Here is a 144,179-nt window from a genome sequence, read left to right on the forward strand (position 1 = left end):
TTGGGCAGAATGGTCAAATCGCTGGATAAATTTAGGATTATTATTATTATTATTTTCAATCAGCTCATATTACACCTAAACAAGGGGTCACGTGACACGAGTGAGAAAAAAATCCACTATTCACACGCGACCACCGCCGCTCAAAAAGAGGCAACCTTTTTCCTCCCCCTCGGTAAAATTACATTTTAGCCACCACCAAGTCTCGGGTACCTTCATTCCAGCATTGTCATTCATTAAGCAGGATGGCAATGTAACGGTTTTCCCTGCCGGTAGCGTGAAAATTCGAGTGGCTTTTCAAAACCCATCCATTTGTGCGGGCTGTCAAAACTCTGCGGGTCTTATGACGGTTGGACTGAGGAAAAAAAATCAAGGGTGGCACCCTCACCCTCACGCAGTAATTACCATTCCCAACGAATCGCAACTGGATCGAAACCCTCACGGCGACGACACACGGCTATCACCGCAATTGAATGTCAATTAATCTTTCGTCTCTGCAAGTTCTTCGATGCGTTCTAGGTATAGCACCACGAGCAGTAAATTCTGCTGCCGAAATTCCTCGAATCAGTCAATCAATCGCAGGCGGAACTCACACGCCCCGACGGCGATTCAAATTCTAAGCGGAATGTTGCTGTCACTCGACAGAAACGCCAATAATGTTCACATCATGTTGTTGTGATGCCACCGACCAGTTTGGGCAAGACTTGGACGAGAGAGAGAGATAGCCTCCACCTCATGAAGAGACGATAATGTGTGTAATTTAAATTGTTAATTAAACTCACTCGAGACGCACTTGGCATTCGTAATCAGCGCCGGGCTGGACTTTGCGACAGGTTGGTTGGCTGCCTTACTACGATACACACTGTGCATATAGAACCGGAGTTTTCCAGTCTCGAACAGGATGTATGAACGTACGAGTACGAACGAATGGGTTCTACAAACTCCGACCTGTCTGAGGTGTGTTGTAAAAGTAAGAATCACAATATTCAGAGTCGTCAGTACGGGGAAGAGCCGTCTAACTATTTGTTTATTCCATAGAGCGATGATGATACTACAAATGCTAAACTAAGTGGCGATTCGATGGATCGGTGGTCGTATGCATCACTCGTACGAGCTGGATTTAGAACTTGCAGTATAATGGCCTCTGGGTTCTTTGAATATTTCAATGCAATAGACCAACTTGTACCCAAACTGGCGCTACTACTCTACCGAAAGATCAACTGAAAATATTGCACAAAGGCAACTGCAATTGTAAACACAAGTGAGTCATGCCGAATGTGTCGTTGAACCTCAACGCAGCTCAACGTATCAAACCGCATTCGGCGGTACCTCGAAATAGGCAACGTAGTAACTGCAAATAGTTTTTTCACTGTTTCGGTGGAATTTTCTTTATCTGCGCGCGCATTTTGCAAACACGTGTGCCCAGAACAAGCAGCGGGTGTTTAGCACTTTGTGGGAAAATTCAAACTTCACCACCGGTTTGTCTAATACCCTTACACAATCAGCTCCCATTTCAATGCACCAACCAGAAGGAAACCCATAAGTCAGTAAGGGAACATATGTAGAGAACACCCGCATCCGCACCCGGGTCCCTGTGCCTTCCCTTCAGGTCGTATAGTATAGAACTCGCATTCATTGACGACAAGGTTAAATCTCTATGAATCAGTCAGTCCCATTCTTATGCCCCGATACGACATACCCACTTGCATATGCGCCAAAAAAGAGTCCGGGGATTTGGGAGACGGCAAAACGTTGCACATGCTGTTGGTTCTCACGCGCATTCCGGCTTCCCTTTCGGTTGTCATTTGTGCTGCTGAAGCAAACTATATACGACACAATGTGGCCGTGTAACCAGCAGGGTTGCCAGAAGGTTCTAGCAAAAGTCTTCAACAGAACCGGAATTTATCCACCTATAGTGAGATATGATCGGTCTTACATATTGAAATTACTATAAAGATTTAGAAAATTTTCAGATTAGATTTGAACCTCAAGTGGACCCTACACGATTGCTTTTATTGGCAATAACCGTATTGACAATAGGCTGTTTCTATGCACCACCAATGCAGAGTGCGCTAGGCGTTTATTAGAGGAAACGTCCACCAAACCGTTTGTTTACATCCAAATTACAATTTGTACATCTCAAATTTACGCATATTGTTAAGCGTATCTTGCATATTTTCATCGGGAGGGGTCTTATTTTATTATTTTACACATATTTGAACGAATTTACAGCTCAAAGAACAGCACATCAAAAATCCGGAAGATTATAACCGCTGGGGTAGTTTTATAAATCTTCACTTTTCTCAACAAAAATATGTGGAAGCACCAGCCGGTCCACTCCAAAATCGATACAGAAAGCAAAATATTCCATGTGCGATGGATAAATTAATCAGGAAAGGTAAAAACATTTACCTCTACCTATGCTTAACGGTGAAAATTTCAGCCCTCATCACTCTTTTGATGGTTCTCTTATTCACCACCAGAGGCTGAAACGATCGCTTAGTTTCCATTGGATTCGCCTATACATTCTATATTGTCGTCAATACATCGGTATTGACAATATTGCTGTATTCACATCATCAATATCATTGTCAATAATTCCCTTTCGCGTCAATATATTGATTCGTGCGGGGTTCACCTTCATGTGATCCTCAACGATTTTGAAATTTAATGATTATGTTTTAAACAGGGCCCATGCATTAATTATGTCACGCTAAATCGAGCGAAAAATTAGCCCCTCCCCCCCTATCGTGACGTTTTTCCTATACCTAATGCATTGCTTGTATAAAAATCTTAGACCCCCCGTCCCCCCTTTGAGCGTGACATAATATACACGGCGAATGAGAACGACCCAAATTTGAGTTTAGTTCACTCATAATCGCCAAAAGTGCAGGAACTCAGCGATGAGTAAAATTTGTCTCATGGTTTCCTGTGGAAAACCTAAAAAATCTGCCAGAAAATGAGGAAATTGACGAAAATTTTATTCAGTCTCGGAGTAGTACCAATAGACTGAGTGAATCTAATCTTTACTTTTCTCAAATTCGGGAATTTTTCCCTGGAAAATTCTGGAAAACCCTGGGAAAACATGAGGTGAATCTACTCATCGCTGAGTTCCCGCACTTTTGGCGATTATGAGTGAACTAAACTCAAATTTGGGTCGTTCTCATTCTCCGTGTAGGCATGAACCCACAGGGATGCCAGCTACTTTTACAAAATGTCTGTACGGAAGCTAATGAAATGTCTGTTTTTATCTGTATAGTTATCTCAGAGCTAGAGCTAGGTTGCAAATGCGCATTTCACATATCAACATAGTTTTAGAAATAATTACATTACATTCACGTTGAATGAGAGAGAAACGAAAAACTTAAGGGGAAGTTTACCGACCCGGGAATGTTTTTTTTTCCGGAACGTTTTTATTTTTCTAAAAATTTTGGGAAAAATTATCAATAATCCAATTAAATCATTTATTTTTCCTTAAATTGCTGGGAAAATTCACATGTACATTTTCGGAGCGGTAAACTTCCCTTTAAACCTGCTTGGGCCAATTGCTGTCAGTTTCAGAATTCCAGAATGCCCCAAATCCACTTCAACTTTAATTCAAAGGTTTAAAATAAACTTTGTAAGAACAAATTTTCGACGTGAAATATCCTAACGGGTTTTGGAAATACTGTGAACCTCAAGGAGTGTATCTTAAACTTTTCCAGGACATGCACGGAGTGTCCTACACTTCCATGAGATTATTAAAATTATACTTTAATTATTATTTACGTTTCTATTGAATTTTTGAAGATCCACGTTTTTTTTTTATTCTCTAGACATATTTAAAGTACTGAATTTCCTTGAATGGCCTGTGATTTTCTTAGATCTTGATAGGAATTTTCTAAAAAAAATCAGGTTTTTTATGTTTTTAAAACTTTATTGGCGAACCGCAAACAAAAGCTATGGATGATTTGAACTTCTCTAAAATTACTCTTCCTGAGGATCCTTTGAACGTCTTGCAATACTCGTTCTGAGGTTCCTAAACTTTTCTGAAGTTCTCCCAAATTTCCCTGAAGTAAAATTTGCTAATTTTTTTAATAGTTCATCGATCGTAGGGGAAATGTTGACTTCGGCAATACCTTAACCTATTATCGTCAGGGGGGCAAACAAAATCCTAGAGCACTCAAATTTGGCCAATAGATGCTCTGTAACACAATGTATCTACATGCCAAAGTTGAGCTCTCAAGGACATTGTTTACCCCCTGACGATAATAGGTTAAGGTATTGCCGAAGCCAACATTTTCCCTATTTAAAATTCAGGAGGTTTCTCTAAAGTTTATCAGACTTTCCTAAAGTTTACTGAACTCTTCTCAAAATAATCCAAACACCATTTAGGTGTTTCCTGAGTCTTCCTGACACAACTGCAATGATGTTCCTTGTGCTTCTATAAATCTTACTACCTTTCTCTGAACACCACATATCTGTGCCAGAACCGAATGTGCTAGACTTACCTGGAGTGCTTTCACAACTTGTATGGAGTTTGCTTAACTTCTATTATAAATTCTAAGATAATCAGGAAGATAATGGAAAGAAGGAGCAACTAAGCTTGAAGAACTCCTGAGAGGTTTGACGAATAGGAAAAATTGACAGAGAGCATCAGTGAACTTCAAAGATCTTAAAAGTGGTTATGACAGGATCTGCCAATTTTAAAGCTGTTACGATACGTATTGCGAACTCCTGAAACGTTCTGAAAACATAGAGGATCTTCCGAAAATTCCATCAAACACTGCTATTTTATAAAACCACAACATTCTTTAAATGATTCTGTTAAAAACACTTATTTAATTGCTCCAAGAAGTCATAGACATTCCTCCTATTAAAAAAAAATGCCCTTGAAATGATTGGAATTGAGCCTAATAATTAATTCTGAAGCTTATTTGAATTCAGACTTAGTAGATCTAATCCGTGTGAAAGTCACGCCAGAATTGCTGAACACGTGTCTCCCAAATAGTACAGCAGACGTTCGCTAACTGGAATGTATTTCATGTGTCAACATTTGTAGCTAGAATGCATTTATTACGCATCAACTTGAACATGCAAAATGTATTACATTGAATGTTAGTAGCATTTCCTATCATACACTGCAGCGACTGATATAAGTTGACCTTGCAGACAATGCAACGTTTTTTATCCTTTTTATTTCGCGTTCTATCTACGTTTTCGACTATACAAGCAAGCATTTTATTTATAGCATTGTCGAACGACGCACACACTTGCCACGATTCTCTCCAATTCCCGTTCAGCTGGAAATCAAGTAATCGTACTATGAGCACTTTTTGTTCTCTTTTAGCTTATCCATATTCCGAAGCATGGAGAAAGCACATGTATGATACTCACATCGTTTTTTGACATAATTCATTTCACTTACTAACACACTCCACATTTGTCGGTCAGCATGACGTAGAACTACGCAAAATTGATGTATGTCATGCATTTTTGACTATTATGCTTTATCTTAAATTTTCAATGTTGGTTCAAGCATTTGTTCCTAGAATGTAATAAATTATGAAAATTTAAACCGACGACTTGCTCCTGCTTGCTGCAGAACCCAGTGCCATGCCGTCCGAAGCGGTATGAGCAAAGACACGACATTAGCGCTGTTTAATATTTTTCAGGTTTAAGGACAACGATGTGCAACCAAGTGGTACTCGGTTTGGGAAAAATGTTTATTTCATGAAAACAGTGGTAAAATTATCATTTGTTCATTTTTCAAAAGGTTTTTCATGGAAAATTGGAAAAGTATGTATTTCAACAGATACGTAAAGTAATATTCTATCGATTGGCGCATGTGGATTTTTATTCCATTTATAAATGACAAAGTTACAAGCGTTCAAAACCTAACACTATTTCACCACACATATTTTATGATTTGCACCCCAGTATAGTCGACAAAGACGTAGTTCTACGTCAAAATTTTCCTTATGGAATGGAATATATAAAGCATCACATAGATTGAATAAACCTTCTGACACTGCTATGTTATAAGATGGATTCAATAAACCTTACATGCCGATTTGTTTGAGTGTAGACTAGAGTGATGCAAAGTTTGAAATTTTCGCTACACAATACTTAAACGATTCCAAATCGGATCCTGACTAACCTCTCAAAATTTGAACCCATTTGGTGAGAAACTGAGATGGCACAAACCATTTGAAGTTTGTATGGGAATTGCTATGGTAAAACCAAGATTTTTGTTCATGTCTATCTAATAATTCACCATACCGGTCTGCTTCAAAAACTTTCAACTGTACTTGTGGGAAATTTTCCCAGCTACAACTTTGCTCAGGTTCACTTTTTGATTAAATGCAAGGATCGAAAGTTATTAATGGTTCAATGCGCTGATGTCTTATGATCTTGCTCAATCAACTGCTCAGCAGGCAACATTGGTGTTTCTGGGGCGTTGAATAGGACACAAAAATCATGGCTACTATGTCACACTGCAAAATACAGTGTTGCCTACAGAGCAGCTGCTTGATCATGCCATAAGTTTACCAGTCTCTTAAATAATAATAACTTTTTCCTGTCTCGTTTTACATAGAAGCAATCTTCAGCAAAGTTGTAGGTGAGAATTTTCTATAAGAATGGTTATCGAACTGTTTCACAGCTCAATATGGAAAAAGACTAGAAGGCAAAGGACAAAAAGTTGAGATTTCCCATAGTAATTTACATGTAAACTTCAAATGGCTTGTGCGAAGTCTGTTTCTAACCAAATGAATTGTAATTTTGGGAGGCTAATCAGGACCCGATTTGAAACCATTTAAGCATTGTGGAGCGAAAAAGTCAAATTTTGCATCAGTCTAGTGTAGACGTCTAATAAAACAGGTTATAAAATCAATTGAAAACAGTTGAATTAAAGCGTCAATGTGTGTGCAAATTACACTTATTCAGTTTGTTCAAACTTCTTGGCATTCAATGTTTATAATGTGGCCTCCCTTAGCTCAGTCGGTAAAGGCGCAGCTACAAAGCAAGACCATGCTGGAGGTGGCTGGGTTCAATTCCCGGTCCGGTCTAGGAATTTTTCGGGTTGGAAAATTTCTCGACTTCCCTGGGCATAGAAGTATGATTGGACTTGCCACACAATTATACTAATGCAAAAATGGTACAGGCATCGAAAGCTCTCAATTAATAACTGTGGAAGTGCGATATACAATAAGCTTGAAATGCGAAGAAGAAGAAGAAGAATGTTTTCAATAAGTAAATTAATTAGATCAGAGTCAAAAGTGGAATAAAGGCGCAGCTATCGATCTCAATGAGCTTTTTTCAGCATATAATTCGATAACCCGTTTTATTCAGCATTGTACACTGTAATACAGCATTTATTCAATATATCAAGCTGAACATTGCATTAGGTCCTACGTAACATTGACAGATTCTCTCCGTCGACTTTTTCTTTGTGTTCCCACGGCCATATAAATATATTCCCAGGTATTTTCGGCACACAGATCGATAAAAGAAGCTTTTATCCAGCATCTAATATCACAAACACAACAAGAAACAGTTATGTGCTCAAGTTATTAAAGAAAGAGAAAGTCGACGAAGAGAATCGATCAATGTTACTTAGGACCTAATGATATGACTCTGAATTCTCGATGATAATGTTGACAGACTGCATATAAAATTCGTGAAAATTAGCATTAAATCATAATTTTCATCAAGCCTGCGTAAAATCCTTCCAATATAACATTCGAATTGAAGAAGAAAATGTTTTCACGATCAAACTGATGTGCATCTTTGACTTTTCCAGATGAACTTTCATAAGATATATTCATTTCATTTCACAGCTCCATGAATGCTGCATCGTACAAATGATGTAAACAAAAGTAAATTGCTCAATTACTCAAAATAAAGATGATTTGTCATCTTATTATCACTTTATAAACCATCGAGCACCATTTTATAACATGGTGCGTATTGAGTAAATCAAGTTCCGTTGCGTTTTCCGTCGAAAATGGTGAGTATCAATATGTTTACCTAAAAAAGGCCAAAATGAACATTTATTAAATATTGGCGTCCTAATACAACCATTTTTCCATTATCACCAGCATGATACAATCTTTCCTAAGTAAAGTCACTTAATTTCCACTTTCGTCCTAGTGGAAAATCGCACATATTCACCATTTTCCGAAAAATGCAGCTGCACAGGAGGTAACCTCTACCTGTGGGTGCAAACTTGTTATGCATAATTTTCCATGTAAACATCTCCGATCCATATCGAAATAATAACAGTTAATTTGCAAACACGTTTTCTTACACGATACAAGCAAAAGTTTCCACCGGAAATTATTAGTTTTTCTTTATGTACCGATTTGCCCCAAAAATCGTCTGTTTTACTTGGAGAATTTGGAAACTATCCTCCTTCTAGTAGTTCTCACTTCGAAATGTAGGTGGCGAAAGCTTGGAAAAGTTTCACTGCTAGACGCCAATTCAGTGTGTTGTTTCAGTCGTAAGCTAACATCATCTTCTGTCGAACTGTACTGCGAGCTTAGCGAAAAATTCGTTTATGTTGCCGTGGTAAACCATAGAGAAAGTCGATGTAGAGAATCGAACAACGAGGATAGGCCCTTTCAAATGTTACGTGACAATGGTTTGTTGGGTTCGTAGAAGTAGGATCTATGTACAAACCTGGGGAACTTTGCTGAAGTTAAGAAACTTCAAGAAACTTCATAAACGTTGCGGAACCTTCTTTTCACTTCATTAAAGTTTAATGGACTTGAAATAGTTCAGAGAATTATGTAGAAGCCAATTTTTCTCATGCCTTTCAGTTGCAATTTAATCTCGTTAGGCATGTCGCTGCAAGTAAGTATTTGGGACAAATGGCCGAAAGACAAAACGTCGAATGACGCAAGGTCGAATGGACAAAAGGTTGAATGGAAAAAAGATCGAATGGACAAAAGGTCGAATGGACAAAAGGTCGAATAACCCGAGGGGGGCGACACATCTAAATCTCAATTCTAGATGCTCAAAAAATCTCACACTAGCGAATCAATCTTCGAAAAATCATCTTTCATTTGTCGCATCTACTTGCATCGCTCATCATCTTTTTGCAGGAAATCTTCAAAATCGACATAAATCTTCCTTCTATCTACTCAGCGTGCGTGCAGCTAGCCACAGCAAAACACAATCTTTTCTGCATCGTAGATAGAGTCGTCCCCCTCGGAATAACCATGAGTTATGATTTCTTTAAACAAGCTGGTTAGGATGGCCCCTAGAGAATCGGCTTTCTCTAAATTTATTTTTATACGTTCAACTCGTAGAAACTTTGTTCTAGACACTTTTATGACGCATATTTTTGCTTAAGCAACTAAGTTTGTTATCTCTTTTATTTGAAAAGTTAAGTCTAGTTTTTGCTGAAAAATATGACATTTTTTTAAATAAAATTAAATGCTTTACACAAAAAACGCTGTCGCACATTATTCACCAACATTGAAGAAAAAACAATCTTTCAAATTGAATTCAAAGTTAGAAAATCGGTTTGCTCCATTCAGAGATATTGACAAATAAAAAGGGGCATTTTGTCGAAGAAAATCTCCTTTAACTTTCTAATAAAAAAAGATAGCAACCTATTTGCTTTAGCAGAATTATGCGTCATCAAAAGCTCCTAAACTGCCTATAATAACGTTTTTAAGAGATATAATCGTATGAAAATATATTTAAAGAAAACAGTTTTTTTAGGGGCCACCCTAACCTGATTGTTTAAAAAAAAATCATGAACCGTAAGAGATATAATGTTTTTGTCTTAAGCAAAGTTGCTTCGAATTGATTGTTCTCCAGCTTTTTAGAACATTGCATTCTATCTCAAATATTAGAAAAGTTTGTATTTTCAATTCACCAATTTTATGGACCACCCTAATTTCACTAACAATATCGGCCAAAAAATATGAAGAAACTTTCCACCATATACCCAAAGATGAATACTAAGATGAAACTGTCGGAAGAAAAACTTTCTATTTTAGTGTCCTCTTTCACGGTCCCTTTCATCCAATGAATACCCTCCGTATGCAAGGTAATTTTGTGGTTTTGATGCCCCCTCGGTAGAGACGAAATTTTGCGCATTTTTTTTATCAAATTAATCACATCCAAATCAGAGATGTCCCATTTTTTAATTACTTGATTAACAACTAATCGATTATTTTTTGTTCGCTGTGCTGCCTTTTTCCACCAATGAGAGTACATCAAATGTTTGAAACGATCGGTGATGATCCTCTGGAGATGTTAATGCTTACATCGGCATGATATAACCGGTTACAAATATTTTACTTTTCGGTTCTTTAATCGATTAATCGATTATTCGAATGAAAATCGGCCATCACTAGATGAATGTGAAACGTCATTTCAAGAACAACATGTGAAAGAGGCATACAAGCTTTTTGTAAACAAACCTTCTTATGCCCTTTTCTCGCCACCCATATGACACCAACGCAAACCATTATCATCATCAGGTAGGGGAATCTTTACCCTTCCCGATGATGTTGTTAGTTTGCGTGAGCAACTCTCGGTTGGTGAGAAAAGGGCCTACAAAGGTTTGTTTACAAAAAGCTTGTATGCCCTTTTCACATGTGGCTGTTGATTTCAAATATAAGGACCGTACATAAATAATGATACAATTTGAAAGGGACCGGGGCTAATCACAAATTACGTCCCCACGGTAACTGAAATAAATACGAGTGTTCACCGGTTGATATACCTAAAAGTGATGGTTTTGGCGCAAATACTTGTGTCTTCCTAAATACCCAACAAACAATTTGTGCTGATTGAGAGCTTATTCACTATTTCTTAGCTGAAGAAGCATATTTTTGCCTGAATAAGCTCTTATTCCGCTTACAATGTTTGTTGGGTACGGCTTTGGGACCATTGTGCACTGGGCTATGGTGGCAGGCTGATAAACGTTATATTAAACTTGTCAACAGTTTTAGCAACCGGTCCGCACTTGTGTTTATTTCAGTTACCATGGGGAGGTAATTTGTTAGTAGCCCTGGTCCCTTTCAAATTGTATCATTATTTATGCACGGCCTTAAATTTGAAATGACGTTTCACGTTCATCTAGTGATGACCGATTTTCTTTCGAATAATAGATTAATCGATCAGCAAAAAAAAAAAAAAAAGATTAATCGATTAACGAACCAAAAACTTAAATATTTGTAATCGCATTGCATGATCTTCTCCAGAGGATCATCACCCACCGTTTCAAACATTTGCTGCACTCTCATTGATGGAAAAATAACAGCACAACGAACAAAAAATAATCGATTAGTTGTTAATCGAATAATTAATAAAATGGGACATCTCTGATTTTGTTGTGATTGTTTTGATAAAAAAAAAGTGCGAAAAATTTCATCTCTGCCGAGGGGGCAACAAAACCACAAATTTACCTTGCATACGGGGGGTATTCATTGGATGAAAGGGACCGTGAAAAAGGACACTAAAATAGAAAGTTTTTCTTCCTTCTTTGTTTCATATTAGTATTCTTCTTTGGTTTTAGCAAGGTACTAAAATCGTCAATACCTTATCGACTAGCTTTCAAGCATTTTTAACTTCTAAATCCTAAAATTCACAGCATGATGGTAGTTTACCACCTTGGTTTCCTCGAGAAAAGAGGTGATTTTTCTGCAGATGGAAAAGCTCATCCTGCCCTACGTTCAAAGATTATTTTTGCTGACTGTTTCAGGCGGCTGGTTCGGAATCACACCGACAGTTCGCTCCCCTGGGGGACGGGACTGAATCTTCTTCGCACAAACCATAGAGTTAACTCTAAGACTAGAAGGTCCCGAAATAACGTGCTCAACTTTAAACCGTACACCCAACCGGTGGATGTAAGATTCGCTTACAATTATGTGGGATTCATCATCAGAGGATGTAAGTGGAGACCGCATGAACCGAGGATGCAATATACCTAGCTGCGGTCCAATGCAAGAAAATTGGAGACCGAAAAATGTGGAGTGTATTAGTGAGTGAAAGGAATTATGCCGAAAAAAAATTGGAAAAAGGTTGCCGACTGGGACTCGAACCACGAACGCTGTGATTATCAGACCTGTGCTTTCTCTCCTGCTCTCTCCATGCTTCTGAATATGGATAGCCTAAAAGCAAACAAGAAGCGCTTATTTCCTCTCACACTTGACTTCGTATGCTTTTTTCTGCTGGAGAGATTCGAGGCAAGTGTGTGCGTCGTTCTGCCATGTTATACATAAAAATCAAGACAAATGCTTGCTTGTGTAGATGAAAGCACAGACAGAACACGAAATAAAAAAGGCAAAAAAACATTACATCGCCTGCAAGATCAACTTCTAACATTCGCTGCGATGTTCATGAACAGAGGATGATAGGAAATGGAACTAACATTCATTGTAATAAATTTTTAGTTTGCGTGTAGGAACTCTTGTTTGAAAAGGTTCTTGAAAGGATACTGGTTTTCTATTTAACTACGAAACGGAGAATCAAACACACCGATAATTAATCAGCTAACAGATTTTATGGAACTTGAATCAACAGTGGTTGTTAGCTCCTAGGATACTAACCATTTTTGTTGAAGTCTTCCTCATGGCTTACTAGTTTCCAACATTGACATTAGCACGACACAGCATACTTGTTCGACTTTCTTGCATGCAAGTTGATTCTATAAAAGGTTATCCTCGAGATTACTAGTAGGCGAAATGGCTCTAATGTTGGCTTGTGGATCTAAGATTGGGCCCATCGCTAAAAATCTGCTAATGGATATTTTTGGTCGCTATTGAAAATTCAGTCGATTGCTGAAGTTATGTATGGGCCCAAATTAGGGGCATATAGGCCGACATTACATCCATTTCCCCTAACTACCCTAATTTGTCCAATTTGAATAGGTCCCGAAAAATGAAACACCGTATTGGCAAATCAAAGTTGGCACTCGTGGAGAATAGAAGAATTATAACAGTGATGATGGTTTCAAAATTTTCCACGGGGAAGTATACGAATGCAATCTTAAAATGCTTTTATTTTGCAAATGGAACATTTTATTTAAATCTGGTTGCTGCTACAGTGGTAGAAAAGCTCAAATCTATGTGTACACCTAAAAATCTGAAAAGAAATTAATTTTTCTGTATTATTTGTCTATTGAGTAGTCCTTAAGTTTTCTACTAACATAGCATCAACCAGATTTAAATAAAATGCTCCATTTGCAAAATAAAAGTATTTTAAGATTGCACTCGTATACCTCACCGTGTAAAATTTTGAAACCATCATCACTCTCATAGTTCTTCTATTCTCCACGAGTGGCAACTTTGATTTGCCAATTGAAATGCCTTCCAAATGTGTGCATAAACAAAATTCACAGAAATTCAAATGTTTTCAAAAGTCTTCATATCTGGCATCCCTGGTAACGAGTTATACATAGTCGGTTGTTTTTGGAATGGAGTACCTCGCAACGAAGTGGATGGTGGCAGAAAGGGGAGGGTAGAATGAAGTAGCGCACCACAAGAAGTAATTTTTCTGCTGCACACGTGTTCTCTGAAGTTGCCTCCAGCAGCGAGGCTAGATCGATGGTGGCGATTTGTGAAACTGCAGCTTGATGTAATGTATCTAAGGCGGTGTCCATTAATAACGTAACACATATTTGGGGCCTCCCTTAGCTCAGTCGGTAAAGGCGCAGCTACCGGTCCGGTCTTGGAAATTTTTTGGGTTGGAAAAAGCTCTTGATTTACCTGGGTATGTCTGTACTTGCCCCACAATTATACTAAAGAGCCTGAATTTATAAAGAGACGACATGTCAAAATTGGAATAATCGATTGTCTGTCAAAGTCATAGGAAAAGTCATTCCAATCGAGCAGAAGACCTGTCAAATAGATAAGATGTCGCCTCTTTATAAATTCAGGCTCTTTAAATTATACTAATGCAGAAATGGTACATGTATCGAAAGCTCTCAATTAATAGCTGTGGAAGTGCATCCAGAACACTAAGTATAGAGCACGCAATAAGCTAATATGCGATATGAAATAAGCCTGAAATGCGAAAAAGAAGAAGAAGAATATATAGGAGGGGGACCTCATCTCTTTCGTTACGAACTATTAGGGGAGGAGTAAATACAGGTCAAAAATGTCATCACTTAAATTTGCGTGCAAAATGGATGCTATTTAATTTTCTATCTTGAATTTCTTTGTTTTTGCCTAACTCGATGGTACACTTATCTTTTGTTTTAATTTTGAATATGTAAATTACCTTGAAATAAAAAAGTTATAACCAAATCGAACCAATGGGTGGGAGGGACTTTATGAGCGTTATGTAATAAATAGAGGAGGGTTACTTACAGCGTTATGTTTTATTACAAAGCGGGGGGAGGGGGTCTAAACTTTCGATTTTTATGGTTACATAATTAATGGACGCCGCCTAATGATGTGAACTTGAGTGGAACGTCCTCAAATTTGAGCATTTGAGGGATAAAATTTACACACATTCAGGGGCTGTCCAAATACCACGTAGACGGTTTATTGGGGGAAAGGGGTTGGCACGGTCATTATAAATTTTCATCAAAATTGAGTGAGGCCTACAAACCTTCCAAAAGCTATACGCGTGGTTTGTGGACAGCCCCACGTCCAGTAAGTACCAGTAGATCTAAAAGCTAAAAGCTAACGCCTGTCATATAGGCAACCAGTGTCGCAAAGAGAACTTCAGTAGTAGAGTTTTGAGCCGTCTACTCCTCACTGCTTCGTTGCATTATGGTCCACATTTAATGGATTACCAACATGGTTGATTTTTGCAACAGGGTTGCTTCCACTCACTTGCTATAAATAATTGTTTTTTGGGGAAAAAAATCTGAGCCCAGGGGAATAAAATAATATGTGGTGAGAGCTTAATCCGACTTGAGAGATCTAGCATCATGGTCACGGCTAATGGTGCTCTTGCCAGGTATTTTAGCGAAATTTTCGTGTTGTATGTGCCACACACGAACTTTACATCCTTCTCTTGCATCTTACAAATACAAATTATCATGATAATATCTCATTGTTTTTATTTATTTTTTTATAGTATTTGAGCTGAAATAAGCATTTGCAAGCATGGTTGAAATTATTTATATTAGGGTTGATACATATATCAAGAGCAAATTTTCATTATGTCGTAAGTAACATTCGCACCAATCCGAAAAAAATAAAGTTTTGTTTTGATGACCGAAAAGTTATTCCTATTTCCAAGTAAACACATATAATCTCATAGTGATGGCAATGTTTAACATATTTAGCAGGGTTTTAATCATACAAATGCAAATCGCTAGCTTTCATGCTAAAAAATAATGGTTTTTGAGTCAAAAGTTATTATACGTCGTTTGGTCACCCCTATTGTTACTTAAGTCAAAGTGTATTTACCAGGATATTCGGGAGAATTATCAATTACGTCTCCTTACGTGCAGCCTATTCATCAGTTTAGGACCACCGAAATCATCTTAGCCACAAACAGTTCGATTTATTCACTTTAATAATGAGAAAGCGAAACGACGAACGTACACTTTTCACGGGTTTCTCAGCGCTGTTACTTAAGTCAAACGGCATCTCCATAGAAATTGGGTGACTTAAGTAACATCGAAAACTATTTTGATCGGAAGGTGATTACGTCAAAAAGCAATTTGACTGGCAAATAAATTTAAAAATGGGATTTGATCCTATATTCGCACAGCATATAGTGTAATAGCAGGAGAATCGATTGACACTGATAGCTCGACTTTTTTTACCTTTGTTACATTCGACGTAATGAAAATTTGCTCTTGATATAATGTCACGCTCTAAGTGGGGAGGGAGGGTCTAAGATTTTGTGACAAGCAATGCATTAGGTATAGTAAAAACGTCACGATAGGGGGAGGGGGTAAATTTTTGCTCGATTTAGCGTGACATAATTAATGCATGGGCCCTTACATAGATTACACACCAACAACATTTCTCGATAGAGCTGGAATTAGGGCGTAACAGCCTTTGTAAACAATGCCTTCTCTCGTTGATTTCTAGGAATTCAATGCACGCCTACACAAACCAACATATCCATCTAGTAGGGGAAGTCATCCCCTACTCGATGGTGATGTCGATTTGCCAGGCAGAGCCATGACTTTCGCGAAATCATCGAGAGAAGTCATTGTTACAAAGGCTGTTACGCCCTAATTTCAGCTCTATCTAGATTTGTCAGTTCAGGACTCTACCATACATTCACTAGCGGCATCTCTCGCTCAGTTGCTAAAACGCATTTGACGTTTCATTTGAAAACATTCGATACTTTTTACACTCACGATACATCAAAATGAAAACAAAACAAACCGGCTTCGAACAAAAAGGAACCAAGTTCTGCCATCGAAAGGCGCGTAAACTTTTCAGTCGTAAAATATGACCAATTTTACTCCGGCAGAAATGGTTCGGACACTGCTGGACAAATATGGCACCGGATTCCGGCCGAAAGACGACACATTTTTCGTGGAAGGAAATTTCTACCTCAGAAAATTCGTCAAACTGGGAGTGTTGAGTGATATCACCAAGGGCGATGATCCTCAGCTGGAGGAAACGTGATTTCTGAACCAAAACAACGGTGATGATCTACTGATTTTAACAGAATTTTCAATTTCAGGAACATCGTTTGCAACGTTCCCGATTGTCAGTACACTTGTGGAACCGTTCAGGACTACGAATCTCACTACAATTCCATGCATCGGTACTCGTGTGGTGAGTGCAAGAAAACATTGCCTAATGCTCACCTCTTGGATCTACATCTATCCGAATCGCACGATTCCTACTTTGCCGCTCAGGTTCAATCGGGGAAGCGTCCAATGGTAAGGGCTTTCAATCAATCCTAGCTTCCAAATTTTACCGTTGAAAATGTTTCAGTTCTCTTGCTTTCTCGAAGAATGTCCCAACGAAAGTCAAACTCCGGACGAACGTCGTGACCATTGCATCAAGCAGCACAAATTTCCCCACAACTTTCGCTTCGATCAACGGATTTCTTCTCAGAAGAAGCATTCCACTAGAAGAACTTCACTTTCAGAATCGTCCGCAGGAGTGGAGATGGAACTTGAACCGGTTGAGTCACATTCGGGCCTTGGGGCGAAGGGTAAGAAAAATTTCAACTTTGGTCATTCCAAGGTGAGATCGTTCAAGTTGGGAAAGTTGGCAACCAAGAAGACTGACATCCTGGAAAGCAATCGAATGGTGGTCGATTTGCTGGAAAGTCTTCCAACCGATTGATGGCAACGGGACTGTTTTTTTTTTTTCATTTTGGTTAAATAATTTATTTTCAAATAAATAAGTTAAATAAGGTAATAAATAAATGCTCATTTCGAAAGTCGATCGATTTCCATTTTAGGCTTCGTTGTCAACATCTTCCGCGCTGTATTCTTCGTTGAGATAGTCTTCACCGGGAAACTGCGTGGTCACGTTGCCGATTTGTAGCCTCAGGTTGGTCATTTGTTCGTGTTCATCCGTAGTCATTTCCGACGTGCTGCTGGTCGTGGCCGCCGTGGTAGTCGTCGACGACGAAGTGGTCATCATCGATGGCGGTAGAGTCTCGCAGTTTTTCCCCTTGTAACCGGACGGGCATTCGCATTTGAAGTTACCGTCGTCCTTTATCAACGATGTACACTTTCCGCCATTTTGACACGTGTTTGGATTCTTCTCGCAGTAGTTCAGCTCCTCATCGCAAAGCATTCCTCCCCAGCCGGGTCTGCAGTTGCATTCCCAAGGCCTACGACAATCGCCATTCTTGCATCCCGGATAGGGATGGCACTTGCTGCATTCGGTACCCATCCATCCCACGCGGCAGCGGCACTCACCTGGGCGTCTACAGTAGCCGTGTTCACGGTTGCAGTTCTTGGTGCAGATGGCTGTAACGGAAACTCACTAGAATGATGCTTATTCTTGGAAGAAAATAAGCTGGGGACTTACGAGTCTGACACAGGATTCCGGTCCATCCGGGAAGGCATTTGCACTCCAGTGGCTTAGTACACGTTCCGTGCATGCATCCTGGGAGCACTTGACAGTCGCGACACGTGGCACCAGCCCAGCCAAGTCGGCAACGACATTCACCAGGAGACTCGCAGTATCCGCGCGATGGATGGCAGTCCTCGCGGCAGATTGCTGAAATTATCAGGTTGGTGATGATTACTCAATATTCAATAATAGTGATAAAGTATACGAACGTTCCGAGCAGAAGATGCCATCCCAGCCTTTGTGGCAGACGCACTCGAATGACACCTTGCAACCTCCGTGCTGGCAACCAGGCAGCGGGATACAGCGGTTGCAGTTGTCACCGTAGAAGCCCAGCTTGCAGCGACACTCGTGCGGCCGCTTGCAGTATCCATTCATCGGGTCACAACCTTTCTTGCAGATAGGGACATCGCACAGATCTCCGGTCCATCCCGGCAGGCACTTGACGTCGCCATTGTCATCGCACACGTAGTGTGAGTATTCGTTCTGCGCGTTGGGGATCTCGCAGGCCTGGGCGGGAGGGAGGGTGGTTTGAGTGGCTAGTAATTTAGTAGATTTGCAGTTTAACTGTTATTTTGTTGAAATCCAAGATCCTACAACTACAAAATTGCAGAAATATCTGAAACTAAAAAATATCCAGGAGATTCCGGTACACTCAACTTTCAAGAACTTAAGAAAATTCTATTTCTCAAGAGCTTTTAGATAACCTATTGACCGCCGAAAGCGTCCAGATCTTTTAGTAGTCATTAGAACATCTCCAAACATGTCGAACTGAATGATAGAAGCAGTAAGTTAACGGCTTTCTGGACCCTGGCAGATTTGTCTGGAAGAGGCTGCCCTTCAGACTACCGTGCTCACAGGAAATTTTCCAGCAAATGCTGTTCCAAGCGCTACAAGGACTGAAAAAAATCTGGATGCTCTATTAGAACGCTACAGGGATCAAGTTGAACCAATCCGAAGTGCATTATAAAGAAACGCAGTGTAATTGCAACGATTTCTTGGTTAAGCGAACTATATGAGCGTATTTCGGAGTGTGGAATTCCAAGATGCTCTAGCAGAGGATACGTAGTCTTGGAAAAAGCAGTGCAGAGAAGAACTCGGACCCTAGGGCTGGATCTCATTGCAGGGGGTTGGTTATAATAGCGATAGCGATAATGACTCTCATGGAGGTGCTCTAATCGGCATCTTCAGCTGAATCAGATCCAGTCATCGAAACTGCTGAAAATATCAGTAGCGCTCTTTCTAGGGCTGTGAACCGTTTGCCGAGTTAAATTTAACTTGTGGTTAAAAGTGACATTTCGAAAGTTATTTTCTATGTTCGAAAATCCCCGTGCTGTCGATCGGCCGGTTTTCGAGCCACGGTTGTCAAAATTTAACTTCTTGTCTGTCAGAAATAACCATGCTCGGATAGCAGGGTTAATCGATAACTTTTCATCTGTCAAATTTTAACCAAAAGTTAAAATAATCCACCAAATGGTTCAGAGCCTAGATAAGGCTGTCCACGAGACTGTTGCGATCAGCTGACTTTTGGCTGTGAACCATTTGCCGAATTAAATTTAACTCGTGGTTAAAAGTGACATTTTGAAAGTTATTTTCTATGTTCGAAAATCCCCGTGCTGTCGATCGACCGGTTTTCGAGCCATGGTTGTCAAAATTTAACTTCTTGTCTGTCAGAAATAACCATGCTCGGATCGAGGCTCGGATAGCAGGGTTAATCGATAACTTTTCATCTGTCAAATTTTAACCAAAAGTTAAAATAATCCACCAAATGGTTCAGAGTCTAAGAACTTTGGACATATCACAGTAGAACTTGCAATTTATTCTCATATGAATTTCTGCTTTGTTTATGTTGACATTCAGCACCATTAACACCAGATCACTCACACACTCTAGATTTCTAGCTGTCAGTTCCACTGAGAAACGTCTCTTGGGCTGTGTTCCATTTGGAAAATTTTCATTTAGATTTGACACTTCGAAAATAAATTAAGATATTCGAAAATCCCTCTGTTGTTGAGTTATGGACATACCGAAGCTCTACCCACGTCCACCAACCAACCGACCGTGGCCTAGACGCTGACTCAACAACATCCCCGTATTCGACTTCATGCACGAGGCACCTGGCGACAGGAATCAGCATATCACACCACATGGATGGAAACAGGCCAACGCTTAAGGCCGGCGCACAATAGATACGTTTTCGGGTTTTTTGACAGTTAGCCTATGCATTATCTGCAGTTTTTTTTGACGCATTATTTTAGATTGCAAAAAGCTCGCGTCATTTTGTGTAAAATATCAAAAGGAATCGAATAGTGCGAGCTTTTTGCAATCTGAAATAATACTTCGGAAAAAACTGCTTTTGAAATTTTCCAAAAAGCATCAAAGTAAATTGAACCTTAAGGGAATAAAGAAAATTATTTTTTTATGATGCCAAGAATCATCCTGGCATGAGTGTTGATCGGCCGATTTTCGAGAAAGCGTCTTTCAAAATTGATTCCTTGTCTGTCAGAAATAAGTTTGCAAGTATAGCAGGTTTAAAGGGTGATACGGTCAAAATTTGGTCAATATCAACTTGACGTATTTCCACAGACAAACAGACATAACACTCGCAAATTGTTCATCGAACAAGCATTTAACGGTCAATTTAAAAGTATCGTAGTTGGTAGTACCACCACCTGTGGCGCGCATAGTCAATTCCCTTGCGTTTGACGTTTACACACTACCGCCATCTGTTCAGTGTACTACCCACCACTGTGTATTCAACAGATGGCGGTTATGTTTTAGCGACGATGTTTTACAGTGAGAAATATTCAATGTGTTATGTCTGTTTGTCTGTGGTATTTCTTTCAATTTTGCATTTAAAAAACCTGAACACCCCTCATTTTGAAGGTGTGTGTGTGTAGAATGTTGCTCCTATTTTGATTTTGGAATTCACTCTTCAGTTGTCAAAATGCCGTCCAAGCAAGAAGAGCAGCGTATCAAAATTTTGCTCGCGCATCGCGAAAATCCGAGCTACTCGCACGCAAAGTTGGCAAAATCGCTAAAAGTTGCCAAATCAACCGTTACAAATGTAATTAAAGTGTTTGGGGAACGTTTGTCGACAGCCAGGAAGTCTGGATCGGGGGGAAATCGAAAACCGGAAGCCGCTGAGACGACAAAGAGAGTTGCCGGTAGTTTCAAGCGAAACCCTAACCTCTCTCTCCGAGATGCCGCAAATAAGCTGGGTGTATCGTCTACAACCGTGCATCGAGCCAAAAAACGAGCCGGACTATCGACTTACAAGAAGGTAGTGACTCCAAATCGCGATGATAAACAAAATACGACGGCCAAAGCGCGATCCCGGAGGCTGTACACGACGATGCTGACGAAGTTTGACTGCGTGGTAATGGACGACGAAACCTACGTCAAAGCCGACTACAAGCAGCTTCCGGGACAGGAGTTTTATACGGCAAAAGGAAGGGGAAAGGTAGCAGATGTTTTCAAGCACATGAAACTGTCAAAGTTCGCAAAGAAATATCTGGTTTGGCAAGCCATCTGTACCTGTGGCTTGAAAAGCAGCATTTTCATAGCTTCCGGGACAGTCAACCAAGAAATTTACGTGAAAGAGTGTTTGAATAAACGTCTGATGCTTTTCCTGAAGAAACACGGTTGTTCCGTACTGTTTTGGCCGGATTTGGCATCTTGCCATTACGGTAAAAAGGCCATGGAGTGGTACGCCGCCAACAACGTGCAGGTGGTTCCCAAGGACAAGAACCCTCCCAACACGCCAGAGCTCCGCCCAATTGAGAAATACTGGGCTATTGTCAAGCGGAACCTAAAGAAGACCAAAAAAACTGCTAAGGGCGAGCAGCAGTTCAAGGCAAACTGGCTTTCTGCGGCGAAGAAGGTGGACAAGGTGGCTGTACAAAATCTGATGGCAGGGGTCAAGCGTAAGGCCCGGCAATTCGGATTTGGAAAAGCGGAAGCCTAACTGAATATTTTTCCTGAATTTTATACTAATTGAACTTGAAAAAGAAATTTAATTTGATTTTTTAAATAAACGATTTCACCGATTTACACGCGTTTTCCCTTGACCAAATTTTGACCGTATCACCCTTTATTTAAAATTTTTCCATCTATCAAATTTAAGTAAAAATCCACAAAATGGAACACAGCCTTGGATCAACTTATTGCTATATTAACCAAGGGGGGCGACACATCTAAATTTCAATTCTAGATGCTCCAAAAATCTCACACTAGTGAATCAATCTTCGAAAAATCTTCGAAAAATCTTCTTTCATTTCTCGCATCTACTTGCATAGGAAATCTTCAAAATCGTCATCAATTCAGTGCCAACATTTCAAAGGGGCGTAATTGCTTTTGTAAACAATGGCTTTAGACGTCGATTTCTCGCAAATGAAAACCCACACATCCAAATTACAAATGCTAGCTGATACAGGAAACATTCCTCTGCGTGCTGGTGTCATTCATTTTCATGAGTGAGCTTTCATTCGCGAGAAATCGACGACTAAAGCCATTGTTTACAAATGCAATTACACCCCTTTGAAATGTTGGCACTGAATTTTCTTTCTATCTATTCAGCGTGCGCGCAGCTAACCACAGCAAAACACAATTTTTACTGCATCGTAGATAGAGTTGCTCTCCTGGATATTAACTTAGGACCCCATTCTCCCACTGGTGATTCTTGTTGGTTTCTATTTTAAAGCCTAGTATAAAGATCAAAGCGAAACGAAATTTGAAGCACGCGAAAAATCATGAAATTTTGCTAGCGAAAAAGGTTGTGAAAAAATGTTTGTGGAACATTTTCCAGTTTCCTTTTTTCGCAGTTTACAGTTCATGTGAAACGAAATCGATCAGTTAACACCTCTGGTGAAGTGAAAATCTGACAGATACGCTCTCCCGAAACGTCAACTTTTCGCTTAGCTGCTGCTCTTTTCACGGGCGCTGCATGCACAAAAAATAAATAAACGTACGCGAAAAAGATGCGACCCACAACATTAGATTTCGCTGGATCGTATCTGTTTACAGTTCAAAGCGAAGTGAAAAATTTGCCAATTGCGTTTTTCACGCTGGTGAAAAATTTAGTATTATGTATGAGATTTTCGCTTCGCTTCGAACTGTCGGATGCTCTGTGAAGTTCACTCAGAATGTCATTAAAGCTCTCGACAGATACCTGAAGCTTCTTCAGAACTTCGCTCAATTTCACTCGGAATTGCTCTGAAGTTCACTCTTAATTTTCCTGAAGCACCCTCGGAACATCCATGCAGTTTCCTCGGAACTTGACAGAAGTGTCCTCGAAAGGTTCTTAAAGTGTTATCGTAGCTTTTCTTCGAGCTTTTCTCAAGTATCCTCCGAATCCTGATGAGAACATTTGAAGCTTTCTAGAAGTTCCCATCGTTGCTTTAAGCCTAAAGTTTTTCTGGATGATCTGATAATCTCTCACTCCTATTGTGTATTCTATTCAAAACGGATTTGCCATACAAATAAAAAAATAGATGAGAAATCTGTTTCGAAACGATTAGAGAATATGTGTGTCTCGTTGAACTTCCTTATGGCTCTCGGAAAATACCTAAAGTTCCCTAAGAATTTCTTCGAATTTCTCAGAAGTCCACTTAATTTTTTCCTAAAGCCTCGAAACTATCCATAACTTCCCCGAAAATTTCAAAAAGTTCCTAACAAATATTCCAGAAGTTCCATCGAACTTGCCCAAAAGTTCGCTCCAAGCATTCCAATGGATATTACAAATAGCCCCTTGAGGCTTGCCTGAAGTTCCTTCGGATTTTCTCTGACTGGTACTTTCCACTGGTACAGCTCCCTCCCAGATAAACAGACGTAACTCTTTGAATAAGTTTTTCTTGAACATCTCTCGGGCTTCTTGTGAAAAACAAGTTTGCTCGTTTAGTCGCTAACAATATTGCATAGAAGGTAAACATAATATATCTAGATAGAGCTGGAATTAGGGCGTAACAGCCTTTGTAAACAATGACTTCTATCGATGATTTCTTGAAACTCAAGGCACGCCCACGCAAACCAACATAACCGTCAGGTAGGGGAACTCTTCCCCTACCCGTTGGTGTTATTGTTTACAAAAGATGTTACGCCCTAATTCCAGCTCTATTTAGATATAGAAAAATCAAAGTGATCTGATGCCAGCGCTGCAGCGAGTAGTTTGCGGAAATTACACACTTAATCACGGTTTCCCTGTTCGGTAATTTGTTTTATATTTTTTTCTTTGCAGGAAAAATATCAGAGGTATAAGGCCTGCCTTGGGAAAAAACACAGTTGGAATTTACAGAGTTTTGGTTGGACGACATTTAAAATTTGGAAAACACAGAAGAACAAACTAAACATTGAGTTAACTTATTGACTAATCTGAACAAGGCAGATCTCCACAGTGGAGGGTGGTGCCCCCGTCCGGTAGAGATGCTTCGACGGCCGAAAGGAAGGAATCAAACATTGAAAAACAAACCAGCGTCCTTCAGGAAGGAGATCAGGGAAGCCAGGATCGAAGGTTCGTCGCCCAGTATGTCACCGATATTCCCCAAAAGGCCGTAGTGTTGCCGTACGAGCTCGTACTTTGGACACACGCAGAGGATGTGCTCGACGGTGGCTGGAATATTACAGACGACGCAGGCCTTGCTGAAAACTCCTCCGCCGAAATCGTGTGAGAGCCGGGTGTGACCTGTGCGAAGCCTGGAGATGACTCGTTGCTCCTTCAGGTTCTCAAGGTCCTTCCATGGACGCGCGCTCTCCTTGATTTTCCTTAGAAGGGGTGCTTGGTTTGCCAACCATTCCTCTTGCCACCTAGCCTGCATGGAAGTTTCGACCCATCGCTTGATGTCCGGAAGGGGAACTTCATCGGTGTATCTGGCACCATATGGTCCCGCCACGGCCAGTCTGTCAGCGTCGGAGTTGCCAGTGATGCCACAATGCCCCGGAACCCAAGCGAATACTGTGTTGGTGGGGGGGGGGGGGGGGGGTCATGTCTGATGATCCCCTGCATCCACAGATGAGTGGGCATGTTGGACCGGAGAGCAGAAATTACGCTGTGTGAATTAGTAAGGATTACGACTGGTCGGTCGGATGGTGTGATTGCTGCTTCGAAAATCGCCGCTGCCTCTGCTGAAAAAAAAAACAGAGCATTGTGGTGGTTGTACCCAACAAACATTGGAAGCGTAATAAGAGCTTATTCAGACAAAAATATGCTTTTTCAGCTAAAAAACCGCTTATTTAGCCATTATTCAGCTCAAATTTTTTATTGGGGGTAGGCTCAAGCTCGTTGGCGAGATCTTTCCCAAAAATGCCTATCCCAACTCCGGTGTGCGATTTGGACCCGTCCGTAAAACGGTGCATATGCCTGGGGTACCCGAAGTTTAGCATTTCCGCGACGGAATGTCTGAGCGCCGCCGAGTTGTCTCCTGCCCTAAACTGGCTTTCGATGTTTAATGATCTCGATTGCCAACTATTTCCTCCCAACCAGTGGCTCTTGGCTATTGGGGGGAGGTCGGTTTTGGCTGCTGTACGGAGGATTCTGTTCCCCTCCTCGAGGAGATAGATCCATTCGTTACTCGATGTTTTTGCCATGTAGGCAGCCGCTTTGATGGCGACTGCGGTGTCGATTCGAAACCGGAAAGGAAGTACCCCGACTTCAGCACAGGCTGTGTCGGCCGGCGTCGAGGGCAGGAGACCTGAAACTACCCGGATGTAGCCATTGCAAACCGGTGCAAGGACTTGCAACAGTTTGTCCTTGGCCATTGCGGTGAGCTCCAGGCCGTGAAGTAGACGGCTGTCAATAACTGCCTTGGCTACATGCAGCCGGAAGCGCGGTTGTTGGTGCCGTGCGGCAGTGAGATTGGTTTGATAAGGTTTATGCGGGTCTTGCAACTATCCTTAACGCTCTGGAAGTGTTGCGTGAAGGTTAAGTGTCGATCAACTAGAACGCCCAAGATGCGCATCGTTTTTTTTTTTCAGGGGGATCGGTTGAATGAAGTGCCGCCGACTCGGTGACCAGAAGCGCAGACGTGACAGTCGATACTCTTTGCTGCTGAGAGTTGGAACCCGGCTAAGGCCGCCCATTTGGCAACTGCCGATACAGCTGCTTGTGCTTGGATGCGGGTCCTTGCGATGGTGAGGCCGGTTGCCACAATTAGCATGTCATCCGCATAGACGAGAATGTGTATGTTGAGTGGCAAACGAGTAAAGATCCGGTTCATCGCTATTAGGAAAATCGTCACCGTGATAACCGAGAATTGTTCATGAAATTTAACAAAAGTTTACAGAACTTAAAAGTAGTTTAAGGAATTGCAGTAAAGTTCATGAAACATGAAGTTCACGGAACATCTTTACCTTGAAACAAGTATCGTTGGAACTTCCGAAAAGTTCCCTTAGAACATCCGACAAGCTTCCTTAGAACTTCTGACAAGTTCCCTAAAAACATCTTCAATTTTCCTTGAATCTTCATTCAAGTTCCTTTTGGAACTTCCGACAAGTTCCGTTGGTACTTCCGACAAGTTCCCTTGGAACGTTCCACAAGTTCTCTAAGAACTTTCTGAAAGTTTCCTTGGAACTTCTCACAAATTCGTATGCTGCTGTCCATCTTAACAAAACACGTTTAACTGAACTCTGCGACTGAGCTGAACCACAAAACGTAAACAGAGCAAGTGACTTTGACTCGAAGCAGCTCGGAACATTCAAGCAAAATAGCAACCCGAAACAGATTTTTAGCGGATCACCAGATTTAAAAGCTCAGCAATTTTTCTGATGCATTCTCATTCCCGTTTATTATAGATACAGTCAAATTCAAAAATTTTAAGTGGGCCACATATAAAACGCTGTACAGACTGGAGAGTTATAACATGTTATAACGGTTGTCAAATAATTGCAACACAGAAACCACCATCAAGATAGCGCTATAACATGTTATAAATCTGTAGTCTGAACGTACTATAAGATGGGCTCCCGTTAGTAAAGCTGGGTTTAGACAGGGCAAGTCAATTGATCAAGTCAGTTGAATTCAACTGACTTGAACGCGAATTGAACGTGTAAACCATGCCAATCAACCAACCAGTGGAAACTACCGAATTAAAATTGGCTCACTACTTGACTAGCCTATTGATCCCAAGCAAATCGATTAACGTACCCCATTCTAGTCGAAATTCTAGTACTACACTATGTTTGTTTTGATTCACTATGAAAGTTCGCATCGGGACCTACTAGTCTTAGACTTACCTCTATGCTTATGCTAGTAGGTCCCGAAGAAGCGTGCTCAACTTTTTGGCTCAGCTCTGGTACTATTTTCGGTCCCAAGCTAATCGATACACCCCTCGAAACATAGGAAAATCCACGAACCCCTAATTTTATCTGTCAAACTTTCATAGCGAATCAAAGCAAACATAGTGTAGTACTAGAATTTTGACTAGAATGGGGTACGTTAATCGATTTGCTTGGGACCAATAGGCTAGTCAAGTAGTGAGCCAATTTAAAATCGTTAGTTTCGTATTGATTGTTGGAAGAACAGAACCGCAAAGCGTACAAGAAGCAAGAAGGTCAAACAGAGCTGCTGATTGGGAGAAAGCCATGCATGAGGAGATGTTAAGCCAAGGTGTAAATGGGACATGGGAGTTGACAGACTTGCCCGCTGGAAGAAAAGCTAACGGCAGCAAATGGGTGTACAAATTGAAGTACGATGCGTCGGGAGAGAATATTCAGTACAAGGCACAGGTTGCACAGGGTTTTTCACAGCAATTTGGGGTGGACTTCGAGGAAGTACTTGCACCTGTTACCAGCCAAGCTTCGTTTCAGGGCCTACTTGCCATTGCGAGCAGGAATAACATACCTATGATGCATCTTGATGTCAAAACTGCATATCTGCACGAGCTTCGGGAGGAGCCTTACATGCGTCAACCTCCTGGGTTCGTGAAGGCAGGAAAGGAAAATCAAATTTGTTGTCTTAAACGTAGTAGGGGAATGACGGCTTCGGCATGCCAGACTATTTTCGGCAACCCAAATTGAAACACTATTTTCACTGGATTTTCTTACGAAAACACTTCGCTGAATGCATGCAAACGATTCTTTATGCTTTCAGCTTCAATTTGACTATATTTTTACCACTGAGAAAAAGCAATCTAGCAAGGTTTTCTTGAAATGCAACACACGCACTTCAAATTGTAGCTGATTTCGAGTTGCCGATAATAGAACAGCAGATTTACATGCAGTTCAAATGGAACGGTTGCCGAAGAAAAACTGGTTGCCGACAATACTCGCTCTCACTAGAGAAGATTGGAGCTTTGTAAAAGCGTTTCAAAACAGTTTTTGACAATTCTTTCGACTGAAATTGTTAGAGCAGCTGGCAGCAAAAGATTGTAAACAAACCAATACTGCATATGTGTGCGTTCCTTTGAGAAAAAGGCTATAGAAAGAAGGTCGCTGCTTAGGTTGCCGAGAATACGTAAATTCCCCTATTTATGGCCTAAAACAGAGTGCCAGATGCTGGAATCGACGACTGCATGACATTCTGATTCGAATGGGATTCCGTCAAAGTTCGGTTGATGCATGCCCATACATGAAGTCATTCGGCGGCAAGTTAGCATATTTGCTAATGTATGTCGACGACATCGTTCTGGGATGCGCTGATGAAGCTGTTACTGTGCGGATTTTCAAGGAATTTAAGAAGCATTCGGATATTACAAATCTGAGAGAGCTAAAATACTTTCTGGGTGTGGAAATCCAGCGTGATAAAGGCAGATACAGCTTGAGTTTGCGTGGATACATAGACAAGTTGGCAGCTCGATTTGAAATGTCAGATGCAAAATATGCATCTACCCCGATGGACGAAGGGTTTTTGAAGCTGGAATGTGAAGAGAAGTTAGAAGATCTTTCGATGTACCGAAGCTTGGTTGGGACGTTGCTCTATACATTTCAGTGAGCACATCGATTTTGGGTCGTCGAGTCAGTAGTCCTACACGAGCTGATTGGATGGCCGCAAAGAGGGTGGTGCGCAACCTGCTTGGCACGAAGTCTTGGAAGTTGCAATTCACTGGAGAGACAGGAGACCTGGTCGGTTTCACGGACGTGGATTGGGCAGGAGACGTGATGAGCGGGAAGTCAACTTCAAGATTTACGCTCTTATTTGGAGGAGTGGCTATGCAAATTTGCAAATTTTTGGAATATTCAAACCCATGGACGACAAGTTCAAAAAATTGTGCAAAAGTTGTTGTTCTATGATTGTTGTAAATTTATAAGCGTCCAACTTGAAAATTTCACAGAAGATAGCATTTACTCATAAGCTTTTTAATGAGAAATATTCAAGATGGCCTTTTTTTGTTGCTTAAGTGTTCAACTTTTTGTTTTTGCTCAAAATTACTAGAAATTTGTTACCGTGTATATTTGTCCTGCTATATATCATTTCGATTGAGTGTTACGTTTTCGGGTTAATTCGTTGTAAAATATCAAATACGCCATTTACATTCATAATAGCCGAATTTTAGCTCAAATGTTAATGTTGGTGCAGGACATACAACTAGCATCATGCAAATCGGAGAAGATCGCATCAGATCGATTCATCATTTGAGGTGGAACTGCTCATCAATTTCAACTAATTAGGACAAAATACGCTCAGAAGATTTGTTCAACATAAAGACAGATAATTCTTTAAGCCTGCGGAAAATGCTGGGTAATGTTTCATGACAATTTGTCATATCAATTGGTTTTATTGCTAAATTTATTTTCAGGCATTTTTCACGTTCCGATATGACGAACATAGACAACACCGTTTTTGCAAATGTGTTTCTGCATGCAAATGAACCCAAGCAAATTGTCAATTCACGAAAGTGAAAATGTGCCCATTATATTTCAAATGGATACATCTCACTGCGTCCTAGCAAGAAGTACGGTCGACTTGTTTCGCGCTCCGTTAATTTGGAAGTTTTCTCGCTATTATCTGACGTAAATAATCAGTTTTTTCTCGCTTAGTGATTCCTGGCATAATTCCCGATAAATTTATCAAAAATTGAGTTTTTTTCTGAGAAGAAAGTGTGTTTTCGGCATCATCGGAAGGAAAATTGTTTTTGCGATTGCCAATTCGCCAACCATTTTGCGCACCATCGGTGCGTGGTCACGCATACCTGTGCACACGGATCATCGTCATCGAGTGTCAGCATCTGCCTTCACATTCAAACCGCTCATCCATCTCGTGTGTTCAGCTGAGTGCCGAGCTTCATACAAGCACACACCAACGAAGACCGCCCGCACACGCGGATCGAAGATCATCAAAGCTGCGCGTCGCTCCGCTGCTGCTGTGTAAACGCTCGGTGGTAGTAGTATAGGATTATCAGATAAGTTTTTGTTCTTGTTTCTTTCTTTCTCCCATCAGTTAAATTTTAAGTTTGTGTTTCTGTGTTTGTATTTTTTTTTCTCGTGTATTGTGTCCGAGTAATTTTGATTATCGTTGCAGTGGTAGAGCGTTTTTCGCTCCCACGACTAGTACGGCAAAATGGACATTTTGTCGGAAGACGAAATGGACGTTTTGTCGGAAGATGACACCACTTTGCCACGCGATAGCAAGAAGGGTCGAAAACGTCTGTCATCCCAGAAATCAGATGATGCCATCCCTGCTTCGTCATCTCAGTCTGGTAATGGTCAGGGACAGATAAGCCCCCGATCGCGAGCCTACCCAGAATACTCGACTGGCCCGTGGGTTGTTTACTTTCAGCCCAAAAATAAACCTTTGAATGTAATGCAAATTACTAATGATCTGACGAAGCGGTTCTCGGCCGTGACCGAAATCTCGAAGGTGAGGTACAATAAACTTCGCGTTGTCGTCTCTAACCTGAAACAAGCTAACGAGATTGCTGCCTCCCAGCTCTTTACACTCGAGTATAGAGTGTACATCCCAGCTCGTAATGTGGAGATCGAAGGTGTGGTCACCGAAGCGAGTCTGACCCCCGAGATCTTGGCGAAGCAAGCGGTTGGCCGTTTCAAGAACCCCTTGCTTCCCACGGTTGAGATACTGGAAGTCCAGAAGCTGAACTCAGTATCTTTCAGCGAGGGTAAAAAGAGCTTTACCCCCACAGACTCGTTTCGGGTGACCTTTTCTGGTTCAGCCCTTCCTCACTACATCGAGTTGGGAAAACTTCGGCTACCTGTGCGTTTGTTTGTTCCTCGGGTCATGAACTGCCAAAACTGCAAACAGTTGGGACATACGGCCTCTCACTGTGGCAGCAAGGCACGCTGTTCCAAATGCGGGGAGAAGCACGAGGATGGCGCCTGCACAGTCACTGCACCAAAATGCGTGTACTGTAAGGGAACTCCTCATGGTCTCTCATCGTGCCCGGCATACAAACAACGCGGGGAGAAACTAGAACGCTCTCTTAAGGAGCGTTCCAGGCAGTCTTTTGCAGCAATGCTAAAAACAGCCACACCACCAACCAACGACAAAAATCCCTTTGCTGTTTTGTCTGATGACGAGTCTGACTCTGACTTGGCTGAGGAGGGAGTTTCTTTCAGTTTTCCGGAAGGTTCTGCACGGAAACGAAAACGCATCCGTTCGCGGAAAGTTGCAGATAAGGAACCCCAAATCAGCTTGCCCAAATCAAGGAGTGATGGAAAAAAGGAAGTTTCAACTCCTCCTGGTTTCCGCAGAACTGACTATAACCAGAACTTTCCATCTCTCCCGGGGACATCAAAAACCCCTGATGGCCCATTTTTAAGAACAGAAGCCCCTTCTTCATATGGGTTGTTCTCATTTGATAAAATTGTGGACGATATTCTCAATTACCTCAATATTTCTGATCCTCTCAAAAGCATTGTTCTGGCAATGCTTCCTTCTGTGAAGACCCTCTTGAAGCAATTGACATTGAAGTGGCCCCTCATTGCAGCAATCATTTCCTTCGATGGATAATTTTCCAAACGAGGTCGGGGATTTGATCACTGTTCTACAGTGGAATTGTCGAAGCCTCATTCCTAAATTAGATTCTTTTAAGTTTTTAATTCACAATAATGATTGTGATGCATTTGCTGTTTGTGAAACTTGGCTCTCTTCAGATATCGATCTTCCTTTTTATGATTTTAACATTATTCGACTGGATCGTGAGGATTCGCGTGGAGGAGGGGTACTTTTGGGGATCAAAAAGTGCCATTCCTTCTATAGAGTGAATCTTCCACAATTTCCAGGTATTGAAGTTGTTGCATGTCAGGCTATTATTAAAGGTAAGAGCCTTTGTATTGCTTCTGTTTATATTCCTCCTAGAGCCGTTGTTAATCGCAAACAACTTTCAGATATCTGTTCGGTACTTCCTGCTCCACGGTTGATTATGGGAGATTTGAATTCCCACGGTACAGGCTGGGGGGAACTGTATGATGACAACCGTTCTACTTTGATATATGACCTCTGTGACAGCTTTAATATGACAATTCTTAACAATGGAGAAGTAACACGTTTGGCTGGCCCATCCTCGAATGGAAGTAGATTAGACCTCACACTTTGCTCTAACTCATTATCGTTGGATTGCACGTGGAATGTGATCCAAGATCCCCACGGTAGTGATCACTTGCCGATCAAAGTTTCAGTTGCCAGTGGGTTCAATCCGTCGGAACCCGTTAACGTCGCCGCGTACGATCTTACCCGTAATATCGATTGGACAAAGTTCAAGAATGTGATAGAAGATGCCCTAATGTCGGTAGAAGGGCTTCCACCATTGGAGGAATATAACTTCCTCTCCAATCTGATCTTGGACAGCGCGCTTCAAGCTCAAACTCGGCCGGTTCCAGGAACGTCTTTCCGTAGGAAACCTCCTTCCCCTTGGTGGGACCAGCAATGCACTGAGGTTTATCGTAAAAAGTCCGACGCGTTTAAGCTTTTCCGGAAACGTGGAACACCCGTACATTTCGAAACGTACTCGGCTCTTGAACGCGAACTCAAGAGCCTCATCAAAGCCAAGAAACGCGGATACTGGCGGCAATTCGTGGACGGATTATCGCGCGAAACGTCGATGAATACGCTTTGGAATGCGGCGCGAAGGATGCGTAACCGGTCTTCAAACAACGAGAGCGAGGAGTACTCCGATAGTTGGATTCTCAAGTTCGCGCGAAAAGTATGTCCTGATTCTGTGCCGGCACAGATGATTCCTCGCGAAACGACGAATTCGGTAGACGAGATCAGCCAGCCTTTTTCAATGCTGGAACTCTCACTCGCGCTCCTTTCGTGTGGCAATTCGGCTCCGGGGGCTGATAGAATCAAGTTCAACTTGTTGAAGAACCTCCCAGACGTCGCTAAGAGGCGCATGTTGAACTTGTTTGGTCAGTTCCTGGAGCTTAATATTGTTCCGGATGATTGGAGGCGGGTGAGAGTTATAGCCATTAAAAAGCCTGGAAAACCCGCGTCAGATCACAATTCGTATCTTAACATCGCGATGTTATCGTGTATTCGAAAATTGTTGGAGAAAATGATCCTTTTTCGCCTGGACAAATGGGTTGAGTTGAACCACCTACTCTCAGATACTCAATTTGGTTTCCGTAGGGGCAAGGGAACGAACGACTGTCTCGCGTTGCTTTCAACTGAAATTCAGTTGGCTTTTGCTAATAAAGAGCAAATGGCTTCTGTCTTCTTGGATATTAAGGGGGCTTTTGATTCAGTATCGGTTGAAGTCCTTTCAGACAAACTCCACGCTTGTGGCCTTTCTCCATTAATTAATAACTTTTTGTACAATTTGCTGTCAGAGAAACATATGAGCTTTTCTCATGGAAACTCTACAGATTCACGATTTAGCTACATGGGTCTCCCCCAGGGCTCATGTTTAAGCCCCCTTCTGTATAATTTCTACGTCAGAGAAATTGACAATTGTCTAAGGGACAACTGCACGTTGAGACAACTTGCAGATGACGGAGTAGTGTCTATGACAGGACCCAGAGAGGCCGACCTGCAAGGACCCTTACAGGATACCTTAGACAATTTGTCTACTTGGGCTATCCAGCTAGGTATCGAATTCTCCACGGAGAAAACTGAGTTGGTCGTTTTTTCTAGGAAGCATAGCCCAGCACAACCAAAGCTTCAACTTTTGGGTAAACCGATCACTCATTCTATGTCCTTCAAATATCTTGGGGTCTGGTTCGATTCAAAATGCACCTGGAGATCCCACATTGAGTATCTGAAGAGGAAATGCCAACAAAGGATCAATTTTCTCCGAACAATTACCGGAACGTGGTGGGGAGCCCATCCGCAAGATCTTCTAACGTTGTACCGGACAACGATTTTATCGGTTTTAGAGTACGGTAGTTTTTGCTTCCAGTCGGCGGCTAAAACGCACATCATCAAACTGGAACGGATCCAGTATCACTGTCTTCGTATCGCGTTAGGATGCATGCACTCGACTCATACGATGAGTCTCGAAGTGTTAGCGGGCATGTTGCCACTCTCTGATCGGTTTTCGGAATTGTCCCTCAGGCTCCTCACCCGTTGTGAAATTATGAACCCACTGGTGATTGCAAACTTTGAGAAGCTTCTTGAGCTAAACCCTCAAACTCGTTTTATGTCATTGTACTACGTGTACATAACACAGGATGTCAGCCCTTCGCAGCATAATCCCTATCGTGTTTGCTTCTCCGACTTCGACAGTTCTGTTCATTTTGATTTATCAATGACGCAAGAGATTCGCGGAATCCCAGAGCATCATCGTTCCATGATTGGTCCGTCAATTTTCGCTGCAAAGTTTGGCCAAGTTGATTCCGCAAGATCGTTCTTCACAGATGGATCACTAATAGAGGCGTCCGCTGGTTTTGGTATTTATAACGAATTTCATAGCGCCTCTCGAATGCTTCAAGCTCCTTGTTCCGTATATGTTGCTGAGCTGGCGGCAATACATTGTACGCTAGAAACGATCGCCTCACTTGCACCAGATCATTATTTTATTTTTACGGATAGTCTCAGTTCTGTCGAGGCTATTCGCTCTATGAGGCCGGTAAAGCACTCCTCGTATTTTCTCATGAAAATACGAGAGCTTTTAAGTGCTTTATCTTTAAGATCTTTTGTCATCACCTTTGCATGGGTCCCATCTCATTGCTCGATTCCGGGCAATGAGATGGCTGACTCACTTGCTAAGGTGGGCGCTATGGAAGGCGATATTTACGATCGACAAATCGCCTACGATGAATTTTTCTTCATTTATCGTCAACAGTCACTCGTCAGCTGGCAGAATAAGTGGAGTGAAGGGAGTTTGGGACGATGGCTATATTCGATCATCCCTAAGGTGTCGAAGAGTTCATGGTTCAAGGGGTTGGATGTGGGTCGAGACTTCATTCGTATGATGTCTCGCCTCATGTCCAATCACTATTCGTTAAACGCTCACTTGTTCCGTGTTGGGCTGAAGGACAGCAATCTCTGTGAATGTGGACAAGGTTACCAGGACGCAGATCACATTATTTGGTCATGTGCTGAGCACCGTGGAGTCAGATCCGAGTTGTACGATTCCCTTCGGGCTCGAGGTAGACAACCTAATGTTCCAGTTCGGGATATTTTGGCTGGACGCGATCTGGAGTTTATGCAACTCATATATGTTTTCTTGAAGAATATTAACTATAGATTGTAAGTTTGATTAACCTTGTGTTTAGTTTGTGTTTTGTATGTGTGTGTGTATTTTTTTTTTGTAGATTTGTTTCTGTAATAATTGTATAATTACAGAGTTGATATAACGTCGATAGGATTAAGTATTTGTTTTAGAAATAGTGAAATTTTTTAATCATAAATCATATTCCAAATCTCCTTTTCCCTCTCCCGATCCAAACTATTGTCATCCACTAACCTCGAGAAGACCGCGAGTAATCGGTTCCAATCCTTTAATTTTAGATTTAAGACATTTATAATGTATAAAGAAAATGATAACTTGGCTCTGTAAAGTTTATTCGAATGAGCCTGTACAAATAAAGCAATTAACAAAAAAAAAAAAATTCAAATGGATTAACCGACCATCCTTTTTAATAATCATATTTGCATTATGACTACCACAAACGAACGGTTTTTTCAATGTTTGACTCATCAACATTCGTTTGGAGAAATGGGCACATTAATGGTACACACAGATTAATGCACATCGAAAGCTTCAATATTACGATATTTGAACAAACAATTAGCAACTTTTGCTTAAAAGGCACAAAGCTCCGAGCTGCTCACCATCGAATAGCGAATAGGTCCAGGTAGGAGAAGTGGTTGTCAAGAACAGGAAACCTAACAGTACATTTCTATATTTTCGCAATAAGTGTCCAACAGCAGCGCACTTTGCTCGAACCAATAACATTCTTGCCCGTCCAATGATCTTTCATAAAATTGCTTCTTTCACTCAGCACTTCGCAGATCAGAGCAGATGCTCTGGTAATTTGTTTCTTTCGCTCCATTTAGGTTTTCCTTCAGTCGAGTCATGCAGCGACTATTACGCGAGCGAACAACAACATAACGGGTTCCAACTTCACTCATAAATGCGGTTAGTCGGTTGCCCCTGCATTCAAGTCACCACGCCGACGACGCCGTCTTCTTTTCCCAAATCATTCGGCCAATCTAGATCGCGGTGAAATTCAAAATTTCTCCTGAACCTTACTCAACCATCAGCGTCAGCGTAGGCTGTGCATAATTACAAACATAGCAACGACCGACGGCCGAGTCGATCGATCGATCGATCGTCTATGTTCACACTAATGTAGAAAAGGTGAAACCCGATCCGAAATGCAGTGGGCAGCTCCGGTCTAATAGCGTCGGTCGGTATATTCAATAAACTCCTCAAATGCTCAACTTTCTTCTTGACCCAACCTGTTTCTTCCATTTGGGCACATAGCGAACGGCTTCCGCTACCGTCACCAGCAGGCAGATGCTTCCAACGGCGGCGACGATTATGATTTGATAGTAGCAGTTATTGCTCATTATCTCTCACTGCTGCTGCATCCGATCCGATTGGAATTATTACAAAACGTGTCGTGGGAAAAAAAAACGGATTCGATTCTAAATTTTCTACCGGACAAAAACCCGCACGCGTTCCGACACCGAGGGAACCTGGAACGAGACTGATCGTGCCTCACCAAGGGAAAGCTCAAGAGACTGCACTCATGGGTTGAGTTACCTCTGTTTTCTCTGCGCACGGTTAGGTGAAATTTCTTTCAATCCGTGTTGTTATGACTCAGCGTTGCCAGGTCAGTTTCAGGGTAATCTGGTCCAGTTGAAATATGAAATCGAGAAATCAATGATATTGATATAAAATTGATGTTCCAATCGCTAGAAAAACGTTCAGTGTAGTCATATTTTTTTAATTATCAGAATTGTTTTCATCGAGGTTTTCATTACCATGTGAATTGCAAGTTTGTATGAATTTGTTGGTAAATTTCTGAGTGTTTAAAATATATTAGGAACATCTCTTTTACACTGATTCAGCTTATCATTTTGCGATTCAAACGCATTTCTTCCGACGCTATGTATAACCATAGAGGTAGTTCTGAGACCAGAAGGTCCCGAAGAAACGTGCTCAACTTTTTGGCTCAGGTCTGGTACTTTCTTCGGTCCCAAGCTAATCGATCCACCCCTCGAAACATAGAAAAATCCACGAACCCTTCATTATATCTGTTTAACTTGTAACCTATCAAATACGTTACATTGTTTTTGTAAATAGTTTCTTTTAGTTTTTACCGAGTAGTTTAGTAAAGTTAAAAATTGAATTGAACTGATTAAAACAAAATTGAATTTGAAATCGAATGTATCCACTTCCTGAACATCCCAATTCCCTAAATGCACCTAAATGCACCTTCCGTCAAGCGTTAATACCTACCACCAGTCACAGCCACAGTTGACTACAACGGTTATCGTCGGTGTGGTAGACGATCAACATCATCACACTGAGGCTAATAGGTAAACGAAGATCGCCGTTGCTACACAAAAAAAAATGGTTCTTATAATAATATTGCTATTTCAAATAATTTGTCTGTTTTTTTCGTAGTTTTAACTACGAAAATATTCTGAATGAAGGTAATTTTGTTTGTTTGAAAGCGTTTCTTTCACTTTCAACTTGAAATTTTAAAAGCTCATATGTTTGAAATAAAAGTTGTTAAACTATCAAAAATACCAATCCATAAACAAGTTTTTGTCCTTCTTTTGCCGCTAAATTTGACTTGACGTCACTCAGACAAAGAGGTAGGAAAACCTGAGACGGAATTTTGATCAACTATCAATCACAAGTAGTTAATTATAGCAGCTTCTGCGGAAAACATTATATGAAATACATTTGGAGCATTTGAGTTTAATAAGAAACTTATTAATTTCAGGTAAAACGGAATGCACCATGCACCTATGATAGCGATCGCACTTAAACAACGGCGAGTGTACTGATCCAATCCAGTGATGCAGCTAGTGAAAGCCTCCAGTGGGTCGCTTGGACCTTTGTCCCGGCTGGTGATCGAACCCCGTCCCCTGAATCGTTTTGTTAAGACCGCCAAGTTTTGAAGCACGCCACGAGGAAGGAGGAATAGTTTGGCAAAACCACAACGCTAGGTCGATGTCGGCCAGCCAAACGACGCATCAAATCGGTAATGTGCCATGTAACCTTTGATTCTTTCATTTTCCCCATTTCGTTTCCCAAAATTGAACGCACAAAGCACGAAAAACACGAATACAGTAGGGGAAATGACGGCTTCGGCATGACAGACTATTTTCGGCAACACAAATTGAAACACTATTTTCACTGGATTTTCTTACGAAAACACTTCGCTGAATGCATGCAAACGATTCTTTATGCTTTCAGCTTCAATTTGACTATATTTTTACCACTAAGAAAAAGCAATCTAGCAGGGTTTTCTTAAAATGAAACACACGCACTACAAATTGTAGCTGATTTCGAGTTGCCGATAATAGAACAGCAGATTTACATGCAGTTCAAATGGAACGGTTGCCGAAGAAAAACTGGTTGCCGACAATACTCGCTCTCACTAGAGAAGATTGGAGCTTTGTAAAAGCGTTTCAAAACGGTTTTTGACAATTCTTTCGACTGAAATTGTTAGAGTAGCTGGCAGCAAAAGATTGTAAACAAACCAATACTGCATATGTGTGCGTTCCTTAGAGAAAAAGGCTATAGAAAGAAGGTCGCTGCTTAGGTTGCCGAGAATACGTAAATTCCCCTATGTTAAACTAAACTATTTCAGTATTATTCTATATCTATCTGTGTCTCAGATAATGAAAATGTTTGCTAGTTTGAATTTCCTTGGAACTGTTCACAGGATATCTAAAAAAAAAATCAAAAGTTCCCTTTGAATCATCCTAGAATTACATCATACTTCTTTGCTGGGTTCCCCAAAAATAATCTTGATAATCTCCATACTTTTTCAATAACATTCTAAGCGTTCTCTGCAGACCACATGCATTCTCCATAGAAACCTCATAGAAATCACTCTACAATTCCATAATTCCCTCAAACTGATAATAATTCCCAAGATTCGCTAAATTTTGTCTCCATTATTCTCTACGAAATTCCCTTGGAACATTCTTCATATTTTCCTTGGTACACCCTTCTGTGAGGTTCTTCTCTCAGAATTCATTTTAAATTCGTCAAAATTTCATTATAATTAATCGCGGAATTTTATAGAAACATTCGGCAGAACTCCATTGAAATTATCTTTATGATTCCCTTTTGGATTCTTTCCAGCATACCCATTATATTATTAGCAGATTTCCTTACAGATGCTCGCAGCAATTCCTTGAATTCAACGTTCGTTAAAAGTCATCTTAAGATCCACACACTCTCCTCTCAATGCAACTATCATCTGTGGTACGATGGAAATCTACTCAGAATTTCATGGAATGCTCCGTTCAATTTACAAGGGATTCATCTCACACTTCCCTATCAACTCTTTTCAGAATAACTATAAAATTCAAAAAATCTAAGGCAATTCGCCCAAGTAACTACGAAGCCCGCTCAGCCCGATGAGGGCCCTTTCTGCAATATAATGTTAATTTAAAGCTGGGTTTAGATAGGGCAAGTCAATTGATCAAGTCAGTTGAATTCAACTGACTTGAACGCGAATTGAACGTGTAAACCATGCCATTCAACTGACTTGATCAACTCACTTGAATTGAAAAAAGTTGAACCAGGCTCAACTTTTCAAGCCAATTGAATTCAACTGAGTTGATCATTTGACTTGCCTAGTCTAAACCCAGCATAAGGTTTTCCAAGTTTTATATCAGCCGTATATAGGTAGGTAGGTAGGTAGGGTCCAGGTAGCTGCATCCCTGCACGAAAAACAAGATCGATGGAAAACAAATCAATGAACAAAAAAAATACTTCGAAGTGCCAGGCTTGCTGCCAGGAACCCGGAAATTTGTCTAGATTCTAAAGTCTTGCTAATTTTCCAAGGCTCTTTTATTTTTAGTTTTCAGTCCTGAACATTTTTGTTTTTAATTTTTAAATTTCGCCAAATCTAGGATTCCGAAAAATAATAATCAGCTGATATGACCGAGTGGGTTGGGCGACCAGATATTCTTCCAATAAGTACGGTGATGGATCGAAACCGAATTTTGTTCAGCACAATAAATCGCCAGCATCATTTGTATATTTGATATTGAACATTAACCTCGGAAACTATTTGCATATCAAGCGAAAACGTAGTCCTGTATTGTCGCGAAGCGTTATGGTTCTGAGATGCTCGATGACCCTGAAGGGATCGTTTTTGCTTACTGAGCATGTGTTTAATCCCAAGCTTTCCGTCATGACTCTTAAAATTCATTATCACTAAACAAAATTAATATGTTCTTTCGATAGCCGGCTATCGAGTGATTAAATAAACAACAAATAAACAATAAAGGGTGTCCACGATGAAATTGCCACACACAAAATTGATTCGCAAAATTCGAGTTTTCATCCGATTGCCATCAAATTTTCAGGGATTGAGAAATAACTATTAAACTTCATTTTACCATTTTACTCGTATTTTATTTACAGTCCATACGCAAATGCCCGCACCTTGGCCCTAACCCCGGCCATAAGATTCTGCACAACCTGTGAATCAACCGTTTTTTGCATGTAAACCCATACTTTCTTCAGTTCCTCGACTGTCTTCACTACCTTAGGTCGTTTAAGAAGGTGCTGCTTCATAATCGCCCAGTACTTCTCAATGGGGCGGAGCTCCGGAGTGTTGGGAGGGTTGAACATTTTCGGCACGAAATTGACCTTATTGTCCGCATACCACTTCAGCACGTCCTTGGAGTAGTGGCATGAGGCCAAATCCGGCCAGAAGATTGTTGGGACGTTGTGGGCCTTCAGGAGAGGAAGCAGCCGCTTCTGGAGGCACTCTTTTATGTACACCTGTCCGTTCATCGTGTCCTGGGTCACGAAAGGTGCACTCCGCTTCCCGCACGTGCAGATGGCTTGCCAAACCAGGAATTTCTTCGCAAATTTGGACACATCAATGCTTCCGAAGTTGCTCTAACACAGTTTATAAGCTGAGTACAGGTTGTTTAGTTGTTGAAAAAGCGCTTTTGATGTTTATGTTATTCAACAAGAGTGGTTGGTTGTGTAGAAGCCATCAAATGAGTAATATATTCACTTTGTTAGCTTTGTTTTGCAGCTACAAGTTGAAAGTTGATTAGTGTGTGTATAGAAGTGACATTAGCGTTTATTGGCTGATGTTATTCAGTGCGACTGACAAATTGAATAATGGTTGTGAGAAAGTTGAGTAAACGCTCTCGAAAAATATTTTGCTAGCTTTTGCTTGTAACTGTATCTGCAGCTTCTTTTCAGCTACTTTACAGCACAACGCTGGAAAAGTTGACTTACAAAGCTGAAAATGTTAGTTGGGTACTTACTTACTTATGTATCCTGCACACCCCTAGTGGTGCTTAGGGCCAACGTACCACTTTCGAAAAGGTGAGGGTTGCCCCTATCCGATGATGTTGTTGGTTTGCGTGAGCGTACTTCGATTAGCGTGTAAAGGGCCTTAAAAAGTTTGTTTACAAAAGCTTTTGTGCCGTTATCAAATGTTATGCCTGATATCATTTTTCGTTTGACACGGAAGTTTTCTATTTTGCAACACTTAACTTTTGAAGAAATCTATAGAACATATTGATCAAAATGCCATATGAGTTTTGGGGAGAATTTTATTCTCTCTCTACTAGAGAGTCCAATCGTATTCTGGTTTTAATAAAACCAAAATTGAGGAGAAGAGAAAAACAAATCAGAAGAGAATTTTGAGGATTTCTGATAAGAGTGTTGAGTTCAAAACAAAATTTGAACAGAATTTCAAAGGAATCTAATTGTCAAAACAGTTGTAAAGGAATTTTAAGAAGGATTCCGGCAAACATTATTTTGCATATAGAAACTTCTTTAATAATCTTCTTAAGAGCAACCGACCAGTCGTTGCCATTTGCGGCACTATTTTACTTACGCACAGCGTTTCCATTTTGGCTTAATTACTCCTCTCCACATCGGTCGTTGCTATCAGAGTCATAATTTAAGTTACCGTTTTCCACACCGGCAAAACAATCTTTTGGCGTTTATTCAAAATAGCAACCGTCTGATGCGTTGCTACCGGGTTGCTAAATTTATGAACTCACTACTTCCCAAGGTGCGGATTGCTATTTCCCCAACCTGAATAGCAACCCCCGGTACGCAAATAGCGTTATGGTAGAGGTTGATAAATGTGCCTTATTTACTCATTGGTACGGTTGCTCTAAGAAGCTTATTCTAGACTCTTGCCCGTCGCTCCGCTCCTCTGACATAAAAATAACACGGTAGCCCGGAAAAAATAGCCATACAATAACCAAAAAATAAAATATAATTACAACGAAATCTACTGTCACCAATCAGTATTATCAACAATCAATACGAAACTAACGATTTTAAATTGGCTCACCACTTTAGTAGCCTATTGGTCCCAAGCAAACGATTAACGTACCCTATTCTAGTTGAAATTCTATTACTACACTATGTTTGTTTTGATTCGCTATGAAAGTTTGACAGATAACATCAGGGGTGTGTGGATTCAAGCAGAACATGCAGGGGTGAGTGAAATAGCTTGGGACTGCTTGGGACCGTTGTTCTGGTACTGAGTGAGCCAAAAATAATAATGATTTTCTTCGGGACCCAGTGGTCTTAGAGTTACCTCTATGGTATTATTGTACGTATATCGTAATTTCGTTAGTTTCTGGTTTATTGTTGATTTATTGTAGGTTTTGCACCGTCGGGGTTAACCTCAACCTAATGACAGTTCAGTGGTACTGTTTACGTGGCCTTAGTCAATTTTTTCTTGGGTAGGTTTTCTCGATAATTTTCAGACTGCAGTGAGATGTAAACCACACTTCTGCATTGTCCACGAGCAACATCCTTTCACCGCGCTGTTTCTCGACAAATTTTCAAGTTAAAATTCGGAGATTTTAAAATATTTTTTTTTTCGAAAAAACGTGCTTGTAAACAGTAGCACCATAGAGGTAACTCTAAGACCACTGGGTCCCGAAGAAAATCATTATTATTTTTGGCTCACTCAGTACCAGAACAACGGTCCCAAGCAGTCCCAAGCTATTTCACTCACCCCTGCATGTTCTGCATGAATCCACACACCCCTGATGTTATCTGTCAAACTTTCATAGCGAATCAAAACAAACATAGTGTAGTAATAGAATTTCAACTAGAATAGGGTACGTTAATCGTTTGCTTGGGACCAATAGGCTACTAAAGTGGTGAGCCAATTTAAAATCGTTAGTTTCGTATTGATTGTTGGTAGCACTGAACTGTCCAAAAGGTTCAGTCGATTAACACTGAGTTTATTCGTGACGTCACGCTGCAGAACCTAATGGTAGGGCCTGTAGTGTTCTGTTTATGCTATGTTGCCTTTTAGAGCTGAATTTTGCACATCTTGATGAATTGAACTAGCTGTTTCAGTTCGCCTTCCACATATCTTCGGTAGTGAATCAGATGTTCTTTGTTGCATTAGGCAAACAACAGCGAAAGAGTCACTGGTGGATCCATCAGTTTCAGCGTTTTTTTATGATCGAGGATATGGTTGCTGTAGTGTATAAGACATGTAAGAGAAATAAATAAATAGGGGAAATGTCTCTAATGTTGGCCTATGGATCTAAGATTGGGCCCATCGCTAAAAATCTGCTATTTATCAATCTTATCTAGATGAACGCGTTATTGGGACGTTACTAATGGATTTTTGGTTGCTATTGAAAATTTAGTCGATTGCTGAATTTATGTATGGGCTCAAATTAGGGACACTTAGGCCGACATTACCTGCATTTTCCCTAATTATGAAAAGGTGTGAGTACATATATTTATTTTTTGATTTTTTTTTGTCTCTTCCGTCAAGAGACATTGACGGAAGAATACGTCTAGAAATGTTTTACTGGAAGACTTTTCGTGGCTAAGTGGAATGTTGCGGAAAGGTCACGACAGTTTCCAGTAAGCATATTTTTTTCGGTTGAAGTTTTAACAGTTCGGCCGACACGAAGAAACACCAGAAACACACATAAACCATAATAAGCACAGAAACAATGTGGCAGAATGACTTACCCCCTGACCATTTACTACTAACGCAACTGTTCCCTCCCCTGACATCTATGAAGGTAGTATGGGATTTCTGCCCCTTCTTAAGTAGATGTTGCTCTAATTTTCCCTCTTATCCCCTGTGATTGTAAGGATGTGGCCATGATGCTTATTTTAGTGGAAAACCACTAATCATAAGTGTTGTTTCACGGCCACACACGATATTTTCTGCTAAATGTATTGGTTGACCATGTTATAGCACTCCACGATGTGTACGTCCGCATATGCTATGCTAAGCGAATTTAATTTAATTTTACTATTATTTCTATCAAAATTACTATGCCGTTTGAGCATGAATATTAGTTTTGACATAATCATAGTAAATTATTTTACATTTATTGTCAACTACACAGCAAAAAAAATGTAATATCGATCAATGTAATTCAAGCTGATGTATGAAATAATGATGTAATAGCAAAATATTACATCAATGGATGTAATTTTACATCGTACAACATTATATTACACAACCGATGGATTGACCTGGTTGCAGCAGTTTGGATGTAATATTCAACAACTTTTTTTTCTGTGTAGTACAAGCGTAGTTGTACTGAAAATAAGTGTATTCTGCAAAATAGTACCTATCCCTATGGTTCTTGTAACTGTGATATATTAACACTCCAAACCCGATGCCTCCGGTAAAATGAGTAACGGAAAACTTGCAATGTTTGAAAAATCAAAGCCATTTATTGACGTATTTCAAATCAATAAGCGCCATTTGAAACTACATATTTAAAAAATTTATTCTTTTTCATCAGATTTAAAATTTTTGGATAAATTGCTGAGCAATGCTTTTTCAAACATTGCTAATTGGGTTCTTTAATTTTGAAAAATGTATTGTTTTTTATACATCATCCGATAGAGCTTCGTTTTCTGAGCACAGCGATTTTTTTTTCGAACCCGCACACTTTCATCTCGATTTTTAAACTAAGATTTAAGTCAAAATAACAACTTCACTGTTTGAAACTAAACTAACAAACTGACAGCTCGCTCCCATACAAAGTGACACCGAGGGGCGCTAATAAGGTGATTTTTGCAAATGTAATCGAACTTATTTGAAATAGTTCCAGTGTACCAAAATTTATAAAATTTTGGGTTTGGGTCCAATTTTTAATGCAGATTACGAATATGTATTTACCTCAATACCCTTATACCATAGAGGTAACTCTAAGACCACTGGGTCCCGAAGAAAATCATTATTATTTTTGGCTCACTCAGTACCAGAACAACGGTCCCAAGCAGTCCCAAGCTATTTCACTCACCCCTGCATGTTCTGCATGAATCCACACACCCCTGATGTTATCTGTCAAACTTTCATAGCGAATCAAAACAAACATAGTGTAGTAATAGAATTTCAACTAGAATAGGGTACGTTAATCGTTTGCTTGGGACCAATAGGCTACTAAAGTGGTGAGCCAATTTAAAATCGTTAGTTTCGTATTGATTGTTGCTTATACCCCGTTCACATTACAGCGTATATCACGTGATATACGCTGTCTTACAATGAGCACTCATACATCTAGTTTTCACTGGAAATCCTATGTATGAGTGCTCATTGCAAGACAGCCTATATTACGTGATTTAGGCTGCAATGTGAACGGGGTATTAGAGAACCCAATTTGCCGTTACACATTTTACTGGAGGCGTTTTCGGAGTGTTAAAAGTATGGATACATTTTATTATGCATCGATGAGTATTTTAATGTTTCCGTGTATTGTAAACAGAGTCGTCGATACCTGTCGATATTTTTGACAGCTCGCTCAGGTTGTTCTGCTGTTTCTTTCCTTTGTGCCATCAGGACAGAAGGAAGAAGGAAAAAAGGATGACATCCAAAACAAACCACTGTGAGTGAGCGAAACCGTGAAAATCACAAACAAAGTCGGCTCAATGTGTACTTTCCTGGCCAACAATAATTATTATTGCTAGTTTGCTTAATAAATTTGATACCGCGGTTCTTCGATTCATATCCATAATATTCGTTACGTAAAGTGTGTTTGCAAATCGAAAACAAGCTACAGAAGTTCAGTGCAAAATCACTCGAGGCGCCGGGTCGAGTCCAGTGGCGGTGGTGGTTTCTTACAACATGGCAAACGATCGGGAGATCCTGCGCGAAATCTGGGAAGGTAAAATCCCGGTCCACTTCGAACTGTCGACGGACGAGACGGACGTCGAGCCGGAGGAGTTTTTCCTGCTGATTCCGCGCTTGAGCTACTTCCCGCTGGTGACGGACAAGGTCCGGAAGCATTTTCTTCGGTTCGTCTCCAACGAGCTCCAGGATGGCGAAATGTGGATGGACAGCAACGGAACTCCTCTCAAGTGGCACTATCCGATTGGTAGGCTAGGGAAATTCGGCAGGGTAGGGGATTGGATAGTTGGTTATTGTTTTTTTTTTATGTGTTAATTCCAGGTGTCCTGTTCGATCTTCTAGTCGGTGGCGAAGCCATTCTGCCGTGGCACATCACGGTGCACTTTTCCAAATTTCCGGAAGAGGTGCTTTTCCGGTGTCCGAATAGGTATTCCCGGCGTGGCTAGTTGAATGAAGCTTAGTTTGCCGGTGCTAATGACCGATTTTTTTTTTATAATTCAGGGACATCGTTGAGGCACACTTTATGTCCGGGCTCAAAGAGGCGGACGTGCTGAAGCATCGAGGCCAGGTGGTTTCGGCTATGCAGAAGAAAGACCACAATCAGTTGTGGTTGGGTTTAGTTAATGGTATTTTGACTGGGATTCGACTAGGCTTGAACTTGAAATTGACTATGGGTTTTGCTTTCAGATAAGTTTGACCAGTTCTGGGCCGTCAACCGTAGGCTGATGGAACCCATTCCGGACCAGGACGGTTTCAAGCACATTCCAGTTCGGTGTTACGCCGAGGTGAGTAGAATAATGATTTCAATGCAATGTTTTGGTCGACATCGTTAAATTATTAAAGAATCATGAGAGCCTAACGGGGGGTGATCGATTCGCTTCATTGAGTGTTTTTTTAGGGGGAGTGGGGCAGTTTGGCTACCTTAAGAAAATCAGCATTAATGATACCAAATTCAGGGGAAAATTCGAGTGATTCTTAACCAGATTGTTAGTTTCAAGCCCTATTTACATCATGAATAAAATTGAATTTTAAAAGGATATTATGAAACAAGATTTAAAAAATGTTAGATTTGTAATTGAAATACAACCGTTGGGGTAAAATGAGCGCCCTTGTAAATAACCTTATGAAGGGTCAACAATGAACAGTTTTAGCCTAAAAAGATTAAGAAGGAACAATTATTTACTGTAGAATAAATTAAATTCAAGATGTACTGCCTATTTAAGGCAATATTTTTTTCAGTCTTGTGAATAACTGATTTTTTACCAAAGCAACTGCTTCAAAACGTGATTTAATAGGATACAGTTATATTTATAAAAGAAATAATGCAAAATTGAAGAATTTAAGTAGAAAATGTTTGAAATATCTATGGTGCCCATACTGCCCCAAACGGACTAGTAATATTTTGTAAAGAAGAACTTTAACGTTTATTGAAAACTAGACAAACATCGTGTCGTATAAGAAGGAACATTAACTCTCGATGAACTTTTCAAATGGTCCTATCTGCATTGATCGATTATCTCCATTGACTTTCTCTTTTGATAACCACTACTATGCAAACAGATTATGCGTTATTTTTACCACGTAGTTTGATCAAGGAGGTTCTTATCTACTGCCCAAAACGTCAAATACAACAGGCAAAGGTTTTGCAGCTGTGTTATTAACGAAAGAGAAAGTCGATGAAGAATATCGATCAATGCAGATAGGACCTTTTGAAATGTTTATCTAGTTTATGTTTCTTATGTTTATAACTTAGTTACTAAGTTATCAGAAACTACTGCTAGACCTTATTTTTTGATTCAGCTTATTTTTAGCTAGTCTAACATTTTCCGAATATTCGCACTGCACGACCAATGAGAACGACCCAAATTTGAGTTTAGTTTACCCATAATCGCAAAAAGGGCAGCAACTCAGCGATGAGTAAATTTGCCTCATGTTTTTTTTCTGTAGCAAACTTAAAAAATATGACGGAAAATGAGGAAAATTGACGAAAATTTTACGAAGTCTAGGAGAAGTACCAACAGACTGAGTGACTCCAATCTTTACTTTTCTCATATTCGGGTTTTTTTTTCCTGGACAAACCTGCATGGAAAAACATGAGGCAAGTTTACTACAAGTGATTTATGAGTAAACTAACCTCAAATTTGGGTAGTTTCTCATTGGCCGTGTGAAGAATATTAATATTAATGGATAGTTCAAGTAGGCTTCAATGCGTTATGTTGGTAAAATATGCTCAATAAGTTGATTTTTAAGTGGGTGGCCACATTGCCCCATTTTCCCCTATAAAATTTAAATTTAAATTTTTCTGATTTTTTTTTCATTACGTGCGCTTTGGGCCTTTAAAATATCACAAATTGGAGTTCTGTTTGCTCAAATTCGCAAAATCCACAGTCACTCATTGACTGAATAAAATTGTCCTCGAGTAATATGAGGAAAATCACGGAAAAATTTGCTCTGTCTGAGTGCCCTTTTTGTGAATTTGGTCCGAATGGAACTCAAATTTGAGTTGAATTCAACGGCCGTGTGCTATGAGCTTTTAAAAGTTTCAAGTTCACGGACGAACAGACCGACTCAAAATTAAGTCGAGTCGCCTTAATTTCGTCAAAAGTGGATTTACTCAAAAGTGAGTGGAATTTTCCGGACTTTTCCACGAGAAACTTCTCGAATATGAGGAAAATCGATAGAGATTTCACTCAGTCTGTTAGTATACTCGTATAGTCTCGACCAATGAGATCAACCCAAATTTGAGTTCAGTTTACTCATAATCGCAAAAAGTGCAAGCACTCAGCAGTGGTAAATTTGCCCCATGTTTTCCTGTGGAAAACCTCAAATATCTGCCGGAGAACGAGCAAAATTGACACAAATTTTACTCAGTCTAGGATTAGTACCAATTAACCACTTTGTCAAGCAGTTTTGGCGTGACTTTCTACCAGCGATTACACAAAACTGGACCAACTAATTTCTAGTTTTTTTATGAAACGCACAAATGTTGGCTACTTTTCTCGTGGTTCTAGAAGAAAAAGTTTCAACATAATGTTTTATTTCAAAGTTCGAGTGGTAGTAAATGTCATTTCAACTGCTCGAATGAAGTGGTTAATAGACTGAGTGAATCCAATCTACTTTTTTTCATATTCGGGATTGTTTTCCTCATCGCTGAGTTCTTGCACTTTTGGTGATGCATGAGTAAACTACACTAAAATTTGGGTCATTCTCATTGGCCGTGCACTTTTGAGTAAGTCCCCTTTTGATGAAATTGAGTTGACTTGACTCAACTTTGAGGTGGTCTGATCGTCCGTGATTTTATTGATATCATCGCTGCATACATTTAGGCTAATACAGACGAGTTGCGCATTGAACTGCCCGATTTATAGCAAAAAGTGCTCGAATGAACTTCAAATCGTTCAAAACCCTTGCAACGGAATGATCTTAGCATTCTTTTACATAAATTTAAAACAAAATTACTGTTACACATTTCATAGAAAAAAAAAACAAAAAAACTTTAACATTACGTCTCTCTATCGACAGGACGGTTCCTACCAGCAGAAGCTAGTCGTCCCGAGCACGGCGTCGGGTCAGAAACGCATCCTCCAGGATCTGCTGGAGGACTTTTCGACACCTGTCCGGAAAGCAGGTAGGTGGACAAACACTCGTTTGAAGGGGACTGTGTGGGAACTTTGTTCTCGTAGAACGCACATGAGGCAAAAAGGACAAATCGATTCGTCCTTGTTTGCTTTCTCTGCTTCGGATGTTTCAAGTAGGGTGCCGACATTTAACGCTTCTTGTGACGGTTTTTGTTCACACCTTGTGCATATTTATCCTAACGCAAACGAACGGCCAAGGCGAGATTCTAGGAAGCAGTGCTTTCTCGCCTTGATGACACAGTCCAGTCAGGTGGTCAAATTTATTAAAGAGATTTGGTGGCTTGCAAATGCTCTTCGGTCGGACTTCAAAGTCGGCACGACGTAGCGCTTTACGATTATGGAAAGCGTGCATTTCGTTTGAAGGAAATTATCGGGGAAATTTATTGGATTTTTAGGCGAAAAGAACCTCAAAGGTGGACATTTTAACAGGTGAGATTTTTGTCGAGTTAGTAAAAGCAGCATGGCTACTTGTTAATTTCGGAGGTTTTGTTCATTAACAGATCTGTTACATTGGTATTGGCGTACAACATCCCCGTTTTTAGGGAATAAATAAAAACTGATTGGGAAAACAAAATTTGTGAAATCTGTTAAATCAATTATGAGCAACTTCCCAGGTGGTATTAGGAACATTTCCAGATGCTTGTCAATGCGGTGCTGAGTTCTTAATGTGACTATCAATGAGCTTTTTTTAGAGTTCCAATGAATTTCATGTTTCGCATGATAGATTTTGTCTTTAGTTTTAAATTTGCCACTCCATAAAGGATCACGATGTGTTATGTTTGAATTGAAAAAGTGATAACTTACCTAACTACGAGTATAACTTAGCCTAACGTGCTAGATCACGTATGATCTGATGAGTTGATCTCAGACAAGTGTCTCTGAACCTTTCCAGGATGAGTATTCTCCGTTCTTCTTATGTCTGAATTCCAGCCAGGAGGTGGATCTCTGGATTTCTAGTTCGCGGGGGACTGTTTAGGATCATCCTAAGGATCTTGTTCTGGATCTTTTGGAGTTTAAGGTGATGGTATTTGGCGCAACTCCCCCATATTGGCATACCGTACTCGATTACGGGAAGGATGATTTGTTTGTAGAGACAGCAAGCTTATTTTTCAGGGACAAAATAGACCTCCTGTTTACTGAGTGGATACAGGGATCTTATCAGGATGTTATGCTTGGTTTTCGTTATATCAACGTGCTCCCTGAAAATCAGCTTGCTGTCTTTTTTTTTATACAGGAGGAAATCTGCTCACAGACACCTGAGAAAGAACTCAGGGTGTGAGGATGGGAGAATTGCACGCCCGACCCACTAAACCTTACCCTGTGCGCTTGGCCCTTGACCTCCCCTGAACCGCCCGAAGGCATTACTTCCTGTGAGGGGCCGCTATAGCGCTATGGCGCTTCTCTAGCAATACTCTATCGATCTAGTCGGGCAGTAAGCAACTGCTGCTCGGCATGCCACTGTCGTTGTAGTTCCGAAACTATGTGGGTGACCACAGTCACCACCGCGCTCCAGTTCTCGGTGGTACCACACATCCTAGGGACGATGTTATCCGGACTGGTGTCCGCTCCGCATATCGCTAACATAACGCTTGATACTGGCTCGACGCCAGCGCACGCGGGGCAGGTGGGAGTACTTATGTACATGTACATGTTCGGACCTGTGCAAGTAACTTCTAAAGCATCCATGGCCTGACAGGAACTATGTCAGGTGGAAGTTTACTTCACTGTGGCGCCTGTTGACCCAGGTTGATACGGAAGGTATCAAGCGGTAGGTCCACCTCCCCTTTGTGGAGTTTTCCCACTCCGACTGCCATTTCGCAATCAACACCGCTCGCGCGTTGTTGCGCACCCCTCGAACGGTCCTCGCGTCATAGCACACCACGTCCTCCTTAAAGTGGACCCTACACGATTGCTTTTATTGACAATTCTATATTGACTTCAATATATCGAGATTGACAATATTTCTGAATTCACATTATCAATATTATTGTCAATAATTCCCCTTCGTGTCAATATATTGATGCGTGTGGGGTTTGCTTAATGATGAGGCCGATTGACATCATCCCTGCTATGACACATACGGCCTCCCTCGAGATGGTGCGGTATGCACTGGCCACCCTCAAGCACATTAGCCTGGGTGTACTCTCTAATGTCCGCCTGTGACAGTCAATATCCAGTACCGCAGCCCACGCAGACCCGCCGTATCTGAGGATAGATACTACGACCCCAGCGAGGAGCCTGCGCTTACTGGCATTCACTGCCGAGCTGTTTGACATCATGCGGGATAATGCCCCACAGCCGTAGACGCTTTCTTGCAGGCGTACTCGACGTGGCAGTCGAAGCTGAGCTTATCATCGAGCATAACCCCCAAGAGTTTCAGAGAGCGCACAGACCTAATTGTGCTTTCGCCGACTGTCAACGTCGCATGCTGTACCGACATGCGATTGTTGACTACGACCACTTCCGTCTTGTGATGGGCAAGCTCCAGTTTCCTGGATCTCATCCATGCCTCCACAAGCTTGACGCATTGAGCCGCTGTTAGCTCTATCTCCTCGAGGGATTTTCCGTAGACTACCAGCGTGACATCGTCGGCAAAACCTACAATTTTCACGCCTACTGGGAATCTTATTCTCAACAGTCCATCGTACATGACGTTCCATAACACCGGGCCCAGGATGGAGCCTTGTGGCACTCCTGCGGTGACTCTAACGCATTTTTCGCCATCTTCTGTGTCGAATTCGGAGCTGGTGTAGCGAGCGGGCTATCGTCCCCCAGCACGCGTGGTTGAACGCGTTCTTCACGTCTAGGGTTACCACCGCGCAGTAACGAATACCCCTTCACTTCCGGTGAACCACCTCTGCCGTCTGGATGACATAGCGGATGGCTTTCACCGTGGATCTGCCTTTACGGAACCCGTGCTGGCTGCTTGACAGGCCGTCTACACCTTCAGTGTTGAGGATGACCCTCTCAAGCAGTTTACCAGTGGTGTCAAGCAAACAAATGGGCCTGTATACTGACGGGTCCCCAGGGTGTTTTCCTGGCTTCGGGAGCAGCACCAGCCTCTGCCGCTTCCACGCATCTGGGAAGATGCCTACGTCCAGACAGGTCTGAAAAACAGAACGGAACATGTTTGGATTTACCGCAACGGCCGCCCTCAGAACCACAACCGGGATCCCACCTGGGCCCGGGGCCTTGCCCACCACCAGCGACTTGGCAATATCGCTCAGTAGCATCGCCGGAGATCTCTCCGGGGGTGCCGCCACACCACGGGTCTTGGCCATGACCACTTTGTAGGGATCCGCCCGTGGGTTCGTGTTGGCGCTTTGGCATAAGCTGTCAAAGCACGCACGCTTGCGTCTGGCGATTTCTTTGTTGAGGGCCGCCTTAGCCGCTCGAAGAGCGACGCGGCGTTCCTCCCGAGTTTCGGTCGTACGAGCTCGTTGCATCCTCCTTCTCGCATGAAGGCAAGACGCCCTGTGATGTGTGCAGATGTGTCATCTGCGAACAGAGACAACGATCCACCATCAGGGAGAGCCGGCATATCGGACGTGAACAGGTTGAATAGAATGGGGTTAAGGATGCTTCCTTGTGGAATCCCAGCACCGATGTTGAATGCATCCGATGTGATGCCATTCAGAGAGACTCGGAACGTCCTGTCCGATAGATAGTTGTTAATTATCTTCACTATGAAGATTGGAAGACCGTACTGCTGCAATTTGAACACGAGGCCATCATGCCAGACATTGTCGAACGCTTTTTCAACGTCCAACAACGCCATGGCAGATGTTTTCGACACAGACTTGTTCCGTCTGAGAATGCTTGTTACTCGAGTCAGCTGGTGGACGGTCGAACGACCTTTCCGAAAACCAAACTGTTCTTCGAGTAGCAAGTTGTTTTGAGAGCTGACGAAGTGTTGACCTATCGCGGGAGCCTTCTCTTCAGGAGTTATCAGATGAACCACTGTGTCGCCGGGACTATTCAGTGGGGTTAGTAGTGGAATGGGTCTTGGCTTATTTTTAAGGATTTTGGTTACTTTCCAAAAGGGTTTTGCACAATCTGGGAGAGAGCGGATCCTATTAGCAATTCTACAAATTCTGATTTCTGAAGTCCACCATCCTAGACGCTGGTTTTGCCTTCGAATGGAGTTACGGAGTGTAATGAGATTTTTGGTAATTATCTCAAGGTTCAGAGTATTGCTCACCTGTCTGGATACTGACAAGTGTTGTTCCCTGGCCCGGGATATCGCCTGCTCGATGGAACGCAGACACCGGTCAACGTTTTCGGGCGTCTCCGGAAGTGGAGATTGTGGAGTCGACACAGTGTTGGAACTGATCCCAGCTGACGCGATGGTAGTTGCGTCGGGAAGCTTGGAATTGGTTGACGGATGAGCCCACATTGGCCACCACCGTTTAGTGGTCCGAACTCAGCTCCTGGTGGGTCACAGGTTGCGAGATGTTGTCTCCCATGCTGCTGACGAAGATGTCGATGGTGGAGTGTACGCCAGACCGGCTCAAGCGGGTGGGAGAGTCCGGCGTTGTGAGTGCAGTGAGCTTCTTGCAGGCAGGTCGTCGTTCAGGATTGTGCCGTTTTGGTTGCGTCGACTGTTGCCCCAAGCCTGGTGTTTGGCGTTCAGGTCGCCAGCGATGATGTACTTCTCACGGCGTCGAGTTAGTGTGATGATGTCTCTCCTGATGGTGGATTGTTTGGGACAGTTGGCCGCAATGATTGTAATATGGCCGACAGGAGTGGAGACATCCACACCCACCGCTTCGATCATCTTCAGCTGGAAACTCGGTAGCAGTCGACAGCCAATATTTCTCCTTAATGCGCAGGTGCTGGTCCGGTCTAGCCTTGCGAGCCGAAAATCAACAAACTCAATGAATTTGCTCTTGAGCGAGCAAGCGTTCCAGTTGACTATTTTGATGGCTTCACGGTCCATACTTTTGCACGAGGGATATAACTGCACGAAGCTGTCTTGGTGGTGCGCAAGATTATGATAACCTCAGTCACGAGGATCACTAGTTCGTCGCTTGTGAGTGGAGAATTGTATTCTGACTCACCTGACACAGCACGGGCGTACGATAATCCCGGGGCAGTAGAGCCATGGCTCGACTGGGCCGCAGCTGAGACCCGCTTGATCTGATGTTGTGTTCGCAAAGGGGGGGGGGGGGGGGCGCTGGTTTAGTGGAAGCGGTGTTAGGTTCGGGACCATGCGACGAGCCTGAAGTACTGGAAACGTATCCATGTTGACAATAGGAGCACGATTATTGCGGTGGCGACCAGGTTAGTTCCTCGTGGAAGCCTGTTGTCGGATCTGGATGAAGGTCGCTCGCTTGGGATATCTCCTATCGCTGCCCAGATGGTTGGAATCACAGTTCACGCACTTAGGTTCAGCTTCTTCTTCCTTCTTGCAGGCGGTAGTATTGTGAGCCCCAGCACATTTGCCACAACGAGCCTTCATGTTGAACAGCACGCGAATCATCCGCAGAGCAGCCACACTGGTGGAGTCCTTTTCGAAGTGCACCAGGTACAACTGGTCCCGGAATGCACTGGTTTCATCACGTCTCGCAATGGGAAAAATGTTGATTGTTTGCAGATGAAGGTGCTCCAATTCCGCTTTAATCTCCGCAACAGCGAGATTTTGGAAGACCACGGATCACCATTTTCAGTGGTTTGCTTCCAGGGTCGTCGTGAGTGTAGAACTCAAACCGGTCCTGCTGAAGAAAAGTGCCAACAGCGTTGTAGTCCGCCACAAGCACAAGATTTTGATCCCCGTGCTGCACAGCTTGAACAGCGGATGGATTTGATTTTTAGCCAGCTCATTCCTGGTCAACGCGAGTTCCTTCGTCGAGGTGAACAGTGGGGGCACTTTTTTCCCGTTTCTCAACTGAATCTATATCTGCTTCTTCAGGGAGTGCCGAATTACTCTGAAGCAACCTTTCCGTGCGGTTGCTGGCACCAGCTTTCTTGCGAGGTCTTTTCGGGGCATCTTGAACGGATGCGGTTGCATCCAAACTTTGGCGACCCATCACCTTTTGTTTTTTCAACGGATGAGTGGAGGCATTCAATTGTTGCTCCACTACCACCGATTTAACGACTGCCACTAGAGAGGCGAGAACTGACGACACGTTGCTAGCCAAAGCGAAAACTCACGACGGGTACCACGACTTAAAACACCGAACGACTCGAGAGAGCGAGCGAATAGAAAATCGGAGCAGAGAATCGCTCCAAACTTTTCTGGTCTTGAAGTTTTATAGAGTCAATAAAATCTTTTTTGTTTGCTTTGATTTATTTTCCGTCGATCTTGTTTTCCGTACTGAGTACCAATGCTACCGACGCCAGGGAGGCAGTTCCCACATCTTGACCCTACCACCTATCAATTCATGCACCGGTGGTCAGCGGCTTTGCTTCTCTTCCAAAGGAAGGCGTGACCAGAGATTTTATGCGTCAGAAAATCCCGACGGCGCTGACTGGGATTGAACTCAAGCCCTTTGGGGTGAGAGGCAATCACGTTTACCACTACACCACCGGGGCACCAAGCTGAATAAAGTCTTCATCATTATTCTGAAAATGCCGCTTAAAGATTCTTATGCTGGTATTCCTCTAGACGTAACTCCTCCAAGGGTGAAAAAAGGTCGTTCACGGCAAGTAGGGGTAAGTCAGCTGTACTCCGTGTTAATATTTTTGAATCGAGTAAATTTGAGGTACTCATAATTACTCAAAGGTGTACAAAGTAGTCTTATGTCAACAAGTGAAAACAGTTTGAATAAACATCTCGAAGGCAGGATGATCGGCAGTTGTACACCGACAAACCTGTTAGCGTGTAACACTATGCGCAACTATTGGGCTGTGTATTAATCATTTTGTCAAGCTTCTGCATCCATGTTCCATCAGATGTCACTGCTGTTGTTTGCGGTGACATCTATCGGAAACTACACACATTCTTTTTTTCCGTTAATTGTTAACAGAGGACACTGCAGTGCAAAACATGTCTGGTGCCTCTATATGTGCATTTAGTTTAATATTCGAAGTCCCTCCTGTTTTAAACATTCTGCACACAAAATAGCTCACCCCTCACAGAATTTCCCGCCGATTTTTAAGAATGGGGCGGGGCAGAAAGTATCTTTTGTGCAGAATATGTAAAAAGAAGGGACTTCGGATGTTAATCTAAATGTAAATATAGAGGTACCAGACATGTTTTACAGTGTCAGGTACTCTATTTTGTAGTCTGTGAAAGGGAAATCACAAATCGAGTGTCATCAATATAAATGGCATGTTGGGAGATTGAGCTCGTGAGAGAGTATTTTCTCTCTCAAATTTGAATTGATTGGCTCTCTGGGAACTGGTAGTAAAGCAGGTAAAACTGTATGGGGAAAAATCATTTTTATTTAATTGTAGCTTGTTTAACAATAATTTCCGGGAAAAAACTGAACGACGAAGTCCCTGACTAATTTCTTTAGGTTGTCGTTCACTTTTTTTGACCTGAATATGCACCGAAAGCGAATTATTCCCACTTCTCTCAAATTCTATATGGAGATTTTTATCACTTCCTACCAGCGGAACAGCGCCATCTTTGTGGAAAATGGCCGGACGATATGATTAATTCGGAGGATTCATTAGTTTGGGGACAAAATCGATCTTGTTGGCAGCATATCACTCCAGAACCACCTTGGAGTAGTGGAAGCTGGCCAAATCGTGCCAAAAGATGACTTTGCCCCTATGCTTGCGGATGAACGGCAATACCCGCTTTTTTAGGCATTCTTCGATGTAAACTTGGGATGTCATCGTCGAGGATGTGACGAATGGTTCTGTTTTCAGGTCAGAACTGCAAATCGCTTGCCAAATCATGGCCTTCTTCGCGAACTTGTCGGCAAACACGAACTTGAATCTTCCCGGCACATCCCCACGTCCAGTCGCGATGTAGAACTTTTGACCGGGCAAGCTGCTTAAAATCGAGTTTGATGTATGTTTCGTCATTGATCAAAGTGCAACCCTTGTGTTTCGTCAAAACACGGTCGTACAAGAGCCTTGCACGCTTCTTGGCCAAGGAATTCTGCGTCATGTGCCAGTTCGGATGTTTATTGGCTTTTTACTACTTGTATCCTTCCCTGGCAAGGATGTTCCGCACCGTTTGAAAGTTGGCGTTGTACCTTTTGGCCACATCTCGGATCGAAAGACCGGGGTTGGCTTTAACGCACCTCAACACCTTGCTGAGCAGCTGACGATCCCTGGTTCCAGTTTTTTCGTAGGTCCGCTGATTATTTTCCACCATCGGGGTTTTCTTTTAGGTTTTTTCGTCATCTTCAGCACTTTAGCCAGCTTGGAACCGGACCACTCTGGATTTTCCAATTTTGTGCACAATATTTTTTCTTCTTTCGAGTTCTATTTGACTTTTGCTTTCACCGGCGTTGACAAATACTTTTTACGTTATAAAATAGGAAAGTAATGATTATTCCAACGTAATTTTCTGAATAGAATGCGTGCTGCATTGGCCAAAGAAGACGGCACATTTTATTGCGTTTACAGGGCTGGTAGCGAGTCACTTTTTTCAAGCCAGTCACTAAAAAGTCTCTTTTTTTAAGGCCAAGTCACTAAAGTCACTATTTCTTGTAATCAGTCACTATTTTCAACTTTTTTAACGTGAATTTATTTCAAGATTGATCATTCTTTGCTTTAGGCGTTTAATCGTCTTTCTCTATCTACAGGGTGTTTATTAATTTTTCTAAATAAAATTATCTGACTTTTCCAGGTTTTTCCAGTATTTTAACGGATAAATTCCAGGTTTATAAGAAAGCTAAATTTTTTAATGCGTTAAAAATATTCTTTTTTTTTTTGTAGATCAAAAACAACAGCAATTTACCCAAACGTTTTTAAGACATGTCAATCAGTTTTAAAGAAACAGCTTTACAATCAAATCCATTGAATGTTGAAGTTTATCACTTACTTAATTTCTCACTTGATAAAGGTGTAAAGAACTTAGCCAATTCGAGTGATTCCAAGATCTAAAATTATTCAATATCTTGAATTCAAGATATTGAAAATTTTCAAAGTGCCAGAATCAAGGAAAACATAAATGATTTATTTCAAGTTCGTAGGAACTTTGGCGAATGAATGAGTAATGAAAAGAAATGATGAGAATTTCAGTGAAGCTCCATAAACAAATTGCGGGAAGATAAGGGAAGTTAATACGCTGAAAATATGGGGAACTTACTGGAAGTTTTAAGAACCTCAAAGCGGTTCTTTTAGCATCCGAAAATTTTCGGGAACTTATATGAAGTTCCTAGAGAACTTCACAGGTGTCAAGTGAACTTGAGAAATATAGAAAACAGGAGGGGTATGGAGCAATTTTTTAAGAAGTTATAAGTACCTCAGAAAAGCTAGATCTAGAGATTTTTTCGGAGAATTTCAGACCTTAGAGCAGTTTCCGTAGCTTTAGTCCACACTTTTGGAGCAGTTTGAATATCTATAATCGTAAATTTTGAAAAATTCAGGACAGTTCCATGATATGCTTAGAAAAAAATCGAGAACCCTTAAGATGTTCCGAGAATTTCAGGGAAGTACAGAGTCCTTCAGAGAATTTATGAAAACTTCAGAAATATTTCAGAAACTTCACAGAAGTTCAGAGAATTTCAGGGAAATTTAAAGGTTTTTACGGGAATTCCATTTATTTCCGAGCAGCAGAACCGAGATCTTCAATAGAGTTGAAAGTTTTAGGGAAGCTTCGAGAACATCAAGACAGATTATAGAATCAAAGGGCAGTTCAAACAATTTCAAGGAAATTGTAAAAACCTTAAAGAAGTTGCGAGAAACTCAGGGCATTATGAATATATATCAAACAAATTGCCGGATTATTAAACAAATTAAGAGAACTTCAGGTAACCACTAATAAGTTCAGGGAAAATTAGGGACCGTTTATAATGGTTATAATACTTAAGGGAAATTGTCGAAACTTCAAGGCAAACAATTGAATTTCAGTAAATTTGCGAGTTCTTAAGAAAATACTGAAAATTCAGGGCAGTCTAGAGAACTTTAAGGAAATTCAATGATCGTTTAGGCAGTTTAAATACCACCAGTAAAGTCTAGACTATTGAAGAAGTTTTAAATAAGTGTCGATAATTTAAGGAAAGTGACCTTCAAAAAAATCTTGAGAACTTCAATGAAAATCATAGAAGTAAAGGGTGATACGGTCAAAATTTGGTCAATATCAACTTGACGTATTTCTTTCAATTTTGCATTTAAAAAACCTGAACACCCCTCATTTTGAAGGTGTGTGTGTGTAGAATGTTGCTCCTATTTTGATTTTGGAATTCACTCTTCAGTTGTCAAAATGCCGTCCAAGCAAGAAGAGCAGCGTATCAAAATTTTGCTCGCGCATCGCGAAAATCCGAGCTACTCGCACGCAAAGTTGGCAAAATCGCTAAAAGTTGCCAAATCAACCGTTACAAATGTAATTAAAGTGTTTGGGGAACGTTTGTCGACAGCCAGGAAGTCTGGATCGGGGGGAAATCGAAAACCGGAAGCCGCTGAGACGACAAAGAGAGTTGCCGGTAGTTTCAAGCGAAACCCTAACCTCTCTCTCCGAGATGCCGCAAATAAGCTGGGTGTATCGTCTACAACCGTGCATCGAGCCAAAAAACGAGCCGGACTATCGACTTACAAGAAGGTAGTGACTCCAAATTGCGATGATAAACAAAATACGACGGCCAAAGCGCGATCCCGGAGGCTGTACACGACGATGCTGACGAAGTTTGACTGCGTGGTAATGGACGACGAAACCTACGTCAAAGCCGACTACAAGCAGCTTCCGGGACAGGAGTTTTATACGGCAAAAGGAAGGGGAAAGGTAGCAGATGTTTTCAAGCACATGAAACTGTCAAAGTTTGCAAAGAAATATCTGGTTTGGCAAGCCATCTGTACCTGTGGCTTGAAAAGCAGCATTTTCATAGCTTCCGGGACTGTCAACCAAGAAATTTACGTGAAAGAGTGTTTGAATAAACGTCTGCTGCCTTTCCTGAAGAAACACGGTTGTTCCGTACTGTTTTGGCCGGATTTGGCATCTTGCCATTACGGTAAAAAGGCCATGGAGTGGTACGCCGCCAACAACGTGCAGGTGGTTCCCAAGGACAAGAACCCTCCCAACACGCCAGAGCTCCGCCCAATTGAGAAATACTGGGCTATTGTCAAGCGGAACCTAAAGAAGACCAAAAAAACTGCTAAGGGCGAGCAGCAGTTCAAGGCAAACTGGCTTTCTGCGGCGAAGAAGGTGGACAAGGTGATGGCAGGGGTCAAGCGTAAGGCCCGGCAATTCGGATTTGGAAAAGCGGAAGCCTAACTGAATATTTTTCCTGAATTTTATACTAATTGAACTTGAAAAAGAAATTTAATTTGATTTTTTAAATAAACGATTTCACCGATTTACACGCGTTTTCCCTTGACCAAATTTTGACCGTATCACCCTTTAGATCAACCTAGGCAAAAAAACATTTTTTTTCAATAATTGCCTATTTTTAACCAATTTTATTAACCGTGTAACCTTATCAACATACATATTTTAAAGTTTAGACAATTAGCTTTCCAACGGTGTATTAAATTCAATGTTTAGACCGTTATTCGCTGAGAAAATTGCATTTGTTTCAAATGCATTTCATCTAAAATTTTCAAAATTTTCCTAAGTCTGATGTCTGTGGCGCAATGAGTTTTCATCACAGAGGGCTGAAATTTTGGGCATCTAGGTTTGAACTATCTGGCTATCAAATGGTTTACAAGATAGGTCATTCAAAACAAGTCAATTTTTCGATTTTTGGCCACCACTTTCCCCATAGTGGACCACTACACCACCGGGGCACCAAGCTGAATAAAGTCTTCATCATTATTCTGAATATGTCGCTTAAAGATTCTTAGCTGGTGTTCCTCTAGACGTAACTCCTCCAAGGGTGAAAAAAGGTCGTTCACGGCAAGTAGGAGTAAGTCAGCTGTACTCCGTGTTAATATTTTTGGATCGAGTAAATTTGAGGTACTCATAATTACTCAAAGGTGTACAAAGCAGTCTTATGTCAACAAGTGAAAACAGTTTGAATAAACATCTCGAAGGCAGGATGATCGGCAGTTGTACACCGACAAACCAGTTAGCGTGTAACACTATGCGCAACTATTGGGCTGCTGTTGTTTGCGGTGACATCTATCGGAAACTACACACAATCTGTTTTCCGTTAATTGTTCACAGAGGACACTGCAGTGCAAAACATGTCTGGTACCTCTATATATGCATTTAGTTTAATATTCGAAGTCCCTCCTGTTTTAAACATTCTGCACACAAAATAGCTCACCCCTCACAGAATTTCCCGCCGATTTTTAAGAATGGGGTGGGGCAGAAAGTATCTTTTGTGCAGAATATGGAAAAGAGGAGGGACTTCGGATGTTAATCTAAATGCATATATAGAGGTACCAGACATGTTTTGTAGTGTCAGGTACTCTATTTTGTAATCTGTGAAAGGGAAATCACAAATCGAGTGTCATCAATATAAATGGCATGTTGGGAGATTGAGCTCGTGAGAGAGTATTTTCTCTCTCAAATTTGAATTGATTGGCTCTCTGGGAACTGGTAGTAAAGCAAGTAAAACTGTATGGAGAAAAATCATTTTTATTTAACTGTAGCTTGTTTAACAATAATTTCCGGGAAAAAACTGAACGACGAAGTCCCTGACTAATTTCTTTAGGTTGTCGTTCACTTTTTTTGACCTGAATATGCACCGAAAGCGAATTATTCCCACTTCTCTCAAATTCTATATGGAGATTTTTATCACTTCCTACCAGCGGAACAGCGCCATCTTTGTGGAAAATGGCCGGACGATATGATTAATTCGGAGGATTCATTAGTTTGGGGACAAAATCGATCTTGTTGGCAGCATACCACTCCAGAACCACCTTGGAGTAGTGGAAGCTGGCCAAATCGTGCCAAAAGATGACTTTGCCCCTATGCTTGCGGATGAACGGCAATACCCGCTTTTTCAGGCATTCTTCGATGTAAACTTGGGATGTCATCGTCGAGGATGTGACGAATGGTTCCGTTTTCAGGCCAGAACTGCAAATCGCTTGCCAAATCATGGCCTTCTTCGCGAACTTGTCGGCAAACACGAATTTGAATCTTCCCGGAGCTGCACTCCGTGAAGCTGCTTAAAATCGAGTTTGACGTATGTTTCGTCCAGTGTTGGGAAAATATCAAAAAATCAAATCTCACAAACGCCCAAGATCACGCTTGATTTTCGTAGACAAAAATAAACATGCAAACAACTGCGGTTGATTTTGCAAGCTGTGATATCGCAGCTCGGAATATCAAGCTAACAAAACTCACCAGCTGCAAATCTCAACAAACTGTGGTGAGATTGAGTTTAATGATTTTTGCTTTACACCCGAATGCAACCGAAACTTCCATAACGGCTGGCAATTTATACTTTCTCTTTCTAAGAAAACGATGTGCAACGGAATTATTTTTGTGTCGAGTCAACTCTCAGCTTGATTTTTGCACGTTGTGAATAGTCTCGCAATCTCAAAGGAGCTTGTAAAATCAATATTAAGCATGATATTTTGTTCCAATATCACGCGTGATATTGCGAACGCATGAGAGTGGAAAAATATCAATTGATTTCTGATTTTGCCAACACTGGTTTCGTCATTGATCAAAGTGCAGCTCTTGTGTTTCGTCAAAACACGGTCGTACAAGAGCCCTGCACGCTTTTTGGCCACGGAATTCTACTTCATGTGCCGGTTCGGATGTTTACTGGCTTTGTACGACTTGTATTCTTCCCTGGAAAGGATATTCCGCACCGTTTGAAAGTTGGCGTTGTACCTTCTGGCCACATCTCGGATCGAAATACCGGGGTTGGCTTTAACGCACCTCAACACCTTGCTTCAGCACTTAAGCCAGATTGGAACCGGACCACTCCGGATTTTCCAGGTGTTTGTGCACAATATTTTCTTCTTCTTTCGAGTTCCATTTGTCGTTATAATGCGATCGACTACTTTGATCAAACTTGCACCAGTTGTTCTCTAGAGAAGTAAAAACAAACCACTGTCAAAGATTTTCGATTCCCAACACTAGAGGCGTGCTAGCGGCGCGCGAGGGGTGTACTAATTTACTTTTAGTTAGCCTTTAAAATTAATAAATCCATAATTTTGTAATTATGAATTATATTATTACGCAAAAAAAATCGTTGTCCTACGTAAAGAATCTTTACTAAAGATGGCGGGCTTTAGAGGTCTATTAGATGTGACTCAAACCCTTCCGTCTCCTCGAGTGATCGTTGAATAAGCACCATCAAACGTGCCAGATCAACCCACTGACTACAACAAAAACAAAAACAACAACTGATATTCAAATTCAACGAGAACCACTTTTGTCCGGTTTGAATCATGTGACGCGCCCTTCGAAGAGCTTGATTGACGCGATCCGAGTTGGCTCTTACCTAAGATGATGATATATTTTAGGACCGGGCTGATCTCATACCACCAACCAGCACAAAACCGTTTAGGTGCACACAAAAAAACACCCTCCAACCGTCATTGGCCGGTAGCTTGTCGAGCCCCCTCACTTGTCCTCCTCTACAGGCTATTTGAATATCGCTTCCCCACGGGGGGCTTCTCACCTGGTCAAACGTGCAAGGTTACCACGGATCGCGGTAGCAGCAAGAGGATCTATAATGAGATCATAAACAGTGCTACCTAAACCCACTGACACGGCCTACTATCAACGCACGAACCAAGTGAAGGGTGCCTGCCTGCCTGCCTGTCTGACATGTCAAATGGGGGTACCGTAAGACTCGAAATCCGGACACTTTTAAAACGTTGATTATCACTGCCTATTATGATATTCCGATTTTCGAGAAGGTATCTGTCAAAATTTATTCCTGGCTTGTCAGTAGACGCAATATTTAATAATAAATAAAATCCGGTATTGGGTGCAGTCCGGTACGCATGTCGTTAATAAAAATTCGTTCCGGCCCGGCCGTCCGGACGTGACAAGGTGTGAGAAAATAGCTCTGCCCAATCGAAACCTGCTACAGCTGGATAGCAGTTTGTAGTTTATTCGTTCGAAGAATTCCGTAAATTGCTACAATTAACAGGAATCAGCCATTGAGACCATTCTGTCGAAATCAATCATTCATCTCACTCCGAATGGCCATCGTCGTCGTCGTAACGACCGTGTAGGTCATAATCTCGTCACAATCTCTCCGAGGTCGTTAACTTGAGTTGCCGCATTTTCTTTTCCTCCTTCCCCAGGGACACCAGCTCTCGATCTTGGACCGATCGCAGTAGACTGCGTGGCAACGGCTAAAGCGACGGCGACCGGCTGAAGAAAATTCTCCGTCGCGTCCACTTGTCTTCCCTTTTCCGTTCTCAATTTCAAATCTCGGGCCCGAACCGCGGCAACGGACGAAACGGACGGACGCAAAAGATGACAGCAAAAGTCGCAAAGTAACTAGCGAAAGATAATTATTCATAATTTCACGTTTGAAAGGCAGTAAAAAGCGACAACGATGGACATCTCTCGAAGATCTGTTTGAAGTGTCGCGTCGTCGTCGTCGTTTCTCAGAACCGCACTTGCACGGGTAGTTTGGTTGATTCGAACTTTTCGTCAACCGAGACCGAGATGTGCTGTTTTTGGTTGGATATTTTCAGACATTGAGTCACCAGTCAGCAGCAAGTTCTTTTTCGCGAAACTGTCAACTAGCGCACACAGTAGGCGGTGTCAGTTGCCAAGTTCCCCGCTGCTGGCTTGTTGACGCGAGTGCGGTGGTAGTCGACTAGGATGTCTTTCATTTCGAACATTCGTGCGTAACCGCATTTTTTGCACACCGCCGTCAATCAAGGGGCAGCTCAAGTAGAGATAGGGAGTGTGTGTTTTTTTTTTCTGGGATGCATCCTCTGTTGAACTGATACGGCGATTGGAATTGCCACTCGTTTTATGGGTAATGAATTGAGAGGAAAGGTTTAAAGGCAGTGACCATTCCAGGAAGAGTACTCTGAAAGGGTTTACAACAACTACATGTTATGTCGGGAAGTCTCCAGGAAATTTTGTGGTTGATCTATGAAACTTTTCAAACTAGCCTCTCCAGGGGAAATCCAATTAATATTTCTGAAATTTTAAGGAACTGCAGATAATTTTACTGAGCTTCTTAAGTAAGTCAAGAACACTTAAAAGAAAGTCTAGTCGAAAGTTCCTATGTTTGGTAGCAAAGTTCTATATTTATTCCTTATGAATATCATCTGGACTTCAATCCAAGATTTCTTTTAACCGTTTTAGTCCCATTTTTTCTGAGGCTTATTTTGAGAAACTTTGTTCATATTTTGGTACCGTAAAGTGCTATAATTCTGTGCACCTAAGGCCTAATCGCATCCTGTTTATAAAATATCTAAAAGAATTATAAATTGTACACAATTTGAATTGAATTGTACATGAAGGTAGGTCTTAACCACTTGTATATGGGAAATGTTGAATTGAAAGGGGATTTCCAAAATTATGATTCTCGGCCGGAAACGAAATGAAACGCACGATCCGGTTGTTGTAGAGTGAACGAAAATATAATTTGCCTGTCGAATGACAATTTAAGTGCCGGCGCACTATCAGATATCAGGCGGTCAAAAATCAAAAAATCGACTTTCACTAATCCTTATTTCGTTATTTTTGGTCGATAGTAAACATTTCAACTAAGAGAATCTGAAAGTTTCAAGCTTCTAGCAGTTTTAGTTTCTGAGATATCGGATGTCGAAGTCAAAAAAGAGTAAGAAAAGTACAAATATTGCCGCAAAAATATACTACCACTCAAATAAAATTTCATCCACTATTTATCATATAACTACCACATCATTATACATCGTTGGAAAGGTAATTTAATAAGCTTTCCGAAAATAAAATCCATTTGGAAATTTGATGGAGACAAATAAAATTAAAAATAAAAATAGAAAAAAAATAATTGAAAATTAATGAAAATTTAAGTTTATTGATCACAAACTTTCGAGTCTCGCACATTCTCAGGCTAACTCTCAGCTCTGGATGAAGTTTTGAGTGAACTCTAACAAGTACTGAAGAGTTTACCTGCCCTAACCTGCCCCATTGGAAATATAAGCGATTTGAAAATTTTCGGTTATTATGGGATATTTCAAATTGTACAAGAGCCGGCTTGTAAACAAACTTTTTCAACAATTATTTTGCAACTTTTGGAGTTATATTCGGTTGGTATAGTCAAAATATATTGTTAAAGAACATTTTCTAATATTTCATGACCAACTTTTAAAAAGGGCTTAAGCTTTTGTACAAAAAGAAGTCATCATTATCATAAAGTTCACTGTTGGATGAACGTAAAACTACATTCGTTTATGCTTTATTCTAAAGTAAGTACCTGGGTTATGACGATTATAGAAGCATAAAGGGTGTCCACGATGAAATTGCCACACACAAAATTGATTCGCAAAATTCGAGTTTTCATCCGATTGCCATCAAATTTTCAGGGATTGAGAAACAACTATTAAACTTCATTTTACCATTTTACTCGTATTTTATTTACAATCCATACGCAAATGCCCGCACCTTGGCCTTAACCCCGGCCATAAGATTCTGCACAACCTGTGAATCAACCGTTTTTTGCATGTAAACCCATACTTTCTTCAGTTCTTCGACTGTCTTCACTACCTTAGGTCGTTTAAGAAGGTGCTGCTTCATAATCGCCCAGTACTTCTCGATGGGGCGGAGCTCCGGAGTGTTGGGAGGGTTGAACATTTTCGGCACGAAATTGACCTTATTGTCCGCATACCACTTCAGCACGTCCTTGGAGTAGTGGCATGAGGCCAAATCCGGCCAGAAGATTGTTGGGACGTTGTGGGCCTTCAGGAGAGGAAGCAGCCGCTTCTGGAGGCACTCTTTTATGTACACCTGTCCGTTCATCGTGTCCTGGGTCACGAAAGGTGCACTCCGCTTCCCGCACGTGCAGATGGCTTGCCAAACCAGGAATTTCTTCGCAAATTTGGACATCTTCTGAGTGCGAACATGTTCCGGAACGCTGAACTTATCCTCGGCCGTGAAAAACAGGTTGCCGGGGATCTGTTTGAAGTCGGCCTTCACATATGTTTCGTCGTCCATGATGCAGCATTCAACTTTCGTCAGCATGTTGAGGTACAACTTCCTGGCACGGGTTTTGGCGGACTTGTTCTGCTTCTCGTCGCGATTAGGGGCCTTTTGTACCTTGAACGTTCGAAGCCCAGCCTTAGTTTTGGCCTTCTGGACAAAACTTCGGCTTAGGTGCAGCTTCTTAGCCACATCCCTAACGGAGGCGCTCGGATTTCGGTTGAAGGCCCCAACTACGCGGTTGTGATTTTTGGTGTTGTACGGAATACTTTTTCCTTCACTTCTGGGCTTCCGATCGGTGGTCAACCGTTCCTCGAATCGCTTAATCACTCGCGACACCGTGGAATTCGCGATTCCCAACGTTTTAGCGATGGAACGATGCGAGAGATCCTTGTTCTCGTGATGAATGCGCAAGATTTTATCACGCACGAGCTGTTCTTTCGACTTCATTTCCGCGAGTTTTGATCACAGGAGTTTAAAACTTGCAGGATGTAAATATAGTGCATTAACTAAATCCACCCAAATTTTCATTAAATTCTACCCAACGGTTAAAAAGTTAGAGCAATTTCATAGTGTGGCAATTTCATCGTGGACACCCTTTATGCGTAAGTATGTACCTACGCATATGCGCGGATGAGTTTAATTTATACCTAAGTCAGTACTTAACCTACTGTAGTGTCATTTTGAAGCCATAGTGTATTTTGTGTAGCTTTTATTTAAACTACTACAGTGTAATTCAAATTTACGGTTGAGACCAAGTGTGAGCATGGATAATAGAACCATTATTAATCTATTAGACGCAAAATTAAGCCATAGTGACAATGTTCACAGAGCCATTGAATTCATTTGTGAAAATTATAACATCTCGATGGAAAAACGTAAACGTTTCAATGAAAAGATCCATAAAATCAACAAATGGCATGAAGCTAATCGCACGAAAGAGCGATTTGAGTCGTATTTTCGGAATTGGCTTGATGGAGAATTTGGCATCGAGGAATTCATCGAACAGGAGCAATGTGTTGCCTCAACCTCGGCCTCGGGAACAAAACGTGGATGACCTTCAAAACCTTTCTTGGATTTGAGTGAAAGAGGAAAACGACGCGTCATCGATAAAGAAGCAGTTGATCCAAAATTCGATACCATCGAGAAAGCTTTCTTATTTGCAAGACGGACTGCTTATAATCGAAAGGGTTTTAATTTAGTTAAAGTTATTGGGCATATTTTAAAAAACCAAAAAAGCTCTAAAACCATGCTGGCTCAACTAATTGATCAACGAGGAATGATGTCACAAGAAGAGGCTTTTAGTGTACTTATCGAGGCTGGATTGAGTAGATTTCAATACGAAGTAATACATAGTGAATCACCTTCAAGATTTCCACCTTACTATGTGATCGGAGCAGTGAAAAAAATATGCGCCCCTCCTAGTGAATTCATCGAAGAAAGTGCATTGAAAATAAGAGTGAAACTCCAGGTGCTGATGGAAAATACAGTGAAACGAATCGTCCAAATAACTGATGCAGAGCTCAACGAGTATATGGATAGCAACGATCTAGTTTCTACGGAACTGGTTCTTCTATGTAGCTGGGGTATGGACGGATCAACTGGATATTCGCAATATCATCAAGTGCTACCAGAGGGATGTCAGGACGATTCAGATGTATTTTCGTCCACTTTAACACCAATTCAGTTGTTCATGTACAATGATCGAAAGGAAATTATGTGGTTTAATCCCATGCCTCAAAGTATTCGATTTTGTAGGCCATTCATCATTGAATTCATTAAAGAGAGTAAAGAAGTTATTCTGGCTACAAAACAGGATGTAGAAAAAGAAATGAGTGAACTAACGCCAGTGAAAATTGAACTCTCAAACGACAAGTTTATACTTGTTGATTTTGATTTTGTCCTCAGTATGATAGACGGAAAAGTCTTAACTTATATCACTGGAAATTCGTCGATGCAGAATTGTCCAATATGTAGGGCAACACCAAATGTAATGAATGATGCAGAGAAATTCGAGGAAGGATTTATATCAAACAAAGAAGCCTTGCATTACGGCATATCTCCACTTCATGCTTGGATAAGATTATTCGAATGCCTTTTGCATATTGCATACAGAATGGATATAAAAAATGGAAGGTAACGAAACCGTTCAAAGAACTATATGAACAAAGAAAAAAAAACATGTGACGACACAGCTTTACGAAAAATTTGGAGTAAGAGTAGATCAACCACGATCGGGTGAAGCAAAAAAAAGTCAGGGAAAAAAATGATATTTTTGATTTATTCTATTCAATTTAACGTTGAAATTGAAACGAAACAAAATATCCGAATTGAGTATTTTGCGTTAAAACACAAATTGTGTGTTGTTTCAATTGGCTGTTTTCTACAGCCGGCGCCGGTGGTGTAGTGGTAAGCGTGACTGCTTTCTAACACCCCGATGGGTCTGGGTTCAATCCCAGCCGAGGTCGGTGGGATTTTTCTGAGGCATAAAAATCTCTGGTCACTTCTTCCTTCGGAAGGGAAGTAAAGCCGTTGGTCCCGGCCCATGTGTGTTGATGAATGGGTGCGATATCCTACGCAGGTGTGGAAGCTGCCTTCCTTGCACATTCGATTGCCGTCAATGGATGGCAATCGATGTCCGTCGGTGATTGGCACTAGATTGCGGAACAGAGACCGACGTTAAATAAAGGAAAGAAGAAGATTTGGCTGTTTTCTCTCTTTCGCTTCGTTCAGAAAATAACACTAGTTTACAAAACAACATAAAAAGTGTGAACTTTAGTGGTTGACAAACGTTTCTAATGCAAAATCCTACGCTGAATTCAATGCCGTGGTCAGAAAAAAAATTAAAGTAGAGCCATTTTTGAGATGTACAAAAATTTGGATTTTTTTAATTTTGGACAAAAGTACGATTACTAAAATGTCAATATCTTTGGAACTAGTGCACCAATTTTAAATCTTTTTTTTATGAAAGTGAAGCTAAATAATTTAAAAATTTAATTTTGAAGTCATTTAAAAATTTACAGCATTTTTTTTATTTTTCCTGCGAATTTTCCATAAAAATCTTGTTTTAATCAACATTTTTAATGGGAGAAAATGAGCCTTTAATGGATGAAATCGGTTGGAAATTGTCGAAGTTATGAAATTTTTTGTAAAATCATGGAAATTGAATGTTCCAAGATTGGCCGTTGTCCCGCTCCTAGGTTCATGCACCACTTCCAGTAAGCCTTTCTGCGGACGTGTACGCATACGGTGCATTTCACTAACACTACCAGCTGTCACGCAAAATTAAATGGGATATTTTCAACAATATAATTTACGCTAGTGTTTGTGAGACCGCTCGGCGAGAACCTAACGCAACCAACTCAATTTGACAGCTTTCTTTCTTTAACATTGCTTAACGATGTATACGACAAAACGTGAATTCAAGTGTAAAAATGATCCTCAGTGTGACAACTATATATTTACAAAATCGGTCAATTTCACTGCTTCGTTGCAAACTGCATACAGGCTTTATTTTAAAATTGATCCTGGAGACTTTGACGAACCGTGGATTCCAAAAGTATTATGTAGTTCGTGCAAAACGTGCTTGGCTAGGTGGAAGTCAGGCGCAAGGTAAATTGATTTTTTGAATAACTTTCATATAAACAATTTATGTACAGCATGGTAGTGCTTTGTTCTTTCCTGATCGACATTATCTTACTTCATCTATTTTTGATAAGTGTTAATGTCTTACTTACTAACTCACTTATTTGTTATCTGTCAGTCGCTATTTGTCCTTTGACATGCCCACCATATGGCGTCGACCGTTTTGTCATGCAACGGATTGTTATTTCTGCTTGACAAAAGTTAAGCAACAAGGACGTCACAAAACAGTTGAGTATCCACAAGTGGCTTCTATGACAAAACCTGTTCCACATTCAAGTTCGGTCCCGTATCCTGTTTATCGAAAGCGGAAACGAGCGCCCTCTGTTGAATCGACCGTTACAAAAAGTGAGGAGGAATTCAAGGAGGAATGCGAGGAAGACTTCGAGGTGGAATTGGAAAGAAACCCAAAACTGTTTACACAATCCGAATTTAATGATTTGGTGCGAGATCTCGACTTATCGAAGGAGAAATCCGAATTGCTGGCATCAACGCTTGAAAGAACACAACATGCTGAGCAAGGAGGTCAAAATTTCTTGTCACAGGAATCGTCACAAGAAATTTGACAAATATTATTCTACAAAGGACAAGGCATGTTTTTGCCATGACGTAAACGGCTTGTTTGAAGAGTTTGGTGAGCCATATGATCCAGCTGAATGGCGTTTATTCATCGATAGCAGCAAGTTGAGCTTGAAAGCCGTTTTACTGCATCAAGGGAATGAGAAACCTTCTATTCCATTAGCTCATGCCGTTAATATGAAGGAAACGTATGAATCAATGGCTCTATTGCTCAATTTGATAAATTACAATCAACACAATTGGAAATTTTTTTCCGATCTTAAAGTGGTTGCCATGTTGACTGGATTGCAACAGGGATACACAAAATATATGTGTTTTTTGTGTAAATGGGACAGTCGAGCTCGTAAGGAACACTACGTCCGAAAAGATTGGCCAAAACGGGATAATTTCACAATTGGTAAAGACAACGTTAAAAATGATCCTCTTGTGGTAAAAGAACGCATAATACTTCCACCGCTACATATAAAACTTGGGCTATTAAAAAAATTTCGTCAAAGCGTTGCAAAAAGAAGGGCCGGCATTCCAGTACTTGGAATCAGTATTTCCAAATTTATCTGACGCAAAGATAAAGGAAGGTGTATTTGTTGGCCCACAGATCAAAAAACTGCTCAATGATTCCGCATTCAATACAGTTTTGACACCAGATGAGGAAGAAGCGTGGAAATCGTTCCAGCGTGTTGTCACAACCTTTTTAGGAAATTTCAGAAGCCCAGATTATGAGGAAGCCGTCGATGAATTGCTCAAAAATTATGAGAAAATAGGTATAAATCAAAAATATTGTGTTTGTTACATATAATTAATTTCAAATCCTTTTATTTCACTGAACACAGGTGTGAATATGTCTTTGAAGATACATTTCCTACATTCTCACATGGATTTTTTCCCGGAAAATCTTGGTGACGAGAGTGATGAGCACGGCGAACGTTTTCACCAACAAATGAAGATGATGGAACGTCGTTACCAAGGGTTTTGGGATGAAGCAATGATGGGTGACTATTGTTGGTTTGTGATTCGAGAAACAAGTTCAAAACATCGAAGAAAAAATTAATTCGATTCTCAAACATTTTTAATAAAACCTAAATAAATTTCTTTTGTATCAACTCGGTTTTAAATCCTGATATGCCTTAATCAAATTGATATGTAGAGAAAAGAATCTCCCATGAAAACTTTACATGCGATTTGGATGCTTACAACGACACCTAGAAAAGGAACTCTAAAGCTGTTGTATTTCAGCAACATTTTTAAGTGTTTTACAAAAATGCTCATAACTTCGACAATTTCCAACCGATTTCATCCATTAAAGGCTCATTTTCTCCGGTTTAAGAATAAATTATGGAATGATTTTTTGAATATTTTATCCCATTAAAAATGTTGATTAAAACAAGATTTTTATGGAAAATTCGCAGGAAAAAAAAAGGCTGTAAATTTTTAAATGACTTCAAAATTAAATTTTTAATTAAGACATAATATTCTAGTGAACGATAGCAAATTTATTTAGCTTCACTTTCATAAAAAAAGATTTAAAATTGGTGCACTAGTTCCAAAGATATTGACATTTTAGTAATCGTACTTTTGTACAAAATTCAAAAAATTTGTATATCTCAAAAATGGCTCTACTTTAATTTTTCTGGACCACGGCATTGAATTGAGCGTAGGATTTTGCATTGGAAATGATCATCACCTTACCGAGTTCAAAAATGCTGTAAACTAGTGTAATCAGGCCTTCCTGATTTTGTAAGTGTAGTTGGTCCTTTACTCATGTGCCAGGGGTATGCTGTGGTTGTCAAATCCAATATATAACCTTATATAACGCGTCTACCTTACATGGATTTTGATACTTTGCTTTTTGGTACTTACTCTAGTTCGTTTACCACAAAACTGGTGCAATGGGGCAAAGAGCTCGTTGACATCCCGCATAATCGTAAACAATAAAAGGATGATCCACAGTATCATTACGTACCATAAATAAGTATATCCGGACGATTCTAGTCAGCGTGTATAAAAATGATAAGCATACAATACCATGAATTGTCCTGAGGATATCATATATTGTAATATGCAAAACAACTATATGGGATAATGGCGGTTAAGTATAATTACCATTCCATAATGTTGATATTTTAGAACAAAATTTCAGGTTTACTGTAAGACATATAGCTTTTTTATAATCAATTTTAAAATCATAAAACTATATGTCATAACATTCTGGAACATTTGGATTATTAAATTTGGTTTTTTTTAAAGGAAAGTAAACGTTATACTCTGTAAATGGTTCATTGAGGTAATTTAACGTTATGGTGTATATTCTAGTTATATTCAAACGATTAAATTCCATAAGGCCTTACAATATCCCATATAGTTTGTATTTATTCTTTTTTCTTCGATCAGGGACTATGACTGATCTTAACCTTACAACTACTAACAGTATGGCACCATTATTTAAGTGCGGTCTGCTAGTATAGTGGTACCATGTTGACAGTAGATGTGCCGAATTCAGCCAAAGCTAACGATTCATTGTGTGTAAAAACAATTTATTTCATTGGCAACTAATTTATTCTTAGAAAAGCCCACCTTCACTCATACACAAAAGTAATAAAAAACTTCCATAAGAAAAGCTTTCAGCATTTTAAGCTTCATTAAGCTTTACATGATATTTCGATACCCAATCAACTGTCAATTCTATGACCGCGCCTTGTCCGTCTGTTTTCGGGTGTATTTCAGGCATTTGCTAATCAATCAGGTCCAGCCTCGATCCAGCTCTTCGCTGCCGTCGCCCAGAATATCCTGTGAGTCGATTTGGTTTAAGTTTCCATTTCCAGCATCTGATAATGCTACGAAAAAGATGCGAGTGCAACATCATCTCGAATAACCTGACAGATTGTCCCGAACCCTGCAATTCTCAGCAACTTCTGCTGGTACAATAATAGAATCCTGCGTAATTAAATCCAGCGATACGATGATATTTGAGTATTTGGCTTCTGCTGCAGGTGTAGCTGTGGATAGATCAGCTAGAAAATCTTGCGATTTAATGACAGTTGCGTCCCCAGCTCTGTCTACCACTGATAGGTACACGTAGCCGATTCTTGATTCTCCTTGTGCTGCTTCAAGAGAATCTTGCGATACTATGATCGGGCCTTTTGCTTCTGGTGCAGGTGATACAAGAGGATCTTGCGATTCACATGTAAATTAATTCTCAGCTCTGTCTGCAAGCTTCTCCTTGTTCCTTAAGTGCAGCTTGCAGCTAAAAATTTAAAGTAAACATTATTTATAGATTGTTCATTTTTTCTTACAAATCAACTAACTTTCCAACGTACGCAATTCTGCTACGTTCAGCTCATACGCAGCTTGCACTTATTGGCGTTTGTTTTAGCCCAGAGTGCGGGATTCTAGAATTGTAGATTTTTTGTAAAAAAAAAATAAGGTGAAAAAAATATCAAATCTGGATCAACAATAGAAAAGGGCCTATCAACATTTGTAAACAAACCGTTCCAAAGCCTATTACTCACAAAGCAAGGGCCACCCGTGCAAACCAACACCATCATCGGATAGGGGAAACTTCCACCCACACGAAGATGGTGTTGGTTTGTGTGGGCGGCCTTCGATTTGAGAGGAATGGGCTTTGGAACGGTTTGTTTACAAATGCTGATGGGCCCTTTTCTATTGTTGATCCAGAAATACTCACTTTTACCTTGTTTTGCAACAGGTAGCTGAAGTTGCTTTCTCTTTGGTGGTATTGTTAGGCTGGTTTTTCAATTTTTTCGCTAGCTTGTCGATGAACGCCACTCAGAAATTTTACCCTTTGTGGTGTCAGCAGCAGAAAATCGATCAATGCTAATCGATATACAATAGCTCACAACTACTAAAAAGAAAAACTATCGCATTATCGCAATATGATAAACATTATGAGTGTGCAATGTTATGAACATGAGCATAAACGTCACCACTTAACGTTACAAGCCACAAATAATATTTGGCATACAGTAAACAATAACAATAATCAACGCTACTTGGAAAATTTATCTTAACGTTATTGCTTCAGTGACCATCCAATTAAAATTAGTTAGCGTTTACGAGCCCAAACATTCTGAAGTAGATTATAACACATTATTCCAACATTCTATGGGAAAAAGTAACTGCATGCTGTATCGTTAATTTGGAATTGAATATGGTATGTGATTATTGAGGTAGTCCAGTCCGATTGTAAATAGTCGATAACACATATAGTAACGATATATCTTATGTCAAATTTATAATGAGTACTTTTCAGCAAATAGTGTTTGATTATGCGGGATGTTATAAAAAGAATGCTTTTCGAAAGTCAAATCGCTGCTAAGGTTCAGCTAGGACGTGACCTGGCTATGTTTGGCATTGCTCCGTACTATAAAGCAGAGCTGAAAAAAACACTGCAAAAGTCCTGCATTTTTGTTGTAGGGTTTGACGAATTCCTAAAAAAAACAAAAAAAAAACAACAAATGGATTTGAATGCCCGATTCTGGGATGATTCGAAAAACGAAGTGGCAACTCGCTGCGTTTATGGAAGCCCTTGCCGGTATCCCTTCGAACAAGTTGCTGCAAGTGTCCATGGAAGGGCTCAATGTGAATTGAAGCTAGAGGTACAAAAAGGTGGCGAGAAGCAAATATATCTGGGAAGCTGTGGGTTGCATATTTTGCATAATGCATTCAAGGATAGTGTTCGCAGTACCAGTTGGGATGTTGTCAAATATTTGCGTGGTATCTACAATATCTTCAAAGATGTAACAACAAGACGAGCGTTTTTTACGATGTATTCCGGATCTACCATATTCCCGTTAAAGTTTTCGACCACCGATCTGCTGTTCAGAGGGCAATCGAAATTAGTCCGCAAATACGAAAATTTATTCAAGGCGTCCAGAAATACAAAATCGAACTAACGTCGGCTTCCTACCAAGATGTTAAAAACTGTTTGAATGACTCGCTGCTGATGGCTAATAGTACGTTCAGACTACAGAGATATAAGTTATACCATGTTGCAGCACTATCTTGGTGGTGGTTTCTGTGTTGCAATTATTTGACAACCGTTATAACATGTTATAACTCTGTAGTCTGAACGTGGTATTAAGCTGGCTTTCTTCAATCAGTTGCTAACTAATAAAAACCAAAGATTTAAGTAAACTAAATGAGAAAAATCTATACAACTCTCTAATAAGGAAAATCCCAAAGGCTTCCCTAATAAAAAATAACCATAAACGAACGATAACCCAAATCATTGAACTATTCCACAAATGGTTTGGATGATACCCAGAACACGTCGTTAAGCAAATTAACCATACAATTTTTATTAGGGTTGGTAGCCATCATAATGAAATAATGTGTGGTTTTTATTAGTTAGGTAGGTTCCGATTCAACACATTGTAGTTTCATTTTTATACCTGTGCTCTTGACTTTTATACCTAGGGGATTAGATTTTGATAAGTTCTTTAGTGGGAATGACACTGATGAAGACTTCACATTGTAGTCGAAATACTTATCTGTTATCGATACCAAAATTAATTAAGAGGAATTAAATGGAAAACCTTTTTTTGCTGTTTTATTTAAGTACTCCGCTAACAACACAATTTGATTACTTCATGAGGGAAGAGTCAGTCGTAGCGACTATGATGGTGTTACTCATGCAGGCGGATTGGAAAACTTACAAATTTTGAATGAACTTATTCAGCGAGTTCGAAATTCGCATTCGCTTTCCATGTAGACAAGGATCGTCGTTTGAAAGAAGCTCTCGATTCCATCAAAGCGAAATTGTTGTAACGCCAGAGAGAAGCAGAAGCGAAACATCTCGAGAATAAGCGAAGAAGCCGAGAGTTTGCAGGAGAAACTTGTTCTGCTCAAATCATAAACATTTTTAAAAGTAATCCGAACATGAACACATATTAAACTTGTAATTTCTCGTTGTAATGTGAAGTCATTGAAAGAATAAAATGTTAATGATAATTAAACTAAAATTATTTTACCATGTCTGCGGTCCAGAGAGTACGAAAACTAGCAGTGCATCCTCACTCCTCAGGTTCGGTTGTCAAAGCAAGCAGTATCACTGCTCTGTTATTTTACAATAATTTATATGTAAATAATTATATGTGAAAAGATCATCTACGGGTTGATTTTTATTTGGCTGTGAAATTATGAGCACAAATTGAGAGCTTGGTGACATTGATTAAATACTCCTATTATTACTTAGTAATGAAGCCTAGTTGTGAGCAGTAGTTATTCATTATTATTATTATTATTATTATTATTATTATTATCATTATAATATGTATTTATAACGGGTACACGACGTTAGGCATAGGTCGTTAGGCATACGGTCATTAGGCATACGGACGTTAGGCATAATGTACGATAGGCATAATGGATGTTCGGTATAAAGGATGTTAGGCATAATCTACCCGATGAATTCCAGAAGGATGATCATGGGGACCGTCTATTGATTGCTGACATCGGTGGTTGTTGGCGAGCCCCTCGCTGCCAGCGCACCTGATGTTGCATAAACCTTGCACCACGCATACACATACAACAGAAGGTTGGAAAGCGGCATGACAGGTAACGTCAACGGCTGTCAAAGGGTGAGTAGGATAAGGAAAAACAACAAAACATAAAACACAATATCAAAAAAACAGAGTGTGCAGAGAAATCTTATTCTAAGTTACTACTAATATTTAACTTAAATTAGTGTGTTAACCTAAAGGAGCGTACGATTAGTGTTTGCTGACGTAATACTAGGTAATTATACTGCATTGAATTATTGTTATTGAAATTAATGAAATATGTAACATCTAGCATTGCATTGCGTCGTTACCACCTATTTCGAGCCTAACCTAAACTTATCTGCTAAACTGCACAATCACGCGACTCCAGCGAAAATACACGATCCGACTAGACAGGGACTGAAAGTAAGGGACTAACCGTAAGTCAAGTTTTCGGTCAACTTATTGTACAGACATACATTTACACCCACTTATGCAATAACCAACATAGAAACATGTTAAAATATGAATTCACACACACTATTGAATTATATACAACTAACAGAATTCATGTACAACCTTGTTCCCCATCAGGAAAATTATAAACAACCGTTTAACAAAACTCACATTCTGTGTTTCATTGCGGTGATTATTATTTTGGAAATAACCCTTGCAGTACCGTTGGTCCGAAAACCAACAGTGGCAATAATGTAAAAGCCTTAATTTTTGGGACTCATGAAAACTTGCGCCGTCTTGGACAGGCAAAGTATTGGGTTGCAGATGGTACGTTTGCCACAGTTCCTTGTTTGTTTCGGCAACTCGTCACTGTTCCGCTAGTTTTCATTCTGATGACAACAAAAACAGAATCGTTGCATCGAAAAGTATGGGAGGAAATCCTGGAAGCAGCAGGTATGTTTTTTTTGTTATTGAATGAAAAACCATAGAATTCACCATTCTTCATTTAACGAGCTGTTCTTTGGCATCATATTTTATTCAACCTTAAAAGGTGATACGGTCAAAATTTGGTCAATATCAACTTGACGTATTTCTTTCAATTTTGCATTTAAAAAACCTGAACACCCCTCATTTTGAAGGTGTGTGTGTGTAGAATGTTGCTCCTATTTTGATTTTGGAATTCACTCTTCAGTTGTCAAAATGCCGTCCAAGCAAGAAGAGCAGCGTATCAAAATTTTGCTCGCGCATCGCGAAAATCCGAGCTACTCGCACGCAAAGTTGGCAAAATCGCTAAAAGTTGCCAAATCAACCGTTACGTAATTAAAGTGTTTGGGGAACGTTTGTCGACAGCCAGGAAGTCTGGATCGGGGGGAAATCGAAAACCGGAAGCCGCTGAGACGACAAAGAGAGTTGCCGGTAGTTTCAAGCGAAACCCTAACCTCTCTCTCCGAGATGCCGCAAATAAGCTGGGTGTATCGTCTACAACCGTGCATCGAGCCAAAAAACGAGCCGGACTATCGACTTACAAGAAGGTAGTGACTCCAAATCGCGATGATAAACAAAATACGACGGCCAAAGCGCGATCCCGGAGGCTGTACACGACGATGCTGACGAAGTTTGACTGCGTGGTAATGGACGACGAAACCTACGTCAAAGCCGACTACAAGCAGCTTCCGGGACAGGAGTTTTATACGGCAAAAGGAAGGGGAAAGGTAGCAGATGTTTTCAAGCACATGAAACTGTCAAAGTTCGCAAAGAAATATCTGGTTTGGTAAGCCATCTGTACCTGTGGCTTGAAAAGCAGCATTTTCATAGCTTCCGGGACTGTCAACCAAGAAATTTACGTGAAAGAGTGTTTGAATAAACGTCTGCTCCCTTTCCTGAAGAAACACGGTTGTTCCGTACTGTTTTGGCCGGATTTGGCATCTTGCCATTACGGTAAAAAGGCCATGGAGTGGTACGCCGCCAACAACGTGCAGGTGGTTCCCAAGGACAAGAACCCTCCCAACACGCCAGAGCTCCGCCCAATTGAGAAATACTGGGCTATTGTCAAGCGGAACCTAAAGAAGATCAAAAATACTGCTAAGGGCGAGCAGCAGTTCAAGGCAAACTGGCTTTCTGCGGCGAAGAAGGTGGACAAGGTGGCTGTACAAAATCTGATGGCAGGGGTCAAGCGTAAGGCCCGGCAATTCGGATTTGGAAAAGCGGAAGCCTAACTGAATATTTTTCCTGAATTTTATACTAATTGAACTTGAAAAAGAAATTTAATTTGATTTTTTAAATAAACGATTTCACCGATTTACACGCGTTTTCCCTTGACCAAATTTTGACCGTATCACCCTTTAGTTTGATTCATTCATACCTTTCAAAGCGAACGCAAGCTGTTTTTGTGAATGGGACGTACTCCAAACAGATTCCTATTATGTCTGGCGTACCTCAAGGTTCAATTTTGGGTCCTCTGTTGTTTTCTTGTTTCATCAATGATCTACCATCCGTTTTAAAGCACTGTAAGATTCATATGTTCGCTGATGATGAACAACTTTACTTAGCCTTGGAAGGCGTACCTATGTCATTTATGTCTGAATTTATAAATTCTGATTTGTACGATATTTATCAATGGTCGAACACTAATTTTTTGCCAGTGAATGCTTCCAAAACAAAAGTTATGTACCTATCAAGAAATGTTAATAATAGTATCTTACCATCTTTGTTCTTAGGTACCGAAACATTAGATTATATTGAAAAGGCGCCCAATCTAGGATTTATCATCCAAAATAACCTAGAATGGGACAGTCACATTAATAGCAAGTGCAGTATGGTTTTTGCTGGCTTACGACTTTTAAGGATTTCATCCAGCATGCTATCTACTCCTGCAAAACTGCAACTATTTAAGTCATTGCTCCTCCCTCATTTCATGTATGGTGATGTATTTCTATTAAATGCATCTGCGCATTCATTTCAGCGGGAGTGTGTTAGATGGTTTAACAGGAGGAATCAACAAAATTAATAGGACTTTGAATCAGGTTAAGAATTGCAAGTAGTGTAAGCAAACTGATGAATTCGATGAGCTATAACTAAGTGTAGCACCTAAAAAGGAGAATTCCTTACGCTACAATGATTTGTTTCAATAAATAAATAAATAAATAAAAAAAAAGTGAATATCAAGCAAAAACAAAGTTTGTTTGTCTTTCACCCTGCGCAAGTTTGAGTAACGGAGAAGAAAAGACAGACACACACCCAGAAATAACGAAAGCTCAATGTGTAGCCATCGCTCTGACGGCTCCAACGCAAACAGCGCCACTATTTGTAGGGTTGCAAATGGGAAACCCAGCAAAAAGATAAAATTCTTCTTCGTTATGCCCTTCTTCATCTCCTATGCATGCAGTCGTGGTAGTCTGCAAAGAATTTAAAGATGACATTAGCGCTTGTTGTATTATATTCGCTCCCTGCGCCGCACGGAGTATACCGCTCATTGTGTGGATCGCTTTCTCACAGATTAGTTGGAAAAGAGTGTGCCAAGTAAATGGGAGAACCACACACTCTTAGTCGAGTGTTGTGAGGTGCATGCACAAAGTTGCTTTGCTAACGCTCTGAGGTGCTTTCAAGCCCTGAACTTGGGTAACCAAAAACGGTAAAGAAATGGAAACGCAAGTCGAAAGAATATCAAGCATAAGACGTTTTTAAATATAAATATTTTTTTGAGCATTTGACATATTCTAAAAGATAAAAGCCTCTCACATCAGTTTTCTCTTACAAGTTAAGTGCGGGCAGGCAGTAATAATTTTAATTAGGGACAAGGGACAGCCCTATGTGGTTGTACCAACAATCAATACGAAACTAACGATTTTAAATTGGCTCACCACTTTAGTAGCCTATTGGTCCCAAGCAAACGATTAACGTACCCTATTCTAGTTGAAATTCTATTACTACACTATGTTTGTTTTGATTCGCTATGAAAGTTTGACAGATAACATCAGGGGTGTGTGGATTCATGCAGAACATGCAGGGGTGAGTGAAATAGCTTGGGACTGCTTGGGACCGTTGTTCTGGTACTGAGTGAGCCAAAAATAATAATGATTTTCTTCGGGACCTACTAGTCTTAGAGTTACCTCTATGGTTGTACGCAATGGTGACGTAGGACTAGGTGGTCTTATATAATAAATCTTATTTGTCAGCAGGAGCTTGTGTTTTGTGTAGGGATATGAATTTGAGCGGGGTTCTCTCTGTTTATACTCTTCAGTACGATGCGCTTGACATAGATGGCCCGCAGCGACTCACGAAGCGCTACTGATTCTGATCATTAGCGGTGCGGCATCTCCCTCCTTGTATGGATGCTCATGTGGGTTATAGCTCGCTGCTTGCAGGCAGCCTTTCGTTGTGTACTGAAGAACGCCACCACTCACCACGCGGTGATTGAATAAACACCGTTTGGTGAGACCGGATGGAATTCAATTTTGAAATCTGTGTTAGGGAAACCGATTTTCGCAGGTAATCGGAGATAATTTTAACTGTCATAGCAGCAGTTGCACATTCGTGTAATTTTAAATAGTGACATTTTGAAAATGATAAAGTCTTAATTTTAACAGATTCGTAGAAAAAAAATCCTATCGATTGGCGTATTAAGAATTAAAATCCATCCTCTCTGGATCAAAATCAGACCACTTTCATGCCGCGACCGACTTTGGTTTTTGAAATTGCACCCCCAATGTTGCCTTCAAGAATATGGTATGTTAGATTTATACATATCTAGATAGAGCTAAAATTAGGCGTAACAGCTTTTGTAAACAATTACTTCTCTCGTTGATTTTTAGGAATATAAGGCACACCCACGCAAACCAACATTACCGCCAGATAGGGGAAGTCTTATCCTACCTGATTTTGATGTTGATTTGCGTGGGCGAGCCTTGACTTTCAAGACATCATCGAAAGAAGTCATTGTTTACAAAAGCTGTTACGCCCTAATTCCAGCTCTATCTTGACATGGGAACTGACATCCGATTGATGACCTTGACAAATGTCCAAAAAATACTCTTTTACAAATGTATGGTGGTTCCTAAAAGGACCGTTTTGCCGTGATGGTTGAGTATTGCTGAGCTACTAGGGTGTTAACCACAGATGAGGCTGGTGAGCTGTAGGTTTTTTGGAATTAGGGTGACGCGCTTGGCATAGATGGCCTACAGCGATTCACGAAGAGCTACTGATTCCGATCAATAGCGGTGCAGCTTCTTCCTCTTTCTATGGATGCTCATGTGGGCTGCAGCTCGCTGCTTGCAGGCAGCCTTTCGTTGTGTACTGGAGAACAATGTTCAACGCCACGCACCGAAAGCACTGCTGCTGCTGCTGCAGCTGATGCCGACGACGACCGTGGTGGACACACGGTGATTGGAACTGAATCCAATCCGCAGTTGAGGACATCCTTGGTTGCTAGCTGCTTGCGGGGAGCCTTTCGATGTGTACTGGAGAATACCGTTTGATGATACCGTATAGAGTTCAACTTTGAAATTTGTGTTAGGGAAATCGCTTTTCGCAGGCAATCGGTGATTATTTTAATTATCATAGCCTCAGTTGCACATTTGTGCAGTTTTCAATAGTTACAGTTTGAAGAATGATAAAGTCTTAAATTTGGCATATATATATCTGATCGATTGGTGATAAAATTATTCAAATTGGTCCAGGGGCAGCTGAGTCTTTCATAATTTTGCTACATGTTCCATTTTCTGTTTTCACAAAGTGTACCCCCATAAAGAAATCACAGACGTAGTCCTACATCAAAAAACCGGTATAAATCGGTATAAAATCTAAAAAATCGGTATTCTGATTAACCTTATTTGTCCATCGGTATCAAGTTCGAAAAACGGTACAAATACCGATAAATCGGTATATCTGGCAACGCTGGTCTAGTATACGAAAACAGTCGACTGGCTGGTTTTGAGCTAAACGTATTGTCAAAGTCAGAGTCAAACGAGCAGCGCCTATTTGGATTGCATTGCCAGTGTTGCTAGAAATCATCTAGGCATAGTTTGCCAATGTAGTTTGTTTTGAATCCGGTCCTCTCTTATACTAGACCCTCTCTACTCTACTCTGGTGTCGTCAGCAACAACAGAAGTGGCGTGCTGAAACGATTTCCATCGATTAGTTGATCACTTTTGGCGGTTGCTCCTGATTTTTCAGCGCCCATGATTCATGGCTGCAAGGTGCTATAACCGGAAGAGGCACCGTTGTGTCGAAAATAACTCCAATGACCGGGTCATCAACAAGGTCACCCATCCTATCATTGGCTCAAATCCCAATCGGTGCCGAGCGAAGATGGCGAAGATGCGCACGCGGCCTAGTTTAGCGCCTTCAAAGCCGAAAAGCCGCATGTGTTCGATATGCCCCGTAGGCATTTGGCCGTTCGATGCCAAAATAGAAAACAAAGTGCATTTCTCGATGCGCCAGCAATTCGTAATAGCAAATTAAAAGACACATCACTTTGCACTCGGATCGTCGAAAGTCGAAAATACCTATCCGTATGGTTAGACGCATCGATACACTGCAAATGCACTCAGCCGGGCTCAGTCAGAGAGGCCCCAAAGTGTCAAGTGCGAGCGATGATTGATGCTCGGGCGCCATTGCAGCAGCAGAGGCAGCTCACTTTGTCAATCGCTATCTATCTATAGGTTTTCGATCGAAACGCTTAGTTCGAATCCCGAAGATAACAAGTGCCCACGCGGACATGCTCGAACGTGCCTGCCTACCTCTACTTAGTCTTGAACTGTCATCGTGATAAGCGCACTCACTGACTTGACTGTTCTCTACTTCTGCACTATGGTGCGTTATTTTTAACCCGACGTCGTCGTTCGAAGGAATTCGCCTCGAATCGAGGTTGATGCAATCCTTGTGAAATTTTTCTTTTTTGAGGATGATCTAATACCTTCGAGCTGTTGGCGGCCTGTTTACTGCTGCAAAGCCGACTTTTGAGCCAAAAAAACAAATATTCCCTTCTTTCTTTTGTTTGCTAATTGCACTCCTCGCACACTTTTCTATCTATGTATCTCTATACTGCTCTACTGCCTGCCATAGACGGGGACCAAAAAAATACACGGTTCCATTAGACTCGGTGGCGACAGAAATGACCGCGCCCGCGCGCTTGGTGATTGAGTGTTTTCGGTGTTCGTTTTTGGAATTTGGACTTTGACAGAACGCGCATTTGGCCGATTGACGTCCTCCAATGGACGACGGTGGTGCCCTTGGGAAAGACGGTTGATGTTTCGAATCACGTTCGACATTTTTTTGCCTTTTTGATGAATTGCAATCAATTACGCATTGTGACTCAAGTCGTGAGTGATGATTGGTGTAGGTTACTAATTGTTGATTAACCGGTGGGTTGACAACTGCAGAGAAGATAAGACGCCTAGTCACACCTATTGTGGGCATGAAGCTCTGTTGCTGTAGATTTGAGTTAGTTACACGTTCTATAGAGTTGCCCCAATTTCCGATCAAAAAATTACAAAACTTTGTAACATTCTACGCTGGGAAAAAAAAGTCGGTTTCCACTAGGTAGCTTCCTCCTACCTGCAATCAAAATTTAAAGCCTTCATAAACCGAGCCAAAGCGCACATGTTTCGGCAATCTACCATAATTTATGCAAATATTTTACGATCTCTTCTGATCCGGTGCACCGGGAGAGGTGAGCAATTTATTTCAGAACATGCACCCATGAAATTGAAGCTCACTCAATGCTTGCACGTCCTACAATTGAGAACAATTGAGAAATTTACATTTTTTATTCATTTGATCCACCTACCCGGCCTACAAGGTGCACCTCATTTTCCCAAAAACCTGCTTGGGCTGTATCGCACTCAGGTCAGGTCCCCGAATAAGCAGAGAAAAAGGATCCCAAATATACAATAATTAAAGTCCGGTACCTCCCCCTTGAGGAGCGCTCCGCACCTGAAGTCAGCTTTCAGCTCTATTCATTTTTTTCTCGAGGTCCCTTATGATCTTATTGTTAGCAGCGTGTTATTGTTATTGCACTTCTTCCCCTCTGCACCGACACGACACGTTGGTTGGGACGTTGGGAATTTTCGGAACAAAGAGAGAAGCGGTGCACAAAATGCAGGCATGGGGTCCGTCAGCTCGGTTTGGGTTTTGTTTTGTTTTGCCAGTTCGGCCTGGGTAGCTAATTTATTCATTTATGACGGCAATAGAATATTCACACCTTTTTTTCTCGGATAAACACTGGAAGGAAGAAGCCAGCCCTCAGGTTCCTTGGTAGGTATCAGCCGAAATCGGTTATAACAGCGCTGTTACGTGTGCAACTTGTTCGTAAATTTGTAACAACGGTTTACGCCCACAGTCAGATTCTTGGACATCGATCCTGAATTGAAGATGGGCGTTCAATGTTGGCCAAGACGTGTAAAAAGCAAGTAAGGAGAGACTTAGACCAGAAAATCATGACCGGAACACGCTCCGTCACTATCACCGATCGATGGTTGTACGCAATGGTGACGTAAGACTACGTGGTCTTATATAATAAATGTTATTTGTTAACTGCAACAGGAGCTTGTGTTTTGTGTAGGAATAGGCATTTGAGCGGGGTTCTCTCTGTTTATACTCTTTGGTATGACTATGATTGCCCTGAAAAGAACCTTTTGATATGAATTTTAGTTGAGTCATGTCTCTTTTGGAAAATCTTGGTGGCCCTGAAAGGCCGATAGTAGTACAAATCTTTGGAAGCTGATGATGATGTGTAGGCAGCTGGATTAGCAAATCGGACCGGACAATCCCGTATTCTTAAGCCGGCGCCGGTGGTGTAGTGGTACGCGTGACAGCTTTCTAACACCCCAATGGGTCTGAGTTCAATCCCAGCCGAGGTCAGTGGGATTTTTCTGAGGCATAAAAATCTCTGGTCACGTCTTCCTTCGGAAGGGAAGTAAAGCCGTTGGTCCCGGCCCATGTGTGTTGTGAATGGGTGCGATATCCTACGCAGGTGTGGAAGCTGCCTTCCTGCACATTAGGTTGTCCGTGATTGGCACTAGATTGCGGAACAGAGACCGACGTTAAATAAAGGAAAAAAAAAAAAGAATCGCGTATTCTTCGGTTCAATGATAGGGCACTCGCAAGAGCCTCGGTCCGTCTGCTGCTGGCCAGGGGTTGAACTGGTGTCTGCGACCTAGGCGGGAAATAGAAAGGCGACACAGTAGGAAGAAGTGTTAGTGTTTACTAAAATGAACTATGCCCATTTTGTTATGGCAAGTTTTGCTATAAGAAATGCTCCTCGTGTTTATTGGCGAAATTCACATCAAAGGTTGATTAATGCGTAGAAAATCAGTTTGGCACGGCATTTGTGACCAGCATACACCTTCCGGTCTTATGAAGCAAGTCAATAACTGTCCAAATCCGCCCATACATTTTTTTGTTTTGAATTTCTGTATGGCAAAATAGTGAACTTTTCGTGAACATTAACGGCAAAGAACTCACCAACACTGGGAGACCGTGAGCTCCTGCCCACTTGTGATACTTCCCGCCTAGGTCTGTGACAGGTAGTAGTAAAATTTACGTTTATTTACTGGTTTTTTTTATGTTTCAACATTTGGTTTAAATTAGACCTGTGTGCCACGCCGCCGACGATTTTCATGCGCCGCCGCCGCCGATGAAATTGAGCCGGCACGCCGCCGCAGTAAAATTCAAGTTCACGCCTATGTCTGAGGGCACTTTTTTTGCAACATTCATGTACCTCAGTTTTATCTTCACAGGAAGTTAGTTTTGATCCTAACAATCAAATCTGCGAAGATTTTAAAATATTTCATCTTGGGTTTTTTGAGAAAAAGTGTTTTGCAGTTTACATAGCTGTTCACAAAGGCATATACCGACTATTGATGATACAAAACTGTTACAGATTGAAACAAATTCAGCTGAAAATGATTCAAAAGGGGATTAAAGTTGTCAAAACACTAAGTTTCAATGATACAGTAAGATTCCCTCTTCGGTACCGTCAGATATCGTAACAATGTCATGATCTCAGAATGTTTAAATTAATAAAAGAAATTAAAACAATGGTTTAGTCTCTAAATTTACTATTATTGAGCCATTTCATTGCAAAACGATATAGTGGTTCTCAGAATTTGGTAGGAAAATGGTAGTTTTGAACCTTATCGTAAAATATTTTTTTTTCATTTTGTCATTAGGGTGACTATTTTAACGTTAGGGTAGTCCAAAAAAAACTTTTATTTTTTTTTTAAATGACTTTTTTAAAAAATTTATAGCTTTTGAACAACTGGGCCAATTTTAAAGATCAAAATATCAAATTAAAGGTAATTAAAAGTACTTCTAATGCTGCAATATAACAATATTAAAAAAATTGGATTTTATATTTGAAAACATTGATTGTATTCGTTTATTATGGTTTTCATGGTTTGTAGATAGAGGGTCCAATGTGTTTTTTATATTTTTCCTTAAAAATTTAGGTTTTTTTACACAACATATCGAAAAATCAGCGATGTGTTGTTTTTCATTAGCTGATGATTAAAATTTCATCCTTCAAAAACTGCACGATTATCAGGTAATGGCGTTTTTCAAGCACCTACAATGGCGACCAGTGAATCCAAATTGCGTATGCTGAGTCGCATTTGCGGCAGCCACCATATTGCGTTATTAGGATCATTCTTGGCCGCGTTGTCTTTCATCATAGCTGATTTGAGGCCCGGCTGGATAGTTTGACGGCCGGTATGTCTCATTAGAGTGATGCAAAATTTGAAATTTTCGCTCCACAATACTTAAACGATTCCAAATCGGATACTGACTAACCTCTCAAAATTTGAACCCATTTGGTGAGAAACTGAGATGACACAAACCATTTGAAGTTTGTATGGGAATTACTATGGTAAAACCAAGATTTTTGTTCATGTCTATCTTATAATTCACCATACCGGTCTGCTTTAAATGCTTTCAACTGTAATGTAGTTATCAATGGTTCAATGCGCTGATGTCTTATGATCATGCTCAATCAACTGCTCAGCAGGCAACATTGGTGTTTCTGGGGCATTGAATAGGACACAAAAATCATGGCTACTATGTCACACTGCAAAATACAGTGCTGCCTACAGAGCAGCTGCTTGATCATGTCATAAGTTTACCAATCTCTTAAATAATTAATAACTTTTTCCTGTCTCGTTTTACATAGAAACGATCTTCAGACAAGTTGTAGCTGAGAAAATTTTCTATAAGAATAGCTATCAAACTGTTTCGCAGCTCAATATGGAAAAAGACTAGAAGGCAATGAACAAAAAGTTTAGATTTACCATAGTAATTTACATGCAAACTTCAAATGGCTTGTGCGAAGTCTGTTTCTAACCAAATGAGTTGTAACTTTGGGGGCTAATCAGGACCCGATTTGAAACCATTTAAGCACTGTGGAGCGAAAAAGTCAAATTTTGCATCAGTCATACATTTAGCCAGTTTTAGCGTCTGTAATATAACAAAAGTATAGTTTAAAGTCATGTAAAATGTAAAGTTATAAAGATAACTGTTACATACTGACCTTATTAACACTCAGCTTAAGATCTTTCTTAAAACTGAGTAAATCTTCGTGAAAAATCTTAGATTTGTTTCCTGACTGTTTCAAATTTAAACGCATTGGTCTTCCTGCGACGTTTGAAAAACTGACCTAGACTAGTTTTTTGCCTGCTAACTATCTAATGCTTTTGGCAACAAAGTGATGCTTACTTTCATCTGCCAATTTGGAGAGATTCTGAAGTCTGAATTCTGAAACCTGCGTCCGACATAATTTGAAGTTTTTTATCAATTTTTTTTTCTGTGGTGTTTTTTTCTTACAAATATCTACACACCCGCACAACTTTGACTGTCGAGTTTGATCTTCTGGACATTTATGAACCTCAATTTTCATAAACTGCTCCCTTTTTTTATACCGCTAAACGGCAATGTAACATGCGTGAGCCGATTTTTTTAGGTCGCAAACAGGGCGTCACAATATCAGCTTCAATCGACCAAATCGATGCGACGAAGAGACTGCTGGCTTTCTTTTTCTGTTAAAGTCGAACAGCTTCGCAGCATTCTAGAACCTCAGTCGGCGTGCACAAACAAATGTTCAATCGCTTGTCTCTCTTTCTCCCGTCGCTCCATTGGTCTTCCTTTCAAGCTTCGTCGAAATGGATGAGCGAAAGAGCGCTCGACTTTGATAGTTTTCTCTTTCATGAAACACATCAACAGAGGTTTCATGACGTATATGACGGAAAATGAAATAACACATTTAAAGCATTTCTCACGTCAAAACACTTGAAGATTACACGTCATATTTCTAATTTATCTTCCATCCATATATTTATCTAAAAAAAATGATCGAAAACGGGACATAACGCATTTTAAACAAATTGAAAGAGCGGCGATAGAGTGTTCGTGAAAGGGGATTGAAAGCCATAATGAAGTTCGTTTAACTAGAAAATCGACGTTATTTACATTGAAAGCGATGAGCAAAGCAACGACGAGAAGTTCCACAGCCAGCCTTTCCTTCCAAGCGTCCTTCTTTTTTATTTTCGTTTGTTGCTGATAGTCTAGCTAGGCGTTATAGAAATGAAGCGTCGAACACGTATGTATGAGAGAAACAAAACACGAGTTCATTTTAGAGCTTCGAAATTGTAGAGCCCTGGTGGCAAACTCTCATTGTTACGCCCTTCCACCCTGCTCATGCCCTCGATCACATTTCATAAAGGAAGCGTAAAAGAAAAAGAGATATTGCAACAAATTCTCAATATTATACCTGTTTTCTAAGACATGGAGTGGGAGTTGTTCCACCAACGAAGTTCGTAGAACTTACCAGGATGGCATTGAACTCCCCTGAAGCTCACAAAATGTCCCTGAAGTTGGCAGGTCTGGAGAGCGAAGCACACTTTTAAAGTTTGAAGAATTTTCCTAAAGTCTTTCCTGAAATTCAATGAACTTCTCTGAAAGTTGTTGAATTTCTCTGCTTCTTTGGAGGAACTTATTAATAGTTTGCCGAACTTTCCAAAAATTCACTACAGTTCCCTATAGTTCGCATAATTTCCTAGAAACTCGCTGAACCTTCCTGAAAGTTTTCTTATTCAAAATATGGGAATTGCAATGCAGCTCTAGCAATTCTGTAGTAATTCAAGGTTAGGACTACCTAAACTCACTGGGCAAGAGCAGCTAACCTCATGTGAGTTTCATTCCTGTATTATCGGTTAGACGATTTTCAAACCAATTCGTCATGGTTGCCAGAATTTATTTTCGATCTCGCCATTGAGTCCAACATATCTATTTTTTTTTAATTTTTTCCAGATTTTCTACACGATATCTCCAATAAAAACAAAAACACTCGAAACAGGACGAAAATCAATGCCTACTATGATTACGTGGCTGCCTCAGACTGTCCTGCTCGTTTCTTTCTCTTCTACTCTTATGAGGGAAGAGAAATTAATTAAGAAGTTGTTCTAGCAACAATTATTAATTGATTTTGGTCAAAGTCAACATAATCAATACGGATCTTACTTGAGAGTCAAAGAGAACTCTTTAATGCCATTTAGATTAATTCAATCATCATTTGAACATTGTTTAACTGCATTTGTTCAATTCGTAATAGTTTTGTATCGTCAATAGTCCATATACGCCTTCATATCGGCTTTGTAAACTTCAAAACACTTTTTCTCAAAAAACCCAAGATGAAATATTTTAAAACCATCACAGATTTGATTGTTAGGATCAAAACTAATATCCTGTCAAGGAAAATCTGAGGTACATGAATGTTGCAAAAAAAGTGCCTTCAGACATAGCGTGCGCCGCCGAATAAATTTATGTCATGCCGATGAAAAATCCGTTACATATTTTCGGTAAAATGCATCTGGAACGCGTTGAAATTAGAACTTGTGTGCATGATCGTTCGTGGCTACTCAAAATTGATTGAAAATCCACTCAATTTAAATTAAACCAGATCTCTTCTAAATTGAGTAACATAGCCATAACTGAATTTTGAGTAAAACGGTTAGGTATTTGTTGATGAGTTATTTCTACTCATTCCCATAAAATATAGGGAAATATCACATATTGGGAAATGAGTCAAAAATACACAAATGGGCAAACATTTCGCTCCATATCTTTTTTCCTTTAGGAATAAAAAAACCAAAATCTGAAAAACATTTTAATCAAGCATTTCATTTTACAGCAAATAGAATACAAAAAAAAAATACCTCTCAATTTGCGGTACGTTTTCACATCCACGGCGGCTGCAATTTGCTCCATTTTCGAATGATTTCTTCAGAAATTTTCAAATTTTCTGCTACGACGGAAAGGAAAACTTCGTCAACAAATGGGCTGAAAACTAAAAATTGAGATCCACCTTTATTTATTTATTGTTGAGTCAATGTTACTCAAATTCACAAATCACAACTACTCATAGTTTGACGTTTCAAAAGCAGTTATGAAATTGAGTACGTCTGACTCATTTTTGGGTAACCTCTAAGGAGCGTGTAAAGGGTGTCCACGATGAAATTGCCACACACAAAATTGATTCGCAAAATTCGAGTTTTCATCCGATTGCCATCAAATTTTCAGGGATTGAGAAATAACTATTAAACTTCATTTTACCATTTTACTCGTATTTTATTTACAGTCCATACGCAAATGCCCGCACCTTGGCCTTAACCCCGGCCATAAGATTCTGCACAACCTGTGAATCAACCGTTTTTTGCATGTAAACCCATACTTTCTTCAGTTCCTCGACTGTCTTCACTACCTTAGGTCGTTTAAGAAGGTGCTGCTTCATAATCGCCCAGTACTTCTCGATGGGGCGGAGCTCCGGAGTGTTGGGAGGGTTGAACATTTTCGGCACGAAATTGACCTTATTGTCCGCATACCACTTCAGCACGTCCTTGGAGTAGTGGCATGAGGCCAAATCCGGCCAGAAGATTGTTGGGACGTTGTGGGCCTTCAGGAGAGGAAGCAGCCGCTTCTGGAGGCACTCTTTTATGTACACCTGTCCGTTCATCGTGTCCTGGGTCACGAAAGGTGCAATCCGCTTCCCGCACGTGCAGATGGCTTGCCAAACCAGGAATTTCTTCGCAAATTTGGACATCTTCTGAGTGCGGACATGCTCCGGAACGCTGAACTTATCTTTGGCCGTGAAAAACAGGTTGCCGGGGATCTGTTTGAAGTCGGCCTTCACATATGTTTCGTCGTCCATGATGCAGCATTCAACTTTCGTCAGCATGTTGAGGTACAACTTCTTGGCACGGGTTTTGGCGGACTTGTTCTGCTTCTCGTCGCGATTAGGGGCCTTTTGTACCTTGAACGTTCGAAGCCCAGCCTTAGTTTTGGCCTTCTGGACAAAACTTCGGCTTAGGTGCAGCTTCTTAGCCACATCCCTAACGGAGGCGTTCGGATTTCGGTTGAAGGCCCCAACTACGCGGTTGTGATTTTTGGTGTTGTACGGAATACTTTTTCCTTCACTTCTGGGCTTCCGATCGGTGGTCAACCGTTCCTCGAACCGCTTAATCACTCGCGACACCGTGGAATTCGCGATTCCCAACGTTTTAGCGATGGAACGATGCGAGAGATCCTTGTTCTCGTGATGAATGCGCAAGATTTTATCACGCACGAGCTGTTCTTTCGACTCCATTTCCGCGAGTTTTGATCACAGGACTTTAAAACTTGCAGGATGTAAATAATGCACTATGAACTATCCACCCAAATTTTCATTAAATTCTACCCAACGGTTAAAAAGTTAGAGCAATTTCATAGTGTGGCAATTTAATCGTGGACACCCTTTATGAGGCAGCGATTGTCATTTAGTTTTTTGACGTTTGTTCGCACTTTCTCTATCTACACGGAGAAAAAATACTACCCAAAATTTGAGTTCTTTTTACTTAATATTGAGTTCAGCCTCTCACTTGCACGCTTTATTGTTGTCAAAAAAATAACGAGAGATTCATCCCAACGATATAGTTCAGCCCAATAAGATACTTTTGAGTAAATTGCATATTCTCAAATTTACGTGAATTACGTAATGCAGAAGATTGCTTTTAAATACTATCCACCCTACATAACGTACTTTTCTTATACTTAATAAAAAGGTTGTAACAGTTTTCCATAGGCCTCCCTTAGCTCAGCAAGACAAAGCAAGACCATGCTGGAGGTGGCTGGGTTCAATTCCCGGTCCGGTCTAGGAATTTTTCGGGTTGAAAAATTTCTCGACCTCCCTGGGCACAAGAAGTATGATTGGACTTGCCACACAATTATACCAATGCAAAAATGGTACAGGCATCGAAAGCTCTCAATTAATAACTGTGGAAGTGCATCTAGAACACTAAGTTGAGAGCACGCAATAAGCTAATATGCGATATGCAATAAGCTTGAAATGCGAAGAAGAAGAAGAAGAAGAAGAAGAAGAAGAAGAAGAAGAAGAAGAAGAAGAAGTTTGCCATACGACTCCACTCCCTGCAATTTTAACAAGCACTTGACATACTTTTCTAAACAAATTCCGCATGCACGGCCAATGAGAACGGCTCAAAATTGAGTAAGAGTTACTCATATTTGAGTTCAGGTTACTCAAATTCGTGAAAACTTAGGTCACTCATAGAATGAGTAATTTTTCCGACGCTTTTCCGAGGACTTCTCGAATATGAGGAAAGCTGATTGTGTTTTTAGTCTACATGGAAACAAATCCGATTCCATTTTCATGAATAAAAAATCATGAAATGAAAAAACTTGCCATCCCATGAAATCGTAACAATGATTCATGATTTCGTCATGAAAAATCATGATTTCATAATGTAGTGGAATCAAGACCGCTACAAGCGTTACACGTACTTGGCAAACCGTGTTCATAAACCGCACAACATACTTACTTGATACTTGATGGGCTACGAATCGCCAGGTCGATTCAACGCCGAACGAAGTACTCTTCTCCATTGGACTCGGTCCTGAGCCAATCGCTTCCAGTCGCCATGAACGTTTAGCGACCTGATGTCCTCCTCAACTGCAAATAGCCAACGTGTCCGAGGTCTACCCCGGAGTCGACGACCTCTACCGGGTTCTCTGCTGAATACAATATTTGCTTGTCGTTCTTCCGGCATCCGCACGACATGCCCAGCCCACCGTAGTCTGCCGTGTTTTATAAGCTTCACTATATCCGTACCGTTATACACTTGGTACAACTCGTGATTCATGCGACACCGCCAGATGCCATTCTCCTGTTTACCGCCGAGTATTGTTCGCAGCACCTTACGCTCGAAGACACCAAATGCTCTCCGGTCAGACTCTTTTAACGTCCACGATTCGTGGCCGTAGAGGACTACCGGAAGTATCAGCGTCTTATACAGAGCGAATTTCGTTTTCGTTTGCAGGCTACGGGACTTCAGCTGGCTACGTAATCCCTAAAAGGCCCTGTTTGCAGCTGCAATACGTCTCTTCACCTCGCGGGTAACATCATTATCGCATGTCACTAGTGTTCCAAGATACACAAATTCTTCCACTACCTCAAATTGTTCACCATCTAACTACACTACACTACCAACACCACTATTGCTCCCACGCTGTCTACCGGCTACCATGTACTTCGTTTTGCTAGAACTTATCGTGAGCCCAATCCTCGCCGTCTCCCTCTTAAAAGGCACAAACGCCTCTTCCACTGCTCTACGGTCAATTCCGATGATATCGATGTCGTCCGCAAAGGCAAGGAGCATGTACGATCGTGTGATGATGGTACCGTTCCTCTGCACACCAGCTCTCCTAATCGCTCCTTCAAGAGCAATGTTGAACAGTAAGTTTGAAAGTGCATCACCCTGCTTCAATCCATCTAAGGTCACGAACGAGGTCGAAATCTCATCTGCAACCCTTACACTTGATTTCGATCCATCTAGCGTTGCGCGAATCAGTCTAATTAGTTTCGCCGGAAAACCATGTTCTAGCATAATCTGCCAAAGCTCATTTCTCTTCACTGAATCGTATGCTGCTTTGAAATCAATAAACAGATGGTGAGTCTGCAAGTTGTACTCCCGGAATTTATCAAGGATTTGACGCAGGGTAAACATTTGATCCGTCGTTGATCGGCCCTCACGAAAACCAGCCTGGTATTCACCGACGAAGGACTCCTCAAGCGGTCTCAATCTGTTAAACAGAACGCGTGACAGTATTTTGTACGCCGAATTCAGAAGAGTTATTCCTCGATAATTGGCGCACTCGAGTCTGTGCCCTTTTTTGAATAATGGGCAAATGAGGCCATCCAACCAGCTAGCAGGCAGTTCTTCGTCCTCCCATATCTTCGTTAGAATACGGTGGATTGCTTGATGCAGCTGCTCACTTCCGTGTTTGAAAAGTTCGGCCGGGAGCTCGTCCTTCCCAGCAGCCTTATTGTTTTTCAGCTCACGTATTGCCTTTTTAACCTCGTCTAGCGTTGGAGGCTCCACAGCTTGATCGTCGTCTGCGATGTTTACTCTGTTCCTCGATACTCCCTCACTCTCTCCATTCAACAATGTCTCAAAATGTTCTTTCCACCTGGCAGCCACCATTGTTTTATCTGTCAGCAAATTCCCCTCAAGGTCATTGCACATGGCGGGAGATGGCGCTGTTTTACTCCGCACACCATTGACAGTCGCGTAGAACCTTCGCATATCGTTCTGTTCCATACTTTCTTGCGCCTCAGCAATCACGCGTTCTTCGTATTGCCTTTTCTTTCTGCGGTGGGTTCGATTCTCAGCTGCCCTTGCTACCTTGTACCGCTCTCTGTTCAGCCGGGTACCAGACACTAACATCCGACTTCTGGCAACGTTCTTCTCATCCGTCAACCTCTGGCACTCCTCATCAAACCAGCCATTACGTGGTCGTCTTTGAGCTGTACCTATCACTTCTTGTGCTGTTGTGTTCACCGCTCCGTGGATTGTGTTCCACAGATTGTTGAGGTCCTCGTTCACGTTGATTTCGCTAATCCGCTCATCAAGCTTCTGGCGGTACTCTGCAGCAACACCTTCTACTGACAAGCGATGGATATTGAAACGCATCGATCTCCGGTTCGTTGAATTCGTAACGGTCGATAGACGCGCCCGAATTTTGCAGACAACAAGATAATGATCTGAGTCAATGTTAGGCCCCCTAAAAGTCCTTACATCAATGACATCTGAGAAGTGCCGGCCATCCACCAACATGTGATCGATCTGGGTGCAAGTTTCGCCATTTGGGTGTCTCCAGGTGTGCTTTCGGATATTCTTGCGTGCAAAGTAGGTGCTACTGATGGCCATACCTCTAGCAGCGGCGAAGTTTATCAGTTTCAGGCCGTTATCATTGGTTACTGTATGTAGGCTCTCTGTACCAATGATTGGACGAAAGAAATCTTCCCTCCCGACCTGCGCATTTGCATCTCCGATTACAATCTTCACGTCGTGTTTTGGGCACTCATCATAAGTTTTATCGAGACTGTCATAAAACGCGTCCTTCACGTCATCGGATTTATCGTTGGTTGGCGCATAGATGTTGATCAGGCTGTAGTTGAAGAATTTGCCCCGAATCCTTAATACACAGATGCGGTCGCTTACCGGTCTCCACCGCATAACACGCTTCATCTGCTTCCCGATCACTATGAACCCTACTCCATGTTCTGTCCTATCGCCACCGCTGTGATAGATATGATACTTGAAGGAAGTGTTGGCGATGGGATCCACCGCCCGGAATTCACGTTCTCCGGATCTAGGCCACCGTACTTCCTGAATAGCAGCTACGCTCACATTCACTTTTTGCAGTTCACGAGCCAAAAGGCCCGCTCGTCCAGGTTCATTTAAGGTTCTGACATTCCAAGTACCGAGTTTCCATTCATTGTCCTTATTTCGTTGCCGGGTCGGTTGCCGAAAATTCCGTTCGTTGTTTCCTCTTTCTTCGTTTTTCTGAGTAATGTTGGGGGTTTCAGTATGCTACCTTACCGGGGTCGCGATACCTACATCATGTTGGTGGGGCTGCCACCTTAGGTGTAGCTGACGTGATACAGCATTTCTTATTCAGCCGCTCGCTCCGAGACAGACGCTGTTTGAGCCGCACCTCCATGGTGAACAGACGCTCGAGGGTCGCACCTCCTCACTTTGCTATCACCACGATCCGGATCCATGTTTTTATCGTGGTGACATTGCCCAGGCTACGCTACCAGCATCTTTTGCTGGCGGTCTTTGTCATCGGCTGACCCGTGGAAGCGTGAGGTAGGAACTTGTGAGGACCAGAGCTGTTGGGACAACACTCCTTCCAGTTTGTCGACTCACCATTTGTAGCCCAACAACATAGGTATCTCTTATACGCCGTTTGTCTTCCATCTTATACAAGTACTGATAGTATAGTGGTCAAAGTATGGGTTTAATGATCTCAAGGTTCTTGGTTCGAATCCAGTCTGATGCTTTATTTTATTCTTTTTGGATTTTTTGGCTAGAAGTTAAACCCATGAATTTAGCTCATGATTTCAACTCGGATGATTCATGATTTTGGGAATGTTTGCTGCGTTACGCAAAAGTTGCTCATGATATTATGAATATTATTCATGGTGTATTTTCATAACATGAAAACACGCTGTGTTCATGAAATCATGAGTCCTTTTTCTCATTTCGGAGATCGGATTTTTTCCCGTGTACTAGTACACTTCTAACCTATGTACAATTTTCCCCATATTCGAGAAGTTTTCCGCGGGAACGTGTCGGAAAATTGACTCATACTATGAGTGACCTACGTTTTAGCGATTTTGGGTAATCTGAACTCAAATGTGGGTATCATTTTTGTTCATGTGCGATTGTTTTGAAAAGTTTTTTTTTTTCTAAATCATTAAAATAAACTCACGCCGACCAACGCCGCCGCCGCCGCCGAAAATATTTTGATCGGCGCACAGGTCTAGTTTAAACATTTCAATTAGTTAGCCTTTGGCTCTTCATGTTTGTTCTAGTTAATTGGTTATTCTAATGTGATGATTGCGTTTAGCGCTAATTAACAGGATACCTTTTTATGGGATTGTTTTCGTTTGAATTTAAAAATTTGATAACCTACCTACTTGAGCACAGGAACCTTCTTAACTACTTAAACTAGGTTGCCAAATCACGAATGATCTGGTGGTTTGATAGTAGACAGGCGACTCTGAACCTTTCCAGCGTGGACGTCTTTCGCTCCTCGAGTGTTTGAAGACCGGCCAGGTGGTGAATCTCAGAATTACGAGTTCGCGGTGGACTGTTAAGGATCATTCTGAGGATCTTGTTTTGGGTTCTCTGAAGCTTTAGGTGGTGGCACTTAGCACAACTCTCCCAGATTGGCTTGGCATACCATACTCAATAGCCGGCAGAATGATCTGCTTGTGGACAGCAAGCTTGTTTTTGAGGGACAGGGTGGTCTTCCTGTTTATCAGAGAGTAGAGCGACCTGATCAAGATTTTACACTTGGTTAATGTCTTGTCCACATGAGATCAGAATAGCAATTTGCTATCGAGGGTGAGACCAAGCTACTTCACTCGACCGTTCAATGGGAGTGCTGTCAAGATGGACCTTGTCGTTAGCAGGGGGAACTAGCCGAGGTGAATTCGAGTGTGGAAACAGAATGGTTTGTGTTTTAGCTGCATTGATTCAAATCTTCCAGCTCTTGAAATAGTCGGACAGAACATCCAGGCATGATTGTAGTTTACTCGCCAGAGCACGGATCACTCGACTCTTATGATGGAGGTGTTATCGCGAGCATAGACACCCGAGTAGCACATTTCCGTCACAATAAGTTGCAGCAACTTGTTTATGACTTATATAAGTTGTATAGAAGTTGCCACAACCGATTTGTGACAAGCGTGCTACTAGGGCAGGATACCACCACCCGGCAGGGGAGGAACGTCTGACGTGAAAATTTTGGATAGGATAGGCCCAAGCAGGCCACCCTGAGGGACCCCTGCATCAACGTTGAACGTATCAGAGGGGACATTGTTCAAGTAGACCTGGAATGATCTGCCCGAGGTAGATCGGAAAGTTTTATCGATGCAGCTTGTACACTAGACCATCATGCCAGACATTGTCGAACGCCTTCTCGACGTCCAGCAATGCCATGGCAGATGTATTGGAAACGGACTTATTCCGCTTGATGATGTTAGTAACCCGTGCGAGTTGGTGGATGGTAGAGTGGTCTTTCCTAAACCCGAATTGCTCTTTGAGAAAGATCTTATCAACTTTTCGAATAGCTTCGAGGTGGAGGACAAGAGGCTAATAGGCGATAGCTTCTGGCACTGGTCGGATCTTTACCAGACTTGCGTATTAGAATCACTAACTTCCAGCATGCAGGGAAGTAGCCATGCTTCAAACATTTGTTGAAGATAACGGTAAGATGGTTGAAGAAGTCAATACTCAAGTTTTTCAACTCGAGGTTGACTACCTCATCCATACCCGCGGCCTTCATGTTTTTAGTGCTTCTAATAGCTGCTATCACCTCATCAACCGACATTCTACTATCATCGTTCACTACTACGGGGGTGTCAGCGACTCTAGAGATTGCCTCCAGTACGGCAGGCTCATGGGGGCTCACCATGGTTTGTCTAAGATTATGTAAAATCACAAATTTTAGAGCATTGGCCTTTTCAACTGGGGTTATGAGTAGGGATGGGTCCGAGTTCTGGTCAACTGAGGAAAGCGGAGGGATCGGTCTCGACTTATTTTTCAAAATTTTGGTCATCTTCCCAAATGGTTTTGTACAATTTGCAGGTCTTGTTGGCAAAATCGTTATTTCTGAGTTCCACCATCCTGGTCTGGATAACTTTGGTTGGCCTATTGACATTGGTCTTCAAATGGGGCAGCCCAGAACGCTGGAACTGCCTACGAATGGTGTTACGGAGCCTGATAAGATTTCTGGTTGGGCTGTCAAGGTTCAGAGTTTGACTCACCTGTCTGGATGCTGGTACGTGTTGCTCCCTGGCACGGGATATCGCCTCTTCGGTGGTTTGCAGACACTGATCGAATTCTTCGAATGACTCCGGTAGGACGTCGTAGTCGATTTCTGTGTCCACACAGCGCTGATACTGCTGCCAGTTGGCACGATGGTAATTTTGTCGGAATTTACTCGTTTTCTCCCACAAACTTTATGAAATTATCCTCAGAATTCCCTTGGAATTTTCCTCTGATGTACAAGTTTGCTGGTAAGCTAATGATCTGGCACGGAATCTACAGCTGTGGACAAAAGACTCCAATTTTCATCACAACCAATAATATAAACAGACAACTTACATTACAAAAGTATATTGCCGTTCATTAGGTCCCACCGGGGCCCCGTCAAGTTTTGGTCAGATTTGGGGAGTTGCCACTACAGTAAGAATGCGCAACAGTGTACTGGTATCGTGATAATTGAGAAAGGAATGAAGCCTACAAACTGCCCGGATTTCCGCCCAATCGGATTTTATTTGGGGTATCATCAAAGCTAAACTGAAAAAGAGTGGAAAAATGGCTAAGAATGCTATTTCAATGGCCAGAAAATGAAAAAAAAGCAGCCGGTGAGGTTAACCAGCAGCTTGTGCAGAAGTTGTATCAAGCCAAAGTTCGAATTTTCATTCGAGAGGAATAAAAATCGCAAAATCCATATTGTATCTTTAAACTACAATAAATACATAACCTTTTTTTCTAATAACGATTTGTTCTATGTAGGTATGTATGTAAATTGAGAAATGTCACTCATATGCAACATTGCAAGTTTTATCGAGGTTTTGAAGCATTCTGCATTCACAAAACCAAAATTGTTGCTTGGAACAACATTGATCGAAAACGTCATGTGAATAAGACTCATTCGTTTAATCAAAAATTGCAATCATTAACCGGGTTTCTGCCTCGGTCACACAGGGCAGGTCGAAAAACAGGCTAATTAATTTCAATGTTTAACAAACCATCAAACCATCTCCTCTGCAAAAAAACACAGTTTAATAAATTCCGTCACCATCGTGTAAATAATCGTGCATCCCCAAACGGTGACACGTGAGGAGGAGCCATGTCATACTCCTTCTCTAGCAGAAAAAAAGACGTTGATTCGGTGGTGAAGGGGGGAGATCATTAATTAGCGGACGAAGAATCTCGCCTTTCGACCGTCGTCAATACGTGAGGTGATTTACCATCATCTTCGGTGCGGTCCCATCAATTATTGGTCGAGCGTGCACGGAGTGTCGCGCGGCAACGGCGCGGGGTAAACAAATTTGCGATTGGTGAAACCTCCAAACATATTTGCATACAGAGGCGAAACTTCAGACGCTGCCGCACGCGCGCGCGTCTATATATTTACTCACGGATAGAAATTTTTTGGGCGGAGTTGAGCCGCTGCCACAGTCAACAGGAAATTATAATTCGATAATCGTTTCTCTCTTTGCAACCGCTACCGGACTGGTCGGTCGGAGTTGGAGTTTTATTTGGGACTGAAACACCTCCCCAGAAACCCAAAATCCAAAACAACCAAAATCAAGTGGAACCAAATGTTTGATGCCGATCACGGTCTAGCAATTAGCAAGTTGAAAATGACAGTGATTCACGGCGGAACAGGTGGCCTAATTGAATGGCAATTGGTCGGATGATGCTCGGAATGATAATCAAACACAGGATTGACTGGAGTACAAAACCGTAATGAGTCCAACCACTACTCGCTAGATCCGCATCTTCATAGAATAAACCTCGTGGACAGCAACATCTGTCGGTGTGGAAACGGTTACGACGATATCGATCACGCAGTTTGCCAATGTACGGATAATGACGTCGCCTTTCCTATCCTATCCTATGATCCTATTTTCCGACAATGTACCCCTCTAACTTCGGGTAAGCCGCGAGTTTGGGCCCAACTCCTACTAGACATAGAAATAAAAGAATTTTGTTAAAAACAATGAACAATTAATTGTCGGCTCCGTAAAGCTAACATGATTGAGCCTTCCAAATAAACGAACTAGATAAAACAAATTTCCCATCTTAAAAATATCATAGAAGATAGCAAACAATATTGTAGAGGGTCGTTGCATGTGATTTAAGTTTCAAACACTTTTTTGGGTTTCTTACCCAAAATAATACTTGAAATTTTTTACCATGTATATTTTCCCTGAAAGCAATTTGATTTATCAACAACTCTGTCTCAGACGTAATTTCGATTGGAAGTAAAGTTTTCGATTCACTATTTTTTGAAAAATTTGGAATACGCAATTTTGAAGATTTTTACGCTGTTTAAAAGGCCGAATTTGAGTTCAAATGTGAATAATTGACCATAACAAACAATTATGCAAAGTTTCATGCAAATCGGAACCGGTCGCGTCAGATCGATTCGACATTTGGCTCGGAACTGCTCGGTTGCTAAAAATATTCGTTTCTTCGGAAACAAGCGATACCTCACCGACGGCAAACAAAACAAAAGTCACAATGTTTGACGTGGGCAAGCCATTGTAGCATCGGTTTTTTGTATAACTGGGAGTGCATAGAATAGAAGGGTCACAAGTTTTCCCTTCCCACGCGAATCACGGACTACGTCAATGAATTTTTCCTCAGCTTGTTGCTTCGAGCTTATGGGGCACGTCGCCTGCCAACTCGGAAGCTTGTTTGCGAAAATAGAACCAAAGTAGGTGTCGATTGTTTTCGTTCAACCCTTTCGCTTTGAAATGATTCGAATGATGTGAAGCCTACTTTGTTGCGAAACTTTCGGAAACACCTACCTACGCCACTCAGATCTGTCAAAATTGCAATCTTGCAATTTCCGTTTCAAACCAAGCAAATTCCTCTCTCGCACTACATTCACATGGCTATCAAACCTTAATCCCGAGGAAACAAAGAATGCCCTGCCGAGATGACGTCTCGGGAAAGAAATATTTAATGCCTACACGCATCAAAACAAACCGTCAAAACGGTCCATAAAATGGATTCTTTGAAAAGGGACGGATGAAAACAAAAAAACGACCGTTCTAAACCCGATTCAATCCGCCGTGGAAGAAGAACGGAATGTCTTCCACCACCAACCACGTCAGTCTGTGGAGGCGGAGGAAGAAAACATCAGAACTGCTCTCCTGCTCTGACATCCATAAAACTAAATAACTAATTAGGAATTTCGTGGAACCCATCTTCAACCTTCACAGCCGTCGTCGTCGTCGTCGTCGTGGGACGAAGAGAATAAAGTCTCAAACTTTATATGTTCATTCTTGCTCCGCGCTGGCTGTAATGGGATAACGCCGCATCAACAGATTTCGAGAAGCATAAATAAAATGGGATCCCTGGAAATTCCGTTTCCAATCGCAATCTCAGTCAAAATCAAATTTGACGTTCGTGAAGTAATGCCTAATCGTGTTCTTATTTTTTGCTTTTGTTTTTTCAGTGGAGGCACGAACGCATGGTGTCACGGTTCCGGAAACGACTCCACTGCAGTGGCTGTCCGAACACCTCAGCTATCCGGACAATTTCCTGCATCTTTGTGTAATCTACGCTTGAGGTGGCGATGCCTGATCCCGTTTGCTAATTTAGTGGAACTGGACAGTTCGCTAAGAAAAAAAAGGGCGTAAGTGTTCTCTATGCAATGTTTCCATTTCGCTTAGCTTTTGATTTTTGATCAACGGCGAACAATTATTATTCGCTTGCATAAGTATATCCGTAAACAAAGGTACACAGTAAGAATATGTACACCTAAGGAGTGGAGAGGATACTTCGTCGTCTAAATTGTAGCCTGTTCTCTATAACCTATATCTCTGCCCCTAACCTTTGAATTGACTCTAACTACGTAAGTCGATTGACAATGAAGGGATAAATATTGATTATAATACAATTTACGGCGTAATCACTTCGTAGAACGGTAAAGAAATCATCTCAGGCTCCGCTTCAACATGATGACATCATTCGAAATATCCAGATTCACCGGCCGTCTATTGGCTGGGACCGAAAACAACGGAGTTCCTTGTTTATTTGATAAAGGCTAAAATTCGTGATTCAATAAGTTTAAAAAGTCCATTAATGGTTGCTTTACAGTACTTTTATTAAAACTTCAAATTTACAGCATTAGACGGTTACATTTCTCCAGTTCGAACGAAATCTCGAACCGTCCTCTTGATGGAGCCCATCAGCGCCCGCACAGTGAAAACGGACACGGAATCAGCGCATTTCTGGATTTCCTTGACTGCCCCACCGCTTCTTCGAAGTCGCTGCTTTGAAATTGCCCAGTATTTTTCGATTGGTCGAAATTCCGGGATATTCGGAGGATTCATTAGCTTGGGGACGAAATCAATATTGTTGGCAGCCTTGTAGTAGTGGCAGCAGCTGGCCAAATCGGACCAAAAGATGACTTTGCCCCTATGCTTGCGGATGAACGGCAATACACGCTTTTTCAGGCATTATTCGATGTAAACTTGGGACGTCATCGTCGAGGATGTGACGAATGGTTCCGTTTTCAGGCCACAACGGTAAATCGCTTGCCAAATCATGGCCTTCTTCGCGAACTTGTCGGCAAACACGAACTCGAATCTTTCTGGCACATCCCCACGTCCAGTCGCGATGTAAAACTTGACCGGGAAAAATCGAGTTTGACGTATGTTTCGTCATCAATCAAAGTGCAGCCCTTGTGTTTCGTCAAAACACGGTCGTACAAGAGCCTTGCACGCTTTTTGGCCACGAAATTCTGCTTAATGTGCTGGTTTGGATGTTACTGGCTTTGTACGACTTGTATCCTTCCCTGGCAAGGATGTTCCGCACCGTTTGAAAGTTGGTGTTGTACCTTCTGGCCACATCTCGGATTGAAAGACCAGGGTTGGCTTTAACGCACCTCAACACCTTGCTGCGCAGCTGACGATCCCTGGTTCCATTTTTTCTTAGGTCCGGTGATTTCTTTCCACACTCACGATTTTCTTGTATGTTTTAAGCACTCGACAAACTGTTGTTTTCGGCATCTTCAGCACTTTAGCCAGCTTGGAACCGGAGCACTCTGGGTTTTCCAGAGTCGAAAATCTTTGACATTGGTTTGTTTACACTTCTATAGAAAACAACTAGTGCAAGTTAGATCAAAGTAGTCGATCGCGTTCAGAAATAACGTCAAATGGAACTCGCAAGAAGACAAAATATTGTGCACAAATATTTTTTCTTCTTGCGAGTTCCATTTGACGTTTTTTCTGAACGCGATCGACTACTTTGATCTAACTTGCACAACGTAGTGCTAGGCATCCTGGCCGAAAAAGTCTCTGATATTTCGAAGTCTGTGACCGCTACTGGGATAAATACAGTTTTATACACGAATTTCGCAAATAGAAGTCGGATGTTGAATGTTTTCAAGATCCCAGATTTGAATACAAATATCAATATAATGGATGTTTGAAATTTTTTAAGGTTCATGGACTTGAACAAAATATTAATGATTCTGGAAATTCAGGGCATTTTAAAGGGAGTTCTAAAGAGTATTCTTAGAAAGTTCTGACTGGAATTACATTTCAGTGTTGAGGAGAACTTCATGCGCAAGCTGTGGAATGCTTCCAAGGTAATGCTGAGAACTTTTTCTGAGGCGAATTCCTCAGTAGTTTAGAGAAAATTTCAAAGGAGGAGAGCTTCAATTTAATTCTAAGTAGAATTCCAAGGTGAGTAGAAAATTATAAAGATTATTTGAGCATCATAACTAAGCAAATGTGAGAATAATTCCAAGGGAATTCTGAGAGCATTCCAAGTGAATTCTGAGGAGAAGCATGATTCCACGGGAGTAGGCGAATTGCAGGTGAACTTCAAGGAGAATTTAAAAAAATTCTAATGAGCATTATAAGGAGAATTCGATGGAATTTCTGAGGATAAATCCAAGTTAAATTGAAAGTTTATTCACATGGAATTCTGAGAAGATTTCCAAGGGAATTCTTAAGAGAGCCTGAAAGGAATTCCATGGAGTATTCCAATGCAATTCCTATGAGAATTTAATCGAAACTAAACATGGAATTCCATGATAATTTTGAAACATATTTTGAGTAATTCCTGATCAGATTTCATATTATTATAGAAAGATAGATCCCGATTCGTGCCTTCCTCAAAATTGACCTTTGTTCGCTTTTTACTCTCTATATACAGTTTTTACAATGCCGTACTCTAACGGAACTATCAACTCTATACTTTCATTTCCTCATTTATCGTATAAAATGAACACTTTAATGATATTTGTCGTTAAGCATCTCCAACTACAATTTGAGTTGGAATATCCCGAAGATGGATGATTGATAGAAATATTCAAAATGCTGGACATTGCTAATTTAAAATAAATCAAATGTCTAAGGCTTCTGCATTTTAGGGTTCTTGCACTTTGATAATTTTGAAGATACTGAACTCAACAAATTTTCGAAACTCTAGTGCACTGGGAATTTTTGAGAACTGAGATTTAATTTTTTTTTGATGTTTCGAAATTTATACACATTTAAAATTTTCGGCTTGACGAATTGTTGTTCAAGACTCCGAGACTATGAAATGATTTTTCGTAGCAGATTTCTCTTCCTTTGAAATATGATCACTTCATTTGAGATTTTGCCACCTCTATTTTGAAACCTGTTTAAACCCTTGCTCGTAATAACCATTTTTTAGAAACTGCTTAAAATATGTAGCGAAAATCTTCTTCAATCTACAAGTGTCATATGTCTTCAAAAGTATTCACAAAACATGAAATGTCTTCAAAATGTCTACAGAAAATAAAAGTCTTCACGGGATTTCAAATGCCTTCAAAACGATGACAGGTCTTCAAATCTGGCATCACTGACTCAGGGCGATAGTACCAGAGAAGTTCTCAAAACAGACTTGAAGCAACACCCGCTGTGCGGTAGATCAATTTTCATTCATATTAAATCATTTGTGATTATATTTAATTGCATACCCAAATAACATTGCAAGCTTTATAGAGGTTTTATAGTATTCTACAAGCCTAAATCATGGTCTACAGAACCCTCATAAAACCAACATTGTTTCTTGGGTACACACGTTCAGCATGTTTTTGGGCGACATTGGGGCAGATAGCCAAAACAAGTGATGTGCTTGAACGCGTTCATACTTTGTTCAGAATCTATAAACCGAACCGAAAGATGACAGTTTCTCACCCTCCGTTCGTTTCTCATGTTGCGAACGTAACCGAACTATGCGTTGATGGGGTGTTTACGTCTATGTGAATTTAATCGCGCTAGTGTACTCGCCAACTAGCACGAATTTCAGTTGCTCCTGAAATGTCATGCTGGTAGACGCTGATGCCCTGTTTACATTATGCTGGTGAGCGTTTTTGCTAGCATCGAGCTCATTAGCGCTAGTGAACTAGCCTAAAGCTGGGTTTAGACAGGGCAAGTCAATTGATCAAGTCAGTTGAATTCAACTGACTTGAACGCGAATTGAACCATGCCATTCAACTGACTTGATCAACTCACTGAATTTAAAAAAATGAACCAGACTCAACTTTTCAAACCAATTGAATACAACTAAGTTGATCATTTGGCTTGCCTAGTGTAAACACCACATGAACGAGTGCAAACGGACCGCGCGAAACGATCGCTTCGTGTGTACGTAGAAAACGCTTCGTGTAGGTTTTTTCGTAGTCAAAACTTACGAACGGTGCGTGCATGTTTTCGAACGGGGTAGATGTTAGATATTTTCGCAATCATTCTCATCTCCAGTGCTGTGATCATTAGTTGGGTCCTCTTCCATTTCTAATATTCGCCCTTATTCTCGTTTTCGTTCGAATCGTATTTTTCAAACAAAACATTTTTGAAACAAACAAATACGATTCGATCGAAAATGAGAATAAAGCGAACCCCACACGTATCAAGATATTGACGCGGAGGGGAATTATTGACAATTATATTGATGATCTATATTCAGAATTATTGTCAATACCGATGTATTGACGTCAATATAGCATGTATTGTCACGATTATTGTCAATAGTCAATAAAAACAATCGTGTAGGGTTCACTTAAGGGCGATTGCTTGTACCGTCTTCATGAGAGAAACTGCCTTCGTGTAAATCGCCCCGTTATATGTGGTGACAGAGTACAGTTTGTCAATTTCCAGACCAAATCGTGACAAAAGTTTGAATACTTCGTCACGAATGTTTTCCGCAGTTTGAGCTACCTTCATATCAATTAAACCGAGAGTCCTTACCACCATTGATCTTTTTTTCATGTACTGTGTGTTCGCACCTAGGATGCTTCGTCCCTTTCTTGACGCTGAATCCAGCATCAAGCACACGAACTTTTCTTCCAAATCCTTCGTGATTTGGTCTTGGAACCTTTTAGCTACCTCTCCAATTCTTCCGCGAATATTCTTTTAGGTAACGGGATTCGTCTTGAGAACTCCTTCGATTTTTGTCATAATGTCGTGAATCCCTGGTTTTTCGAAGACTAACAATGGAAGTCCACGTTCTGTCACCATTTTGATGCAGGAGATCATGTAGAAGTTATAGTCAATGTGCATACCAACACTCGGCATCTTTTATTCGGCCAGGCATGAATCCACCGCTTCATCATCGGGGTCAATACCAAATTTTGAGAACTTTTCCGGGTGCAGGTCTTTGAGATGTCTTTTAAGATTGCTTTTTGAAGTCGTTTTCAACATCTTGCCGCATAATTTACATTTCGCTGGTGGCGTTTCTAGGCTTTAAAACTGGTTTCAAATCTTGCTGACGTCTTCCTCTGTTAATTTCCGTTTAGACGAAGCGCTTGTGGGACCGCTGTTGCTGAAATTGTTCTTAAAATAATTCATAACTCATAGCTTTAAATCATACACACCTTACCGGAGCAGGAACGAATATCTCAATACGTTAAATTGGTATGGATGAGCCTGACATAAGATTATTATTATTATATATCTTTATTAAGGAGACTTTCAGCCGTTGGCTGGCTCGTCTCCGTCCTGACATAAGAGATAAAATACCAAAAAATAATACCGAAAAAAAAAATATTCCCACAATACCATTCCAATACCAAATTTTGCAAATGCAATACCAAAACAATACCACACAGGTATTCTTTTGGTATCCAAATATATTTTTTTTTGTTATTTACAAAGTATTTTGCATGCAATCTTTTGGTATTATTCTTTGGTATTTTACCTCTTACGTCATGCTGATCTACACCAAATTGTGGTATCATATCAGAAATAGGTATTGATTAGTTATTTTCTCCTGCTCGGGTACCTTCACGGGAGCTTAGACAATTTTGACAGTATTTGTTTTGTGAATTTATTTTATCCGCGCTTAGGCACTCTCTAGACTAGGAGACACGGATGGCGGGATTTTTTTACGAAGGATTACGTCTTTTGCCAACATATTAGGGGTGCAATTAAAAAAAACGAAAATCGACCGCGTTACGAAAAGTGGTCATATTTTTACCGCTTATAACTCTGTCAATAGTGGATGGATTTTAATTCCAAACAAGTCAACCGCTTTTCTACGAATCTATAAAAAAACACTCAATTTTCAATAGCTCACTATTTAAAATTTCACAAATTTCCAACTGTTGCAATGGTGATCAAAATTATCACCGATTGCCTGCAAAAAGTGCTTTCCCTATCGAAATCGAATTCCACCATAAATTATTGTTGTTTAAGAGTTAATTTTCATTGAACGTTTGCTCGCCTTGCTGCCAGCCACATTACCCCCAAATCTCTTTGATGATGTACCCAGCAACTAAACGTTTGTGTTGTGGTCATATGCGTAACATTATTGAAATAGTACATAACAATTCTCGCAATGACCGAATGACATGACCTTGTCAATTAACCAGACACACTTCGAATTAAGGTAGGGTAAAAAAAAGCAAAAATATCACGAATTTATATGATCGATCGCGAATATCTCGCGATTGGAAAATTGTAGCAAAAAATTCCTCCAAGCAATTTTTGCTCGTACGTTTTGGGTTCTGTGTGTTTTCCGCACACGGAAAAAATTCCGTGCGTTTTGAGCACGAAAATGCGTAATTTTGTCATCAGAAATCGAGGCGTTTCCGTGAAGGGAAAAGTGGATTCCCTAAAACAGTCACCGATATTTATACCTAGCATGTAATCTACGGTCGTGTCTTGGATACAACCTACTTACCTTACCAATCAGGCTAAGGCCTTGTTGTCCTCTACTGTCCGAAGAAGTCGTCTCCACTCTACTCGATCCATGGCCACAGTTCGCCAGCCTCGTAGTCTCCGAAGGGTCTGCAGGTCACCTTCTACTTGGTCATCCACCTTGCCCGCTGCGCGCCTTTTCTTCTTGTTCATGTTGGGTCGCTTTCTAGAACCATTTTCACTGGGTCGTCGTGCGGCATTCTTACGACGTGCCCAGCCCACCGTAGTCGCCCATTTTTTGCAATGTGGACGATGGATGGTTCTCCCAGCAGCTGGTGCAATTCGTGGTTCATTCGCCTCCTCCACGTTCCGTCATCCATCTGCACTCCACCGTAGATGGTACGCAACACCTTCCGTTCGAAAACACCAAGGGCGCGTTGGTCCTCCACGAGCATAGTCCAGGTCTCGTGGCCGTAGAGGACCACCGGTCTAATCAGCGTCTTGTAGACAGTCAACTTCGTGCGTCGGCGAATTTTATTCGACCGGAGCGTCCTCCGGAGTCCAAAGTAGGCTCGATTCCCTGCCATAATGCGTCTTTGAATTTCTCTGCTGGTATCATTTTCGGCGGTCACCAGTGAGCCCAAATACACGAACTCATCGACCACCTCGATTTCGTCACCGTCAATCTGAACTCGGGGTGGGAGGCTAACATTGTCTTCCCTATAACCTCTTCCTTTCGTGTATTTTGTCTTTGATGCGTTGATGGCAAGTCCAATCCGTCTAGCTTCAGTCTAATGTACGTTTCCGCCATCATCTCAAGCCAAGGAGCTGGATGGACTTCCTGAAGATCGTGCCACTCGTGTCTATCCCAGCTCTTCTGATTACACCTTCCAACGCGATGTTGAACAACAGACACGAAAGTCCATCACCTTGCCGTAATCTCCTTCGAGATTCAAAGGGACTCGAGAGTGTCCCCGATACTCGAACAACGCACATCACTCGATCCATCGTCGCCTTGACCAATCGCGTCAGTTTGTCCGGAAATCCGTACTCGTGCATAATCTGCCATAGCTGATCTCGATCGATTGTGTCGTATGCGGATTTGAAATCGATGAACAAATGATGTGTGAGCACGTTGTATTCGCGGCATTTCTGCAGAACCTGCCGAATCGCGAAAATTTGGTCCGTGGTAGCGTGGGCACCCATGAATCCCGCCTGGTATTGCCCCACGAACTCTCTTGCAAATGGTGACAGGCGGCGGTATAGAATTCGGGAGAGTACGTTGTAGGTGGCGCTCAGCAGTGTGATCGCGCGGTAGTTGCAGCAATCCAACTTGTCGCCCTTTTTGTAGATTGGGCATACGACACCTTCCATCCACTCCTCCGGTAATATCTCCTCCTCCCAAATCTTGGCAATTACCCAGTGCAGCGCTCTAGCCAGTGCTTCACCACCGTATTTTAATAGCTCACTTGGTAGTTGATCTACACCAGTTGCTTTGTTGTTCTTCAGCCGACCGACTCCTCCTCAACTTCTTGAAGATCAGGGGTCGGTAGCCTGTCGTCTTCTGCGCGTGCTCCAAGGTATGTTGCCGTACCACCTTCGTTTTCTGCTGCTTCACCGTTGAGGTGCTCGTCATAGTACTGCTTCCACCTCTCAATCACTTCACACTCGTTCGTGAGAAGGTTACCGTCCAAGTCCTTGCACATATCGGCTTGCGGCACGTAGCCTTTGCGTGAACTATTTAGCTTCTCGTAGAACTTCCGTGTGTCGTTTACGCGGTACAGATTTTCCATCGTCTCGCGATCTCGGTCTTCCTGCTGACGCTTCTTCCTTCGGAAAACCGAGTTTTGTCTGTTCCGCGCTTGTCTGTATCGCCCACATTCAATCTCGTGCGGTGTTGCAGCATTCTCGCCCGTGCTGCATTCTTCTCCTCTACTAACAGTTTGCATTCGCCGTCAAATCAGTCATTTCTTCGGTCCGGGATTGCAGTACCTAGTGCCGCTGAAGCAGTACTACCTATGGCGGCATGGATTTCCCTCCAGCCATCTTCAAGAGAAGCTGCGCCAAACTGCTCTTCCGTGGGTAGTGCAACTTCCAGCTGCTGCGCGTAGTCCTGGGCAACTCCGGCGTCCCGTAGTTGCTCAATGTTATGTCGCTGCGTTCGACTTCGACGTGTGTAATGCACCGTCGAGAGTTTTGAGCGCATGCATACTGCAACTAGGTAGTGGTCCGAATCTATGTTCGCACTGCGGTCATAGAACGTGATCGATTTTGTTTTCTGTGTGTTGGTCAGGTGATCTCCAGGTGGCTTTGTGGATATCCTAAACCACAATCGGGTAGAGGAGAATTTCCCCTACCTGTTCATTATTGCCTTTGCGGACTTCGGTTCGCGAGAACATGGCCTAACAAGGTTTGTTTACAAAATGGAGTTAAGGCCATTTCAATTGTTGGTCTTGAGTTAAAATATAAAATCTGGAATGCTCCAAAAAACCCTGTTTTTAACATAATGCTGTTGAAATCAAAGTGATATGCAAATCTCCCGTAAGAATCGGTCAGTCATTTCTCACACACACGTCTCTTACCGATGATATGTGCTTACCTCTCAGTATCTTCTAACTTTCGTATAATCAAAAAAATGGACTACAAGTCGTTAACCGTAATCCAAAAATAATTTTGATGATAAATCATCACTATGTGGTCGGAGGTGAGGCCAGCAGCTCACTGCTCTATTCATACTGCATTGGACATCCCTTATCCAACATGTGTGATGTTTAACACATACGAGCTGTGTTTGTCCACATCGACCGACTTTGCCAAAATGGCCTTTCAAGTCTCCCAGAAATTCCCGGATTTAAATTTTTTTATTAAAATGAATCTCCATAGAAACATTGGACCGAATACCATTGAAATTATTCTCACGATTTGTATCAGCATTGTTTCATCTTACGAATTTTCAATGATTTCCCTTCCAAATTCAAACTATTTGCTTTCTTCACAAAATCTCCATGCAATTGTCATCAGAGTTTTTAAAAGACAATTGACGCCGTCTTCAACCAGAGGTTGCACAGACTGGATACTCACACTTCACTGTAAACTATTTTCAAAATTACCTTAAAATTCTGAAATCTAGCCCATTTCAGAATTCTAAACTATTTCAGACTGCAAAGGTAACTCAATATTCACGGGTACTTTAAAAAATGCTAAAAAATTTCAAATGTCTTTAAATTCTCCTTAAAATTCTAATTAATTATCCCCAAAAATATCACAAACATACTTCAAAGTCCTGGTAGTTGTCTAGATTCTAAAGACTTGCTTAATTTCCAAAGCTCAATTTATTGTTTTCAATCCTGAACAGTTTTCAATTTCTCTAAATTCCAAACTTAGGAAAAAAAAAATCTTTATTGAAACTTTGATTATTATAAATCTAGGAATCAAAAAAAAACATTACCAAAATCCAAACAAAAACTCTAAATAAAAAACAAATCCTGGCTGTAAAAAAAATGTCTCAACTTTCATGACTCTGCAACACATTGCAAACATGTAGTAACAATTCCATGTATGATGTTGCAATAATGTCTAACGTTGATGGCCTTTAATAACCGAAGTAGTAAGTTTGGATTTTTATTTTTTTGATTAGAGGGTCCATTAATTGCAGTTATATTTTTATAGCGGTACATTTTTAAAATCTTGGAAAATCTGGAACATATTTAAAAAATCTGGAAATATACGTGATCTGTCTGTGTATTTGGCAAATCGAGATAAATCTGGAATACTGGCAACGCTGTGTGCAACTGTCATCATTCGGTTCGGTTTATAGGTGCTGAACGAATAGACAGTGCATCACAACCGAACGCAGGGTGCTCGTTCGTTGCTCGCTTTGGTTCCAGGTGACATCACTGGCCATAATCTATAATGAATCGGGACTTTTCATGCGACAAATTAAATTTCAAGAATTGACAGTCCTATGTGCGTATTTTAGTTCATATTGGTATAATATTTTGAATTAACTACTCTCAACTTCCGTAAATAGATAATCGAACCATTTCTCGGATTTATATAGATAAATAGGAACAGATATTACAGTAGAAGGAATAATTCGGAATAAAACAACTGTTTTTTGTAATTCTATAACTCGATAATTCTATAACTCGATGGTACCTTCAATATCGAGTTATGAAGAGGTGACTTTTTATTGGTATTTTTTTTTTGGTTCGAAAATTAGAACAAAATGTAGGCATCGAATGGACTATCACTGCAAGAAGGAGGATCAATCATGCACGCTGAAAAAAGTAGAAAATAGTGATTAATTAAAAAAAAATACTTTAGTGACTTGGCCTTAAAAAAAATGAGACTTAAGTGACTTGGCCTTGAAAAAAGATACCAAGTTTACCAAGTTTAGGCAAACCTTGGAGTAGGACTGGAGAAAGTTCGCGAGTAATATTGAGTTTTTGAGAACTTTTCCATCACTGCCTTGGAGGATAACAAAACTGCGCTGAACTATTTAATTTTCGTTCTCAGTACTTCCCACACCTTTTCAACCGAGCCATAGCTTTGAATATGACCATTATAAATTTTATCGCAAGCCATAAAATGCTCCCCAAGCATGCTCCTTTCTCATCCCACCCGCCTCGTCATTAAACAGGCAAAAGTCGTCCGTAATTAGCATAACTTTCCTATGACGATGCAACCCTTGCCAAGAGACTCCGTGGATGACCATTCCATTTCCATCGTTGCTGCTGCTGCTGCTGTTGCTTCTCTGCCGTAGTCGAGCATCTTAGCGCCAAGCCGGTGATCATTAGATGATGCAGTTTATGGGGAATTGGTCAAAATATGGAAACTTGTCGCCACAGAGAACTAGTCACTCTCGAGCTAGTGGTTTGTGCGGTCGGTCACATTCCATTCTGTGCCATTATGGAGAGGGCAGCTGGACCGGTAGAATAAAAAAAAACATCATCAGTCACGTTTGGTCAACGTGGGCTGCGGAGTGGAGAGTCGAATGACGAAGCAAACAGGGCATCGAAGAGTCTGGAAATTGTCAAGATTCAGTGATATAAAGCACACATTGATCCGATCGTTGCAACTTATTTGACGAATTGTTATGACGTTCGACAGCGCAGCGGAGCCGGCACCGGTGGTGTAGTGGTAAGCGTGACTGCTTTCTCACCCCAATGGGTCTGGGTTCAATCCCAGTCGAGGTCGGTGGGATTTTTCTGACGCTTAAAAATCTCAGGTCACGAAAGGGATTGCCGTCAATGGATGGCTATCGATGTCCGTCAGTGATTGGCACTAGATTGCGGAACAGAGACCGACGTTTAATAATGGAATGAAGAAAATAAAGAAGAAGACAGCGCAGCGGAGATGTTTCGCCACATCAGCCAGCGTGCCGCCACACTGCCGGCTTTATTTTGCTTTGATGGAGATAACCCACCGGTCACCGGTTAAATACGTCGAGTTACGTTCGTTTGACCGGAGCCTCCGGGCAGCAAAGAAGTATGAAACAGAAAACTTGTATGTACACAATTAAAACCGCTTATTACCGCTGCAAACGATCGAAGTCGGTGTGGTTTGCGTGTGAACAATTCATTCTTGTTGTACTAATAGATCATTTTTTCACAATGCATCGGGCGAGCATGTGTCGAATAAACAAGGAACAAGACCCCTTTAAAATTTATATAATAAAAAAAAAAAATACAGCCATTTCATGGCAAAACGATATAGTGGTTATCAGCATTTCGTAAGAATTGGTAGTTTTGTTCCTTATCTCAAAACATTAGACCCGTATTTTTATTTTTATTTTGTCATTAGGGTGACCTTTTCGATGTTAGAGTGGTAAAAAAAATATTTTTTTTCAAAAATTACTTTCTTCAAAAATTCATAACGTACTAATCTTATCTAATCTAATCTAACACCAACACAGCCAGTTCACCGGCACCGCTATCTATTGGTTGATATCAAGATTCAAAATCAAAAAATATTATCAATATAGGGGAAAAGTTTTCTTCGGCAATACCTTAACCTGTTATCGTCAGGGGGGTAAACAACGTCCTTGAGAGCTCAATATTGGCATGTGGATACATTGTGTTTCAGAGCAACTATTGGCCAAATTTGAGTGCTTTAGGACTTTGTTTACCCCCCTGACGATAATAGGTTAAGGTATTGCCGAAGCCAACTTTTCCCCCTATCAATATTCAAAATGAAAAAAAAACCTATATTTCAATCAATTTTATCTATTTTTATCTTATATCGATTAGTAAATTAAATTAGCAGGTTGATTAATATCAATAAATGTTGTTAAATATAACTGTAAAAATCATAATTATCTTTGTGATATTTATAAAAAAACAACAAGCATCCTGATTGACTCGTAAGAAAAAAATAAATGTAGATTTCAGTGATAAAAGTGAATGCTCTTTTCATAATGTATCAATTTTTGATTTTAATTATATTTTTTATAATTATTTATTTATTTATTTATTTATTTAATAAGTCATCTGACAAAGTTGTCTTAATGAATAAACTATTCGTCTTAAATAAGGTTGAGTCTTCTTACTATATTCACAAATTGAGGTGTGGACATACCAAAATCAAACGCGGACTCGTCGGATACAAACATACGAACCATTGCACAAATAGGCTGGTTGTAGCCATAGAGAGTATGATGAAAGCTCGGTTGCATCAGGGATTGCTGACGTAACATCCTACCTGAAGTACGGAAATCAAGCAGTGACAGAAGAGGAGAGCAATCGACGTCGTCACCATCGAGTAATTTAGCTATAAATGTAGCCTGTTGTAGCTTACGTCTTCGATCAAGCATTTCGAGGTCAAGCAGACGGCATCTATCGGGATATGCTGGAAGGTTCAAAGGATCACGCCACGGTAGGTTTCTGAGCGCAAGTCGTATGATTATTTTTTGCACATGCTCGATTCTTAGATTCCATGATACGTCGTTTGATACGTCATACAACTGAAGCATTTTCTAGGATCGGCCTTACGGGTGAACAATACAATGCTTTTAGACAGTGTGGATCCGTGAAATCCTTGGCAATCTTAGAGATGGAGCTAAGTTGAAGCTCAGCCTTGGAAATAATCGATGCATAATGGGAATGAAAGGAAAGCTTCGAGTCCGCAAGATCCGTCACTTGATCCACTATGCTAAGAACAGTATCATCGATGTGGTATTCATAAATTAACGGGTCTTTGAACCGATAGAAAGTTATCACATGACATTTCGTAACGCTGATGACAAGCTTGTTCGAGCGGCACCACTGAACGAACATGTTGAACAACAATTGCGGGTGAAAACAGTCCTCGATGCAGCGTACCACCACATAGATTTTCAGATCATCAGCATATACGAGCTTGCACTTGCGGCCAAGGGTAGATGCAGCGTCATTGAAGAATAACACAAACAATAACGGTCCCAAATTACTTCCTAGCGGGACACCTGACGTGCTAGCAAATGGCGATGAAACATAAGATCCGTGTTTAACGTACAGCGTTCTGCCGATGACAACCACGACACCAATTGATTTGAGGCTCCCAATCGCGATAGCTTGCAGAGCAACACTTTATGATCAATTTTGTCAAAAGCCGCCTTTAGGTCCGTATAGATTACGTCAACCTGCGCTTTATCTTTCATAGCCGAAAAACAGATAGTAGTTAGATCCAGCAAGTTAGTAGCAACAGACCTACCGGGAATAAATCCATGTTGATCTTACGAAATGTGGTTTTTTGTATCGCGTAGAATTTGATCACTGACGATAATCTCGAGAAGCTTCGATGCGGCAGAAAGGCTGGTTATCCCACGGTAGTTTTCAACATCTCTCTTGCTCAGCTACTGCGCATGCGCAGCGACGGAAAACAGCAGGAGGGATACCATCCGGGCCAGGAGCAAATGAACTCTTCAACTTTTTTGAAGCACCGATGATCTAAATCAACTGCATCCAGCGCAACATTTGACGCAGCCAGTTTGGCATCGACGTCGGACGATGACACTGGTTCGAAGTTGAATCATCATAGATCACATTAGACGGAACTGATGAGCTTTTCCTCTTGCTGTTTACGAAACCCCAAAACGATTTCGGATCCCGGCGTAAACCAAACTGCACCCTCAAAACGTGTGATTGTGGAGTGAAGCATTCAACTTTCTGTAGCCGTCGCTCGCTCGTTTGAAGTTAGCTTTTGCAAATACGGATTTATGCTCCCGGAAATAACGTTGCCACCGATTGCATTCTTTCTTAGATTTCGGAAGAAGGGGGTGTACGCCCCCTGCGGATTATGGCACAAAAATTTGAGGCCATGTCATGGACATCCACACTGTCGTAGACACAATTCCAGTCGAGGCCTGACAGGTAAGCGAAAAGCACATCAAAGTCGATTTTGCGGTAATTGAGTGCTCTTTAGAATTCATTTGCCACCGAAAGTGGCCTAGGACTTTCAGCTGCAACATTAACGCGTATATTAAGTGGAGGGTGGTGCAGATCTACTGGCAGCAATGGATCATCAGCAGAATATACTACAGAAGAGCTACCCACGGGCGCGAAAACCAAATCGAGAGTGCGACCTAAATTATTCAGCTGCACGTTAACTTGATTCAGGTTCAAGAAGTCCATACCGTCGAATAACGCTGTACTCGCCGGAGTCAAAAGCGTCGAAGAAGCAAGACGAATGCCATTTTCATCCAGGCAGTACGAGGTTGATTGTAATCGCCGCACACGAGTACAATGTCATCCAGAGAAGCGTTGCCGCAGAGTTCACGAGCCGTGGCGATGTGTTCTTCAATCAGATCGACATTACGGCTTTTGTCCGGTGGAATGTATATATTGCACATCAGGAATCAACGACCACGAATATTGGCAGAAACACACACTTGCTCCAGTCTCCTGCCATTGTTCGTATCAATGCGCGAGCTACCATGTCGTTCGGCAACGGCTATGAGCGCACCACCAAAGCAGCGCTTGTCGCTATTCAAAGGAGAACGATCACAACGGAAAACGTTGAATGAATTTCCAAAAACCTGCAGAGAATTGATGCTGTCGTCTAATCCTGTCTCCGTTAGCATAATGACATCGTAGGTACTGTCGAGCGATGGCAAAAAAATGTCGTCCAGCTTAGTCCTCAAACCTCTCACGTTTTGATAATAAATCCAGGCATCGATGGTACTGGAACTCCTAGGGAACGAGAGTTCTTCAGAGCGAAAATTGCTGTTACTGCAAGGATACTTGCCATGATAGGCAGCTTGGAAGACCCCGTCGCTAGCACTAGACCCAGGGCCGGGACGTCTTGGGTGGCAGGAACGAGAAAACTGCGAGATATTTTCCATGACGGCTACGGGCTCGACTGAGCTAGGCGGGTCAGGGGCTTCCGTACTGCTATGTGTAGGGCGTCCCGGGTCAGATGACGATGAGCTTGGTTGTATTGAAGAGTGGCGTGAAGATGAAGCGTTGAAAAGTGATGAAGGGCTATGCGTTGGTATATTGCAGCAAATAGTGTCCTCGAACGGACTTACGCTGGAATCGGAAGGACGATCAGGAAGTGAGAGTTTATTAAAAAGAACGTACTTGCCTGGGAAGTACGGCTTGAAGGACGTTAACTTCAGTCTCGACAGCAGGACCGCGACGACTATGATGAACGCTGGCAGCAAAAAAGAATTCAACTGAAATTAAAAAATAGTATATCAAAATATGTGATCAATATGATTTCAAAAACATAATTTAATATAATTTTGATATTATTTTCATATCCGACTTCCCTGCCCTTTGGTTCAGTAAGGGTTTGGGCGCGTTCTGCCAATTTGGTCGAGGCAGATTTCAAGTGTGAGCCTGTGACGATTGGTTGTTATGTGGAACTCACTCTTAATTAATGGTCTCTATACTTTGATCTTTTGTGTGAAAAAGTGCGTTCCATATTTCATCATATGGAATTTCAAAAGCGCCTGAATGAATATGACGCTTACGCTGATCACTTGAAGATGTAGTATGACGGAACATTCTTACTAATAAAATGGAAATCAATGTGGTTCTTGATATTGGTTTTTGTAGAAAATTTGTGTAGTTTAATAGTCCAGTCAGTGAGACCAATACAACAGGTGGATAAATTTGCCTTCGCTAGCTGGAATGCTAGGGGATGCTCGGATGAAGTCAAGCGAAATGCAATGGATGATCATTTCATACGGAGCAATTATATGTTAATTGCGTTACAAGAAACTCGTCTAGCGCAATGCACACAAAAAATTATCTCTGGCTTAACGTCAATACGGAAGAACGACCCCGCGACAGAATAGGTGGAGGCACGGCCATTCTGGTGGTGAAATGCATAAGCAAAAATCAAAGCTTTCGAAAGATAAGTAACAACTCTTGCTTGCACAGCTGCGAAATATTTCGAGAAAAAGTAATGCTCATATCAACATACGCTAGAGGAGGAATTCAGGCTGAAAACGAGGAGTTTGGCAAGTTAAGGGCTTATTTGCTCAGTCTCCGTGATATGACTCGGGAGAGAATAATTGTAACTGGAGACATGAACGCGAGAATTGTGAAAAGTGACCTGGCTGTCAACGAAAAATTGCTTATCGGGAATAACCTTCTACATGATCATGTACGTGATGAACTAGCGTACGGCTAAGCATCAGCTGGAACAAAATCGAATCGTCCATTATTGGGGCAGCTAAAGTTAGAAAAAACGCAGGGTAGAAGCATCCAAGCGATACTTTATAGCGCAATAGAAACGTTTGTAGGACAGGAAAAACAGTCTTTTGAACAAGGAAAAGCAAAAAGCATACCAAGATCACTTCGAAGAAAAAGTCAACAAATGTCTACTAGGCATCGAAGAAGAGAATCCTCTGTCCAAAATGACAAAAACGATATCGAGCTGCTAGTAGAAGATGATTGCAGGGATGCTGGTCCGGAACCTACTTTGGAGGAAATCAGAACAATCATATGGGCAACCAGAAACAATAGTGCACCGGGACAGGACAACTTATACAATGAGTTCTTCAAGTATGCGTCAGAGGAGCTACTAGGATAAATTTGCCTTCGATCTCATTGAAGGAAGTTTTCAGAATCAATCAGGTTCCTTAAGCCTGGTTAGAAACTGTTCAAGTTCCCATTCCAAAGGTTCCATATCTGCAAAACACCGAAGACTATAGATGCATCACTCTTTGCTCAACGGCGTACAAAATTTATGCAAAATTGCTTCTGCAACGCTTGTCCGACCAAGTCGGTCCTCTACCCGGTTACCAAATGGTCTTTCAATAAAAAAGGAGTGCTTCGGATCAAGTGTTTGTGCTTCGTCGAATATTGGATGAACGATGGAGAAAAGGGAAGCAAACCATCCTGGTTTCACAGGAATTTGACAGACTGGACATATCAAAAGCAGCCACCATTGCAGCCGAAATGGGTGTTTCAAAATCGTTAATCAACCGGATTATATCCGCATGCCTGCACGAGAAAACATCGCTCCAATGGTTTGGGCAGAGGACGGGTTCGATCAAAAAAATGAGAGGGGTAAAGCAAGGATGTCCTCTGAGCTCACCGCTGTTCATCTTGATGTTGCATCATGTCTTACAATCGGTCAACGAATTCATCCCGGAAATCAAATTGGCTCATAGATCGAGGATCGAATTACCGTGCATACTTGGATACGCGGATGATCTTATGTTCATTTGCGAAGAGGTTAAGGATGTTGAAAGGCTCATCGGTGTATTAGAGCCGCAATTGAATTCAATAGGACTGGAGATCAACACTAAGAAAACGAAGGTGTTATTCCGAGACCCCAGAGACACAAAAACATAAGCCCAGAAACAACTGCCAAGTTCGGAAAGTATGAACTCCCGGTGGTCACTATTACGAGAGGAGCTACTTCTTCAGAACGCATAAAAAAGACGTACAAAGCATATCATCATCTGTGTTCTTTCCTCAAGCAACACCCTCTTAAATGGAGCGTAGTAAGAAAGTTTTACCATTGTCTAATAACTCCAGTGGTGACGTAGTCCATGGAGGTTAGCACAATATTGAAGAGAAATCGTAATTCACTGCGGAGAATGGAACAAGAGATGCTACTGACTCTTCATAATTTGTGTCATGACGACACAGAAGTGCCTACGAGGAATGATACTGAGCATAAGCAGTCTAGCGATTCAGCAAACGACAACAATCATCACGAAGAGCGTCCACAAGAGAGTAGTAGAACTGGCCACATTGCCCCCGAGTGGCTGGGTGGATGCACGATAAACAACAAAATAAGAATAGCAAGGCTTAACTACGGCGGGTTCGATTCCCGGTCCGGTCGAGGGAATCTTTCGGGTTGGAAATTTTCTCGACTTCCCTGGGCATAGAGTATCATTGTGCTTGCCACACAATATACAAATTCATACATTGGTATTGGCATCGAAAGCTCTCAATTAATAACTGTGGAAGTGTATTTAGAACACTAAGTTGAGAGTACGCAATAAGCTAATATGCGCCAAGCAATAAGCTTGAAATGCGAATAAGAAGAAGAAGAAGGCTTAACTACTACTGGCATATCCTCAGGAGCGATCCAGGCGGAATTTTGAATATCTGAATACCAGAACCCAAGAATATTGGAAGACCAGCATATACCTGGAAAACCTGTATTCGACAGGACGTGGAGAGGAGCAAAATTCCCATTGAAGTATGACAGAATATCGCACAAGAAAGGAGCAAGTTCAAACAAACCACTAAACACCTGTATAGTAGCATGGTGGAGGCGGAATTTGAGACAAGCAGCGACTCGGACTGGGAGAGTGATTCAGAATACCTAGTCTTATCAAACTTCCTCGGATTTAGTGATGAGGACCCCATCATGAGAGGAACCGATTCTGATAACGAGGTCGCACAAAGCATCCCCAGTCAACAGATGATTCAGCAATAACAACCCAAAAAGCATCCCCAGTCAACCAATGATGATTCAGCAACAAAAGTAAGCCCAGAATTCATAGCTAAGTTCACACAATCGTTATATTAACATGCTTTCCCAATAGGTCCCTACTCAAATATGATAGCAGTGCCTATTCGACCATCATTGGATATCTCTTCTGGCGTTCGAGTAGTGGATTTATTGGAAAGAGCAGGCCTTGATAAATGATCCCCAAAAGGGCTGCAACCTGTAGTCTACAAAAAAAAATAAGATATTATTTTGATATCGCAGTTTTCCTGGCAATCATGGGATTCCCAACTTAGGACTTTGTTCTTGGAACATCTGTAAAGTTCCTGCAGTTTTTACAACTTAATCAAACGGCCCTAAAGTTGTAGGAAACATTTGCGGAGGATGTAAGAAATCCACACTTAAATACATATGATGCCATGCCATTAGTTTGGCATGTTGTTGGTTGTCAACAAAATGACAAATCGTCTCAAATTCCAATGTTAGGGATCGCTCTTTTGGGACTTTTTCACTATTTTGTTAATATAGAATGCTTACGGTAAATCCAATTGAATTTTCAATTAACCTATCGTAAAATATATAATTTAATCCTATTAATCCCCCTATTAATATTCAAAATTTCAGTACCTCAGATCCACACTCTGTGCTTACACTAAAGGCGCACTTGAGAGAGCTCCCGCTCGCTATTTTTCGATAGATTAACTGAAAATTCAACTGGAATTCACGTGAGCATTCTATAATAAAAAATAATAATAAAAAAACCCGAAAAGAGCGATCCATGACAGTTAGGGACTGCTCCTTCTCGCTCCTTTTCCAATCTTTGCAACTCATCTTAATTTTGCGTTGAAACTTCGAATGATTTCGGATGATTCTCGCCATTGTGGTATGTTTAGTTTTGGGATATTTTCACGTCATTTATAAGTTGAAGATGGAAAATATGTGTTCTCAAAATTCTTCCAAGGATGGTGTTCCGCTATTATTATTATTTAAATAATTGATCCGTGGCTTTAAAAGCTTGAAAACCCCTGGACAAGACTTTCTGAGACGATTTAAGTATTCGAAATTAATAATTAACGCAGATTTACTACTCATAATCGCATCGGTTGAAACATCAGGTTAAAGACTAAAATAGCTTCAAATTAACAACCTATTTTCACCAGAAAACACACCACCATCGTCGTCGTCGTCTTGTTGATGTTGAATAAAAACGAAACACAAATCAAAAAAGAAGTTAAAAAGCATTATAAACGAACACTTCCTTCATCATCATCGCCGTCATCATCACCGGCCGCCGTCGTCGTCGTCGTCTTCGAAAAAACACGATCTAAATCAAAATAAAATACCTCAAAACAGAGTTTATGCTCGTTATCGCTAAAGAGGGGCGAAGGGAAGGAGTGGCGTATCAAATTAAAATCACTGGTGGTCCAAAAGATTTTCCAGTCCCGGTCGGCCCAGACTGCTTGTTGCCAGGTTTGAACAACAAGACAGCGACCGGGTACGAAGATGAAGCCAGGCTAGAGAAATGCTCAACCGAGGAGAAGAATTCTAATAATATGCCAGGCGTGTAATTTCGAGGACCATGTAAACACGCGGATTGCTCTTCTACCACCGAAAATAGTGTTCGGGTAAAAGGTTGGTAGTAGGTACCTAGATGGCGTGTATATTTTCCAACACCAAGCGTCACTCTGCACAACACAGTAGGCACACACAGGCTTTAGTGGAGAGTGTGTAAATAAATATCAGAAGAAGTCAAAGACAGACCTCGCAGAACGGAGTAGCGAATGGCATCGGGTAATGATAAAACATACACCGAGGAGCGAGGACACCAACGGACAGCAAGTGTACAGTGCCGGACAGAGTAGTTGAAACGTCCCATAGAAATTCGCCAAAATCTTCAACCGTTATAAATGTTTACCATTTTTAGCACGGGCTCATAGTTTGGGGTTATGAATCATAGTGGAGGGTGGTACCTTTTTTCAAAGTGAAGCACTCTAATGACCATGAACGGTCTTAATGAACATCCGGAATATACGTAAAAGTGGTCACTTCAGGAAACACACCATATAATGCAATGATATACTGGAGCTGAGACCTTGAATCTCTACAGACTCAACGAGGGTATTGTACGATGCCCCGACTTTATTTCTGAACTCGGATCCCCATAAAATTTTGCAGGATTCATAATTGTATTGCAACAAGTATTTTGGGTTGCCCCAATTTTCCTAAAGTTTAGACTTCATGTTGATGTTCTTCATGTTGTTTATTTGTTCCAAATGCAAATTAAATAACATTTCATTTCAGCTACTACAGTAACTAACCAGCCTTAATTGCTATGATATATATGTATCTAAGTGTGTTAACATTGTTTCTGCTTTGACAATTCAGTATTTTAATTAGCTTTTCTATACCTACATACCCAAGTAACACAAATCAAGCGTAACTATTCAATTCGACGTGTCTGCTTTTGTAAACAATCACTTCAATCGACAATTTGCCATAACTGTTAACTCACCCACGCAAACAAATACCATCATCAGGTAGTGGAATATTTTCCCTACTAGCTGTTGTTGTTAGTTTCTGTGAGTGAGCTATCAATTGCCACAAATCGTTGATTGCAGTGATTGTTTAAAAAATCAGATACGTCGATTTGAATAGTAACGCTTGAAATATTTAGCCGGGCGAAAATAACAAGACAATGGGATCAATACAGGGAAGCGCTCACATGTTATAATAAGGAAATTCGAAGATCTAAAAGGAAGGACTGGAGGCATACATGTGAAAACATTGGAAATACTCCAGTTGCTGCCAGATTGTAAAAAGCACTTACAAAAGATCATTCAAATGGCTTAAGCACTTTTCATGTTCAAGTACCAACATAAATGAAGACCAAAATACACGTGCAGCGCAAACTGGCTCTGAAAAAATCAGGACGGAAGTTCAGACAACAATGAATGAATCGACTGGATTAGAGATTGCCAGGAAAGACGCTCGTAGTCTGGCCAATTTTTACAGTTTTCTTCGAGTCAAATGCGCAATTGATTCTTTTGCACCTTTAAAATCACCAGGTAGGGACGGAATTTTTCCAGTACTAGTTCAGAAAGGAAAAGGAACATTGACACCCATTCTAACAAGCTTGTTTAGAGCAAGCTTAAGATTAAGTTATATTCCGATAACATGGCGTCAAGTAAAGGTTATATTTATTCCGAAGACTAATAAAAAGGATAAAACTTCTTCTAAATCCTTAAGGCCGATCAGTTTATCATCCATTATGCTAAAAATAATTGAGAAATAATAGATCAGCATATAAAATCAACTTACTTGATTACAATTCCTTTCAGTAAATATCAGTTTGCATTTCAAACTGGTAAATCAACAGTAACAGCTTGTTACAAAACTAGAAAAATCTTTTGAATCAAAGGAAATTTCACTAGCGGCGTTCATTGATATTGAAGGAGCATTTGATAATGCATCTTATAACTCAAAGAAAAACTCTATGTTGAAGCGTGGATTCTATAAAAGCATCGTTAAGTGGATTATTGAGATGCATTCAAAAAGAGAAATCTCAGCAAATCTTGGAAGCTCGTCCATAACACTTAGAGCTGTAAAAGGGTGTCCTCAAGGAGGTATGCTTTCACCTCTTTTATGGTCTTTAATAGTTGACGAACTTCTCAAAAACTTAGAAGCAAAGAGCTTCGACATAATTGGTTTTGCTGATAACATATTTAGTCATAATAGTACGAGGAAAATTTGATAATGTAATTTCACATAGAATCAAATATTATAAAATAACAATATGGTTCACTTCCAAAATTCCCATATTTTTTTGAAAAGACGCATAAGTAATACCCTCTCCCGGTGAGAAAGGTGACTAAAAACGTTCGTGGCCTTATTATTTAAGCGTGTGATCAATTCATAAGTTTAGTCAAATTAAAGGTGTGGCAAACAGTAAATATTAGCTTTCTCATGCATGTTACACGCGTACCCTGACGTCATTCCATTGTACTACGTTCAGACTATAGTTGATACACGTAATATAATATGATATCAAAAGTGATTTTTTTTTTATTAATTGCTTTATTTGTACAGGCTCAATCGAATAAACTTTACAGAGCCGAGTTATCATTTTCGTTATACATTATTGATGTCTTATTTTTAAAGTTAAAGGAGCTGGACCGGATACTCGCGGTTGTCTCGAGGTTAGTGGAGATTTACAATTTTTTTTTTATGGGAAAAGGGAGAGGGAGGTTTGAGATGTTGTTTACGATACAAGTATTTAATTAATCCTAAAACATGAACTAATTGCAACATGCCCACTCAAACTAACTATATCATCTGATAGAGAAAATTATCTCTCTGGTGGTGGTGTTAGCCTTATTTGCGGTTTTGTTTTGATTCTGCGTTCCATTTCGCATCGTTTCATTTCGCTTTAAAGGCCTGTATAGAGATTGAAGCGAAGCGAAAATTTCATACAAAATACTAAATTTTTCACCTGCGTGAAAAACGCAATTGGCAAATTTTTCACTTCGCTTTGAACTGTAAACAGATACGATCCAGCGAAATCTAATTTTGTGGATCGCATTTTTTTCGCGTACGTTTATTTTTTCGCGCATTCAGCGCTCGCGAAAAGAGCAGCAACTTAGTGAAAAGTTGACATTTCGAGAAAGAGCGTATCTGTCAGATTTTCACTTCACCGGGGGTGTAAACTGATCGGTTTCGTTTCACAAGAACTGTAAACTGCGAAAAAAGGAAACTGGAAAAAGTTCCACAAACATTTTTCACAAACTTCACTAGCAAAATTTCATGATTTTTCGCGTGCTTCAAATTTTGTTTCTCTTCGATATGTATACTAGTCTCAAGGCTCAAACGCAATTACAGCCAGCGTTACCGTATACCGATTTATCGGTATTTATACCGATTTCCAATCTAGATACCGATATCAGGGTGGCCAGCAAACCGGGAAAACCGGGAATACCGGGAAATATCCGGGAATTTGAAAAGCAACCGGGAAAACCGGGAAAACCCCGGGAATTTGACGAGAGAACCGGGAAAAATAAATTAACCATACCATTTTTTACACCAGAATTTCAGAATAAACCATTAAAACAGAGTGATCCTTTACCAAATGAATGTCTTGCTCTATTTGCTGCATCATTTTCTTCAGTTTCCCGTCTTATTGTTTTGAAAATTTAATCACTCAGCAATATTGCTAATTGATTTTTGTCGTTTCAATTTCAGATTTAAAGTGCATGGTGCTTAAAAGAAAATATTGAAGATGCTGGACTTTGGAAACAAATATTTGTAAAAGTCGAAATTGAATTATTCTTTTGCGGGGTTTTAATTTTTCGTTTTTCAAAATTCTCATGATATGAATTGCAGAATAAACTTGGAATTCTGCTTTGAATTATCATGGAATTCTTCTGAAATTAATCAGAAAACACTCCGCGTAATAATTACCGTTGAATTATTTTTGGAATTTACTGGAAACCCCTTCTAAGAATTTAATTGGAATCCTTCTTAGAATTCCCTTGAACCTATTCGGAGACTTGGATTCCTTTGAAAACCTTTTCAAAAATTTCTTTAAACTCTATTCAAAATAGCAGAAATCTTTCGAAATGTTATTTAGAAACGCTTTGGAGTATTTTAAAGATTTTTTTTTCTAATTACCAGCAAATGTTTTGCAATTAATTCTGTTGGAGTTCTGCGATAAATCTTTCGGACTAGGGTTGAAATTATTGCCAGAACACTCTTAGAACTCAGTTTCTTGTTGAATTCTGATGATAATTCTCTTGGAATTCTTTAAATTTATCTGTCATTTTCCTATCGATTTAAAGTTTTGTTTTTCACAACTCCTTGTGAAATCTTCTAAATTTACCTAAAAATTTAATTTAGAACTTGCATTCTTCTCCACAGAAATCCCTTCAAATTCATCTAACAATTTCTAAGGACTCTAATTCTGGACTTCTGCTCAGATCTTCTCCTTCGAAAACTGTGTGAGAATCCTTCTTAATTTTTGTTCGAAATCAACACTTTGAATTCTTTTAAATTTTACTAAAAATTCCAAGCTTTGTCCGCAAGCTTCTATAGATTGTTCTGTAATTTGTTATAACCCTTTAAATACTTCCAAGTCTCAGAGCGTGACAATTATGATTCCACGACTCATACGTATTTTTTTTTTCAAATCTACGATCTTGAAATTGTTTCAAAATCTCACATTCTAATTATTTTTTCTTAAAATCTTGCATCACCAAGATTGTTATTAATCACAAATGTTGAAGAAAAGTTCTAGTTTCAGACTCTACACAAATTTCAAAGCCCCAGAATCTTGGGAATCTCCATAATGCTATTACAGTAAATTCCTTCCAGCTTTTTGTTGAATATTAATAACCGGGAAATTTTTAAGATTTAAACCGGGAAAACCGGGAAAAAACCGGGAATTTTAAAATGAAAATTCGCTGGTCACCCTGCGATATACAGATAAGATTCCTCAGAATACCGATTTTTGAAATTGTATACCGATTTTTGTAAATGATTAAAATTATCATTCTACCCGCACTCGAATTTCGGGGAAAAATTACTGTGAGAGCTAGTGAGTAGCTTTTTGTATAACTCAAATTTATGAGCCCTCAAATTCTTAAAAAAATCATCTTTGAAAATGTCATATGTTTGATACTCTTTTGACTAATGTTTCCATTTCTTTGCCGTTTTTGGCTACCCATGAATCGAGAAACTGTCGATGGCTCTTTCCAGTTATTCCTAGAGAATCGCGAAATACCCTTTAAACATTATTTAACTTCCTAAAGTTTTGATTCATTTTTTACTTCCTGAATTTTCTTCCAACTTTCGCCTGGAATTTTCTTCCACCTTACACCATAACATATTTTTCGATTCCTCTCGAAAACTTACTTCAACTTGGAAGCTTCTTCAGCCATCGCTCGAATGGTTCTTCCATCTTCTCCCACCTTTTTTTTTGTCAACATCCCCTGAACTTCAGGGATGTTTCCAGATGTTTCTTGCGCATTCACACTAGCTGCATGAACTTTTAAAAAGTTCTGAAACTTCAAAAAAGTCTAGACTTTTGAGTAAGTTCCGATAAATTAAAGATAGTTTCATTAATTTCTGTTCAAATTAAAAAACCCGAAAATTTCAGGAAAGTCCAGCGAACTCCATTGAACTTACGAAAACATCAGAAATATTTTGGAAACTTCACAAGTTCAACTAACTTCAGGGAAATTTTATGGTTTTCAGGAAAGTTTCATCTGATTCAGAGAATTGAGAGAACTTTAGAGAAGCTCCGTGAACATCAATTAATTTCAAGGAAACGCCGATATTTTAAAGGATTTCCGAGAAACTCAGGCAATGTTCCACAAATTTAGGAATCGTAAGGAAATTTACGTGAACATTAGAACGTTGTGAGAACATTTTATAGTGCCAAGAATTAAAATTTTAAAAATTGAGAAGATCAGAGATCTTCAGTGCTAATGATACAATAAATTCAAAAAAAATTGTAAGTGCACTTAAGAAATTACGAAATCTTCAAGAAAGTTCAGATACCTTCAAAGATGATTATAGATATTCAGGTAGCCTCATTATAATGAGGGAAGTTCCGAGTACTTAGAGGATGACCAGAAACCCCTAAAACAGTCCCATTAACTTCAAGAAAATTACAAGAACTTTGATGGAATTCCGTGGAATTATGAGATAATCCTAAGCGCATTTCAAAATGTTCCGTAAACTTCAGGGGCATGTTTTATGAATATCAGGAAAATTTGCTGAATCATTAGTACATCCCCCAGAAATCTCTTTCTTCCGGAATTATGTCCTTGTTTCTTTCGACTGTTCCGTAGTTTCTTCCAATCTACCTTAAGAAGTGTCTGCCAGCGTCTCCCGGAAGTTGTTTTTCCGTCTTCTTCTGGAAGTGTGTCCATAAGCCATAGGTTTTCGACTTTTATTGGAAGGTTTTTCCGAACTTCTTCTGGCTTCCCATAGAACTGGCTACTTCTGGAATTTACATCCATTTTCCGAAACTTTTCTGGCTTCCTTTGGATGTGACATCCGCTTTTTTTGCGATGGTTTCTTTGAATATTTACTAGAAGTTTCTCAATTCTTGTCTTGGTAGTTTGCGGATGTTTCTCCAACTTTTCTTAGAATTTTCCTCAAATTTCGTCCAGAAGAGTTTCTTTCTTATCTCTCTGGATGTTCCTTCAGAAGCTAATTCAAACATTCCCCGGAGTTTTCTTTCAGAATTTTCCGATCGTAGTCCAAAAGTAAAAATTTTCACTTTCAAAAACAGCTAAAATATAAATTTAAATAGTAAATACCGACAAATACCGATATTTTAAAACCTATGATACCGATAAACTTTAAAACAATCTGGCAACGCTGATTACAGCGGAAGCGGAACGGCAGCGTGAAAAGCGGAAAAGCCCAATCTGAGTAAGCCTACTTGTCGAATTGAACACAATTTAGAACCAAATCGACTCCGGTTAGGCATGTTGATGTCATTTGTGAAAACTGTCAAACTTGCCGTTTCCGTTCCACTTCCGCCCACATTGAGTTTGGGCCTTTACTCTGTTCCATGCGCTAGATGACAGCGAGGCTAGAACTAAAAGAACGGTCAGATTACCGAGGATCCACGCTACTGCTGAAAATTTAACAGCTAAGGAACTACCGAAGGCGAAGCTACCAGCTGGCAGTTGGTAAGTGTATTATAAGGTACTAATTTGAAAATCTTTTTAATTCTAAACAGTAGTACATTTCTGGCCGTTGATTGTGAATCAATTTACAAAAATCATTCAAAAGCACATCCATGGTTAAGCTTTTGATATCCCAATATTGCAATGTTGAATTCCATTTCGAAAACTCATGATGAATCACCTTGAAAGATCTTACACACACACTAAGATTTTGTTTTCGTGCTCGGTAAGTTTTACCGAAATCAGAACAGCTGAATGTTCGGTAAAATTTTGACCTTCATTTTAAAGGCAATTGAATTTAAAAATAATTTCAAAACATGTTCAACCTTGTTTAAATGATCAAATCTTGTCATTTTAGTGGAGATTTAGTTTCAAAGTAGCTGAAAAGCAATTGAATTGAATTGCATAAGTTTTACTGTACGGTAAAAATTACCGATGACGGCGATCATTTCTAAGTGTGTACACGGTAACCAGCGTAAACACATTGAGTAAAAAATACACATTTTTTTTTATATTTATATGCAGCTGTCAAAAAATGTGTAAATTTGGAGATCTTGAAATGTGTAAAAAAAAATACACATTTTAAAAATGTAATACCAGTCAAAAAATGTGTTTTTTTATACTCATTAATCGCAAAAAAAAACTTCTGTTTTTTCTGTTTGACACAAATAAGCAAACTCCGATGTTAATAAAAAAAACATGCGTCCTTTTAATATTTAATTTCTTTAAATGATTACTTTTTAAACATTTTTCAACTGTTTTTAGTTTTTGAAAATTGTGTAAAAAATACACTTTTATTGACGTTCGAGAGTTTACACATTTTATGAGTGGCCCCTTTTTTCACGAAATGTGTGAAATTTTACACATTAATGTGTTTACGCTGGTTACCGTGTGTTGATGCTCAGCACGGAAAACAAATCAAGGAAAAAAAGTAGAAGGGTCTGTGCCTAGGGGCACGAATGGAAGCTTGACGTAGGACCGCTAGTGGATGGAACAAAATGTGAACATTTAGTTCTTTTAATTAATCAATCATGAATTATCTTAACTCTTTCCGTTTTTTATTTGTAAGCGTATCAAATTTGTAGTATTTATTTCAAAGAGAAAGTTGATGAAGAGAATCCAAGGAACTGTCAACTTGAGTATTTTCGATTCATCTACCCGACTTTAAAAGGTGTATTTTGATTTTTTTGTTATTTATGATTTTTTAAGTTTTGTGCATTTTGGTATTAAAGTGTATTCAATTCATCCCTCACAGGATTTCCTTCCGAATTATATGAATGGGGCGGGGCGGAAAGTATCGTTTGTGCAGAATATGTAAAAAAGGAGGGACTTCGAGAGATTGAACTCGTAAGAGCTAATTTTCTCACAAATTTGATTTTATTGGCTTTCTGGGGACTGAATATACACCCAAAGCGAATTATTCCCACTTCTCTCAAATTCTATATGGATTTTTAACACTTCCTACGATGATTAATCTCACCAATACATTCGGGCCTACAATTCTACACCTTCTATAGAGACCAGGTTGAGTCTTGATAGCTAGCTGCTTGCGGAAACTGATGACCTTGACAAATGTCCAAATAATACTCTTAACAAATTTATGGTGGTCCTGAAAAGGACCGTTTTGTAGTGATGGTTGAGTAATGCTGAGCTGAGCACGACGAGCTACTGATTCCGATCCTAGCCTAGCGGTGGGACTTCTTCCTCCTTCTCTATGGTTGCTCATACGAGCTCTGCAGCTCGCTGCTTGCAGGCAGCCTTTCGTTGTTGTTGTTGTTGAAAGCACTCCTGCTGCTGCTGCTGCTGCTGCTACTACTGCTGCTGCTGGACTGGACACCACCACTTACGGTGATTGAATGAGCACCGTTCAGTGGGACCGCATCGAATTCGATTTTTATGTCTGTGTTAGGGAATGCGCTGTTTTCAGACATTCGGTGAAAATTTTGATCATCATTGCAACAGTTGGACATTTGGTATTTTTCAATAGTGACCTATTGAAAATTAACTAAGTGTTCATTTTAGCAGATTTTTTGAAATTGCGTGGATTCTATAGATCCTGTGGAGATCTATCTAGCCCTGATGTATGTGTTGGTAGAGGGAAAAATGTAAACTTTGCGGGAGACGATGTCTTAGCACTCGAAAGCAATTTTGTGAATTATTAAGTAAAACAAATCCTAGCTAGTTCTGCATGATGATTTTGTTTGATTTTATTTATTTGTAAAGTCGCTGAGAAACACCAGCTGGCGATTTGTTTTTTATTATAACTCCTTACTTGAAAACAGGCAAAAACTCACTCACTCATAGTATACAGTGTGATAATTCAATAATCAATAAATTATCTCAACATTTAGTGGCAAACCATTCATAAATTTTGGTAACATACAAAAAATTCTATAATCCACATTAAATTTTATATGTAAGCGCCGATTGAAACAATCTTTTCGACTTCGATTGATTAAACGAAAGAAACGAATCGTGCGGAATGAAAGCCGAGGAAAAACTGTTTGCACCAATATATTCAGGCCTACAATTCCACACCTTCTATAGACAGGTTGAGCCTTGATAGCTAGCTGCTTGCGGGAACTGATGACCTTGACCAATGTCCAAATAATACTCTTTAACAAGTTTTTGGTCCTGAAAAGGACCGTTTTGTAGTGATGGTTGAGTAATTCTGAGCTGGGTGTTCAACACGGATGAGGCTGTCGAGCTGTATGTCGTTTGGAGCGAGGGTGACACGCATGGCATAGATGACCGACCCGCAGCGACTCACGAAGAGCTTCTGATTCCGATCCATAGCATAGCGGTGCAGCTTCTTCCTCCTTTGATGGTTGCTTACGCGGGCTCTGCAGCTCTGCAGCATTGTTATCGATGCGTAGCCATATTTCTGATCGATTGGTGATAAAATGATTGACATTGGACCAGGGGCAGCTCAGTTATTAACGTTCGAAATCTTTCTTAATTTGTTACATGTTCCATTTTTGGTTTTCACAAAGTGTACCCCCATATAGAAATCAAAGACGTAGTCCTACGTCAAAATATATAAAATCCTTCCAACCATCAAGTAATTTCTACCCATCCAACCGCTTTGTTGCGAGTACTTGGGACTTTACTTACTTTTGGCTTCCCACACTTTAGTACCTAGTTGGGTGAAATAAACTTGTTTTTCTTGATTTGTTTTTTTTATACTGAGTACCAATGCTACCGACGCCAGGAAAGCAGCTCCCACACCCACCCTTCGTGATCAGAGGTTTTATACCTCAGAAAATCCCGGCGGCGCTTGAGATATGAACTTAATTTTGGGTATTTTTTTCTTACCGTGTGAGTAAAATTTTATTCAACTGTGAGTTTTTTATAGCCTTGTTACGCTCAATTAACAGTGTACTAGTCACCTTTCGCATCATCACTAGAGCCGCTAGTGTCGGGAAAAATCGTGTCTTGGGTGAAGAAGAGTGAAACATATTGTTAATTTATAATATTTGGTAATATTTATCACTGAAAAGTGCTGTTTAAATGTGTTGTAGCTTTAGGTAGCATAAAGCAAATAGATCCGCACAGCAACAGAGCACGATGTGGACTGAAGATCGTTTACTCCAAAAACTACAACACAAATAAGAGCGCATAATATCAATATTTACATCCATTCTACTCAAAAACAAAAGAAGCGCTCCTAGCGAATCATTTTTTCTGCCTATATGCGTATGCCGAAGTGAATCCAATGGCTTATCAATGTGTTTAGTCGGAATTGAAACTCGTAAGACGAAATTGTGTGGGCCTCTCTTAGCTAAGTCAGTAAAGGCGCAGCTACAAAGCAAGACCATGCTGGAGGTAACTGGTTTCGATTCCCGGTCCGATCTAGGAATTTTTCGGGTTGGAAAATTTCTTGACTTTCCCGGGCATAGAGTATGATTGTACTAATGCATAAATGGTACAGGCATCGAAAACTCTCAATTAATAATTGTGGAAGTGCATCTAGAACACTAAGTTGAGAGCACGCAATAAGCTAATATCCGATAAGCAATAAGCTTGACATGCGAAGCAGTGTTGGATTTATAACAATATCTTTTTTTTTTTTCCTTTGGTTTGTTTTTTCCGTCGATCTTGTTTTCCGTGCTGAGCACCAATGCTACCGACGTGCCAGGGAGGCAGCTCTCACACCTGGACCCTACCTATCGACCCATCAACTCATGAACCGGGGACCAACGGCTTTACTTCCCATCCGAAGGAAGGCGTGATCAGAGATGTTATGCCTCAGAACATCCCGGCGGCGCCGACTGGGATTGAACCCAGGCCTGCTGGGGTGAGAGGTAATCACGCTTACCACTACACCACCGGCGCCGTTATAACAATATCTCGACAGTTCGTGGCTCTTTATGAAACGGTACATATGTAAAGGTACCTAAATTTAGAAACCATCTTCAATAGTAACATTCAATTTTTAGTTCAAACCTTGTGCTTTGTATGACAAAAATTTAGATCTTAACCCTAGCGAACATACGTTTTCAGTGTTGAGCCTAGTTCCAAATGTTCTACCCATTACTGTAAGCATGGTCGGTTGTTGTTTTCTTTTCAAATAAACATACATACAGATGCAGCAGGTACCGGGAGGGTGGTACGGAAGATCGAGTTGAGGATCGAGTGCACACAAGAAACGACGAAGAGTACCACGCAGCGAAAAAGAAGTGGACATAGCGTCAAGAAGTCTGGCACGTTTGCTTTGGATTGTCGCCGGACCCGAGCCGGAATCGAGCGGAGCCCGGAAAAGGGCACGGAGACGTGCGTGGTGTGCATTTGCCGGGCGAGTTGAGAATAAGGGACTTCTTGGGGACTGCCAAATGGATGATCTTTTGTGATAAAATTGTTTGGTTGCATGTCTTTTTCACAACGCACAATTGTACATTCTCAATCCAAATCCAATTGTTTGGTTTGGATCGTTTTTGTTTTTTGAAGATCATCCCGAATTTGACGACCGCTTCTCCGAACCCATCGCGCCACCGAGGGAAACATTCACATTTCATCCGACGTACCTACGTAGGTTCGAGCTCGAATCCGACCCAAGCCAAGCCCTTATAAGGTCTCTCTTCCTTCGTCTGGTATGATCCCTTCCGTGCCTTCCATCGTCTTGGGTCAAACAAAACAAAAAAACGTTCAGCTCGTTTCAGCTCTTTCGGTATTTGATTCGTTGGTTGTTTGGTTTGGATCGTCCTGGCATGTGTTGGTTCGTTTGGCGGGAGCGGGGGAGGTGCTCGAGGTGCAGCACTCGGCGGATCGTGCTAGACATCCCGGCAACAGTCAGCAACCTACCTAATGCCAATGAGGCGAGGCGGCCGGAGGAAGGAAAAAAAAGAAAAAGAAAAAGAATGAGTGTAGTACAGTAGTGGACTGTTGCTACTTTTGTTTGTATTCACGCGGTCCAAGTAAATACCATTTGCGCGCACTGCAATGGATCGGGTGGTGACTGACGGTGAGTGCAGTGCATGACAGCGATATTGCATTTAGAGAGCATGGACGACGTCCGCGGGCACTTTTACGATTTCGCGCCTCGGCGGCGTTTCTTCGGGGGCTTTGGTGTGCATTACTCGGGCACGGTTTAGCGCCTGGAATTCTGGGAACTTGACTTGTGTGTACTGTACTTACTGGAAATGTCTTTTGTCGAGTTTAAATCCTGTACCAGTGAGGTGGGGAGTTACTTCGTTCGTTCCTCTAACAATGGCTTGAAGCGTAGATTGGAGCAAGGAATTTGACAAATTGTTAATCATGATGTTTGCAATTTCTTATGCAAAAGTCATCACTTTTGGAAGATCATTGATCTTCATGGAGATATTCATAGCACCGGAAAACTGGGTTTCGAGAGCATACGGTTTTAGATCATTTTGAAGTCTCCGTTGTGTGTGTGTGTGTATACAGTTCAGAAATGTTCGCATTTTTGATCAGCTTTCAAATCATAAATTTTATAAGAATTTGTTTTGTTATTGAAGTTTGTAAAAGTTTCTTTTTTCAGTATTTAATTTTCTTTGAATTTCTTTTAAAAAAACGATTCAGTTTCCTACAACTTTGTGAACCACTTGTAGTTGAACATTTTTAGGACAGTACTGCAAATATCATGAAATCATGAGAATCTTAGAGCAGTTTTAACATTAGATAAATTACATACGTTTTAAATAAATTCCGAAAACTTCAGCAAATTGTTCAAACTTTAGAGAAGATACATCGTTTGGAAAATAGAGGAAACTTTAGGAAGTCTGAAAAAGGTCAGCCAAGTTTAAACATTTGATGAGTAGAATTGTGAGCATTACGCTAATGTCTCAAACTACAAAAGAACATCAAGGTAGTTTCATTAACTTCAAGAAAATTTAGGCAACTTTTAAGAAGGGTTGAAGACCTCAGTATAGTCCATTCCATGTCCAACGTAAATTTCTCACGAAAATTCAAATGTCCACGAGCAGCATGCTTTCACTGCGCATTTCATCAGCATTTTTCAAATTGAAATTCGGAATTGTTAAAATTATTTTTTTCAAAACAAATTCTAAGTGCTTGTAAACAGTACCACTGAACTGTAAAAAAGTTCATCCGATGAACACTGAGTTCATTCGAGACGTCACGCTACAGAAACTGATGGGCAATTTCTTCTACGATCAAGAATTTGAATTTTGACAAACATTCTCTTGATCAAGGCAACCGCTGAATTTCGAGTCAACATTTGTTTTTGTTCATTCGTGGAAGCACGCTCGTTTATTTCTACTCTAAAGTGAGTAACTTCTACTAAGTGCTTTAGCATACTGACTAACATTTACTCTAATGGATACGTGCGTCTCTTAATAGATGTTACACCTAATTGCGTTTGACAAAATTTAACCTTAGCGGCGCCGGTGGTGTAGTGCCCAAGCAACACAGAAAACATCTCAATTCTTTATTTTTTTATTTAAGTTGCCCAAAAATCCCTTAAATGGTACAGGAAATACATCTTGATACGACAAAGTTTCAGCATTGTTGCTTCATTTACTTTAGGTCACAATAATGAAACTCAACTGTTTCAATGTACTGCTTGGATGACCTGTCAAAAATTATATGCTACGTGATATTGTATGAAACACTTGAGCAACAAATCTAACTTGTGTTGTGTTTGTTGAATGAGAGTTCCATAAAACATTATGTTTCTTAAAACTTTGGTGCAACACAGTGTGAACTATATGTTGTTTGTACCTATTGAGCAACTGTTTCGAAATGTTACTAAAACGTTGACAAACCAAGATGTGTTGAACAACCTATTTGCAATCTTGTTCCAATTAAGCGTATAAATCTATAAGTTTTCAAACTTCGTTTTGCAACCAACTGAATCAAGTTGTCACTGTAAAGGTTTGTTGTAACCATATAGTATCTACCATGGCTCAAATATGTCTTGTCACTTTGATGTTGTAAAATATTTTTGGACAACATTAGCAAAAGTGGAGAAATCGTAATGCATGTGCTAACATCTGCATAGAAAATGCAAGACCACGACGAGGACGATAGGATTACGGATGGCGGGGGACGATAGTGACTAAAGACGATGCCAACAGCGGCTGGCGTGGCCGTAGTCTCTTAGCCAACCGGATGTTCCAAAGGGCTAAATAGAACGATGAGAAGCCTTATGTGACGATGGATTGGTTGTTGCATGAGCTGGGGGCAGCAAATATGATGATACCGCCGAACGGAGATGTAGCCGTTGAGGATCCGTTAGAGACGGAGCTCGTATTTGCCGGTACTGCTGGCGAACTGGAAACGGCACCAAATAGCGGGTGGATTGCCAGAACTAGTGGCTTATAATGCCGAAACCTGATGACTGCTGGCGGAGGAGCTGCACCAATGTCGCTACCACTCGATGTCACAGTGCTACTGACAAGTGACGTTTAAAGCACGCACATACTCAACAAATTCTATGAGCTTGAGCTTGAGCTTGAGCTTGATTGACCGCCCACGGTTGCTACTCTGTTACTGCCGGATCAGCTGTAATTACACAGAGAACCAATAGACGATGCTTGGGACTAGCAATCATCCTCAATGTGTAAAAACTGGTGATCTTAAATTAGGCAATACCAGCGCCGGCCGCGCCCGAACACAGGTCAAGAAAGGAATGGGAAGGATTGTGTTGACATGACACTCGCTTTGATGGAAGCCGAGAACACCTCTGCACTTCCACGAGGAATCACTGGGATGTTGGATAAGAGGGTTGGGTTTGCAGCAGGGTTCGTTTTGGTAAACGATAAGCTGAATTGATATCCTAACGATCCTATAACGCGAAGGAGCTTGGGACTAAACCCACGGTCTTCTGCTCAGTAAGCAAAAACGTTTGCCACTAGGCAGACGAGCACCTTTTTAATCACCGAGTTGCTGTTATTACCATGTAGTCATATTAACAAATAAAACGATTGACGAATCTTGAATGTGGATGGGCCTGAGATTAGACTCATGATGTTCTGCTCAGTAAGCAAAAACGGTTGCTCTAAGGCCACCGAGCCCCTCGTATCACTTAATACAGTTGCTCAAATTTGTGTATCCATTCAAACCCGGAACCAACGACAGCAACGAGTTTCGCAAAATACATGATACACAAGCGATTTTACCATAAATCTCTTTGATATGTAAGGACCTGGGACCACGTTTTTCTGCTCAGTAAGCAGGCCACTGTAACCGACGATCTTTCAAATCCAAAAACTAAAAACTACGAAAAAGTACTTAGGCCTACATTAAGTTCCACTTTCACGCGACGTTCAATGACAGGGTCCTATCCAGGATTACATCTGAAAAATCCAAATCTGGCCAACGCCCACCCTAAACCTAAACCTGTTCTAATCCACCTGAAATGACTAACGAATGGAAGACTTTGACTACCCAGCCATGCAATAGTCTCATTCCGTGCCTTATGGCAACTTGATGATTCTATTGCGCTCATCTTTTGGCACCACCCAGGGGAGACTTGGTCCTGTACCCAATGCTTAACTTATCTCCATTCCACTCAGCTACTCGCAATTTCTTGTGATATAGTGGGCGGAATATTATTATATGAGACAATTCAATGCACACGTCTTTCCAAATTTGGCAGATCGACAGGTAATCGGTGAGTTACCACGATAGTTGCTATTCAACAACTCGACAACGTCCCATCGTCAACGCCTGCTATGATAATTTCCCATTGCAGACGCCAACGACATGACGTCATCGAGCTATCGATTAACTACCCTGGTTATCGCCTGGTACCTTATAGCACGATGCTAGGAGGCGAACCGGAAGAATCGATGAGCTACCTCTCCCCCCGCACATACTCAACAAATTCTATGATTGTTCAAACTACGCATTTGCTACTTATTTTCAACATAACTGGAATATGGATACCATTGATAATACGTAATGGTGCAGTTATGTTGACAAATCGTTGCGGTGTTGTTGCAGTTCAATATGAATCATTAATTTTAATATCCACTCATCTGCAACGTAAAAAATACTTGTTGTAAACTTTTCATGATTTCTTGAAAAATAACTACATTATTGTAACGTACTATTTAACATGTTTGCAACAGTTCAGTGAGCTGCATTATATCTGGATGAACCGTACACTACCGGCCGAAATTATGTTGCTATAATGGAGAATGTTCACAAATATTCCAAACATTAAAAAAATAATTCAATTCAGAATTTTACACCTGTTAATGGTTATGATAGGGCGTTTTGATGCGTTATCGGTGCAGGACATTAAAGAACTTTATTAAGTTCTCCATTTTGGTTGACTCTATTTTCTTATGGTGTAATGTTGTTCAGGCGAAGGCTTTGATTTGTATTTTGTCAAAATTTTGATAGATATCTTTGCTTTATAATTATAAGCTATTTTTTAAAAGATCAGTGATCGGTTTGCGTAATCGACGTAGTGAAATCGCTTTAATTCTCGCCCAATAAACTGGGAGTTTGAATCCTTAGGGTTTGAAGTATGAACTCTAAGCGTTGAAATATCGATCCCATTCACTAGTTATTGGATAGTAATATTATGATCGACCAAGGGGTCAAAAAGCAAGGATATATGTATTGACCAGAAATTGATGATACGCAGCAGTTAGCTGGTATATTTATTTGGAGTTGAATTTTTGTTTCTTGTTTCCGGGAGTCATACGAGTCCCACAACTGATCTCTAACGACCGTATTTGGAATACGTAACCGCTCAAGTTTTCTCATTTTTTATAGAGAATATTGACAGGTAAATACATTTTTTCAGACATCAAAGATGGACTCAAAAGCCGCAGAAAATCAACCTTTTGGTCCAACTTTCTTCGATGAGATTGAAAGCGTATTGTTACATGCTAATTTTCTATGAATTCTTTGGGAAAAAAAAAATGATTTTCTTGGATTATTTATTTCTTTTCCAACATTCGGGATCATCCACAAATTTAGTAACAGAATGTGGGGAGAGGAGGGTTGACATTTTCATTCACAAAATTTAGTATGCGAAAAACATAATTTTATCTTAAGTAATTCAATGCCAAAACACCTCCAGATACATTAAATGCGCAAATGCATATAAAAATCTACCCAAATCGATATCTAACGATCTACTGAAAATTTTAAAATC

General features: G+C 40.7%; 3 protein-coding genes across 3 annotated transcripts; 2 read left to right on the forward strand and 1 right to left on the reverse strand.

The window, feature by feature from the left end:
- The first annotated feature begins 16,337 nt into the window (after positions 1–16,337).
- l(2)k10201 (lethal (2) k10201) lies at positions 16,338–17,255 on the forward strand. The gene is made up of 3 exons (XM_065227752.1): positions 16,338–16,540; positions 16,603–16,804; positions 16,860–17,255. The coding sequence occupies exons 1-3, from the start codon at positions 16,365–16,367 to the stop codon at positions 17,214–17,216; spliced, it is 735 nt and encodes a 244-aa protein (XP_065083824.1). The 5' UTR covers positions 16,338–16,364; the 3' UTR covers positions 17,217–17,255.
- An 11-nt stretch (positions 17,256–17,266) lies between these two features.
- C901 lies at positions 17,267–36,911 on the reverse strand. The gene is made up of 4 exons (XM_065227624.1): positions 36,742–36,911; positions 18,167–18,464; positions 17,913–18,104; positions 17,267–17,851 (listed from the first exon to the last, which is right to left on the reverse strand). Exons 1-4 carry the CDS (start codon positions 36,850–36,852, stop codon positions 17,331–17,333), a joined length of 1,122 nt encoding a protein of 373 aa, XP_065083696.1. The 5' UTR covers positions 36,853–36,911; the 3' UTR covers positions 17,267–17,330.
- A 9,451-nt stretch (positions 36,912–46,362) lies between these two features.
- On the forward strand, positions 46,363–105,750 carry Atg5 (autophagy protein 5). The gene is made up of 6 exons (XM_065227750.1): positions 46,363–46,839; positions 46,914–47,019; positions 47,094–47,218; positions 47,280–47,377; positions 50,115–50,220; positions 105,332–105,750. The coding sequence occupies exons 1-6, from the start codon at positions 46,590–46,592 to the stop codon at positions 105,442–105,444; spliced, it is 798 nt and encodes a 265-aa protein (XP_065083822.1). The 5' UTR covers positions 46,363–46,589; the 3' UTR covers positions 105,445–105,750.
- Positions 105,751–144,179: the final 38,429 nt, after the last annotated feature.

The sequence above is a fragment of the Ochlerotatus camptorhynchus genome, unplaced genomic scaffold, assembly GCF_037179485.1.
Source record: "Ochlerotatus camptorhynchus isolate MF236.1 unplaced genomic scaffold, CSIRO-AGI_Acam_v1.1 ptg000022l, whole genome shotgun sequence".
Classification (NCBI taxonomy): domain Eukaryota; kingdom Metazoa; phylum Arthropoda; class Insecta; order Diptera; family Culicidae; genus Ochlerotatus; species Ochlerotatus camptorhynchus.

Coding starts and splice junctions, on each gene's coding strand:
- C901 (XM_065227624.1), bottom strand. CDS start 36,852: ATGAGCAATAACTGCTACTATCAAATCATAATCGTCGCCGCCGTTGGA. Junction 18,465..36,741: donor TGCCCAAATGGAAGAAACAG/GTTGGGTCAAGA, acceptor CCTCCCGCCCAG/GCCTGCGAGATCCCCAACGC. Junction 18,105..18,166: donor TGGCATCTTCTGCTCGGAAC/GTTCGTATACTT, acceptor TGATAATTTCAG/CAATCTGCCGCGAGGACTGC.
- Atg5 (XM_065227750.1), top strand. CDS start 46,590: ATGGCAAACGATCGGGAGATCCTGCGCGAAATCTGGGAAGGTAAAATC. Junction 47,219..47,279: donor GTGGTTGGGTTTAGTTAATG/GTATTTTGACTG, acceptor TTTTGCTTTCAG/ATAAGTTTGACCAGTTCTGG. Junction 47,378..50,114: donor CAGTTCGGTGTTACGCCGAG/GTGAGTAGAATA, acceptor CTCTATCGACAG/GACGGTTCCTACCAGCAGAA.